This window comes from Sceloporus undulatus, chromosome 4, assembly GCF_019175285.1.
Source record: "Sceloporus undulatus isolate JIND9_A2432 ecotype Alabama chromosome 4, SceUnd_v1.1, whole genome shotgun sequence".
Lineage (NCBI taxonomy): Eukaryota > Metazoa > Chordata > Lepidosauria > Squamata > Phrynosomatidae > Sceloporus > Sceloporus undulatus.
The window spans coordinates 4,462,375-4,586,700 of NC_056525.1; the positions used below are offsets into that span (position 1 = coordinate 4,462,375).

Genomic DNA, 124,326 nt, shown 5'->3' on the forward strand with positions numbered 1-124,326 from the left:
TCCAAGGAAGGAGACTCCAGTACACTCTGAGGAAGGAATTTTGTTCCACTGTTGAACAGCCCTTAATGTCAGGAAGTTCCTCTCTATGTTGAGCTGGAAATCTCTTTTCCTGCAGCTTGCATTCATTGCTCCCGGTCCTGTGCTCTGGAGCAGAAGAAACAACTTGCCCCTCCCTCCGGAATATGACATCCTTCAACTACTTAAATACTTATTGGCCTTTTTCACTGTTGAGGACTGTTCACTTGTGGTCTGACTTGGACTCCCAGATCCTTTCACACGTAGTTTCATTCAGCCAGGTGTCCCCCACCTATATCTTTGCTTGCCCATAGGGAATCAGTGGAGAGAGTCCCATAGGGAATCAGGGAGGAATCCTTGCCCAGAGGGAATCATGGAGGAATCCGTGCCCAGAGGGAATCAGGAGATCCTGCTCCCCAGAGGGAATCATGAGGACAGTCCCATAGGGAATCAGGGAGGAATCCTTGCCCAGAGGGAATCAGTGGAGGACAGTCCCATAGGGAAGCAGTGAGGAATCCTTGCCCAGAGGGAATCAGTGGAGGACAGCTCCCATAGGGAATCATGGAGGAATCCTGTGCCCAGAGGGAAGCATGGAGGAATCCTTGCCCAGAGGGAATCATTGAGGATCCTTTCCCAGAGGGAATCAGTGGGAGAGTCCCAGGGAATCATTGAGGAATCCTTGCCCAGAGGGAATCAGTGGAGGACAGTCCCATAGGGAATCAATTGAGGAATCCTTGCCCATAGGGAATCAGTGGAGGACAGTCGCATAGGGAATCATTGAGGAATCCTTGCCAAGGGGAATCAGTGGAGACAGTCCCCATAGGGAATCATGGAGGAATCCTTGCCCAGAGGGAATCATGGAGGAATCCTTGCCCAGAGGGGAATCATTGAGGAATCCTTGCCCAGAGGGAATCAGTGGAGGACAGTCCCATAGGGAATCATTGAGGAATCCTTGCCCCAGGGGAATCAGTGGAGGACAGTTCCCATAGGGAATCATTGAGGAATCCTTGCCCATAGGGAATCATGGGAGGAATCCTTGCCCAGAGGGAATCAGTGGAGGACAGTCCCATAGGGAATCATGGAGGAATCCTTGCCCAGAGGGAATCAGTGGAGGACAGTCCCATAGGGAATCATTGAGGAATCCTTGCCCATAGGGAATCATGGGAGGAACCTTGCCCAGGGGAATCAGTGGAGGACAGTCCCATAGGGAATCATTGAGGAATCCTTGCCAGAGGGAATCATTGAGGAATCCTTGCCAGAGGGAATCAGTGGAGGACAGTCCCCATAGGGATCATGGAGGAATCCTTGCCCAGAGGAATCAGTGGAGGACAGTCCATAGGGAATCATCGAGGAATCCTTGCCCAGAGGGAATCATTGAGGAATCCTTGCCCAAAGGAATCATGGAGGAACCTTGCCCAGAGGGAATCATTGAGGAATCCTTGCCCAGAGGGAATCATTGAGGAATCCTTGCCCAGAGGGAATCAGTGGAGGACAGTCCCATAGGGAATCATGGAGGAAATCCTGCCCAGGGGGAATCAGTGGAGGACAGTCCCATAGGGAATCATCGAGGAATCCTTGCCCAGAGGGAATCATTGAGGATCCTTGCCCAGAGGGAATCATGGAGGAACCTTGACCAGAGGGAATCATGAGGAATCCTTGCCCAGAGGGAATCAGTGGAGGGATCCTTGCCCAGTGGGAATCATGGAGGAATCCTTGCCGAAAGGGAATCATGGAGGAATCCTTGCCCAGAGGGAATCAGTGGAGGACAGTCCCATAGGGAATCATCGAGGAATCCTTGCCCAGAAATCATTGAGGAATCCTTGCCCAGAGGGAATCATCGAGGAATCCTTGCCCAGAGGGAATCATGGAGGAATCCTTGCCCAAAGGGAATCATGGAGGAATTCTTGCCCAGAGGGAATCATTGAGGAATCCTTGCCCAGAGGAATCATTGAGGAATCCTTGCCCAGAGGGAATCAGTGGAGGACAGTCATAGGGAATCATGGGAGGAATCCTTGCCCAGAGGGATCAGTGGAGGACAGTCCCATAGGGAATCATCGAGGAATCCTTGCCCAGAGGGAATCATTGAGGAATCCTTGCCCAGAGGGAATCATGGAGGAATCCTTGCCCAGAGGGAATCATTGAGGAATCCTTGCCCAGAGGGAATCAGTGGAGGAATCCTTGCCCGTGGGAATCATGGGAAGAATCCTTGCCGAAAGGGAATCATGGAGGAATCCTTGCCCAGAGGGAATCAGTGGAGGACAGTCCCATAGGGAATCATCGAGGAAGCCTTGCCCCGAGGGAATCATTGAGGAATCCTTTGCCCAGAGGGAATCATTGAGGAATCCTTGCCCAAAGGGAATCATGGAGGAACTGCCCAGAGGAATCATTGAGAATCCTTGCCGAAAGGGAACATGGAGGAATCCTTGCCCAGAGGGAATCAGTGGAGGACAGTCCCATAGGGAATCATCGAGGAATCCTTGCCCAGAATCATTGAGGAATCCTTGCCCAGAGGGAATCATGGGAGGAATCCTTGCCCAGAGGGAATCATGAGGAATCCTTGCCCAGAGGAATCAGTGGAGGATTCCTTGCCCAGAGGGATATGGAGGAATCCTTGCCGAAAGGGAATCATGGAGGATCCTTGCCCAGAGGGAATCAGTGGAGGACAGTCCCATAGGGAATCATCGAGGAATCCTTGCCCAGAGGGAATCATTGAGGAATCCTTGCCCAGAGGGAATCATTGAGGAATCCTGCCCAAAGGGAATCATGGAGGAATCCTTGCCCAGAGGGAATCATTGAGGAATCCTTGCCCAGAGGGAATCATGGAGGAATCCGCCGAAAGGGAATCAGGGAGGATCCTTGCCCAGAGGGAATCAGTGGAGACAGTCCCATAGGGAATCATCGAGGAATCCTTGCCCAGAGGGAATCATGAGGAATCCTTGCCCAGAGGGAATCATTGAGGAATCCTTGCCCAGAGGGAATCAGTGGAGGAATCCTTGCCCAGTGGGAATCATGGAGGATCCTTGCCGAAAGGGAATCATGGAGGATCCTGCCCAGAGGGAATCAGTGGAGGACAGTCCCATAGGGAATCATCGAGGATCCTTGCCCAGAGGGAATCATTGAGGAATCCTTGCCCAGAGGGAAATCATTGAGGAATCTTGCCCAAAGGAATCATGGAGGAATCCTTGCCAGAGGGAATCATGGAGGATCCTTGCCGAAAGGGAATCATGGAGGAATCCTTGCCCAGAGGGAATCAGTGGAGGACAGTCCCATAGGGAATCATCGAGGAATCCTTGCCCAGAGGAATCATTGAGGAATCCTTGCCCAGAGGGAATCATGGAGGAATCCTGCCCAGAGGGAATCATTGAGGAATCCTTGCCCAGAGGGAATCAGTGGAGGATTCCTTGCCCAGAGGGAATCATGGAGGAATCCTGCGAAAGGGAATCATGGAGGAATCCTTGCCCAGAGGGAATCAGTGGAGGACAGTCCCATAGGGAATCATCGAGGAATCCTTGCCCAGAGGGAATCATTGAGGAATCTTGCCCAGAGGGAATCATTGAGGAATCCTGCCCAAGGGAACATGGAGGAATCCTTGCCCAGAGGGAATCATTGAGAATCCTTGCCCAGAGGGAATCAGGGAGGAATCCTTGCCGAAAGGGAATCATGGAGGAATCCTTGCCCAGAGGGAATCAGTGGAGGACAGTCCCCATAGGGATCATCGAGGAATCCTTGCCCAGAGGGAATCATTGAGGAATCCTGCCCAGAGGGAATCATTGAGGATCCTGCCCAGAGGGAATCATCGAGGAATCCTTGCCCAGAGGGAATCAGTGAGGAATCCTTGCCCAAAGGGAATCATGAGGAATCCTTGCCCAGAGGGAATCATGAGGAATCCTTGCCCAGAGGGAATCGTGGAGGATTGTCCCATAGGGAATCATGGAGGAATCCTTGCCCAGAGGGAATCATTGAGGAATCCTTGCCCAGAGGGAATCATTGAGGAATCCTTGCCCAAAGGGAATCATGGAGGACCTTGCCCAGAGGAATCATTGAGGAATCCTTGCCCAAGGGAATCATTGAGGAATCCTTGCCAGAGGGAATCATTGAGGAATCCTTGCCCAGAGGGAACAGTGGAGGATTCTTGCCCAGAGGGAATCATGGAGGAATCCTTGCCGAAAGGGAATCATGGAGGAATCCTTGCCCAAGGGAATCATGTGGAGGACAGAGCCCAGTAGGGAATCATCGAGGAATCCTGCCCAGAGGGAATCATTGAGGAATCCGGCCCATATGAATCAATTGAGAAATACTTGCCCAGAGCCCATAGGGAATCATGGAGGAATCCTTGCCCAGAGGGAATCAGTAGAGAAGACTTGCTGATAGAGACTATAGAGGCTGGGTTGCTAAAACATTCAACACCGAAAAAGGAATCCATAAATGCTTCTCTATGGGCAAGTATGGTTTCTGTATGGGCCAGTATTCCACAATGGATCGATCCCGAGGGCCAGGCTCCTGGAGAGGGGGAGGAGCCCGGGCCCGTGACGTCACGGGGGATTCCCTTCCTCCTCCTCCTCCTCCTCTTCCCTTCTCCGCGCCTTCGCTTTCGCTTTCCTTCCTCCGGAGCCGGAGAGGCTCTGCAGCAGCAGAAGGGGCCAGCCCCATCCCTCCCTCCCTCCCTGCGGAGTCCGGGGAGGAGAGACGGGGCTTCCACTTCCCTGCTTTGCTTCCATCTGGCCGCCTTGGAAGAGTTTCCGACCCGAGAGGCAGCAGGCAGAGAAAGCCAGGCTGCCCTGCTGAGCCCTCCCTGACTCCCGAGGAAACCTGCCCAGAAGGGAGGGATCCAGGTGAGGTTGGATCGGGGCCCAGATCCGGAGGGAGGGAGGCAGGCAGAGGGGCCTTCCGGGGGAAGGCAGCCCGCAGGGAAGCGGAGCAGCCCTTCCACCTCCTCGCCCCCGACTCACAGGGGACTCGCCTGCCTGCCTTTCTTTCTTTCTTTCTTTCTTTCTTTCTTTCTTTCTTTCTTTCTTTCCTGCTCTCTCTCTCTATTTTCCTCCCTTTCTCCCCCTCTCTCTTTCCTTTCTTCCTTCTCTTCCTTACTTCCTTTCCCTCTATCTCCTTCCTTCCTTCTCTTTCCCTGTCTCGTTTATTTTCCTTCTTTCCCCCCTCTCTCTGTCTTATTTTCCTTCCTTCCTTCCTCCCTTCTCCTCTCTCTTTCCTTCCTTCTTCTCTATCTCTTTCTTTCCTTCTTTTCTACTTTCTGTCTCTTATTTTCCTTCCCTCCTTCTCTCTCTCTCTTTCCTTCCTCTCTTCCTCTCTCTCGCTTTTCCTTCCTTCCTTCCAGTTCTCTTATCTTCCTTTCCTTCTTCTCCCTTCCATCCATCCTTCCTTCCTTCTCTCTCTTATTTTTTCCTTCCTTCTTCCTCTCTTTCCTTCATTCCTACTCTCTCTCTTATTTTCCTCCCTCCCTCCTTCCCTCCCTCCTTCCCTATAAACTACAATTCCCAGGATTCCCAGGGCAATTAAAGCGGTCTCAAACTGGACGATTTCCGCCGTGTGTTTGGAGCTCACTGAAAGAGAGAAGTTGGTAGCATGTAGAGATGGGCGCCTGCTTCCTGAGGTCTTTCTGCCACTCTCTCTTCTCTTGGCATTGCAGGCCCTTGAGATGCTGACCTGCTCCTTTTGGCCTCAGGGAGCATCCTTCTTCTTCTTCCTGCTGCCTTGGTCTCCCAAGAAGGACCTTGCTTGGAGCTGAGCTTGCCACACTTTGTGCATTTGTGTCCCTATTCGCACACACAGCCTGCTTGCAAAGGCCTTTTCCTTGGAGGCACTTCCGCTTCATGCATTTGAGGAAGAAGACTCAAATCTAGGAAAGCTTAAGCTAATCACTTCTCTCTTTCTCTCAGGCTGCATCCACATTGGAGAAATAATCCAGTTTGGCACCGCTTTAACTTTTTCTGGCTCAAGACTGTGGAATTCTGGGCTCTGCTCCGCTCTGGGCCCCACAACATACTCCAACTCCCAGAATTCCATAGCCTTGAGCCAGGGCAATTAAACTGGTGCCAAACCGGGTTATTTCTCCAGTGTGGATGCAGCCTTAGCCTCAAAGGTGCTACAAGATCCTTTTGCATGATAATCCGGACTAACACGGCCACATCTGCACTGCAGAAATAATGCGGTTTGACACTGCTTTTTACTGCCATGGCTCAATTGGAATTCTGGGATTAGGAGTTTTGTCAGATATTTAGCATTCTCTGGGCCACGACACACTCCAAATCCCAGGATTCCATAATATGGAGGGGTGGAAGTTGAAAGCTGTGTCCAACTGCATCATTTCTGCGATGTCTTTGAATAGTGGCTTTGCAGTTAGAGCTAACCATTGGCTTTAGACTTGAGTCCTTAGAGTTAGTTTCCTTCCTGGGCTCAGTAAGCAAAGATCTACTGCTTGCAACAGAGTCTAAGATCAGGTTTCAGTTGTTCTTTACCCTACAAGCCGAGTGGTTTGAGAGTTGGACTGCGACTCTAGAGATCATGAAACCCAGTGGGTGACTTTGGGCAAGTCACAGTCTCTCAGCCACAAAGGAAGGCAATGGCAAACCTCCTCTGCACAAATCTTGCCAAGAAAACCCCAGGATAGGTTTGCTTTGGTGTTACCACAACCTTTGTGGTTCAGAAACGACCTGAAGCCACACATCAACAACCCCGAAAAGAGCTCCTAGCAATGGCCACATTGTGTAAATATATGCACACAGAGATACACTAAAAGAGCGGCAAGCAATGGCTTCATTGTGTAAATATATGCACATGGAGATACACTATGGCACTAATCAACCCCTGTGCAGAATAACAACCTTGTGCAACATGTGTCAATGACTGGATACCCTTCTGCAAAGGGCAGTGCACAACCACAATGCACAGTGTGCTATCACAGCATGAAGTGTGGTACAGCAGAACTGCTGTATGTGCAATGCCACTTCTGCTGCTGTCAGCAGAACAGAAGCAGAGTCTCCCTTATCCAAAATGCATCGGACCAGAAATGTTTGGGATTTCAGATTCTGGGGGATTTTGGAATACCTATCTTTGCATATATGTGCATAATGAGATTGCTTGGAGATGGGACCCAAGTCAAAACACAACATTCATGTAGGATTCATAGGACTTTTTCACATGGAGGAATGTGCCACTGTCCCGAAAGAAGAAGAAAGGGGAGGGGGGCAATCTGAAAATGCAAAAAATTATGTTGTAGCTTATCACATGCACAGACGAACACTGTCCATCCAAAAGAGAAAGCAGTGCGAATTTGAATGAACTCATCCAAGTAGACCACAAGTTGAATGTGAGTCAACAGTGCAATGCGGCAGCTAAAAAGGCCAATGCAATTTTAGGCTGCATCAATAAAAGTATAGTGTCTAGATCAAGAGAAGTAATAGTGCCACTGTATTCTGCTCTAGTCAGGCCCCACCTGGAATATTGTGTCCAGTTCTGGGCACCACAATTCAGAAAGGACATTGAGAAACTGGAGCGTGTCCAAAGGAAGGCAACTAAAATGGTGAAGGGTCTGGAAACCATGAAGCCCTATGAATAACAACTTAGGGAGCTGGGTATGTTTAGCCTGGAGAAGAGAGGGCTAAGAGGTGATATGATAGCACTGTTTAAATATTTGAAGGGGTGTCATATCAAGGAGGGAGCAAGTTTGTTTTCTGCTGCTCCAGAGAACAGGATCCGGAACAATGGATGCAAGCTCCAGGAAAAGAGATTTCACCTCAACATTAGGAGGAACCTCCTGACATTAAGGACTGTTCAACAGTGGAACACACTCCTTCCTCGGAAACTGGAATCTCCTTCTTTGGAGGTCTTTAAGCAGAGGCTGGATGGCCATCTGTCGGGGATGCTTTGATTTGGATTTCCTGCATGGCAGAATGGGGTTGGACTGGATGGCCCTTGCAGTCTCTTCCAACTCTACGATTCTGTGATTCTATGATCACATAAGTACGTACCCATTGGCTTCTTGATTAGCGTGTTTGCACATGTGCAGGGAGCACAGGATCCCATGGCCGACAGTAATCCCATGGCCGAAATGGAGATGTATTTCATACTAACACAAATGCAAATTGACTGTGAATTTGCAGTGGAAAAGGATTTATAAATTTGATATTTTTCTGAATTCATCTATTCCTGGGATGTCTCACGATTGCGTTTGGATTGCCTTCCGTTTGCATTTGACGTCGTTTGAAAATCTTTTGCGAAATTATGTGAAATACCTTGGATGGCCCTGGATTAACCTTTGGTTAACCTTGCAATTTCCCCCGTGTGATAAAGTCCATAGACACATAGCCTGAAAGCGGTTTTGTACACAATTATTTTTGACAATTTTGTGCATGAAACAAAGCTTGTGCACATTGGGACCATGAGAAGCAAAGGCATCACTGTCTCAGCCACCCATGGAAAAAGTCTCAGTTTCTGGAGTATTTCAGAGACACAACCTGTATAGCCATTGCACTGTCATGAAAAATTTGCCCCACGTGTGTAGGGCAGCCTACACCTGTGTATGTTACTAAGAGGATGCTGGCCATTATTGGCTACTTACCTGCACTCAAGGAGAACCTACTTACTCTTTCCCCCCACTTTCTTTAAACAATTTCTTGTCTGCTATTTTGACTCCCCTGTCCTGGAAAGTCACCTTATTCTTTTTCTCCTTGTCTTTCTCTTTCTGTCTCTCTTTATTCCTTCATTTCCCCCTCTTCCTTCCCCCTTTCCTTTTTAAAATTATCACTCATCAAAGGTGCAGGTGGTAAATATGGGCCTCAGAAAAGGTGACTGGGGAGATCCCCACCAAGTACAAGTTGTGGCTTGTATATAATCCTGTTTCTCTTGGCTGCCTCTGGTTTCATCGTACGCAAAAAGCGAGACTGGAGCCAGGACGGTTAAAGTAGAAAAATGGGCCAAATAACCTTTGGCCCAGGCTGCCCCTGCATTGCAGAATTAATGCAGTTTGACACTGCTTTAACTGTCCTGGCTCCATCCTATGGAATCCTGGATTTGTAGTTTTCGTGGCTCCAGGGAAGGATAAATATCTCACAAAACTACAAACCCCAGAATTGCATTGCATGGAGTCAAGGCAGTTGAAGTGGTGTCAAACTGGATTAATTCTGCAGTGTAGATGGAGACTCCAATCCAGCAGGGCTCTTAACATGGAAGAGGGTCTTCTTGGTGGTTGATCCCAAAAATTCCCTTCCTTGACAGGCTAGCATTGCCTTGTCCCCTAGATAGGCTTGTTTGTTTTTTCGGGCTTTGGAAAATTATCATCATCATTATTATTATTATTATTATTATTATTATTATTATTATTTTGAATCTTGCTTTTCACCCAACATTGGGACTCAAGGCAGCTTAAAATTTAAAAGAACAACCCAGATGAAAACCTTTCAAAACTTGATTGCTCATGGAGTAAAGGCCTTTAATAATATGATGGAGTATCAATACCATTTGAACTTTCCTCCCTTTGAAACAGGGATGCTTGTAAACTTTTTCTGTATAATCCTGTTGATGGTTTGATTCAATTTAAATTTTCTATGATGTGTGTCTGTTTTGACTTTTGTAAACTGCCAAGAAAGGGTGGAAATCATCATCATCATCATCATCATCATCTAGTACCCCTTATCAAAAATGCCTGGGACCAGAAGTGTTTTGTATTTTGGATTTCTTTGGGATTTTGGAATACCTGTATTTGCACAGACATAATACACAATATGCAACACAAGTAGCATTGTATGTACTGTATTTCCAAGGCTGGAGAGATATCTTAGGGGGCGTTCCCACTTGGCAGATAAAACGGATTATATTGGCGCGATTCTGATTCGGATTATGTTCCGGGAATAATTCAAATTTTTTCCATCGTTTCCATTACCAAAAGGGATACAGGACACTGGAGAGAGACGTGAATTCAAACGTAGTTCTCGGTGCACATCCCTACCTCCCGACATTTCACAGATCTGTGCGTCTCCCTCCAGTCTTGCGTCTTATTCATTCACTACTTGTGTTGTGTGCGAGATGCAAGGCTGGAGAGAGACTGAGGATCTGAGAAATGAACCACTTCTTCAAAGGCTAAAGTGGGTGGCTGGTGGCAAAAAGTTTTGGTTTATGGAGGTTTTCGGATTTCTGGTTTGTGGATGTGCAACTTTTGATGGCTTGAATGTTGGACTATGACTCTGGAGACTAGGGTTTGGATGCTGGCTCGACCATGTAAAACTGTTAGGTGACATTGGGCGAGGCACACTGTCAGCCTCAGGATAGCAATGGCAAACCCCCTCTGAAGAAACTAGCCAAGAAAACCCCATAATAGGTGCACTTTAGGGTCACCATAAGTCAGAAACAACTTGAAGGCACTCAGCAACAACAATAAACACAAAAAGAAAAAATATTTTCCAAGTTTTGGTTGATTTCAGAAAAATAAAACTTTATTTATGGGTTATTATTGGGCAAGTCACATTCTCTCGGCCTCAGAGGATGGCAATGGCAAAACCCCTCTGAAGAAACTTGCCAAGAAAACCCCATGATAGGTGCGGTGCACCTTAGGGTTGCCGTAAGCTTTCCCTTGGTGTGTGCATGTGTGCATACACACAATCCATTTCAATATGCAACTCCCACAGAGCTCAGCTGCCAGTGCAAACAAGGAAATATGACTTCTCTTGGTGTTTTCTATCCAAAGTTCACACTTATAAAACCTGTATTTCTTACCTGGGTGAGTTAGGTATTGCAGGTGTGTTGTGGTTTTTGTTTTAACGAACATCTCTCCCCAAGAATACAGTACATACCATGCAATTCGTACACAGTATACTTTTTGACAGAGAAACATTTATACAAGATGTGCGTATTTTTAGTTATGTTTTTCATTCCAGCATTTTCTGAAGATGCCAACCACAAATGCTTACGAAACGTCAGGAATAAACTCCCCTAGAATATGGCCACCAAAACCCACCAAAACCCTGTGGATGCCGGCCGTGAAAGCCTTCGACTTCACTTACGTTTTCCATACTGTTTCATACAGTTTCAGACTGTTTTAGCAAGCTGATTTTAATAGTTTTTACATTTTTTATTGCACCGTTTTTTCCCTTTTGAGAGAAAAGTGGCACATAAATGAATAAATAAATAAAATAACAAGTCCTGTGCAAATGTGGAAAAAAATTAATAATGTGAAAGAATGTAAATTGAAGCAAAACAAAGGCTAACAGAATGTGCGAGGTAATTGAAAAACAACAGGAACAGACAGTCAAGAAAGCGGATAGGAAGAAAATCCATTCATTGGAGATGTGGGGCTGGAGAAGAGGGCTGAGGATCCCATGGATGGCCAAAAGGACAAACAAATGGGTCCTAGAGCGATCAAGCCGGAAACCTCCCTGGAAGTAGCCAAGATGACCAAACTGAGGCTGTCATAATTCGAACACATCATGAGAAGGAAGGACTCATTGGTAAAGACAATAATGCTGGGAAAGGTGGAGGGAAGGAGGAAGAGAGAAAGGCCGCAGGCCAGACAGATGGACTCCATTCAGCAGATCACTATGGGTTTTATGGGTTTGCAGGACCTAAGCAGAGCATTGGAGGACAGAGAGTCTTGGCGATGTCTCATCTGTAGGGTCGCCATGGGTTGAGATCGAGATCGACTCAAAGGCAGTTAACAACAGCAACAAGCTGTGTGTTGCTTTATGTCATTATGTGAAAAGTTCATGACTTGCTTTGGAGGGGATTTTCTGGTATTTGTTAAAAAGTTACCCTGGGGGAACTCTTTTGTAACTGAGGAACAGCTTTTGCAACACTCTTGATTTTGGTTCCTGGTCTCCAGCCTTCCTGTTTGTGTGGAGCAGGGCATGGGGCTTTGAGTCCAAGCCACTGGGACCTACCATCCGTCTTAGTGGACTTGGGGTGGGTTGTGGGTTGGAAGAGAAAATATAGAATGGCCTGAGAGGCTCTGTCCTTGTGTGTTTATTTTAAATATATATTTTAGTAATTAATTTTTTAACATACACTTTCCTTACTTTGCATATTTTACAAAATTATCAGCATGACTAAAACACACATCCAATTCCAATATAATATCAAACAAGCTCTTAACTTCTGAGAGCACCCTACACTAATTCTTTCTTCTTTCCTATATTTTAACTGTGTTACTTAGAGGCTGTACATACAGCCCTGAAGGAGCAGCCTCCAGCTGCCCCTTTCCTAGCCGGATTGGGGCTGTGGCAACCTCACATCATGGCCCTGATCCGGCCTTTCCAGGATGCGAAAAGAAGCCGCTAAGATGGGCTCCTTTTTGTACCCTGGAAAGGGCGCAATAGCTGCAGCAATGCAGTGTTCCTTTGGTGCTGCACTGTATGGATACAGTACAGGAGGAGTGCAGTGACACTGCATGCGGTGTGAAGCGGCACACAGTAGCACAGCACCCTGGGGGCAGAGTCGGGGTGTGCATCATGCGGACTCTGCCCCCATGCCAGCCCAAAGTGCCGGTCTGTATGGGGCCTTAGGGGCTCTACAGACACGCGGATCAACACCGTCCCTTTCAGCCCCAGAAGCAGGTCGTGGCAATCAGACGCTGCAGCCTGCGTATGAAGCATACCATAGAAGGGGCACCATAACCGCTGCGGCATGGCATTATGATGCCCCTTGTGTGCAACACTGTAAACGGGTGTGCCAAGATGGTGCCCCGTAGGAGGAGGAAGGGCTTGGAGCATGTGAACACTCACCTCTTCTTCATCCCTTGTACGCAGTCAGGTGCCTCTTAGTTAACCTTTGCATCCTTTTCTCTCCTTTTATATCTCTCATTTACCCTTCTGTTTTCCTCACATTTACCATATTAATTTTGACTCTTTATTTCTTTTCCTTTCTTCTTTTACTTATCTAGTGAAGATTATCTTAGCTTCCAAGATCAGATGAGATCTGGTGCCTTTAGGTAATTTAGATGGAAAAGATGGCAGGCTGCAACCAAGGATGGATGATGTGCGTGGGACACATGTGGCCCAGGGTAATTTTTGTGGTCCCTAGGATTTCTCCCATCTTATATTATTTATTTATTTAGACATCTCAAAAAGTGGACAGAAAAAAATAGGGTTAAAATGTGTCTTACCTGGCAGGCAAAAAAAAGTGATTTTCTGCTCCTAGAAAGCTTTTGGAGAAGCAGCTTTTCAATAAAACAGTAGGAACCCCTTCCTCTCCAGCCCAGAAATGGACTTCCAGGTTTCTTTGTTCGTATGCAATTTTAGAACATGTTTAGCAGTATGTGTGCCCCTCATGACTCTTTAAAATTTCCCATTCTCATTGGAGAGAATAATGAGAATGGCCATTGCTTCCCAAGTTTTGTCATTCTGAGTGTTTTGGACTTCAACTCCCAGAAGCCTCAGCAAGCTTGGCCAACAGTCGGGAATTCTGGGGTCTGAAGTCCAAAACATTTGGAGGACCAAAGTTTGGGAACCACTGATTGCTAGACAGATCAGTTGGGTTTAAGGAAATCAAAATCTAAAGCCTAGACAGATTGAATGTAAGAATGTTTCTTCTGTTCCTTATGTATAAAGCTGGGAAAGGTGTTTTTCTTTTTGTTTGTGGGTTTTTGTTTTTGGGGGGATTTTTTTGGGCTGCAACTCCGAGGATCTCACAACTGGGGGATTCTGGGAACTGCAGTCCAGAAATAACTTTTCTAAGTTCAGATGCCATGCGCAGATGCTCCAGAAATGGGCCCAGCCAGTTGTTAAGAAATGCAGTGGTATTGTCCAAAAGGAGATGTGAAACAATATTTTTTTGTCTTTTCTGTTTCAAGCAGACTTTGAATTCTTTGGTTCTGGATGCAGCTGGAACAGCAGCGTTTATGGAGGAAGCAACCAGAAAAGGTGGGATTGCATGCGGAATGAGATGTGTGTGTCTGTAGTAAGGAGTGCATGTAGAGGAATTGGAAAAGGGGCTTGGTAACCATGTTTTCCATTCTTTCTTGCTGGGTGGGGGGCACGATTCACGAGATGCAGAAACCCCACAGAGACAAATGGGCATAAAAGAGATACCACCTAAACATTAGGAAGAGCTTCCTGACGGTCAGAGCCATTCGACAGTGGAAGATGCTGCCTTGGAAGGTGGAGGAACCTCCTTCTTTGGAGGCTTTTAAGCAGAGCTTGGATGACCATCTGTCAGAGGGAGTGCTTTGTTGGTGTATTCCTGCATGGCTGAATGGGGTTGGACTGGATGGCCTTTGGGGTCTCTTGCAACTCTAGGTTTCTATGGAGTTTATCACACGGGGGAAATCTTGTGCAGAAACAGGGGTTTAAATCAGAAAACACCTGCAAAAGCGGGTTGATTTTCACATGACATCATTCTTAAAGTGGTGTTAAGGCAAACGGAAAGTAGACGGAAAGTACAAAAAAGCCAATCCTTTTTTACTTTCAGGAAATCCCAAGAGTAAAAAGTAGTGGCTTTTGTCCATTTTCTGTTTGGGTTAACACCACTTTAACAATGATGTGTATGAAAAATAAACCCGCTTTTGCACGTTTTTTCCAGCTTTTAAATCCTGTTTTTGTACTGGATTTCCCCTGTGTGATAAACTCCTATGATACTATGATGCTATTAGGGGGCATAATGCCATTAAGTATAACACTTGTCATGATGATGGCAGTGTTGTTAAGCTTGATAACGTCCAAATATTAACGAACATCGCATAGAGGATGACATTCAAGTGAAAAATGCGGGAACTGATGTAACAGGTACAAACATGTTGCTGCTAAACAGCAGTATTGCTGATATCCAACATCCAGCATAGAACAATACACTTCAGAGGTTACTGTGGATCGTATCAACACTATACAAGATAAACTAACCAATATACAATTTAATCATTCTCCACAATGATTCACAAGCTAAACCTTCAAGGTAATAAAATACTTAATCTAAAAGGCGAGTTGTCCAAATTCATATACATGAAAGCACCTTGCAATTCAACATGGATCAAAACTGTAAATGCATAAACACTCAATGAAAAATTTCGTTTTTGAGGGGGGTGTAATAATTTTTAGTAATATATAAGAGCAAACAAAACAAAGCAAACAACATAAATGTACAGTGACAATACTATCTCAATCTACCCATTCCCTTCCCCTACATAAAGTACATTAAAAGAATTGACTTCTCATCCCCAAATCAAAGACAATATAACAACAGACAAACTTCCCTTTATAGCTGCACTGTACTTATATCTTCTGGCTTAGAATCTTGGAGAAAAGAAAGAAAAACTAGTCTTCTCATTTGCTAAAACAGATCTATACTTAGTTTATTAAGATTTGTTGTTGTTGTTGTTGTTGTTGTTGTTGTTGTTTGCCTTCAAGTTGTTTCTGATTTATGGCATCCCTAAGGTGACCCATTCCATCTGATGATTAATGGCATATGTCAAACTTCTGCTTTTAATTTTAATATTTGTTTTACTTCCCATCACAAAAAACGTTAGCAAGGATAACTTGAATTTTGATACTACTAATTTTACTATGCCCCCCCCCCAATTCTTTTATTTGTTCACTTTAATACAGTAAATGAAAAATTACATAGAAAATGAATCAAATGAAGGTAAGTGCAATGGCAGCCAGTCCAGATCTATTTCAACCAACAAGTCTTCTTACTTTTTAATTAATTGATTTTTTATTTACCTAATTTCTATGCCACCTCTCTCCCAGAAAGGGACCCAAGTGGCTCACAAGAGAGAAACATTTTTTAAAACTTTACTATATGCTTCTTGACGGAACAAAGAGAGTACAGAAGATCCTGGGTGCTATCATTTCTGTTTTGCCACATTAGGCATCTCCACTTGAATTTGCAAAATTCCCTTTGTGTTCTTTGATGCCTATAGCTTGCTGTCATGTATTTCTTACAGATGGGATGGCATACTCCAGTCCAGTGATGGTGAACCTTTTACAGACCGAGTGCCCAAACTGCAACCCAGACCCCACTTATTTATTGCAAAGTGCCATATCCCTCTGGCTTTCTAGTAGGAAACTCTGACAAACTCTGTGCTAGGGCTACAGCATGTTGCCCACAGAGAGGGCTCAGAGTGCCACATCTGGCACACGTGCCATAGGTTCGCCATCATTGTCTATCAGTAACACACTTGTACCTATTACTTCAGTTCTAGCATTGTCTTTTCAGGGGTTTTGTGGTTCTGTTGTCTCAGATTCAAGTGAAAAATACCAAGTTGAACAAAAAGAGGAATATGGACGCAATCACTCTTGTACAAACAGTGCTCTCACCTTGAGATTCCTCCCTCTGCCTTCAGGACTGGAGAAGAGGGACCAGACCCGGCCACTTTAATCCCAATCTTATGCCATTTAGAGTTTAGGAGGTCAAAAAGGAAGAGGGCTGCATCTACTTTGCAGAATTAATGCCGTTTGGCACTGCTTTAACTGCTATGGCTTGATGCTATGGAATCCTGGGATTTGTAGTTTCTCTGCCTGAGAGTGCTGGTGCCATAATAGTAATAGAAGTAGCAATTATAACAATAACAACAGCAACAATAATAATTTTATTTATTTCTTGTCTCTCCTCAATGCTCGGCAGGGTGCAACATGTTAAAACACAAGCCACAAAAAAGAAAACATAAAACCAACAGGCAAAATACAATAGTATGAAACCATTAAACTACACTCATATAAGTACAGTCGGCCCTCTTTACCCATGGATTTTTTGTTTACGGATTCAAGCATTCATGCCTTGAAAATATTCCAAAACAGTATAAATTCCAAATAGCAAACCCTTATTTTCTATTTTATATAAGGGACAGTTTTACTATGCCATTGTATTTAACGGGACTTGAGCATCCACAGATTTTGTTATCCATGGGGGATCCTCGAACCAAACCCCAGTGAATAACAAGGGCCCACTGGTGTTGAACTCCATTAATTCTGCCGTGCAGATACAGCTGGCATTGTTGGGCTGCGTCTGAACAATGGCCACCTGTCTTCTTTCTCCTTCCCAGCTGAACAACAGGCCCTGAAGTTGTCAGAAGCCATCCGAGGAGGAGACGAGCAGGCAGCCCAAGAGTGTGCCGCCTGGCTGGCTGAGCGATGCCTCCCAGTCACGGTGCAGGTGAAACCCGAAACCCGTGCCAAGCATGACATCAGGTGATTGCGCAGCAGCTGGCAAATTGCCAAGAGCTGAGTTGGCACAGCCCAATGTGGGGCTGATTTTGTGGGGATCTCAGTTCAGCTTGTGATTTGTTTAGAGGAGAGCCGGGTCATAGCAGTGGATCTGGCTGGGGCATTCTGGGGGTGGTAGTGCCCCCAAAAGTAATTTACCCAAGCTTTGGGTATGAACAGGGGCAATTTCCAGCAGACAGACATTCTGTGTGATGTCTTTTTAAAACGGGTGGACAACTGTGGCGGGCCAGCTAGGATCACCCCCCCTCCCCCCCAAAATGCAGAAACATCTTTTGTAATGTTGACCGGAGTGGATATCATGTCACTCCCTGCTACTATTTCGGAGGAGGATATGGAAAAGAATGCACAGGTTGATTCTCCCTTATTCGGAATTCCAAAATCCGAAATGCTCCAAAAATCCAAAACTTTTCTCATGGGTGGCTGAGATAGAAGACACCTCCGCTTTCTGATGGTTCAGTGTGCACAAATTTTGTTTCATGCACCAATTTATTCAAGATACTGTGTATAAAATGACCTTCAGTCTCTGTGTATAAGGTGTATACGAAACATAAATGAACTCTGTGTTTAGACCTGGCCCCTATCTCCAAGATCTCTCATTAGAAAGGGCCGGGGTGTTGCATTGTTTTAAAGCATTTGAAACATTTTTATCTTTCTAACTGTATTTTATTCTTCTAGCATGCAATTTGTTTTAATATTGTAATAATTTAATTCTATTTTAATGTTGGTATGTTTTTAAATGTACTGTTTTTTTAATATTGTAAGCCACTGGAGTCTCAGTTTTGGGGAAAGGGCAAGATATAAATAAATATCATTAACGATTATGATGATGGTGGTGATGATGTATATGTAAATATTTTTAAAAACCACATCCAAAACACTACTAGTCTTAGGCGTTTTGGATAAGGGACAATGAACACCTTCTTTTGGAGATAAGGGTTTTGTGCACTTGTGCATGTTGGAAAGGTTTTGGGTGTGATTTTAGGGCAGTTTGCATCTGAAAGTTCTGCCGATAATATATATTTTCAAAACTGGGGTTGAGGGGTTTGGGAGAACAAGTGGGAACTTTAGGGGCCAGATGCAGCCTGCAACCTGCTCCTTCCTTATCCTTTTTAAAAATGCCTTAATTCCTGTCTTCTCACAGGCTGTGGGTAGGTGTGGAAGATGCCCACATGCGCACCGTCCCTATATACCTGAAGGTTCAGCCCTGCATGACCTTGGCATCCCTCAAAGACATGGTAGGGACTTTTTCTGTGGGTTTTTGTGGAATGAAACGTGCTGTGCAATGTGAGCTGGATGGCTTTGCTATGTTCCTAGGCTGGGAAGGCACAACCACTTGGGCGAGGAATGTTTTCCACATGCAATGGCATGCAAGTTTCATCTGGGATGTGCTTTGCTGTTGCTCTCAATAGCCATTTGGGCCAAGAAGGTGGAGTTCTACCAGGCATTGTGCAATTGGGAAGACACTGGTTGTGCAAGGAGGCTTTGGATACTTCTTTGAGCAACTGTAGAGAAACGACTTAAAACTTGTGTAATCCCTAGTTATGCAAACCTTTTCCACCGAGAGGATTCTGTTCCTTGATTACAACAAAGAAGTGAGCCATGCCTGCAAATGCTTCCCAGCCTGTTGCAAGAATGTCAGCGTATTACACACCAAGAGTGCTGAGTAATTTTCAAGTGAATGGGGGCTAAACTGCATATGACTTTAAATAGGTACCAGGAAGTTCAAGAGTCCTTTCTTTTTTTTGTACCCAGATGCATGCCTTTGATCTGGACTGGGACCACTGGGCATAGGAAGGGATGTTAAAACAGAGCTCTCTGACAGACCAGTTTGAATACCTCACCAAACTACAAATACTACAGGATTCTGTAGAATAGAGCAATGGCAGTTAAAACAGTATCAAACTGCTTAAATTCTGCAGTGTGGTACACCTTCTATAAAAATAGGTTTGGCCCCTTGAGGAAGTTCACTGCTCCACTAACATGAAAGCCATTCACTGCCTCTGTTCCTTGGTTTCTGAGACCACCCCATGTTCCACCTCTTGGGATTTACTGAGACTCACCCTTTTTCACGGTTCAGATGTTCCTCCACTACGGTTTCCCCCCCAGCATACAGAAGTGGGTGGTTGGACAGAGGCTGCCTCGAGACCACGAGACTCTTCACTATCATGGCATCCAGCGAGACGGGGATGCTGTTTACCTCTACCTCCTTTCAGCCAAGGCAGCCAAGCTGAGCAAAGATACCTTGGAAAGGGACCATCAACGTAGGCAGCTGGAAGGTGAGTCTATGGGACAATTTGGTTGGGGACAGCTGGGCAAGAGAGGCGGTGGAGGGATGGCATGGTGGAAAATGTCAAGAAACCTGCCCTTGAAACTGTGGGTGACACCATAAAATCTTCTCCAGTGCTGCCCAGTGTAGCACTGAGAGGTGGTTGGTATAGAATTGGTGGGGTAGAAAACGTCATCAAGAAGCTCTCAATTAAAACTGCAGGGTGGAACCATAAAATCTTCTCCAATGCTACTCTGTGTGGCACTAGCTGAAATGTGACAGTGGAGGGTCAGATAGCTGGTTCATCCTTGCAGACGTGATCCTCCATGTTCACATTTCTTCCCCTCCAAATACTTCTAACATTTGTGCATCATGAAGACACTTTGAGCTTTGAAAGCTTGCATCTTTTTGTGGGCTTTTTGGATTTTACTAAAAATATTAACTTTGAGGCCCACATGTAGCCTACAGGGCACACTTTGGCCATCCTTGTTCTACACCCAAACTTGGCAGGATGGGCCCTGTTATCCATCCTTTTATATTTATATTTATTTTTGCCTTTCCATTAGAGTTGGGCATTAAGGATGGCATCCTGGTGCCCCGAGGGGTGGCAGAAGCAGCAGCCCTGACTCCAGAGGAGCCCTTGGGCCTTCCAGATCCCAGCGCAGAGAGGAGTGACACCGCTTCACTTCTTCCGGTGATGCCCCTAAAGGTAAGGGAAAGCGAGGTGATGGGGCATGAGAAGAACATGCCACTCCCAAGGGCTGTTCTCTTCTCCGAGGGGTGTGCGTCCCATCACACTCCTTCCTCTCCTGTGCGGACGGTATCCTAGGTTGGTTGGGAGTGCCCTACCTGCACCTACATCAATAAGCCCACATGGCCTGGATGCGAGATGTGCTGCACGGAACGGCCCAAGGGGTACGTTATGCCAGAAGACTACCAGCCGGATGAAGAGGAGATGGAGCGGATGCAGAAGGAGGAGGAAGCCACGTGGCAGTATGAACAGGTGAGAGTCACTTTAGCCTACTGCATGTTGCTGGACTGCAAGTCCCATCAGCCTTAGCCAACACAGCCAGTGGTGAGGAATGCTGGGAACTGTGGTTTGGCGAGATCTAGAGGGCTGCAGTTTGCTCTAGTGAGCGTTTTCATCTAAATCAAGGTGTGCTTATCCACATTGCTCTAGTTACCCCCCCCCCCTTTTTTTTTTTAAAGAAGTGGGAATGACTTCTGGGAGTCATGTCTAGCTTTGCCAGGAAGGAGAGCATTGAACAGTTGGTGAGAGTGGGGAGGACTGATGATGGAAAATGTCTGGGGTTGTCCACTCTGTTATCATACGTTGTTTTGGTGAAGAGATAATTGCAACTAGTATTGTTCATAAATTTATTTATTTATTTATTATATTTATTTGTATCCCACTTTTTTCCTGGGACTGAGACTCAGAGCAGCTTCATAGCATTAAAAATTATAAACATAAAAAATTAAAAATTAAATAAATAAATAAATAAATAAATAAAAGTAAATTGAAAAGGAATTAAATTATTACAATATTAAAACAGATAGTTATTAAAATAATAAAATATATTTTAAAAAGATAAAACTATAAACAAAAGGGGGGGAAAACTGAAACAAATTTTAAAAATGGTCTACCATCCCAGCCTCTCCTTATAGCAATTCCTTAAATGCCTGTGTGAACAGGTAGGTCTTCACCTGCCAGCGGAAGGCCATCAAGGAGGGAGCCATTCTGATCCATTCCCTGGGCTGGGAGTTCCAGAGTCTAGGGGCAGCCACCAAGAAGGCCCTCTCTCACGTCCCCACCAACTGTATTTGTGATGGTGTTGGGACGGAGACAAGGGCTTCTCCAGAGGATCTCAGAGTCCAGGACGGTTCATACCAGGAGAAACGGTCTGCCAAATAGTGTGGACCTAAGCCATGTAGGGCTTTGTAGGTAATAACCAGGACCTTGAATTGTGCCCGGAAACAAACTGGCAGCCAATGAAGCTGTTTCAACAGGGGCATTGTATGGTCTGTGTAATCTGCCCCTGTTAACAGTCTGGCAGCAGCTCTTTGAACCAGTTGAATTTTCCAAACACTTATCAAAGGCAGTCCCATGTAGAGCCCATTATAGTAGTCCAAATGGGATGTAACCAAGGCATGTACTGTGGCCATATCTGGCTTCTCAAGGAATGGGCGCAGCTGGCGCACAAGTTTTAAATGTGTGAAAGCACCCCTGGTCACAGCAGAGACCTGGGCCTCCAGGTTCAAAGTTCTAGGAGTACCCCGAAACTGTGAACCTGCGTCTTCAGTATGAGTGTGACCCCATCTAAAACAAGCTGGGTCCCTATTCCCTGATCTGACCAGGAGCACCTCTGCCTTGTCTGGATTAAGTTTCAATTTTTGTTTGCCCTCATCCAGTCCATTACTGAAGACAGACACTGGTTTAGGACCAGGGCAGCCACTTTAGATTGAGGTGGGAAGGAGTAGTAGAGTTGAGTGCCATCTGCATATTGATGACACCACACCTCAAAACTCTGGACAACCTCTCCCAATGGTTTCATGTATATGTTATACAGCATAGGGGACAACACAGAACCCTGAGGCCAAAAGTCAGGGGGTTGAACAGGAGTCCCCCAGCACCACCTTCTAGGTTCGCCCCTCTAGGAAGGAACGGAACCACTGTAGAACAGTACCTCCAAGCCCCATCCCAAAGAGGCGGCCCAGAAGGATACCATGATCGATGGTATCGAAAGCTGCTGAGAGGTCCAGGAGAACCAACAGAGACACACTCCCCCTGTCTAAGTGGTGCAAATCTAGATGCGGAGAAGTGAGTCTAAGCTGGGTAAACAAGGGAAGAAGAGGGATGCACTGATAAACAGTTGGGGGCTGTTTCCAGGTGTCAAATCATGACGGAGTGTTGGAAGTTATACAGATGTCTTCCCTGAGTGGTGATGGATGTGACTTCTGACAACTGAAGTCTGCAGTGCTGAACAGTGTCATAGCACTGCATATCAACCTGTTCTAGGCTGAGCCGTATGCCATCCCTTGACTTAACAGAACAACCGCTGAATACTGGGGGAGCTGTGTTTTGTTGCTTTTGCTCTTTCATTCATTCATTCATTCATTCATTCATTCATTCATTCATTCTTTCCTCAGGCCAGAGAGCAGCAAAAGCAGAAGAACTACCAGGAACTCCTGCAACTGGATGGGCAGAGCTTGGTGCCAGCTGATGAGGCCGTGGAGTGCCCGATCTGCTTCATGGCCGTAGAGCCTGGCGAGGGGGTGACCTTGCGGGAATGCCTGCATTCCTTCTGCAAGTAAGCTCTGGAGCAGGGCCTTGTCCATAGGTGCCCCATGGCCCACTGGAGAGATTTGTTTCAGTAGCAGTAGAACATTTATGGCATTAGTTCTTGGAACTTGGCAAGTTAAAATCAAATGATGGCATTTATCTAAAAATGATGAATCCAATTAAGAAAATTAGATAGTAATATGTATATTACTTACATGTGAAAACAACCATGGTGTAGTGTTTGATAGTTGGACTGCAACTCTGGAGGCCAGAATTAAACTCAGCCATGAAACCCACTGAGTGACTTTGGGCAAGTCACACACTCTCAGCCTCAAAGTAAGGCAATGGCAAACCTCATCTGAACAAATCTTGCCAAGAAAAACCCAGGATAGGTTCACCTTAGGGTTGCCATAAATCAGAAACAACTTGAAGGCACACAACAACTTACATGTATGTATATATGTGTAACATGTGCATATAACTTATAAAGTGGAAAGTAATGGTAATGTGGAATGAGTACTTATAACACTTATTTAAAACTATTTCTCTTTTGTTGATTTGTTCCTATTATACTCAATGTAGATCAGGAGATGGAGGGGGAGTAGTTTTCAAGTGGAAGAGCTACATTTCCTGGGGAATGATAGAAAATGGATTCCAACACATCTAACTTTCCAGAGTCTGTATGCAGTAGTGGCATCTGGTGGCTCCAGGTTCAACGAAGGGGAGCATAATAAACCTGAAGAAACACTCTGGGTTGTAGTCCAAACTGTATCAGTGCCAACCCTGGTTTGAGGGATGGGGCCTTCACCTTGGAGACCTCCAAATTCAGGAGAAAACCTAAATTCACCATCTGTGGTGATGGGAGCTGTAGATGCTGCTAGGTAGAGGAAGGCTGCTATAGATTCTGCCCTATTTTTCCTGGGAGTAACCACCAAGAAGGCCCTGTCCTCCATTACCATTGACACACTTCCTGCATTTCCATCACTGTTTCTCCTTTACCCTGCAGGGATTGTCTGAGAGGAACTATCTTGAATAGCCAGGAGCCAGAAGTCCATTGCCCTTACATTGATGAAAATTACTCCTGCCCATCAGAGTTGCTGGAGCGTGAGATCAAAGCGGTAAGCATCCAGGCAGGCATGGGATGCGGGAGGGATGGCTCATTTTTCAGAGTCCTAGAGTTGAAAGAGACCCCACAGGTCATCCAGTCCAACCCTATACTGCCATGCAGAAAGACACAATCCAAGCATTCCCTGTGACAGATGGCCATCCAGCTTCTCTTTAAAAACCTCCAAAGAAGGAGACTCCACCACTCTCCAAGGCTGTGTATTCCACCATGAAACAGCTCTTACCATCCAAAAATTCTTTCTAATGTTGAGGTGGACTCTCTTTTCCCATAGTTAGCATCCATTGCTCCATGTCCTAGCAGCGGAAAACAAGCTTGCTCCAGCCTCAATATGACAGCCCTTCAACTATTTAAACATGGCTATCTTATCATCTCTTAACCTTTTCTTCTCCAGGCTAAACATATCCAGCTCTCTAAGCTGCTCCTCATAGGACCAGACCTTTCACTATTTTGTATGTAAAGAGATCTTGTAGCATCTTTGAGACTAACTGAAAGAAAGAAATTGGCAGCATGAACTTTTGTAGAAGCCCTTGCAGTCAATTCCTAAAATCCTGCCAGAATAGGCTTTTCACTTGCTGCAGAAAGAGGAGGAGGAGGTCACCATCCTAACCTGCCCAACGCAGCAATCCCAAAACTTTGGAGAAGCCGCAGAGATTACGCTGTCCTGTGTTCTTACAAGATGTGCCTATGAAGGTGGTGAGCCACAGAGAAGGGCCTTCCCCATGGATCATAATGCCCAGATAGGTTTATATAGAAAGATACAGTATTTCAGATAGCCAAGAACCAAGCTGTTAAGGGCTTTATGGATCATCATCAGCACCGAGAATGAATAACTGATTCAATGTCATTAAGCAAACTTTGCTTAGCAGGGATTTGAGGTCAGCCCCACTTTTCAGTCCCCTATCTCTAAGTCATTACACCACCCTTTCTTTCTCAAAATTGCCCCACTTACCAAACATTTGTAAGAGCCTGGAAGCTTACTCATGGTTGCCATCTTGTTAGTTAGTCGCAGCTGCTGTTGACTTATTCAATCAATAGTTGAATTATAAGGTAAATTCTGTTGATTCATTGAGTCTAGTCAAGAATAACAAGAAGATTTAGACCTATAAATGTCTGGTGGGCATCACAAAATCCCAGGGTAGTGGGTTTCACAGGTAAAAGAGTTTCCACAGGTTACTTCTATAGGCAGATTCCTTGACTTAGAAGCATTACTACACTGTCAAGGCAATCCAGTCCTCCATCAGGAATTTCCTCTGAGGTGCTCCTATTTTGATCCTGTAGCTGCTGAGTGAAGCCGAGTATCAGCGCTTCTTGGACCTGGGCATCTCCATTGCTGAAAACCGCAGTCGTTCCAGCTATCACTGCAAAACCACAGATTGCCGGGGCTGGTGTTTCTATGAGGATGACGTCAATGAGTTTTCTTGCCCAGTGTGTCAGAAGGTGAACTGTCTCCTTTGCCAGGTGAGGTGCCATCCTTCCAACAAGAGAAAGGTGGCAAGGTGCATGCATGCGTGCACAAATGATTCTGGAAATAGTGGAAAGAAGGCCGGTGGGAAGGCTGGCTGGCTGAACGTTGTGTTCAGACTCGGATGTAGTTTACAGTGCTTCATAAATAAAGGTTAATAATAATAATAATAATAATAATAATAATAATAATAATAATAATGTAGTTCCCCAAGAATTTGCTTGGTACGAAACACTGACATAAGTGAGTGCTATAATATATTTATTTTATTATTTATTGAAAGCATTTTTCTTTCGTCTCCCAGCCCACTAGGGCTCCCAAGGCAATGAAGAAATAAAACCAATTAAAACAGTACAAAGAACATATTAAAATACATTAAAATGCTCTTTAAAAACTCCAAGCTAATGCAAAAGAGTAACTGACAAGGTAACTTATACAAACTAACCCTTTCTATACATTTGGATAGCTGTTAATGTTTGGCCGTGATGCTAACAAGGACTATAGAACCCATCTGCCTGGTAGCAGTCTCAATTCACTACACTTAGGGATTTTGGGAGATGTAATCCAAAAGGACAATGTTTCCAAGCTCTAACAGCAGGAAATCTTAACTATAAACAGATGTAGCTGAACTTCTGAAGCACTTCTAGAGCTTGGTCAGTGGGCAGGATAGAGATAGTAGAAAAAGTAGTTCCAGATTAAGGCACATAAATGCAAGGCAGAACTTATTAGACAGTTTCCATAACTGTAGTGTGACACTTCTGAAAACAGTAAGATAGCCGAAGTTGGAGAAGGTTGAGGAGACTTACCCTTCTTTGTCGAGGGAGTTAAATATACAGTATTGGTGCTTAAGGCATGGGGCCTTTCCTGTAGCAAAACGTAGGTAATTAACAGCCCATGTAATGTAGTGGTTTGAGTGTTGGACTGTGACTCTGGAGACCAGGGTTCGATTCCCAGCTTGGCTACGAAACCCACTGGGAGACCTTGGGCAAGTCACATGCTCTCAGCCTCAGTGGAAGGGAATGGCAAACCTCCTCTGAACAAATCTTGCCAAGAAAGGTTCACCTTAGGGTTCCTGTAAGTCAGAATCGAGTTGAAGGCACAGAAATCTGTCATCTGAAGTGGATGAATGGGTCAGCTCTGTTAAGAGACTGTATAAATGCCCTGTGTGTGAGGTCCCAAAACAAGTGTTTAATAATAACCTGGGTGAGGGAGGAGCAGAGCCAGGAACCCAATAGTGTCTTCTCTGCAGGCGATCCACGAAAACATGAATTGCAAGGAGTATCAAGACGACCTCCAGCTCCGAGCTCAAAATGATCAGGCTGCGCAGCAGACCACGCAGATGTTGCTGGTGAGAAAAGGCCTGTGTGATGGAAGAGAGGGCATGCCCATAACATTCACAATGTCAACAAACTGGGAAGGGCAGCTTATATCTTAAAGGATTCAAAAACGTAATAGATTGGAGAGCTGGGCCGAAGCTAACAAAAGGATATTCAGCAGGAATAAATGTAGGGTTCTATGATTGGGTAGGAAAAAAAATTCAGAGGCATAAATATATGATGGCCAATACCTGGCTTGGCAACATTGCATGTGAAAAAGATCAAGCCATCTTTGTAGACCATAAAGGCAGCAAGAGAGGCTAATGCAATTCTAAAGCATATTAATTCTCCAATCCTGGTCTAGGTTCTTCTCTCTTAATTCAACCTATTTGGTGGTGAGGAATGCATAGGATAAGCTTGTGGGCTACCCTGAGCTACTTAAAAGGGGCAAGAAGGTGTCAGGATGCAGTTATAAAGACTTAAAATGGGTACTAGTGCATGTGAACGAAAGCATGACAGATTTGAAGCTGTAGTCCAAAACAGATATTGGGAAGAAAACTGGACAGTGGGATGTGTTCTTGTGTGTGTTTTCTTTGCAGTTTTCTCTGTTTTGTTAGCTGGATGGACAGGACTTCTGGGGAAATGTGTATAGAATGGCAAATACAGGTTGAGTCTCCTTTATCCAAAATGCTTGGGACCAGAGTGTTTTGGGTTTCGGATTTTGGAATATCTGCATGTACATAATGAGGTATCTTGGCAATGCCAGCCAGGTCTAAACACAAAATTCATTTATATTTCATATACAATATTTTTCATACTAATAGCCTGAAGATAATTTGATACACAATATATTTTTAATAACTTTGTGCATGAAAAAAAGTTTGTGTACATTGAACCATCAGAAAGCAGAGGTGTCACCATCTCAGCCACCCATCTGGACAATTTTAGAGTATTTTGGATTTCAGAATTCCAGAAAAGGGAGACATAACCTGCCATTTCAGGAGTATTTTCTCAGTTCTGAGTAACTGAAAACAGTCTGCTATTGAGAACTGGTTGTCAGTCAATCATCTGGCTAGCCCAGTTCGCTGGCAAACAGATATTTATCCCCAAGAGTGCTTGGGTGCAGGTTATGGGAATATTCAGGCATGCAAAACCTCTGCTACAGCTCCAGATGTCATTAAATTCCTTATTTATCTGCTAAGCTTCTCTACACATGTTTGGAAGAGACCCAGTTGATACCACCTCACTGCTCTCCCTTCCCTTTCAGAAAATGGTGCAGAACGGGGAGGCCATGTACTGCCCTATGTGCAAGATCATTGTCCAGAAGAAAGATGGCTGTGACTGGATCCGGTGCACTGTCTGCCACACAGAGATCTGCTGGGTGACCAAAGGCCCACGATGGGGCCCAGCGGTATGTACTGATGGAGCACACCACAGACATGGACCTTCCCTGAACTGGAAGTTATAGGGTCCTTTTAGGACCCTTTTGTTGTTTTTTTCTTATGGCAAGCCTATCATGGCGTTTTCTTGGCAAAATTTGTTCAGAGAAGGTTTGCTATTGCCTTCTCCTGAGACTAAGAGAATGACTGGCCCAAGGCCACCCAATGGGATTTGTGGCCGAGCAGGGATTTGAACCCTGCTCTCCAGAGGCATAGTCCAATGCTCAAACCACTATGCCACACCGGCTCTCTAAATACGTTGTTCTTGGCGTGTGCCTTCAAGTCATTTCCAACATAGTTACCCTAAGGCAACCCTATCATGGGATTTTCTTGGCAAAATTTGTTTGGAGAAGGTTTGTCATTGCCTTCCCCTGAGGCTCAGAGGATGTGACTTAGAAGAGTTGGAAGAGACCACAAGAGCCATCCAGCCCAACCCTCCTTCTGCCATGCAGGAACTCTCAATCAAAACATAGCTGACAGATGGCCATCCAGCCTTGGTCAAGGCCACCCAGTGGGTTTCATGGCTGAGCTAGGAATCAAATCCTGGTCCCCAGAGTCACAGTCCATGGCTCAAACCACTACCCTACACTGGCTCTAGGGACATCATCATCATCATCATCTTTATTATCATCATCTCATTTTTAATCCAAAATTGGGGCTAAAAGCAGCTTGCAGTTTAAAAGAACAACACAATCAAAAGCATACAAAAGTGAGCATTAACATTCTATTACAATATTAAAACACATAACCCATGGAGTTCTATTAAGAATACCAACTGCCTAATCATCTGGGTTAAGTGCAGATGCTTAAGTGCATAACTCAATTAAAGCTTTATGGCTTTGGAAGCTCCGCTGCTCCTTTACACTTACATGACCAGGAATGGATGAAGTACTGACCAGTGGTGCTTGTGCCACTGCAAGGATGTCTTTGCAGCCTTCAAAGTTTCCACAATTCCTGAACTATCTGCTTTCTTCCTTCCCTTTGCAAGAGTAAACTGTCTCTCCTGGAACCTCCAGGAGCATAACAGTAGCTTTTGCAGGATCCAGAGGGCTCTGCGTTGTCTTAATAAAATCATCGAAAAGTGGGCTTCTCACTACTTCCATTTTTTATTGCTTTGGGAGTTTTGGCATATTTGGCTGTCATTGCAATCCCTGGAGGCTCCCGGGACAGAAAATTGGCTCTTGTGCTTTCTTCAGTTGCCTGTCCATATAACAGTTCTACAGCATAACTTCCTGCTCTTGACACTATCTATCTTCCTTTGTTTCAGTGTTTATTTCCATTTTGTTCTGTGTTTCTGATGTTGACCTTTTCTATAACAGGAAGGCTGCACAGCTTTCCGCAGTACCCTCCCCTGATCTTCCTCTGACTCCTACTTAAATAGCCTTGTGACGTTTCCTGTGAGATAATTTCACATGATTTAACTCTTTGCTGCTTTGTCTTCCTTGTTCCCAGGGCTCTGGTGATACTAGCGGAGGTTGCCGCTGCAAGGTGAATGGCGTTCCCTGCCACCCTCACTGCCAGAACTGCCACTGATGAAGCACGCTCAGTGTTGGCATTTGGAAAGAATGGGTTTTCTTGCTCACAGATGGGGATCCATGCCCAGGAGGGGAGCTGGTTATTTACCAAAGCTAAATTTTGGGTAACTGGACTCATCCAAAGTCATGCTGAATTAAACATTCAGAATTCGTGCTTTTGGTTCCAAGCACTCAACATCCTACAGACTGATCCTCTATATAAAAAGGCTCATTACTTCATTTTCTAAATACATGAGGTCTGGAGAGGGTGATGTCTCTCCTTGAAGCATGTTATTTTTGCAGAGCTTCAGGTGGCTGTTGCGGACAGTAGCTTCACCTAGTCTTTGCAGAAATGTTTTGGACTCCTCTTGCTCTACAAACAGCACAAGCTTCCCTTTTTCTCTGCTCCTTCTTCACAAGTAGCATTACATTCTGCATCCTTTGAGGCTATCAGCTGAGGACTGAACATACTCCGGCCACCCCATGGGTGTTTAATGAAGCTTTTGGATCCCTTTAACACGAGAGCAGCATTACCCTACAGTGCACTAGAACCAGGGTTTGGAGTTCTGGTTTCACTACAAGAAAATGCCATCTGGATTTGCCCTAATAAAGAGGCTTTTAAGAACTCAACAGCACCATTTCTCTCCAGACTGTTATTTGCAAGGTACCTTATCTTGCATCACTGAAAACTAGGCTGGTGTGGGATAGAGCTTTGGTTTGAACAGTCTTGTTTTCACCATCTTCTGTCAGCCAAAATTATTTCATTATTCATGTGGGTTTATGTGGTTGGAATCCTTTCAGCATCTAGACATTTGTAAGTTCCCTGGTTGTGCATTGTACAGAGCAGCACGTCAGTGCTGAACGTTGCACATGCAGATGCCCGTGAACATGTTTTACTGTATACAGTGGATCCTTGTTATACGCTGGGGTTTGGTTCCAAGATCCCCCGTGTATAACAAAATCCGTGTATGCTCAAGTCCCATTAAGTATAATGGCATAGCAAAATGGTGTCCCTAATAAAAAATGGAACATCAAGGTAAATTTATACTTTTTTGGAACATTTTCAAACCGTGTATGCTTAAATCCGTGTATAAAAAATCCGTGTATAAGAAGGGCCGACTGTATACTCATGTCTAAGTCTAGAAATTTTAGTCAGAAAATTGACTCCCAAACCCTGGATCGACTTATGCCTGGGCCAATGTGCGTACTGTAGTTTAACATTTATTTTTTAAAAAGCCATCCCTGGTGAAAGGCAAGAGCATAATCTGTCCTGGAAGCATCTGCTGGAATTTTTTTTAATGTTTTTTGACATTGTTTTCCTTTGCTTTATCCTTCACATCCTTTGTTACATGCCTCTAAGTTTTACTCTCAACTTATCCATGGGTCATATCAAAATCCTTAATTTTGGCCCCAAAACTTGCCCTCGACTTATACATGAGGTCGACTTATAGTCAAATATATACGGTAAATATTTCCATTCACTAACAAGGTGGTATCATGCATTTACTTTTGTGGGGATAACATTTTACTCTATTTCTTCGATGTAGGGTCTTGGCCATGGAGTCATACAGTGTCCCCAGAACATGAAATTAAAGTAGGTAAGAAATCTGCCGAATTGTTCCTCAACACAAGTCTTGGGCTCAGGATTCAAACAGTTGGAACATCTCTGAATGGTTCTTTCTTTTTTTGGTCTGGTGAAAAGGTGCTACCTTGGTTCCTCCATAAGTCAAGACACCCTAAACATGGTGTCAAAACATCCCCACTGCAGTCTTAAGTGCTGTACTTTCAAATAGGCTTGCTACTCTAACTGTGGAAATTAGCTGACCTTTAGATGCAACTTAACACCTCTGGCTTAGCTGAAACTTGCTCCCAGTCCCATCAGTTCCCTTCTACAACAGCTGACTCATTTTGGAAAAAAAGTATTCTTTGTTACAACAGGGTAACAGTCTGCCCTGGACCTTTCCTTATTTTCATTGGGGATTTCCCCTTGACTTTGAAGAAGACTTTGTGCATTTTATGTCAATTATATGGTATTCTTAGGACATTTTATGTCCATTAAAGGCAACAGACACCAAGGCAGTCTGCTCCAAGAAGGCTTCCTGGAGACATCTGGTGCCAACCTAGAATGGATCTTTGGTCTGATCTAACAGATCCCTCTGGGTGTTCTTAAAAAAACAACAAGAACTAGCACTCACATTAGTCTCTGTGCAGACAATTTCTGAACAGCTGCTAATGTGGCAGTGAAAGTAGAATCATAGGATCATAGAATCATAGTTGGGAGACCGCAAGGGCCATCCAGTCCAACCCCATTCTGCCATGCAGGAAATCCAAATCAAAGCATCCCTGACAGATGGCCATCCAGCCTCTGCTTAAAGACCTCCAAGGAAGGAGACTCCACTACACTCCGAGGGAGCAATGTGTTCCACTGTCGAACAGCCCTTACTGTCAGGAAGTTCCTCCTAATGTTGAGCTGGAATCTCTTTTCCTGTAGTTTGCATCCATTGTTCTGGGTCCTGTTCTCTGGAGCAGCAGAAAACAAGCTTGTTCCCTCCTCAATATGACATCCCTTCAGATATTTAAACAGGGCTATCATATCACCTCTTATCCTTCTTTTCTCCAGGCTAAACATCCCCAGCTCCCTAAGTCGCTCTTCATAGGGCATGGTTTCCAGACCCTTCACCATGTTTGTCGCCCTCCTTTGGACACGCTCCAGTTTCTCAATGTCCTTTCTGAATTGTGGCGCCCAGAACTGGACACAATATTCCAGGTGGGGCCTGACTAGAGCAGAATACAGTGGCACTATTACTTCTCTTGATCTAGACACTATATTTTTATTGATGCAGCCTAAAATTGCATTGGCCTTTTTAGCTGCCGCATCGCACTGTTGACTCATGTTCAACTTATGGTCTACTTGGACTCCTAGATCACTTTAATAAATAATAAATAAATAAAATTTTTATTTATATGCCGCCCTTCCTTCGATCAGGGCGGCTCACAACATGTACTTTCATTCAGCAATGTGTCTCCCATCCTATATCTGTGCATTTCATTTTTCTGCCCTAAGAGCCCTAAGAGCAGTACCTTACATTTCTCTGTGTTAAATTTCATTTCGTTAGCTTTGGCCCAGCATTTCAGTCTATTCAGGTCATTTTGAATGTTGATCCTGTCCTCTGGAGTATTAGCTACTCCTCCTAATTTGGTGTCATCTGCAAATTTGATAAGTATGCTCTCAATTCTGTCATCCAGGTCATTGATAAAGATGTTGAATGACACTGGGCCCAGGACAGAGCCCTGTGGGACCCCACTGGTCACTTCTCTCCAGGATGAAAAGGTGCCATTGTTGAGCAGCCTTTGGGTTCGGCTGGTCAACCAGTTACAACCAGTAAGCTTATGAGGGTAAACCATGATGAGCTGAAGATTTACCCCATCATATTAGAAGATTTACTGGGTTTACCATGTAGAAGATTACCATGCCCCTGGCCTGAAAATGAGTCAAAATATACAGAAGGCACAGTCAGAAGAGAGAAACCACTACACACCTAGCATACATAAAAGAGCTGTTTCTCCCCAAAAACACAGCACTGCAAACCATATGTTTTAGTAAGTGGATAAAGCATTTATTTTTACACAATTGCCAGTACAAATTTGGAATTTACACATATATGTATAACCTTTACACGCTGCTAAACCATCGAAGAACACTCTTCTGCATCAGAGGGTGGGCAGTTGGTTTCCTCAAGGATGGAAAAAGAAATCAGTTTTTTTTGCTGCAGAACCCCTGATCTACTACCTACCCCGAGTAACAGTTGTAACTGTTCTGTTTGCCAGAACCCTAGATTTTCTCCTGCCTTGACAGACTTCAAGGCTCCCTTTTGAAATACAGAATGCTCTTTGTCGTCATATTTATTGGGAGTTGGTAACAGTTAGGGCTGATTTGTGACTAAGTCCATCCAAAAAGCCACATATAGTGGCCCATTCTGGACTTGGCGCCTGTGTGGGATTGCACAAACAGGAACAATTTAAGCATCTGGTGGGACACCTTATAGGACTGGCAATTTGCATCTGTCTTGGCAGAAGTACGTACAAGTGCAACAAGGCAGTCTATACATGCCCAGTGTTAGAGGGTGGGTCACAGTAGCTATTCAACTGACTACTAAGGGATGACTTCAGGGGCTCATGAGGCTGGACACCCCACATTCTTCGTTCATGATGAAAGCTGGCAGGCACCGCCTTTGTGGATTTTACAGTCACCCTGAGCATAATACACCATGTTACAGCTGGCCACAAAGGCTGGCAGTTCATCAGCCTGTAAAGGGGAACTGCAAGGGAGCAGGTGTGTGGCTTACAGTTCATCTCTGATCTGCACCGATCATAGAGATCTGCCATGCTAACTGGGCTCCCTCCAGCCCCTTTGGCTTCAGCTTATTATGGTCTTTCAATTAACTTTGTTCTCACAGGCAGAGTTTCACCAAATGCACAGCCAAACTGTACTTAACTAATAAGGATGAATTTGAAGAATCAGCAAAACCAAGAAACAGAAAAGGTCTTCCTGAACTCTGGAGTCCACCCTAGAGAAAGAAGGAAAAAAAAAAAAAAAAAACGCGGGGGGGGGGGTGGGGAGATTCTTCTCCAGAAAATGCTGCTACCTTTTATTTTGCTTTCCTTTCTACACAGAACACTCAAACCCCCAAGTGGAGGAAAATCAGTTGTGGGACTCTGCTGATTGTATAAGATAGCTTGAAGGACTTCACCCTAATAAGATGTTAAACATGAAAAGAGCTTCCTCTTCCCACAGCTGCACAAATTTCATTTCCTTCTACCTAGTCAAGCAGTACTTTTTAGATGTGCTAATTTTCTGCTAATGTTGGGTCATCATGGGACAGATGGAGGAAGCAACTCAGTCCGTTTTACTAAGTCAGGGAAACTACCACAAAGGAGGTGAGGTGCCCAGAGTTAACCTTTCTCTGCTGTCTGTTGCCCAAGGCAATGGTACAGCAAGGTTCTGTCCCAGGCTGCAGCCATCATAGTCTATTCTTCCAGGACCACCCCAAGGCTTCATAAAGTGAGCTGCTACAAATGTGAAGGGGCTATGTTATACTACAAGAAAATCCCCAATAGGGGCAGGCATTTCTCCCTCTTGGTTATCCTCTTTTTTCATAAAGTGCTTAGTGAAAAATTTCCTATCTTTCTCCCTTTCCGTGCTGTCCACCCACAGAAGAGCTCTAGCCATCTTTGCATCTGGCATTCCCCTATACCCCTGTCCTTCAAGAGGTGCCCTAAAGAACATCTCAGGAAACATAGGAGATCTTACTTTGTGTCCTACTTTCTTTTGCTGCTGCTCAAGGTAAACACTGTTATTTGAAGACTATCATGCACCCCTAATGTTTCTGATGCCACACGTATCCATAGTTGTTGGTGCTGATGGGCCAACAGTCACCCCTAGCAGCAGGAAAATGTTACAGGGCACAGCCTCTGATATAACAAGCTATGAGGAAAGGCAGATTTCCTCTACAGCACAGTCAAGCTGTACTGCTCCATTTGAGAAGAAAGGCTCCAAAAATGTAGCCCTTCCCTGAGTTGGAAGGACAGTGTAAGATCTTCCCAGGGGCAGTCTTGGACTGTTGAGAATAGAGACCCCCTAAGTAACAGGGGGAAGGCTTCTTTGTTCCTTAGTAGTCATCCTTCTTGCACATGCAAATTCCAGTTGAAAGGTAAATTCAGCAAGACAATGGGTTGAATGAAAGCATGCGCTGGTTAGTTCTACAGCTTTATACTGTGCAAGATTTTTATGAGCTCCAGATTACTATGACTTCCTCTGGAGTAGGCAATGAGAACAATGTGGGTTTCAGTCACTGCTGTTAAGAAGAGTTCATTACACCACAATGTCCCACATTCCAATGGTCCACTCATTCACACTCTTTCATAGTTGCTGCACCCAACATTGCTACCAACTTGACAAAGTGAGCAACCCACATTCATGACTCAGCAAAGAGTCTCTCTCTTTCTCTCTCTGAAGTAGCTCCTGGTCAGTTGAAGAGGCTGTTTTAGGTTAGCAATGGCCAGGAACAATGGCAAGCAAAGAAACAACAGTCAGTGGTGTAGACTAAGTAAGGACACTTGTGAGAGGATTTCTTAACAGAGGAAAGAGGTAGTGGCATATGGAGGGGGGCACAGAGAGTTAACGTATGGATTTAGTGAGCAGTTCCTGGGAGAATCCTTCATTACAGCAGTATAATGTCTCTTTTCTGTAAGCATGTCAGAACTTCTTAAAGGGTGCTTTTCTACATCAAATAATTTGGTCCTGTAGGTTAAACACGACAAGAGGAATGTCCTTCTCATGCCCGTTTTGACCCCATTGGCTGTTACTGATTTTGTGAGATGTTGGCAACAGAAAGGACACTGAAGTACATTTTGAGGTGTAAAAGGTCATGCGCTTGGTCCAAGGTTTCCTACTCAGTCCCAGTCCACAGAAATAGTTGCTTGGAGTGTAGCTGGGTGGCAGCTGTTCCCTTTCTAAGACATATTCATTAGTTCACCAGCTTGGAGAAAACATGAATCAATTTGCAGGCTTCAAATGCTAGAGTCTAGTGAGCTCCTCAAGTGTTGACTTTCCAGAAACAGCCTGCCTGGTTACACATTTTGAGGACACAGGCTATTGAATGTTTTGGTGGTGGTGGTGGGAGTACACCTCTGAAAACATCCCAGATGTCTTCCATCACTCTGTTTCAGTTAATATTGCAGAAGCATCACTTTCCCTGAAAATATCCAGTGTTTCTTTCCTCTCTGATTTCAGCAAACAGCCAGAGTAGTGAAAAACATTATGAAGTGGCCACTGCTCCATCACTCCACAGGTTACAGGCCCATCAAATGGGCAGGAAGCACAGCAAATTCAAGGTTCTCTGGCCTTGCCATGGCCCAAGGCAATCACATCCCTCTTTCCCAAGGGGAGAGACTCTGGATAGTCAAGGAGGACACCAAGATGAAAGCTGATGCCCTTTGGCCAGAAAGCAGCATCATGCAGGGGCCAAGTCTGAGCTGCTTGAAGTTTCTAAGGCAAGTTGTGTGAGGGAGTGGGGAGGACAATGAACATTTGAAAACCCTATTTGCCTTCTGCAAACACAGCTGTATCCTTGCCTGCCATATCAAGCAGGACATAGTGGAGGGGGAATCTTTCTCCTCAGCTGTCATGGAAATATTTGGAGTTCAAATTTGGGTGCCCATTCCAGTGCGCTCTTCACCACAGCTAAAGCTGCTGCACCCAGGGCCACTGTCAGCCCCATCACTGCCAGCTTGACAAAGCGGTTGGTCCTTGGTTTTGTCGCCAAGAGTGATTTGGCCCGCTCCTCAGCACGGAGGCGGTCTCTGAAGCGTTGCCGGAGAACCGTGTCAGGCCGCTGTTGGGCTGAAGCCAGCTCAAAGTCCTTGAAGGTGGAAGCTGCCGTTCTGAATGGGAACAAAAGACAAGGTAGAATGCATCATTACAAACATCTAGATACAGTGATGCTTTCCTGCTGGGGAGAAAGCAACCTCAAGGTGGAAGGAGTCTGCATTGTAACTGTAATTTTGTTAATTTTTGGAATCCGCCTTGATGTGAAAGGGAGAGGTGGGCTAAATAATAATAATAATAATTATTATTATTATTATAAAGTACTTTTGTCTGGATTTATAGCCCTGGATATAAGGGCTGTTTTGAGGATGGACTCCCAAGGAGACTTCCCCCCCGATGTACACTGTAAGATGATTGTTTGTGCACACACATACACAGACCTTTTGTTTTGGTTTCTAGGACTCGGTAACCTGAAATTTTACCTCACAGGCACTTTCCACAAGATCAGTTTTCCCATATGAATGAAGAAGAGACACCTCAAAAGGATAGCCCATGTCAGACAAGGTTACAGAGCAAATCACAGAGGTGCAGGCAGCCCTGAACACATCTGACTTGTTCCACTCTCAGACATACCTAGAAAACTGACTAAAATGGCAACCGCTAACTCTCAGTTTTGAAGGGGGTGCTCACTCTAGCATGTTTCTAAAACTCTTGTACTCTTATCTGCTGCAGGTCTCCCCAGAAAGACATCAACAATTGGATCTCTGATCTCATCTCTGTATCCTTCAAGGACAAAAAGCAAGGACAAAGATTTGGCACCAGCTAGCCATGTTTTCTTCTGCAATGATGGTGTGAGAATGAAACACATCCCATCTACACACAGGAAGTGGCAAGGTATTTGGAGGGCACTGCTTGTCTGTGGAAGAGGCCTCTCTACCCACCTCTCAGCTTGTTGCTGTGCAGCCTCCCGAGCAAGTTCTGATGGCGGAAACTGCACAAAGAGATCTCCAGCTCGACTGATCAGGGTCTCGTATGGAAGGTCCTGTGGGATCTGTGACAGGAGGTGGTGGACTGAAGCCATGTCACACTCACAGGCCAGAACCTCCTCCGATCGATGGAGCACAATCTGCAGGGGAAGGAAGAAAGCAAGTCATGATTTAGTCCTGGTAACGGAAGGCACTGCTATCTCTGGGACCACCTTCTCCCCTACAATCCTCCCCGCGCACTCTGCTCCTCTGGGAGAGGCCTACTTCAGCCACAAAAATTGAGGCTTTCGACTACCTCCCAGAGAGCATTTTCCATCGTCGCCCCCAGACTGTGGAACAGCCTCCGGATGAGATCCGTCTACTTACATCCTTAGACAGCTTTAAAAACGCTGTTAAGACGGATCTCTTCCGGCAGGCCTTCCCAGAATAGAGAACCCGTCCTTAGAAAAATGTCTGGCAAAGATACTGCTTCTCCCACTGGTTGCTTGTTGGTATGATGTTGTTGACCTTCTGGTCAGTTTTTAACTTGTTTGTTTGTTTGTTTGTTGTTGTTTTTTGTTAAATATTGCATTGAATTTAATACTTTTTTAAGGAGGGGAGGGTACCAGGGATTTTATATGTTTTGTATTTTTAACTTTGTTAGCTGCCCCGATTGTTCTCAGAGGGGTGGGATACAAATAATTTTTTTTATTATTATTATTATTACTAATACAACAATCCCAAAGGCCTACACTAAAACAGACTACACATGGATTCTCTTTTGTACTCTCAGGGCATGTCCCATTTTACATTTTTTGGGAGGCTTGGCAATGGTATGGTATCTTGGGTGCCATGTCCAGCCACATTCCAAATTTGTGTTTACACATGGGATTAGTTTTTAAGCAGAGGCTGGATGGCCATCTGTTGGGAGTGCTTTGACTGTGTCTTCCTGCATGGCAAGGGGTCTCTTCCAACTCAAGGATTCTGTGGTTCTATGGTTCCTTTGGTAACTTAACAATTTTATCTCAGCAACCTGATATGGCTTTATCGCCACTGCATGTGTGAAATGTCAAGAGAGACAAGCACAAATACACATGGGTACACAAAGAAGTCATCTTTCACCTTTATGGAGATCTCCTCGACAAATCACTAAATCACTACAACAAAAAGTAACCTTCCCTGCCTGCTGTATACACCCCAATGTAACTGTTTTTAACCGCCATCTGGTATAATTCATTTTTCAGTGCAGATGACCAGAAGGGATGGCCCTTGTGGTCTCTTCCAACTCTACGATTCTATGTACACTTACCACAGCTGCAAAGTAGATTGGCATCAGGGGGTGGCATGCTAGAAAGAAGTCATACAACCGCACCACATGTCTGAAGTCAGAGAGAACATGTCCAAACCAGGTGATCAGCCAGCTCAGAGCAAAGATCGTCCCCACTTCTGCCCTGTGCAAAAGAGAAGGCATGCAAGGTAAAACACCGCATCCAGAGAACTTCTGCTTATCTTCTTCCTTCCCAACTACACAATGCAACAGTGAGACGAGTAAGGCTGTTCCTTCTGTGAAAGAGCACAACCACAACTGATGATGAATGTCCCACATATGGGCACTGCTAGCTCCCAGCCTGTCATTTAAATTCTTTGAGAGAAATCAATGAGGAATCCATGGGCCAGAGTGATTTATATACCACTATTCCAAAGATCTATGATCTTTGGAATAGTGGTATATAAATAAAACAAATTATTATTATTATCCTGTCTGGGCAGAACACTCCATACCCATCACTAAGAGATCCTACCCCATACTCCCTGTTCCAGCATGTCTCCACTATGATGGAAAACTCTTTCAAACATCAGGCCTTTAACAGCAGACAGGCAACTGTACTCTCATAGTCAAGTAGCTTGTCACTGGCCACTGTTTTCTTCCTTCTTCAAAATGTGAGGTCAGTAATCTTGCCATGGAAATTACAGCAACAGAACCAAGATAGCAGTGCCATGTTTTGACAGAAAGATTTTAAATATCAAGTGAGGAAATACCCCCAGTGACTTAAAGGCAGGGGATTCCAAAAACCTTGCAAATAGCCCATGAGGAGCAGGCAAGCCAATTAACATTTCCACTCTCGGCTCAATCAAAAGATTCTGTGCTGGAGGCAGCCCACACTAGATATTTCAGACATGACTAGGCCTGGGTGGCTTTTACTGCTTCCCTGAGGACAGGGGCAGAAACAGCAACCTTGTGGCACAAGAAGAGGTTTGCTAGATCAGACTAGAGTCCCAGCTAGTCCAGTATTTCCAGAGTTGTGACACAGTTACACAAGCAGGACATGGTTACAACTACTTGCACCTTCCTACTTGTATTCTCCAGCAAATGGTACACAGAGGCAACTCCCTTTGATACTGGAGACAGCATATAACCAGAATGACTAGTAGCTGCTGACAGCCTCATCCTCGATTAATCTGCCCAATCCCTTTAACCTGGTGCCGGCTGGTGGTCATCACTACATCTTGCAGCAGTGAATTACATAATCCAATAATGAGGTGTGTAAAGTAGTACTTCCTTACATCTGTCCTAATCCTGGCACCATTCAATGGATTTGATTTATATCTCTGTTCTTCCCCAAAACTGGTACTCTGAGGATCATCCAGCTTCACTGATAACTAGATTCTAGTATTAGAAGAAAAGGAGAAATGCTTTCACAACATGCATAGTTTTATATACCTTTATCATGTCCTCCCTTGCCACTTTTCTTTTAAAGACCCCCCCCAAAAAAAACATTATAACCTTTTGTTACATGGTGTGTGTACGCTCCAGCACCTTGATCATACTGGCTGCCCTGTTCTGCACATTGTCCTACTCTACAATATCTGTCTGTCTGTCTGTCTGGTGATCAGAACTGTACATAATTTTCAAGCTCTGGTTACATGACAGATTTGTTTAAAAACATTGTGACATTAGCAGTTCTGTTTTCTTACAGATCCCCCATTTTGGAATCAGCCTTTTCCACAGCAGCTACACACAGCATTGAGATTGCATTGAGCTATCCATCCTAACTCCAGGACACGTTTCCCAGTCAATCACTCTGAGTCCAGACTCCATTCATCATGGTTTACAACTGGGACCAAATGAAAAGGCTACTAAAGGCTTCTACACCATGTTAAACGTGTCTGGGATCTTGGACAATATATTTACACTACAGTGGTGGAGTCATAACACAGAAACATACAGAAACATAAAAAGCTGCATTATATCAAACAGGTAGATCAGCACAGCCAACTCAGACAGGAGCTTGAGATTCTAGGAAGAATTCCTTCCTACTCTGAATTCTCTAGTATTATCTGAAGGTATTTCATCAAGTATTAGCCAGGCTCAGCCTTGCTTAGATAAGATCATGGTCTCAGGGTGATATAACTAGATTTAGACTTAATATTTGGAATAACCACCTGATTCAAAGAGTAGTTTAGGATAAAGCAGCCATCTAAAGGGGGTTGTGACATCTTCCTTGGAAACACCCAAGACTAAATATAGAGGAGCTATGAAATATGATGTTCCATCTCAAGATCTGGGAGGTCTAGAAGCTCCAAAAATTTCATAACTTTATTCATGTTCCACTTTTTAAAATGATGCTTTGGGAAGAAAACCAAAAGAGCGACTGGAAAGCGATATCAGGAGAACTGCAACTTCCAGGGACTCCGACTTCCCTGGACTATTTGCCCATCAGATGGGTTGCAGAAAGCACATCAGCTCCACCTACCTCTGCATGAAGTCGTGCAAATCTGGATTCACCTGGTCTATAATGGGCATCAGGTAGTTCAGGATGTGCTTGGTGTTGTCCATTGTTGGGTCCATAAAATCCCTACCAAGAAAAACAGGTAGGGTCAACCAAATAATCATGTAACACTGATGGCATTACATGTTCCTATTTATCACAGATGATGAGCAATGCTAAGTGGACCAGAACCCAGGAACCACTAAAGCTGCACTTGACCAGGGAAGTGGGAACAGCCTCACTCAAAGAAATGGGATGTTTTTCAATTCCAGCAACCACAAGCTTTCTTAAAATATTCACAGAGTGATTTCTGAATTCACAATCATGAATAGGATAAAGAGTGTTACAACAGAAAGAGTATTACAACAGCAGCTGTAGGGACCCAAACTGACCAACTAATTTTGTATTTTAGAAAAGGCAAGCTTACAAAGACCTGAGCAGAAAAATGTGCAATTCCCACTGTAGGTTTCACCCTGGAGCTGATCTGCACAAACCCTGAATGCACAGATTTACTCCTGAACACACAACAAGCTTGCAGTTCCTGAAGAAAGTGTGCTTAACAGAAAGCTCTATGTCTAAGCCAAACAAATTAGCTGCTGCACCATGGAATAAAAACATGCTAAAATTCCAGAAACCAGCAACTAGAAGTGTAGTGCTTCTGTACCACTGCCTTCAGGAAAACTGTCCAGCAGGGACTGGCCACAGAAGAATCTGAAGATGCCCATCTATCCCCTAGCATGCACTGCAGGTTTCACATACACTCTTAAGCTCTATAACATCATCTCATATTAAGGAAGTGTGGAAATTATTACTATCCAAGAGCCAACCCGTAGCTTGTCGTTTCTTGAAGAAAGAGCTTGCAAAGGCCCACTCCCTCCTCCAACCACATTTCTGTTACCAACAGGCCAACAACTGACTACAAAGTGGGGAAAAGGAAGAAATGCATAAGACACTCAGAAGCTTCTTTGGGTCACTCCTGCTGCCGCCCCACTGTATAAATCCTCCATTTGAGGAGTTCGTATGTACTTTCCATCTTGAACTTGCATTTATTGCCATCTTCATCTGACCAGACCATCCATCCCCATTCTATGATCTCACTTCTTCTGTCTGGAATATCTTAATCCATATATTCTGTTTCTTGCCAGCTCAGCTCTTTCTGCACCTTTGCACTACATCCACATATATTCTGAATCTTCAGAGTAGCACAGGCATGGAGATGTTGTTGTTTTTTGTCCTGAGAATCACATCCCTTTGGAGCCAACCTTCTAACATCTGCACCCAAGTGGTGGCATTCCTTGTAAAGTGTGGGCAGACGCCAAAGGAAATGTGGATCAAGTCAACACTGAAAAGGGTAGAGCTAGCCCACCCACTTTCTTGTATATACCACAGATGTATTCATACACACACAACTAATTTTACACACCAAGATGACCCCACTCTTGTGGCAATGGTGCTTAAAACAAAGGCTCCAGCTGCCTTAATTATCATTTTTTCCCAAATCTATGAGCTGCAATTTAAATGCATTCAGATTAGAGTAAATTATCAGTGTTTTATCAAATTACAACACTGAAACTTTTGCAACATTTAACAGAAGTGAGGAAAGACACAGTGAAGACTTATGAACAGGTCTTTTGCTCTAACTGCAGCTAGCATTGTGGATGGCATATTCCCAAAAGGAAGTGACAAGGACAGTGGAAGTCTTCACAGCACATGAACTTTTCTTCACTCCAGAAGTGCAGGACAGGCAAGGGAGGGAGGAATGGCATCTTTATAATAAACGAAGCCTGGCATGCATGAAGAGAATGTGCCCCAGGGAGAAGTGGGGGTGGGAAGGCTGCAGTTTCACCTCCAAAGTGTCCTTTTGCTTGCAGGGCAGGGAAAAGAAACAGCAGATGCTATAGGAGAGGGAAGAATCTGGAGTTTAACCTTTGCTGGGAGGCTGCACAGCAAAACAAAATGGAGCAGAAAGAAACATCAGTTCTAAAATCAACCTGAGAAACCCCATTGAAGATTTCCAAAGATCTAAAGAGAGACACCTCCCCTCCCTGTCACACATATTCAGGGCTTGTAAGAAGCAAATAGAAGGTGCACTTGAAAGAAGGAACTTGCGTGGGTGTCTATTTATTTCTTTAAGGGTCCGAACAGACAGGCTAAAATAAAGCTGCTTCAGGTCACTTTGTAAGCAAGCTGTTTAAGTGATGCATGCGTCTTGAGAGACTGGAAGGCATGCCAAAGCCATGCTCCCATCCTAAGGACTGGAGCGCAGCTTCTGGCCTCTTAAGATGTGTGTGTCATTTAAACAGCATACCTCCAAAGTGACCCAAAGCAGCTTTATTTGGCTTGTCTGTTTGTGCCCTTAAATTTCCTTCTTTCTTACAATAAGCTGGTGTGTAGCTGGATGGCCACCACTGGAAGCCAAGGAAATTAGCCCCTGCATAACAACATGGTGGCTTCCTTTGAGATTCTTTCAACATCAAGGACTCAAGTCATAGTTCTTAATATCATAGAAAGGTGTACCTGAGGTGATGGGTTGAAAGCTTTTCCACCAGAGCTGTTGCCAGTCTCTCTCCAACAACAAGCAGGAAGGTGACCACGATATCATGGTAGCCTTGGTAGTAGTGCAGCTGTGGGTTGCGCTGCAAGACCTGCAGGATGCTGTCGATCAGCTCCTCTTGCAGCCCCTCTCTCTGCTCATCTGGCATCCCTGCAAAGAGAGCACCAAGAGAGGCTCAGTGAGGCTGCAGACAGGCTGGGAACTGCAGCCTAACAGTCTCCTGCACCCTCTTCCACATTATTCCTTATATTAGTCAATAATAACTCAATTATCATAATAATCAAAAGAGGGGACAAGGAACAATCTTTCCGTGTTCCCTTTTGGATCTCTACTACATTTGACCTTTCATCGTTGACTACAATTCTTGCTTTCTGTTTATTGCCTGAAATCTAGAAGAGCTTCTGTTAGTCAAAGCAAGAAATAACAGAATGAGATGGGCCCACAGTCCAACTCAGTACAAAGTAGCTTCATGTGTTCATGTATTTACAGCTGACTTGAGTTGAAGTCAGAAGTATGAAAGACATTTACTGGGCATTGATCTGGGGAAAACTGCAATCTACATTTCTGTGACTAGGTTCCAAGTATTCTGGCTACAGTTTCCTTGGGATGATAGTCAGTAAACATGGACTTTTTCTTGCACAATGCAAAACAGCACCAATGCCAGCAATAAGGGAAGGTGCACCATCCTTTGAATGGAAAGCCTATCTCTGTACTTGACCTGCTAGCAAACTGACTCAGCAGACTATGGGCAAGATAAGATGTGCTTCTTCTTTCCCTTGTGGCTGAGCAACAGCATAGTATGATGCAAGCAACAGCCAGGGGGAAACCACAACATGACTGCAGCAACGCTCCATTGGTCGTGAACAAAAACAAAGCTGATAAAGCTGACAGGGACCTCCCTAAACAGCCACTTATTTGGGGCCACTGGGTTGTTAGTGTGGCCATATGAGCACAAGCAGCATACATAAGATATAAATGTAAACCAGTCAGTCATAATGGCTTTTTACATCTGGCTGTAGCTCTGTTAGAGGGATCATGATATCTACCAGAAAGAGTTCAGCTCCCACCCAGCCGAGTTACAGTTACCAAGAGTTCTTTGGAGGAAGCTGCCAAGTAAACAACTTCAACTTAACCCAATTTTTAGGGCATTCCAAATGTTTCACAATTACAAACAGAAATAGGAGACAGAAATGATTGGGTCTCATACTTCAAGAAAAGTAAGCTATTAAATACATACACACATACATACATACCTGGAGGGAAGCGACGGAGGGATCGCCTCACATCCAACAACACTTGCTGGTAGTCTTTGTTGTTCTCCCGGAGATCCTCTCCTAGCAAGGAAATAAGGGTGTTAAAACTTTAGTGTAGTCACAAAGAGGGATCTGACACCAAGAAACTATGGAAAGTGGATATGTAGTAAAGACTTTCATTTCGCTTGTTAAGGAGACACCAGAACTAGGACAGGGGCAAGAAAACACAGTTTCTCACCAACTAGACAATGTCAGTGTATCTTAAGTAAAAAACACTCTGCCCAATCTCATCTGATTTCAAAAGCTAAGCTGGGCTAGGGCTAGGCCTGGGTGAAAGGGAGAAAACCAGCAAACACTAGGAGGATTGGAAAGAATGCTGTCTGGAAACCTGAGGAGTCACTGCTGCCAGTACAAGTTGACCATGCTTGGCTAGAAGGTCTGCTGGAGTATAAACCATTTTACTACAGTCCATATCATTAGACCACATCAAATTAGAATCACAGATTATTCTTGAATTAGAAATTTAAAGTGTTTATTAATCTGTTGCTATTTCCCACCTTGAGCCAGAAGGAGTAAGGAGTAAGAAATAAATGCTATTATCACATCATGGCGGGTTACAGACCGCCCATTTGGGATGGGCTGTACCCGCCCCTTTCCCTGGTGTATCGGGGCCTCAGTGGTTAGAACGGCAGCCGCTGAGGCAAAACGCCGCTTCCCCGCAGCCTGAAAAGGGGTGTCCCTGGGGCTTCAAGCCCCAAGGACACCCCGCGGTGGCAGGGAGGAGGAGAAAGGGGCCGCTTGGCCCCTTTCTCCTTTGGTCCACTGGGCGCAGCTGTGTGAAGGCTGAGCCCAGCGGACCAAACCAGGAAGGAGCTCTGAAACGGAGCTCCTTCCTGCTCCTCGCTAAGGGCGCACTAGGCGCCCTGGCGCAGAGCGAGGACGTCACTTCTGCGCCGCCCCGTATAGAGGCGGCGCGGTCGTGACGTCCTCATGGCGGCGGCTGTGTGGAACGGCCGCCGCCATTTTGTGCGTGCAGAGCGTGCACTAGGGTTAGGGGGTGCGGAAGCACCGCCCCTTTCTAACCCTAGTGCACGCTCCGCACGCACAAAACGGCCCGTTTGTAACGGGCCCATATCATTTTCTCTCAGACACAAGTGAAATGAATGGGTTAGCGGAAAAAATCTATGATACACTTAGAGCATGTTACAGTAACATGTTCTAAAATCTGCACAGATTTCTCTAAAAGACATACAGTATTTACCCAACCCACAAAGGTTGGACACTAAAAACATTTACGTAACTAAATTTATTAATTGCCAGGAAGAGTTTGCAGAATCTACTGAGCTTCTCTGGTAATGTTACAGCCTTTCTGTCTGATAACTGTCCCACTGTGCTCTCTGCTCATCTGATAAACTAAGGGCAAGATTTGGCTCCAGCTCTGCAATCATGGGAAAACTTGAATTGGTATTTACATGTGATTATCATATGATTGCAGTCTTTTCTCCTTCAAGGAAAACTGACTCCCTAGAACTACACTGAATCAATGACCAAGCAGCAAGGAATGGAAAAGGCTCAATGCCGCTTTTGCCTTGAGACACACAAGGCAAGTAATATTATTAAAAACACAATTCAAAATTGGCCACTTGAGATATCCAGAGTAAATTAAATTGAACACACAAGTCACAATACCCAAGCATGATTTCCTGTTGATCTTCTGGGTGTCAAATATGATATTTGTTTTTTGCTGGAGTAAAACCAAATCAATACGAAAGGGACAGTCTTGTTTGTGGCAATGGGGATGACAGCAGAGAGAGGAAGATGCTGACAATGACTTAGGTTGGGTGAAGGGGTCAGCCCATTGTGTCTGACAGATGTGCACCTATCACAGGATGACTGAGTGCAATTTTGCTTGCAGGAACATTATGACCCTGAGATCAGCACAAAATCAAATTGTGCTATCCTATTAAGAGAGCAAAAGCAGTAAGGAGAGGGAAAATCTAAGGAAGAGAGTGGGTAAGGTGCTAAGAGACAAAAAAGAATGCAGGAGATCATCCCTAACATTCCTAGGCGCGTTATAGGCGGGCCTAAGAGGCGCCGTCCTTGCACCGCGATTACGCGCGAGGGGCGGCGCTTCCGGACGCGCCTTGCCCCTCGCGCGTAACCGATACGTCAAGATAGCAGCGCCCTATACAGATGGGCGCCGCCATCTTGACGTAGCACTCTGCGTCCGCACGTCCCAACCCAGAAGAGATGTTGCGAGTGCGCGCTTTGGCACTTGCGACGTCTCTTCCGGGTTGCCGGAAGGAGCGCGATTTTCACGCTCCTTTTTTGCAGCGCGGAGGAGTCGCGCGGTTTGGCTGCTGCGGCTCCTCCACACTGCAACTGGCAGCGCCCTGAGACCGCCCCTTTTGGGCGGTCTGTAACGGGCCCTAGTTACCCGAATTCGGAGGCAAGAGACCAGGAAATGTTGAGAACAAATCTTCCTGCTATGTGCCAAGGAAAAAAGAGTTTCGAAATTAAAGTGAAAATGGAAGTTCATGGAAATTTCAATGGATATTGATGCCTGTATCTGTGTGAAATGGAAACTACCCAAGAACTCAAGAGTGTCAGCAAGCTTAGATATCTCATCTATTATTTCAGTAAGACTCATGGATACAAGAAGCTTGGGCTCCTGCCAAAAAAAAGATTCTTGAACAAGACACATTTTGCCATGTGGCACCTCTACTGAGAAAGCTGCTCAGCACCAGCTATGCTTTCCAATGTATTTACAATGAAAATGTAAAGCTTGAAGCTACAAAGACAGAGGACTCTGGAGAGCGTCTGTGTATGTTTTAAAAGTGAAACCATTCCTGGAAAGGATCTGCTTTTAACAGCATTAAATATGTAACAAGGAACAACTCTGCCCACTTACTGAAAGCAGGATTAATGAGAGGAAGATCTCCATTAAAAACAAGATAAATACAAAAAGGGAAGTACAGACAATTTGTATTTATTTGTTTCCTCTCTATGAAACAGGCCCCACATCTCACCCACATGGCTCAAAGGTTCCCATGGCCTTTCCTCAAAGTGGAAGAACCCAGTGGCCTCACCTGGAAGAGGTGGCAGGTCCTCCGTGTTCACATTCAGCAGCTTTGGCCAGACTCTCTGGCGAATCTCATCCACCAGGAGACCCCCTTCACTGATCGCCATGCGCCTGAGGGCAGCCACATCCACAGGATCACTGCTCAAGGCCTGGAAGATCTCAGCTTCTTTCCTTTTCTTCTTTGAATCACAGTCTGTGAAGAGAAATAAAACCCAGGTACAATATAGCCTTAAGATAGCTTCTCAATGAACTATATTTCTGTCCACTGGCTGCAACTTTTTCTGTCTTTCCTGGAAATTCACCACAGACCAGTTTCCAATATCCACAAATCAATACTTTTGAGTAGTACTGACTTAAGCTTAAGCTGGGACAAGGGAGAAACCCAGTGGCTTGCATCTGAGAGGGCTGGTGTAATGACTGGGCCCTCCAGTCATATCACCACAGCTGGCTAACCAGCCCACATTGCTTTCCAGAGTACAGTAATCACTTTGTTCCAGAAGAAACCAATACTGGACCATAAACGAAAGTATATAATGCTAAACATCATGCTACTTACTAACACTGTTGGGAGTGTATAATTTCGTGAACATATCTATTTTTAGAATAACCTTCTTTATTTAAAACCACTTTGCTACAAAAGAACAGCCACTAATGTCTTCCTTTCAGTTTAGCGCTATCCACAGGATGGCCATTAAATCTATATTTAAAGTCACCTCTCAGCTGTTTTCTGGGAAGTCAACAGATCTGTCAGTCAGGTCAGGAGCCCACTGTTTCCTAACAGCTGCTATTACAAGGCAGCTGAAAATTCCCTTCTGGCAACACCAGTCTTAATAAGGTCACATCAAGAAATATTACATCATAGATTGCTTTTTGCATCTTCATAAATGCACAGCCTCACTCAAAACTGATTACGGACCATGTCAGCCTCCCTCAACCAGGTGCCACCCAGATGTGCTGGACTACAAGTGCCCTCACCCCAGCCAGCAGTCATGCTGGTGCAAGAAGATGGGAATTGTATTCCAATTAAGGGTGACCCAGGCAATGCCTGCATCAGCAATGCCTGTCATTTCAACTTTTTCTTAAAGATTAGCCTTTTTGTTCTTTCAGAACCATGTCAAGACCCAGCATTTATTAAAGCAAATCATTTAAGGGCATTTGACCACCATGTAGAGTAGTGAATGAACACCAAAAAGCTAACTACACAGCATACAATACAACAAACACTCAAGGGCCTAAGTCTTTTGCAGTTACATTGTGACTGCTGCTACAAAACGGACCAAAGCCAAGAAAAAGCTGGTGATTATCAGCTGTTTTATGTCTTCTTGTACTAAAACTAAGAAGAGTCTCCATCTCTGGAACAAGGAGGAAATGAATTGGGGCAACCAACCCCTCCCATGACAAATGTTTGTATCTAGCTGTTTCTTACATAAGATCCTGACTGGGACCCTAGGATTTAGAATTCGGATTTGGGAAATTCTGTTTTGATGAATCTACACGGCAAGGTTGAATTATTCAAGTTACCAACAGTCAGGGAGAGGAAGGCTGAAAGCCTCACACAACTCCCCCCCCCCAATTATCTGAAGCCCTGCAGTTTGATAGAGCACATTGAAAAGGGTCATGTGTTCCTCAGCATTTCCAAGTGCATATGTTAAGGCTGCTTTGGAGTGGAATTTCACAGGCAATCACAGACTGCAGCCGAGGAGCCTGGAAAGCAAGCGTTAATTCTACTTGACACAAACGCATCCCAAAATAAGTAGGTCGAGCAAAGAGGAGGAATGCTAGATCCAAATTCTAAAAATAAGGACTCTGCAGTGGTGCTGGCTCTTCTACTGAGGTTGGTCACTCTGACAACTGTAATTTGCAATTGTAATTTGGAGGTTGCCTATAGCAAGAAGTCTCTCTCCGGCCAAGTCTCACATCCCCAGCTCTCCCTCCTCCCAGCTGCATTCCCCCAGAAGGGAAAACCCAGCTCTCTGCCAGGGCAGGGTAGTTCCCCAGCCCTGTCCCTACACATCTTCATAGATGTGAAGAGCAAGCATTTCCCTTCCTGTTATGTACCAACAAATGGGATCTCAGCAGGCACAGGGAGCCAAGAGGAAAAACACAGATTCTTAACAAAGCAGCAAAGGGATGGGGGAGAGCCCCATGAAAATCTGCTAGAAATATTCTTTTGAAAGAGGAGAAATGTGGCCTTTTTATGGAGCACAGCAGTCCACTGTGGAAACAACTTGGACTTTCTTCAACTTCTCTGTTATTTGCTCTAGATAAGGGCATGCATCTGTGTGTGTGTCTTAAAGTTGCTCGTCAATTTATGGCAACCCTATAAATTTAATAGGGTTGAGGCACAGAAAACTCAGTGGCGGTTTTGCCAGTTCCCTCCTCTGAAATATATCCTACAGCACCTGGTATTTGTTGGCAGTCTCCCAAGTACTTACTAGGGCTCACCCTGCTTAGCTTCCAATATCAGACAGGATCTGGTGCCTTCTGAGGTATTTAGTATGAAACTAATAATTTCCAGTCACTGTGGCTTCTTCAGGGAAAAGTTTCAACAACTCCAGTGCTGCCAACAAATCAACAATGATATTGTATGGATATTGGGACAGAGGCTGGCATTGATCAAAATGGTTAGAAGGATGCCAGCATTATCTTAGTAGCCCTTCCAGCAATCTTGTGAAATCAGCAACCATCTCATCTGAGTATTGTATATTTGGTGGAGAGGGAGCAATGCTGACATAGTGTGGCTTATTTGAATCCTGGCTTCCAGCTGAGTCCAGATCTGAAATAGTGGGGGATTTCCTGGCCTAAAGAATCATCCCACCAGCAGAGGCATGCTCATGCCACCAAATGCAAACAGACTGTATCTCCAGATGCCACCAAATGCAATCTGTCTGACAGTATCTCCAGAACTGGCTAGACTGTTTTGGACAGCAACTCACAATCAGAAAGTATAACCAGAGCAAACAAAAATAAAACAATGAATCCCAATGTGGGAGAATGGCAGGACATAAATCCTTGAAGCAAACAAACAGACAAACACACATGGGAAAATGAAGATGTTATAACAATACTCCCAGCAGAGCCCACTGATTTTTAGCTCTTTCTTGTTAATCTGGAGAAGTACTTCTTAACTTATAATTTCACAGTGGTTTCCAGATAGGGTTGCCATAAGTCAGGACCTCCAAACTGGGACATATGTAGGACAAATTTTTCAAATGGAGGACACTTTTTTTTTTTAGAAAATGGAGTACACGCAAAAAATTTTGCTGATTTTTAAAAAAATGTTAATATAAATGCATGTTTCTGAGGCTTCAATAGACAATTGCCCCCCCTTGCCCACCGCTTGACCCCCTTGCCTGCCACTTGCCCCCCCTTGCCCGCCGCTTGCCCCCTCTTGCCCGCCTCCTCCTGATCATGGTGCTGGTGGCAGCTGCAGTGGCGGCCGCATGCGGCCCCGCATGAATGCCCCAGAGGCCCCCCGCGAGCGCAAGAGAGGCCACAGGCCGCGAGCGAGGGGCGCCGCACGGCGTCAGAGGCCCCGCGCAAATGCGTTAGAGGCCCCGCATGAGGGCCTCAGGAGCGGCTGCACGGCCGCAGCCGGCCCATAGCCTCCCTCAGCGGTGCCTGGGGCCGGGACAAAGGCCAAACTGGGGAGGGACCGACCCAAACCCGGGAAAGTCCCGCCCCCTGGCAGGATATGGCAACCCTATTTCCAGAGGTTATCAGAAATCTCTGATTTCTGGCAGGTTATTGGAAATCTTTCTGGAAGCCAAGATGACTGTCATACTTTAACCACATCATGAGAAGGAGTGACTCATTGCAAAAAAACAATAATGCTAGGTAAGGTGGAGGGAAGCAGAAAGAGAGGGAGGCCGCATGCTAGATGGATGGACTCTATAAAAAAGGTCATGGATATGCATTTGCAGGACTTGAGCAGAGCAGTGAACAACAGAGAGTCTTGGAGATGTCTCATCCACAGGGTCAAAACTGACTTGAGGGTGGATAACAAGAAGAAAGGGCAGGTTATCTATTGAAGGTACTACTCTTACCTGCCTGTACTGCCTTTTCTTGTTGCTGTTAGCCACCCTCAAATGTAAACATTTTTATCTGGCATATCCTTTCATGGATAACAGCCCAGTTCATCAGCAGCCCAGCAGGAATAAAAATATTTATGTCAAATAAAGCTTCCTAGTCTTTAAGATGCCAGAAGATGCTTTAATTATGAATGATTCATCTCCTTCTTTCCCTCTTTCCTCCTTACAGCTAACATGGTCAGTGTCAATGCAGTGGGATGGAACTGAAGGCTTATGTCACTTGTGCTCTGCCACCAAATTATGAGGGCAGTCAATATGAACTCTTTCACTTTTGAGCATGCCTCAATAAATCAGTATGTGATGGATAATATGATACTGTACTTCTCCCCTTTGAGCTGCCTCTTGATGACAAAATCAAAAGAAAAACCAATCACATATGTGGATAACTGTAGACTTCTTATCCAAAAACACTTACAGGATTAAGCTGTAGACAGAGAATTTCTCAGCCACTGCCATTGAGTTTAATGGCATGGATAGAGATGTACGATTTCTGGAAATTCTGAAGTCCCCATTTTTTAACAAAAAATAAACATCTTCAGAAAATTTGGGGAAAAATGTGACATAAGCACCTTTTACAGATTGAAAGTCATTTTGTTACTTTAAGAAAAAATAAAAATTATAATGTATAATGTATAATTTGGTTTGGCACCACATTATAATGTTGGTATTTTAAAAGTACAGTTTATTCTAACAATCATTCCAAATGAAATTTATGTTTTTAATTATTTTTTTAAATGGAGCTAGCAAGTCCTGTAATGTAAGGAACGCCTGAGTTGTAAGACATCTCTTTGGCTTTGCCACTTTATTAAGAGCAGGCCAAAAAACAGAAGAAACCATCAATATTAGCAAAACAAAGAAAATTATTTTGTTTTCTCTAGTCCTCCAAAGCTTTAAATAGAGGGGAAAGAAACCACTTGCTTCTCACAAATAATGGGAACAGGAAACCAGAATCAGATATTACAATGATCAGATACTGTATAATCTCTTACACAAAAGACTTTCTCTAACATGGGTTTTAAAAATAATTTTGGAAATGTAAATATATGGACAACTTCACTTAAACATTTTAGTCTAAAAGAAAGAAAATATTCTGTAATCTATTTTTTGAAAAAATTCTTGTTATTCTGGGGGAAGAGGCTTAAGAAACGGGGGGAGAAAACAGGCTCCCTTCCCAATTTTTGTATTTTTTACCCCAGGCCTTTTCATCGCTCAGCATGGACAGAGGTCTGCATAGGCAAGAACACCTTCTCTGGATGTGGAAGGCTCCCAAGCCAGAGCTCTCCTACTGTGCTAGTTCACTGTTATATTGAAGGGAAATGTTGTAAATATGTCTCTCTCAGCAGGTTGCTGCAGCTGCCTTTAATGTAGCCCTGGTGGTGCAGTGGTTAAATGCCTGTACTGCAGCCATTCACTCAAAACCACAAGGTTGCGAGTTCAAGACCAGCAAAAGGGCCCAAGCTCGATTCCGAGGTCGCTAAAATGAGTACCCAGACTGTTGGGGGCAAATTAGCTTACTTGCTGTTCACCGCTATGATCTTTGGAATAGCGGTATATAAATAAAAACAAATTATTAGTATCAGTTCTGGATCTCCCCCCTCTATAAGTGTCTTTACATTTTCTTTATTTGGATTTAACCTACATTAACACACTGGGATGTGGTGGCTTAGTGGTTAAGACGGCAATTCTGACGATCGGAAAATCGGAAGGTTAGCAGTTCGAGGCCCGGATGCTGCATGACGGGGTGAGCTCCTGTCAATAGTCCCAGCTTCTGCCAACCTATCAGTTTGAAAGCATGCAAATGCAAGTAGATAAATAGGTACCACTTTGGTGGGAAGGTAACAGCATTCGGTGCAGTCATGCTGGCCACAAGACCAACCAGAGCAGTCCTCAGACAACGCTGGCTCTTCGGCTTAGAAACGGAGATGAGAACCACTCTCTACAATCGGTTACAACTAGACATTCATGTCAAGGGACTACCTTTACCTTTAACACCGTGTACCATCTCTTCAAAGGGCTTAAATACCCTCAAGGCAACAGGACCCATTTGCTCTTGGAAGCCAAGCAGGATCAGCCCTGGTTTGTACTTGGATGGGAGACTGCCAGTGAATAGCAGGTGCTGTAGATTCTATTTCAGAGAAAGGAACTGGCAAAACCACCGCTCAGGATTCCTTGCAACAGCAAGCATCATGTAATTCATGGAGTTGCCCCAAGCCGACAGGTGACTTGATGGTACACACACACACACAGAGATACACATCATCATGTTGAGTGTTTTGTTACACGGTGACAAGGTTTTAGAAAGGAATAAGGAATACCTGCCTTTTAGCTTGATTCTGTTCATGTTTACTTAAGACATAAACTCTACAACTTTCTACTAAGTAATAACAGGATACACCCAAACACAGAACAGTACTTTAGTCCCCCTGAGTCCCTATACTGCGAGAAAGGGAAGATTTAAGTAAATAACAATAGTAAGTTGTTTACATAAAAAGGGGAGGAAAGTACGCATGCTCCAGACGTGGGGCTGGCTTCACACAGCCATTTCATTACTCTTCCGGGTACCAGAGTACAAAACTGTATTCACTGCCCTTTAAATTGTTTTAAAATGACCACTACTTAGTTTTTTTAAATGTTGACCTATCTACTGCTTTAAATATATTTTGTTTAAATTTGTATCATAAGCTGGCTTGGGTTCCATGGGATATAAATTGAATAAAAACAATTTTATATTGTTTAAAAAGGATTGATGTTTTAAAAACTTTGTTTATTTAACTGGATTTAAAACCTTATCATAGCCAGCCTCCCATATCCACGGATTCAATCATCCACGGTTTGAAAATATTCCAAAAGGATATATAGTGGGCCCTCCACATTCGCTGGGGTTAGAGGGCACTGGGCCCCCGTGAAAGTGGAAAAACACAAATAAAAACCACTGTTTATTTATTTACCTGAGAGAAGACCTCTCTAGGAATCTCTCAGTCTTCCAGGGCAATTCTATAGTCAGGATCTGCCAGACACTGACCATGAAATTGTGCTGGAGGACCTACAAATGCCTAGAGAAGTGTTCTCTCCAGGAATCCCTGAGTCCTCCAGCATGACTCTATGGTCAACTTCCAGAAGAGTTGGGCAGGAGAACCTAGAAATTCATACAGAGAACATATTAATAAATCCCATGAATAATCAAAGCCACAACTGTATATTCTAAAAAGCAAAGCTTAATTGTGCTGCTTTATATAAGGGATACCATTTCACTACACCTTTGTATGTAATGGGACTGCAGCATCCAGGGATTCTGGTATCTAAGGGAGGCCCTGGAACTGAACCCCAGCAGATATCAAGGGCCCACTATATTAGGTTTTAATTCATGCCATGCTCCTTGATTCATGTTGTGAGTTACCTTGGGTCCCATTTGGGAGAAAGTCAGGATACAAATAAAATAAAAAATCAGAGAAGCCAAAGCAGAAAGGGAAACCATTTCCTTCTTCCCACCATCCCCTCCTGCGTGGTCTCTGCCTGCTGCCCTTGGAAAGCATCACACTCGCTAGCAAACCAGCTCTGTTATGACTTTTCTAAAAGGTAGAGCCAGTCTGGCATAGTGGCTTGAGTGTTGGACTAGGACACTGGGAGTTAAACAGTTTGAATCCCCACCCAGCCATGGAAACTTACTGGGGCTGCATCTGCACTGTGGAAATAATGCAGTTTGACATCGGTTTAACTGCCATGGCTCAGTGCTATGGAATTCTGGGATTCCTACTTTTGTGAGAGATTTAGCTTTCTCTGTTAGAGAGTTCTGGTGCCACAGCTAACTACAAATCCCAAGACTCCATAGCAAGGAGCTATGAGGGCTATTAAGAAGGTGTCAAACTCCATTAATTCTGCCTGGATGACCTTGGCCAGTCACTCTCTCTCAGCCTCCTCAGAAGACAAGGTCAAGCCCCTCTAATCAAATTCTGCCAAGAAAACCCCATGATAAGATTGCCCCAAGTTTGAAATGACTTGAAGAAAGGCACACAACGACAACAACAACAACAAAAGCCATGTTAGTCAGTTGCAGCAAGAACACCCGCTCATGTAGTACTGCAGGGGTGAGAGTCACAGGGCTCTCTGCCAGATGTATTTTGGGACTCCAACTCCCAGCATCACTGGCCATGCTGTGTAGGCGCCAGCTGGAAGCTGCAGTCCAACAACCTTGGAGAACCTTGCAGTTCTTACCCTTTCCTTTCAAGGCCTTTTATTTGTTATAAGCTTTAGTTATAAGCAAAGATGAAATAGGGAGGGAGCCCATGGCAGGACTCAGGCCACAAACAAAACTTTAAAAACATACAACGCCATTCTTATTAAATTTCTGTGTACACCAAAAAACTGAGTAAACCACACAAAGACACACAAAAGTACAATAAAAGAAAGCAAGCTTTCGTAAAATGTATTTAAAAATCTGGCAGCCTTTCACAAACTATGTAAAGAAGAGAAGAGGGGACATTGTAACTACAGATTTTGATAAATAGAAAGAAAATATTTTCTGTTTTATAAGGAAAGATAGACAAAATAGACTCAGTTTAGAACAGAGGAATACTGTTGTTGTTGTTGTTGTTGTTAAACACCCTCCAGTCGACCCTGGCTCATGACAATGCTGTGGCTGAGAGGCCTCCAAGCCCAGCTGCCCTCCCTGCTCTGCTCAGGTCCAGAGGTTTCAGGCTGCGATTGAGTCCATCCATCTGACTTGTGGTCTTCCTCTCTTTCTGCTCCCCTCCGTCTTCCCCAGCATCACTGCCTTTCCTAATGAGTCCTGCCTTCTCATGATGTGGCCAAAGTACGACAGCCTCTCATCTCTGGCACTCTTCTCCAGCACAACGTCTCACATGAATTAACGTTCTTCCTACCTGCTTTCTTTACTGTCCAGCAATCGCATCCATACCTGGCGGTGGGGAATACAATGGCTTGGAAGAGCCTCGCTTTAGTGCTTAGTTGTTCATCTTTACTCTTTAGGATCTTTTCTATTTCTTTCATGGCTGCCCTTCCCATTCCTATCTCCTTCCTGATCAATCTTTGATCCAAGGACAGGAACTCTTTTACTATCTGTATTTCCTCATTGCTAGGTTGGCTGTGTGTTCCTCCGCGTCATTACTTTTGTTTCCTTTATGGTCAACAGTAGGACTGCCTTTGCACTTTCTCCTTGATCTTCCTCATTAATTGTTCCAAGTCTCTGAGGCTTTCAGCTAGTATTATGGTGTCTGTGTTGTTGTTGTTGTTGTTGTTCTTGTGTGCCTTCAAGCCGTTTCCATTCTGTGACAACTCTGTGGCAAACCCTATCATGGGAGTTTCTTGGCAAGATTCATTCCGATACTAAGTATGATATTAAACCTGACAGAATACTTTTAACACCCTCCCAAAGAAAAGCCAAATGAAACTCATAATAGTTATAATATTATAATTTTATAAATGATTATATTTATCACAATATGTGTCTATAATATTTATATCTATATAATATCACCAACAGTTCCCAAACTAATATTTAAAATATTGATTAAAATAAATAAATAAATAAAAATAATAAAGATTTATTATATTATAATAAGTAATTATAAATCATTATAACAAATTATTATAACACATAATTATAAATAAATATAATAAAATAATTAAATTAAATAATGAATTATATTATATATTAAATTATAGTATAAATTGTATCATATATTTCACTTATATTAAACATTATTATAATAATAAATACTATCACTTTGGGAACTGCTGATGCAATGCATTATTGCCATTCTATTCTACCAGCGGATCCCAGCGTTGGTTCTGCGGGTATTTCGGACTCGAAACTCCCAGAATTCCCAGCCAGCTTGGCCAACCGCAAGGCATTCTGGGAGATGAAGTCCAAAACACCTGGGGACCAAAGTCTGGGCATAATAAACTTTCTAGCCTTAAACTCTCTCCCAGCTCCCTCCTCAAGGGCTCTCCCAGGCATGAGCCCAAGAGCGCTCTCCTGTTGAACTCTGCCTGCCTCCATTGGCTTCTGAACTTCTGGGCAAAGAGGGGCGGGCCAGAGAGAAATGTCACTCATTCCTTGCCACGTCACTCCTCGCCCGCCCCTCCCGGCACGACCTCTCTGATTGGCTTGTGGGGGTCGGGGGCGGACATCACCCTTAGCCACGCCTCTCCCTCCTCAGGCCCAAGTCGCCCCAGCGAAGGCCCCTCTCATCTCCCCTCAGAGCGCACCACAAGTGGACGCTCCGCCCGCGAGGGCCCAACCTGAATAGTTACCTCGCTTCCCGTTGCCATCCGGGGGTGGCGGCGCCTCGCAGGGCCATGGTCGCCGGGCGCCGCCGGGACCATCCCGGCCGGGCCGCCCTCTTCCGTCTCTTTGACTTCGGGCCTTAGCTATCGCTTCCCTCAGCTTTCTCCCCCCTTGGCTCCGCCCCTTTCCCCTGGCTTCCCTGGCGCGTCATCAACCGCCTCGGGAGGGGTAAACACCCCTCACGCGCCGCCGCCGCCACAACCGGCATGCGCCTACTCGCCCCGCCAAGTTTCTTATCAAAAGCCTTGCTCTACGGCTTCACCATAGAGATTTAGCAGGAGAAAAATCAAGAGTGACCCACGAGGTGTAACTTCCGGGTACAGTGAGGGAAGGGGGAAAAAGATAGAGTTAGAAATTTTAGAGTGATACTCCCTCTTCAACACACATTTCTTTACATTTATAAAATCAAAGCATCATCAGTTATTTTAAATAATTATTTTAAAACAAAAATTATTTATTATTAACCTTTATTTATAAGCGCTGTAAGTTTACACAGCGCTGTACATCAATTTTTTAGTTCAGACGGTTCCCTGCCCTCAGGCTTACAATCTAAAAGACACACACAAAAGGAGAAGAGGGTGGTGGGGAATAGGCATCGGTCCAGCAGATCTTTCCACCTCCGAGGCCTTGACCAAGGCAGATGGACTGGAGGAAGGGCTTGGCTTCTTGATGGATGGTTAGAAGGAGGCTTCCTGGGTCAGAGAGGGGCTCACCCTTGGGAATGCTTCTCTAAACAATAGTCTTTAATTCAGTTTTGAAACTGGGCGAGAGTGATGAGGTGTGCATGTGGGGAAGAAGGTTCGGATAAGGGGCAGCAACGAGAAGGACGAATTCGGGGGGGCCAGTGGTAGTCCTACTGTGACAGGAGACCCTGACTACCAGACGAGGGTGCGAGTTAAGGAGAAAGAGGTCAGATAGTAAGGAGGGGCCAACCCATGGAGGGCTTTGAAGTCAGTAACAAAGCTGTACCGGCATGCGAAAGGGGAGGGAGCCAATTGAAGGGAGGAGAAAACGAGGGAAACATGGTCAAAGCGGCGAGCGGATGTGACCAATACGGCAGCGAATTCTGGACAGATATTAAAGGATGGAGTGTGAAAGGGAAGCCCTGTTAGAAGGAGGTTACACATAATCTAGTCGCGAAACCACTAGGGCATGGACTGAGTCTTGGCAGTAGAGATTGAGAGAATGGACGATCTTGGGCATGTGTGGAGAAAGCATCTACAGGTCTTTGCGGTGCCTGGATCTGGAATAAATGACGGGAAGAGTCAAAAATGAAGCCAAGACTGCGGGCTTGATGAACCGGTTGAATAGAAGTGTCGTCGACAGAACAGAAAAGGAATAGAAGGGTGGGTTTGTGGAAAGAGAGAGAAGCCGTCCTTAGACATGTTGAGCTTCAAGCGCGAAGCCGCATCCACTGAGAGATGGCAGTCAGAAAGAAGAAAGCTGCTGTTCAGCCCTGAAAGTCGGGGTGGAGAGATACAACTGAGTGTCGTCGCATACAAATGATAGAGAAACCCAAAGAACTGATGAGTTTACCTAGCGGACAGTGTGTATAGAGAGCACAGAAGGGGACCAAGACAGAGCCCTGGAACTCCAACAGATAGCGGAACAGAGGATGAAGTCTGACCACCCGTGACCACTGCAAAAGATCTATGACAGTAGATTTAAACCAGCAGAGAGCGAGTCGGCGAACCCAAGTCGAAAGTAAATCGACCAGGAGACAAGATCCAACAGTGTCAAAGGCTGCAGACAAAATCCGGAAGAGAGAATAGAGTAGAGGCCGTTTGCCTTGGCCCGCAAGAGATCATTTGAGATCTTGGTGCGGGGCTGTCTCTGTAGAGTGCCGGGCGGAAGCCAGATGGAAGGGGTCTAGGATGGTTGGCTTCAAGAAACTTAATACAGCGAGAATAACGACCCGTTCTAGGACCTTAGAAAGAAAGGAGAAGAAATTGGACATGCTTGACAAAGAAGAGGGGTCGAGAGGGGTTTCTTCAGAATTGGGGGGAAACGAGAGCCATGTTTGAAGTCGAAGGAAGGAACCAAAGAGAGAGAGAGATTAAAGATATGGGAGCGAGGGCGAAGAGAAGGGCTATAGAGATAGGCGACGGGAGGAATAGGATCAAGAGAACAGCTAGTTGGTTTGGAGAATTTAGCATAGGAGAGTTCATCCAGAGAAACAGGGGAAAACACAGAGAGTTTATTAGTAGAAGGTACCAGGCGGTTAGTGGTAGGGGCAAGTCGAGGAACTATTCAGATCGAATAGTAGTGACTTTGTGGAAGTATGTTGGCGAAGTCCGTGGGGGAAAAAGATGAAGACGGGGAGAGGAGGTTTGAGTAGTGTATTGAAGCCAGAGAACAACCGCTGCGGGCGCCTCTCATTAGCACAGATCAGTGATTTAAATAGTTCTGTTTTGCCATAGACAGAGCGCTTGAAAAAGTTAAAAGGATGAATTTAATGAATGAATCGGCCGGTTCCTAGACTTTCCAAAGACGTTCAGCCGCTCGAGAGCAGGACGGAGGTACCTGATAGTGGGAGTGAGCCGGCTGAGGCCTAGTCATGGGGGAAGACACACGTACCGATACAGGAGCAAAGCTGTCAAGAGTTGGAAGAAAGAGTGGAATAATAAAGACATTGCTGAATCAGCAGAGTCCCCAAGATCAAGAGAAGAGAGAGAGAATTCAAATCTGACTGAGATGGTCAGAGTTACAGACTGAGGTCGCGGAAATGGCGCTGGACAGTACGCACGAGGGGTGGGAATAAGTAAGAGTAAAGAATTAAAGTGGTCGACAATGGAAAATCAGATGCCGGTAGTCGGAAATGACCACACTTAGCAGAGATAGGTCGAGACAGTGACCAGAGGAATGGGTTGAGGAGTCAGAATGAGGTGAAGGCCAAAAAGCAAACAGGATCTAAGGCGAGCTGAAGAGATTGTTGGGATTGTCAAGGTGATATTAAAGCACCTAGATTAGAGACGGGACTGTATCAGATAGAAAAAAGTCAGCCAAGATTCAAAGTCAGTATGGGATTGGGTAGCAAACCACGAGGGCGATAGATGCAGCAACCCGGAGCTTAAAGGAAAAAAGGTCGAATACAGTGAGACTCGCATGAAGAGAAACAATAGCTGGGGGGGAAAGAGAAACTTGAAACTGGCAGGAATGGACAATAGTATACCGACCCCTCCTCCTCGACCCTCAGCGCTGTGTGAGTGAATGGAGACCGCCAAAAAGAAAGGGCAGCGGGAGGTGGCATCTCATGGGCCGGGAGCCAGGTTTCAGTAAGAGCGAGAAGGTTAAATCTAGCGAGGAAAGATCATGGACAGCAGTCGCTTTCGGGCAACAGACGCGACAGTTCCAGAGTGAACGAGGAATGGAAGCTGGGATAGGAAGGGTCGATAGGGATCAGTTAGAGAGATGCGTGGAGCCATGGGAGGAAAGGATTTAGTAAGCGTATCAAAAGAAGAAAATATAATAATGCACAAAAGTAGCAATATATAGCCAACTTACTTGGTAATATGCCTAAGATCACAAGGCACAAGGGATTTAATAGAGAAGGAGGGTGGGATTGGAGCTTTGCTCAAGGTCCCAGCTGCTGAGAGTGATGGAAGGAGAGATGGCTGATGGATGCAGGGAAGGAAAGCTCTTCATCTTTGAAGCAGGCCGATAGATCCGACTCATCTTCAGAGGATGTAGCATGGAGGGGTCCTTTCCCTGAGGGAGCTGTGGAGAAAGTCACCCTCAGATGGTGAGGAGGAGGCCTAGTAGGAGTGGTGGATGAAGTCTCCTCAGATCTGAGGGAGGGACGGTCAGGGCCGTTGAGGTTTTGTTCTGGCTCTCGCTGAGGAGGTTCACTGCAGTGGGGAGGACGGTCTAGAGCAGTGAATGTTAATGGCTCCTCGTCCTGAGGAAGGTTCATGAGCAGGGAGGACGGTCTAGAGCAGTTGACTGTTAATGGCTCTCTCGCCTGAGGAAGTTCCACTGCAGTGCGGGGGACGGTCTAGAGGCAGTTGAAGTGTTAATGGCTCCTCGCCGAGGAAGGTTCCACGCAGCGGCGAGGACGGTCTCGAAGCAGTTGATGTTTGGCTCTCTCGTCTAGGAGTTCCACGAGAGGGAGACGGTCTAGAGAGGTGACTGTAATGGCTCTCTCGTCAGGGAGGTTCCACTGCAGGGAGGGGGACGTTCTAGAGGCAGTTGAATGTTAATGGCTCTCTCGTCCTGAGGAAAAGTTCCACTGCGGCAGGGGGACGGGTTCTAGAGGCAGTTGAAGGTGTTAATGGCTCTTCGTCCTGAGGAAGGTTCCACTGCAGGAGGGAGGACGGTCTAGAGAGCAGGACTGTTAATGGCCTCTCTCGTCCTGAGAAGGTTCCACTGCAGAGGGAGGACGGTCTTAGAGGCAGTTGAATGTTAATGGCTCTCTCGTCCTGAGGAAGGTTCCACTGCAGGGGGGAGGACGGTTTGAGGCCGTGACTGTTAATGCCTCTCTCGTCCTGAGGAAAGTTCCACTGGAGCAGGGAGGAACGGTCTAGCGGCAGCTGCATGTTAATGGCTCTCTCGTCCTGAGGAGGTTCCACTGCAGGCAGGGAGGACGTTTAGAGGCAGTTGAAGTAATGGCTTCTCGTCCTGAGGAAGGTTCACTGCAGGCAGGGGGACGGTCTAGAGCAGTTGAATGTTAATGGCTCTCTCGTCCTGAGGCAAGGTTCCACTGCAGGGGGAGGACGGTCTAGAGCAGTGAAGGCGTTGTTATGGCTCTCTCGTCCTGAGGAAGGTTCCCACTGCAGGAGGGAGGACGGTCTAGAGGCAGTTGAATGTTAATGGCTCTCTCGTCCTGAGGAAGTTCCACTGCAGGAGGGAGGACGTCTCTAGAGGCAGTTGAATGTTAATGGCTCTCTCTTCCTGAGGAAGGTTCCACTGCAGGCAGGGAGGACGGTCTAGAGGCAGTTGAATGTTAATGGCTCTCTCGTCCTGAGGAAGTTTTCCACTGCAGGGAGGTGGAGGGACGTCTAGAGGCAGTTGAAGTTGTTATGGCTCTCTCGTCCGAGGAAGGTTCCACTGAGCGGGAGGACGGTCTAGAGGCAGTTGAATGTTAATGGCTCTCTCGTCCTGAGGAAGGTTCCCTGCAGGCGGGAGTACGGTTCTAGAGGCAGTTGAATGTTAATGGCTCTCTCGTCCTGGGGAAGGTTCCACTGCAGGGAGGGAGGACGGTTCTAGAGGCGTTAGTGTTAATGGCTCTCTCTCCTGAGGAAGTTCCACTGCAGGCAGGGAGGACGGTCTAGAGCAGTTGATGTTAATGGCTCTCTCGTCCTGAGGAAGGTTCCACTGCAGGCAGTAGGAGGGACTTTAGAAGCCGTTGAAGTGTTAATGGCTCTCTCGTCCTGAGGAAGGTTCCACTGCAGGAGGGGGGACGGTCGAGGGCAGTTGAATGTTAATGGCTCTCTCGTCCGAGGAAGGTTCCACTGCAGGCAGGGAGGACGGTCTCAGAGGCAGTTTGAATGTTAATGGCTCTCTCGTCCTGAGGGGAAGGTTCCACTGCAGGGAGGGAGGAAGGTCTAGAACAGTTGAATGTTAATGGCTCTCTCGTCTGAGGAAGGTTTCCACTGCAGGAGGGAGGACGGTCTCTAGAGGCAGTTGAATGTTAATGGCTCTCTCGTCCTGCGGAAGGTTCCACTGCAGGGAGGGAGGACGTCTAGAGGCCGTTGACTGTTAATGGCTCTCTCGTCCTGAGGAGGAAGTTCCACTGCAGGCCGGGAGGCGGTCTCGAGGCAGTTGATGTTATAGCTCTCTCTTCCTGAGGAAGGTTCCACTGCAGGCAGGAGAGGACGTTCTAGAGGCAGTTTGAATGTGATGGCTCTCTCGTCCTGGGAAGGTTCCACTGCAGCAGGGAGGACGGTCTAGAGGCAGTTGAATGTTAATGGGCTCTCTCGTCCTGAGGAAGGTTCCACTGCAGGCAGGCGAGGCCGGTCTAGAGGCAGTTTGAAGTAATGGCTCTCTCGTCCTGGAGGAAAGGTTGCCACTGCAGGCAGGGAGGGAGGACGGCAGGTTCTAGAGGCAGTTGTGATGTATGGCTCTCTCGTCCTGAGGAGGTTCCACTGCAGGGAGGCGAGGACGGTCTAGAGGCAGTTTGAATGTTATGGCTCTCTCGTCCTGAGGCAAGGTTTCCACTGCAGGCCGGAGACGGTCTAGCGGCAGTTGATGTTAATGGCTCTCTCGTCCTGAGGAAGGTTCCACTGCCGGGCAGGGAGGACGGTCTAGAGGCAGTTGAAGGTGTTTGTTATGGCTCTCTCGTCCTGAGGAAGGTTCCCACTGCAGGCAGGGAGGACGGTCTAGAGGCAGTTGAATGTTAATGGCTCTCTCGTCCTGAGGAGGTTCCACTGCAGGGCAGGTGAGACTGTCTAAGAGGCAGTCTGAATGTTAATGGCTCTCTCGTCCTGAGGGAAGGTTCCACTGCAGGGAGGGAGGACGGTCTAGAGGCAGTTGAATGTTAATGGCTCTCTCGTCCTGAGGAAGGTTCCACTGCCGGCCAGGGAGGACGGTCTAGAGGCAGTGATGTTAATGGCTCTCTCGTCCTGAGGAAGGTTCCACTGCAGGCAGGGAGGACGGTCTAGAGGCAGTTGAATGTTAATGGCTCTCTCGTCCTGAGGAAGGTTCCCACTGCAGGCAGGGAGGACGGTCTAGAGGCAGTTGGATGTAATGGCTCTCTCGTCTGAGGGTAGGTTCCACTGCGCAGGGAGAGACGGTCTAGAGGCAGTTGATGTTAACGGCTCTTCTCGTCCTGAGGAAGGTTCCACTGCAGGGAGGAGGACGGTCCGAGGCAGTTGAATGTTAATGGCTCTCTCGTCCTGAGGAAGGTTTCCACTGCAGGCAGGGAGGACGGTCTAGAAGCAGTTGAATGTTATGGCTCTCTCGTCCTGAGAGAAGGTTCCACTGCAGGAGGGAGGCCGGTCTAGAGAGCAGTGAATGTTAATGGTCTCTCGTTCCTGAGGAAGGTTCCACTGCAGGCAGGGAGGACGGTCTAGAGGCCGTTGAATGTTAATGGCTCTCTCGTCCTTGAGAAGTTCCACTGCAGGGAGGGGGACGGTCTAGCAGGCAGTTGAAGTTAATTGCTCTCTCGTCCTGAGGAAAGGTTCCACTGCAGGCAGGGACGGACGGTCTAGAGGCAGTTGAATGTTAATGGCTCTCTCGTCCTGGGAAGGTTCCAAGCAGGCAGGGAGGACGGTCTAGAGGCGTTGATGTTAATGGCTCTCTCGTCCTGGGAAGGTTCCACTCAGGCGAGGGAGGACGGTTAAGGCAGTTGATGTTAATGGCTCTCTCGTCCTGAGGAAGGTTCCCTGCAGGCAGGAGCGGACGTCTAGAGGCAGTTGAATGTAATGGCTCTCTCGTCCTGAGGAGGTTCCACTGCAGGGAGGGAGGACGGTCTAAGGCAGTTGAATGTTAATGGCTCTCTCGTCCTGGAGGTTCCACTGCAGGCAGGGAGGACGGTTCTAGAGGCAGTTGAATGTTAATGGCTCTCTCCCTGAGGAAGGTCCACTGCAGGCGGGAGGCGGTCTAGGGCGTTGAATGTTAGGCTCTCTCGTCCTGAGGAAGGTTCCACTGCGGGAGGGGAGGACGGTCTAGAGGCAGTTAATGTTAATGGCTCTCTCGTCCTGAGGAAGTGCATCTATACATTTTTAAAAACAAGCAGCTTCGTTTAAGTTTTTAAGTTGTAGCTCAGCCTTGTGATCCTGGATTTGTAGTTTTAAAGTCTCTGGAAGTGTCCCAAACGTGCCCTTTAGGATTTTGGACTTCAGCTCCCAGAACCCGACTATGCCAACATGCTGAGGCTTCGGAGGCTAAGTCCAAAAGCTCTTATTAAAGGGCACAGTTTGGGGACCACTGGTCTATGGCTTCCTTTTGGTTTTAGCAATTTTGGTATTAGCACCATCAAGCCGAAGGCCAGACAAGTGTCTATTATCCTCTGCTTGTTCAACTGTATGCCGAAAGCATCGTATAAGACCTGGCCCAGAGAAAGGGGAGTGAGATCGTAGGAAGGAATATCACAACGTCTAAGATACACAGATGACTCCAGGCGACAGTAGAAAACCTCGTAGACATGGAACAATTACTAAGGAAGGTCAAGGAGGAAAGTACAAAGGCAGGCTAACACTGAACAAACGGAAACAAAAGTATGACCACAGATTTAACCAAGTCCTAGCAATGAGGGAAAATCGAATGGTTAAAGATTTCTTGTTCTTGGATCACATCATGAACGGAGACTGCAGTAAGAAATAAGAAGAAATAAAAACGGATGGGGCAGCAATGAAAGAACTAGAAGAGATCAAAAAAGTGTTGTTAACTGCCCTCAGGTCTTGCTGATGAATGGAGAGAGACCCTAAGATGGACACACTCCAAGACTCTCTGTCCTCCACTGCTCTGCTTAGGTCTGTAAACCCATAAAACCCACCGTGATCTGCTGAATGGAGTCCATCTGCTGGCCTATGCCTTCCTCTCTTCCTCCTTCCCTCCCTTTCCGCCTCATTGCCTTTTCAATGAGTCCTTCCTTCTCATGATGTGTCCAAAGTACGACAGCCCTCAGTTTGGTCATCTTGGCTTCTTCCAGGAGGTTTCTGGCTTGATCCCTCTAGGACCCATTGGCCTGTCCTTTTGGCTGCTGTCCCGGGATCCTCAGCACTGGGATGTTGATTCTAACTTCCATTCGCAGTTGTACATCTTTGCATTTTAGGATCTTTTCTATTTTTCATACTGCCTCTCCATTTAGCTTCTTCTGATCTCTTGACTGCAGTTTTTTAAATGGGTCATCTGTTTTAATACTGTCATACTTTAATCCTGTTTATGTATTTTTAATTTTACTTTTTTAAAACTATGTAAAATGCTTTGATTTCAAGCAGTTACAATTTTTTAACAAAAAGTAAAAATTAAATATCACAACAACAACAACAACCACCACCAGTTCAGGATTCCAAGACAATAACGTGGCGCTAGTGCTGTTATCACTGCAACGGCAGACCGTCACTTCTGCCACCCGTCGCCAGGTGGCGCTGCAGCGCGTGTGTCGCCGTTTCTCGCCCGGCGCGGTTTGAGTGTCGGGCCTCAAAAGGAGCGGAAGTGACGCAAGGCTCGGCCGGAAGCGGGAAGAAAGTGAGGTCGGAGTCGGCGGCGAGGCCGGAGCGGAGCGCTTTGGCGGTGCACCCCGAAGCAAGATGGCGGACCGGGAGGAGGCGCTGAGGGAGTTCGTGGCCGTGACCGGGGCCGAGGAGGAGCGGGCGCGGTTCTTCCTGGAGTCGGCGGGAGGGGACCTCCAGGTAGAAGGGAAGGGCAGGGCTTGGAGGAAGAACCCGGTTTGGCACCGCTTTGATTCTCTCTCTGGCCGAAGGCTATGGAATTCTGGGAGCCACTAGCCTTCCATTTATGCAGCCTAGAATGGCGTTGGCCTTTTTAGCTGCTGCATCACAGTCTTGGCTCATGCAGTGGGTCCCTAAGCAAGTAACTCTGCCCAGAATGACCCAGGCATTAGCCGTCTCCCCTCTCAGCCGCCTCTTCTCCAGGCTAAACCTCCCCAGATCTCTCAGTTGCTCCTCACAGGGCTTTCCTGTTTTCCGATGCTGACCAGAACCCTCCTTCGGCCCTGTCTAGAGTAGCCCCATTGAACGAAGAGGGTTTGGAGTCATCGATCATGCGGAAAGGAGGGCCCCAAGGGCCACCCAGCCCAGCCCTTTCCTGCCATAAGCAAAGCAGCCCTGATAGAAGGAGACTCCAATCTCCGAGAGATTCAGAATGTACTCTTCCACAAACAGACACTCAGACGCTCTGTTTAAATGAACAGTCGTTCCCGGAGATGAGGAAAATATCATTGTTGTTGTTGTTGTTGTCATCGTTGTTTACGTCTTGCTACCCCATTTTCCTTCTGCTTTCCTAAGGCTTCTTCTCTTTGGCCCTCTTTCTTGCCAGGCTCCCCTCAGCCGATTCCCCTTGCCTTCTGAGCCCTCTCTCCTTCCCCTCATGTTTTTGGGCTGCCCCTTGCCTTCTTCATGCTCCCCTCCATCCAGATCCTTCTCTTTCCTCCACCTGAAATCATGCTTCGTAATAATTCTGTTGTTCTTGTGTCCCTTCAAACAGTTTCCAGCTTATGGTGACCCAGCCTAAGGGAACCCTATCATGGGGTTTCCTTGGTTTCTTCAGACGAAGTTTGGCATCCTCTGAGGCTGAGAGAGTATGGCTTGCTCAAGGTCACCCCATCAGTTTTATGGCTCAGCAGGGATTCGAACCCAGGTCTTCAGAGTCTTAGTCCAACACTCAAACCACAACGACACGCTGGTTTCCACATACGCTAAAATGGGAATGAAACACACACAAAGCTAAAATGGAGTTCAGCACAACGCAGACTAAAACAACTGCATCGGTCTAACAAAGAATGACTCCCTGTTGCATTTTCTACAATTGTGGCTGCATCCGCATGGCAGAAATAATCCAGGTTGACATTGCTTTAGTTGCCACTGCTATAAGCTGTGCAATTCTGGGAATTGTAGTTTTGTGAGGCATTAAGCCTTCTCTCTCAGAGAGTTCTGGTACCACAACAAACTACACATCTCATTATTCCATAGGATGGAGCTATGGCAGTTAAAGTGGTGTCAAACTGCATTAATTCTCCAGTGTAGCAGCAGCACCAGTCTTTTCTGTGACTAGTTGTGCCAGAAGACTGTCTCTCCTTTGGTCTTATCTGTTGGAAGCAGATTCCATTTTCCCTGAACGGCCCTTCTTGGGAAAGGGCAGGAATGAACTGATTTCTATATTTGCCCTATATAGTCGCCTCTTGAGTTAGTTGAAGAATGTCTTTGCCATGAACAAGCTGTTGGCCTTACAAAATTCAATCAGTTGCTGTCCAGCCTCATTTCTTGATCCGAGGCCCAATTCCCCCCAAGCCTTGATTCTGCTCTGTTTCCAATCTTTGCCGTCTAATCTCCTGTGATTAAAAAGACGTCTTGCTTCCTCCTGGACTCCAGCACAGAATCTTTCAGTTTCTTCTTCTTTTGCCTCTGTAGTTGGAACGTAGTTTTGTATTATGGTTATATTGACAGGTTTTTCCTCAGGACGTACTGACATTAGTCAATCAGATTTTGTATTATATCCTTTGACTATTGTGGGATGGGGGAAGGGAGCAGCCTTGTAGCCTCTTTTGTGTCAGGCTTTGTTGTCTGTCTTCCTTTGATTGGGATCTTGGTCAGGAGTTGCAAGGAAATTTCCACTCCTCCTTCAAAATTTCCTTTGTCTCCCATAGTTCTGGTGGCTAAGCCAGTATATGCCAAATAGTGGTTCAAGATCAAGGTAAAACAACTCCAGTGGAGACCCTAAGAGAGAGAAGGTGTTAGTGTCAGAGCTCTTTAGTTAAGATGGGTCTGTTGGAGCCGCCTCCTCCATATTTTAGGCATTTTCCTTGCTAAATGATCGGGTTCTTAGAAGTTCACTGCAGTCAGAGATGGGGCAGTGACCCGTTTGGCACAGATTGCAACTACTTGCAGTTTGACAACCTGTGTTTCAGGAAGAACGAGTTCCCAGTGTGGTCCTTCAGCTTCCAGGGAGATTGGAACTGTCCCAGTTATGTGGGTGTCACAGGTTGAGGTAGTCTCTAAACCTGCTCCTTGTACACCATTGGTATGCTGCATCAATAGAAGTATAGTATCTAGATCGTGGGAAGTAATAGTGCCACTCTATTCTGCTTTGGTCAGACCTCACCTGGAATGCTGTGTCCAGTTTTGGGCACCACAACTCAAAAAGGATGTTGAGAAATTGGACTGTGTCCAGAGGAGGATGACCAAAATGGTGAAAGACCTGGAAACCATCAAGTCCTATGAGGAGAGACTTAGGGAGCTGGATGTGTTTAGCCTGGAGAAGAGATGGTCAAGAGGTGATGTGATAGCCCTGTTTAAGTATTTGAAGGGGTATCACATTTTGAGGATAGAACAAACTTGTTTTCTGCTGCTCCAAAGAACAGAACCCAGAACAATGGATGCAAGCTACGGGAAAAGAGATTCCACCTCAACATTAGAAGGAACTTTCTGACAGTAAGGGCTGTGCGACAGGGGAAGACACTCCCATGGAGTCTGGTGGAGTCTCCTCCTTTGGGCGTTTTTAAGGAGAGGCTGGATGGCTTTCTGTCAGGGGTGCTTTGGTTGTGTAGTCCTGCATGGCAGCGGGTTGGGCTGCATGGTCCTTGGGGTCTCTTCCAACTCTGATTCTATGGTGTCTTTTGAAAAGTTTCATAGGCATGTTGCAAATCAGCATTGTGCAACTTGGCACTACTGAGAAGCAGGAAGTTTTGGGAATTGTAGTCCTACACAGCTGCAGAGTCCCAGAATAGTGATACCCCATCTATCACAAGACACTTTGAGCTGTGGGACTGACAAGATTTTTGCTCAGAAGCAGTAATTTCCAGGCTCAGGTAAACAGGTATCTGAAATCTTTTGGTCTGGAACGTAAAGGCAATTCCATCTGCCTTCTGAAAAAGAACTTACTGTAGTTTTCTTTCCAACAGATCAGAGCTTTTTCACACATTACAGTAGGAACACAAATGGTCCTCCACATAATAATAATAAGTTTTATTTATAGACCACTATTCCGCAATGATCATAGTAGTGTACAGTAAAAATTGCAATACAAAATTAGCCCCTACCCACCCCCTCCCTCCCTCCAGACTGGATGATGACAGTTGGCCGTGGAGGGAGGGCTCTGTCTCTTCATGAGCTGAAGACATTGAAGAATTAATTCTAAGTGCAACATAACAGACTTAACCTGTACATATTTAAAAACGCACCCTAGATTATGATCTAGGGTGCATTTGAAAATATGTGCAGGTTGAGTCTCCCTTATCTAAAATGCTTGGGACCAGAAGTGTTTTGGACCTGGGATTTTTCTGGATATTGGAATACCTGTATTTACATAAAGGTACATAATGAGATATCTTGGAGATGGAATCCAAGTCTAAACACAAAATTCATTTATGTTTCATATACACCTTATAAACATAACCTGAATAACATTTAATATGCAGTATTTTTTTAATAATGTGCATGAAACAAAGTTTGTGTATGTTAAACCATCAGAAAGTAAAGGAATCACTGCCTCAGCCTTTCATGACAATTTTTTTTGTTTTGGAGTATTACAGATTTTGTATCTTGGAACACCATAAAGACATACCTGTGGTTTTGCAGACCATACCACCCTAAACAGGACAAATCATGTATGGTTTCAGAAGCTAGGCACAGTTCGGCCTGCCTTGCTGCAGAGCTACCCTGCTGGAAATAGGTCCAAGCCAGGCTCTTGATCCTCTATGTTGGTTTGTTTATTTATTTATTATATAAATAAATATTTGGTTTGGTAGTCTATCAGTCTGGCTTCTTTTGAGTTTTAGGTTTCTATGGGGCCTTACTTATCCACTTGTTTTTATCTGTCCCGTCCTAATAAGTCCCATTACCAAGTTCCATTAACTTGTCATTCCTGTCTTTGGCTTAGCAGAAACCAAATTTCTTGGATAACTTCCACTCCGTTATCCCTCATCTTTGGCTAATTCTGACTTTGCTTTCTTGTCTCATGCATTAACACCCTCAATAATTTTCAAGCCTTTCTCTCCTTCAAGGAAGCCTTTAAAAATCCAATAGGAATAATAATAGGATTTATTTATATACCACCCAATCATTGGGGATCCAGGCGGCTTACAACAGAGATACAAGGCAATAACAATAAACATGAATTAAAAAACAAATGCAACATTGCAATGCATTAAACAATAACAATAAAATAGGATAGTGATTAACAATAGCAATAAATAAAAATACATAGTAATCATAGCAACAATAAAATTAGAAAGCAAAATACAATCCACATATTTTGATCTATTATTTTTACATTTAGATTACCTAGTTTATAGACTTCCTATTACTTTATAATATTTTTTTAAAAATTATTTTATTGTTGTTAAGCATCCTGGACTCAATCTCTACTCATGGCAGTCCCATGGATGAAACATCTCCAAGACTCCCTAATTTCCATTGCTCTGTTTAGGTCCTGTAAATTCATACCCATGACCTCCTTAATACAGTTCATCCATCTAGCATGTGGCCTTCCTCTCCTACTTTCCTAGCATTATTGTTTTTTCCAGTGAGTCATGCCTTCTCATGATGTGACCAAAGGATGAAAGGATGTAGCCCTTCCTGAATCATAGAATCATAGAGTTGGAAGAGACCACAGGGGCCATCCAGTCCAACCCCCCGCCATGCAGGAAATCACAATCAAAGCATCCCCGACAGATGGCCATCCAGCCTCTGCTTGAAGACCTCCAAGGAAGGAGACTCCACTACACTCCGAGGGAGTTTGTTCCACTGTCGAACAGCCCTTACTGTCAAGAAGTTCCTTTGCCAACTAGAAACCATTCTGTTTTTCTGACCTGTTCTGTTTGTTTGTGTGTGTGTGTGTGTTTTAAATCATTCATCCTGCAGTAGCAAAGCTTTCTTTCCCTTTCTTTCAGTTTCGCATGTACGTTGAGTTTGTGGGCAGGGACTTGTTTAGTTTCATCAGCTGGTGTAGTTCCAAAAACACTTTTATAATGATCAGATAATACTATTGCCTGGGAGAGTTCAGCAGATGGGCTATCCCACTGCACAGTTGAAATAAGAATTACCATGTACTGTATCGGGGTGGGGAACTATTTGGCCCTCCAGATATTTTGCACTAGAACAGGACTTAGGAGAGATGGAGGCCAGAACATCTGGCAGGCTGAAAGTTGCCCCTTCATGCCATGTACAATGTGTATAAGGATGATTGCATCCTGGGTTTGTTGAATCTAATAAAGACATCTTGAAACTAGAAAGTACTATAAAATTGCATCAGATGTTTACCAAGAATTTAGTGATGCTGGGTTGGTACAATCAAGACTTCCCTGGCTGATTCCTCCTCCTTTTTTCACTTCATAACCCCCCCCCTTCGTGGTGCCAAATTTCAGCAAAGCTTTAGTGAAATGCCCAGGTTTAGCAGGATTTTCCCAAGGGGCTTTCCTGGATTGTTTACCCATTGGTATGGGTGGGTGGTGCAGACGGTGGTATGGGATAATTTAACATTGTGCTCCAACCTCCTTGGATAGCACTAAGTGGTGGTACCATGTGTCAAAAGCTGCTGTGAATCCCTCTTTTCAGATTGCCCTGGCCAGTTTCTACGAAGATGGAGGTGACGAAGACATCATCACACTCCCCCAGCCTGCTCCAAGCTCTGTTACCAGAGGTACCACACCCAGGTGAGAACAAACTAGCCTGCCTTTGGGCACACCTATATACTGTCAGTATATAGCTGCCAGTTTCCACAAGGAGATGAGAATTGCAACTTTGGAAAGCTCTGGGAATATGCTGCTAGGGATCTCTAGCATACACCGAACTACAGTTCCCCTGATTATGGGCTTGTGGTGGAGTGTTGGTAAACTGGAACAGTGAGGTTAGGTGTGCCTTTTAAGTAATTCTTACACTTTGAGAATGTGCATTCATTTAGGCTGATTGCAAAGTCCTGGAAGCATTTTAAAAATAGCAGGGCTATATGTGCAGCTGAAGGCTTTCGTGGCCAGCATCCATAGTTTTTTGTGGGTTTTTTGGGCTATGTGGTCATGTTCTAGAAGAGTTTATTCCTGACGTTTCGCCAGCATCTGTGAGTGGCATGGAAGAGAGTTGGGTATATACTGTATGACCTTGGGTACGGAGGAGTGATCTCCATGTTAATCTGTATTGTTCTGTGGTTGACGGCCAGGCCTCAGGGTGGGAGGATATGCAAAGAGGATCAGTGTCTGCTTAATTGGTGATCATTGTCTGCTGGGAAAGCCCCTGACCCTGGGTGGTTTGCATTTGCTGAGTCCTGATTTTGCTGTTTTTCAGACTGGTACCCAAACTTTGTTCACTTTAAGGGTTTCTTCTTTCCTGTTGAAGTTGTCCAGGTGTTTGTGGATTTCTATGGCTTCCCTGTGTACTCTCACCTGATAGTTGTTGGAATGGTCTAGAATTTCAGTGTTTTCAAACAGCTTTTTATGCCCAGGATGGTTTATAACTGCTACTGCTGGTTTTTCAGGCTGACTCAGTCTGTAGTGTCTCTCGTGTTCCTTGATTCATGTTTGAACACTGCGTTTGGTGGTCCCTATGTAGACTTGTTCGCAGCTGCATGGTATGTGGAAAACTCTTGCGGCTGTCAGAGGGTTTACCATATATCATGCAGGAGTTTACTGCATACCATGCAGCTGCGGACAATTCAGATTCAGCCCCCCCCCCCCCCCCCCCCCCCCCCCTGTCACGGGGTGAACTTAGGTTCTGAGTCTGGGCAAAATTCCTCTCTGAGATCTTGAAGAGCTGATGCCAGCAGACAGAATTGGCTCAGAGGAGCTAGAGTCTTGGATGACTCAGCATGACCCTGTTGTGGACTGTAGAAGGTTTTGTAAATGTCATACCATTTAACTTTATTGGCTGTTGTCTCAGGTTTGCATTTTCACTCATTTGTTTGTTGAGAGCAATAGGGAGAAACAGACACATGTGAAAAAGCCATTAACCAATTTTATTTTTTAAAGTTACCTACATAGAGAGAATAATGAAAGAGCAACATATTTGCAGCAACATGGCAAGTGCTTTTCATTCAGCTTCAAAGGCACACCAGGACCCTTAGCAGTGCTTCAACACACTTAGTGGAAAATGGAAGGAACCTAGTCATAGAAATATAGATTAGGAAGAGGCTTCAAAGGCCCTGTAGTCCAATCTCCTGCCATGCAGGTAAAGCCCTCGTGAGAGATGGCCATCCAGTCTTTGCTTAAAGACTTCTAAAGAGGGAGAGTCCACCTCCCCATATGTGGGGTGAGCAAAGTGCTGGCTCCTGATTTCTCTTTCTGAAGCCATGTTCTGGAATTCTGCTTCAAGAAGCAGGCTGGCTTTATTCTCATTGGTTTCCAATCTTAAAGAGATGGTGAAGGCTGCATTCTTGATGTCTCCCGGAATGTATTCTTTTCTTGCTCCCGTGTGCTGCCTCAGGGATACATGGGATCAGAGTGAAAGCTGCCTTCCTGATACTGGTCTGCAGGGACCTGGCCTTTATTGATAGGAATCTCTTGGATGTGTCAGAGCACACAGAGATGTGCTACCCCTCCTTTGCGGATCTTTACAAAATGGTAGCTCTCCCTCCCCCAAAGTGACCATTCTTTCATAATCACAGACATTTTAGTGGTTAGTTGTAATGTGCATAGGTCACCTTCTGAGCATGTATGTGATATGTATGTGATCCTTCTGTTGCCTGGTAGATGTTCAACTTTTAATTACCCTTTTGACTCTGTTTGACTTGCTGCTTAGTACTGTTGCTTCACTGGTGTCCTTGCAAAGAGAAAAGAAGGTTGGGATTTTCCATGGATCACATTTCAGTGAGAATTACCACTTATTCATCCTTTCCCTGTCTGTCTCCTTCTCTGCCCAGATTTCAGCTTTTTGTACAACTTTGCAAGATGCAGTTGCACCGTATCCCAGATTGCTGCATCCTTGCACCATTCTGAATGTTGTGCTGTTGTCATTATAGAATTCTGCATTCTTCTGGTCCTGTCTTCTTTCTGCTTTTTTTCATATTGTTTGCATTACCTAGCAGGATTTACACCTCAGTGTAAAACACAAGGAGGACTGGTTACTTGAAGGAATGCATGAGGATGAAAGATCACATTAGCAGAAGTTGAACTCATTTGGCTTTTCCTTTATTCTCTCCAGTGATCACAGGGTGACATCATTCCGAGATCTTGTCCATGCTCAGGAAGAGGAGGAGGAGGAAGAAGAAGGACAAAGGTTTGTTGCTGGTTGAATGCCGAGATCTCCATCTTACTTACCAGGAGAGGATGAGAGGAGTGGGAAAGTCTGGCTTTGTCCCTGGAAATACATTGATGCTGAGGCTGCTATAGAAATGTCTGTGTTGGGCAGGGTTAATCACTGTTGAGGCAGCTGTTGGAGTCCCTGCTCTAGGAGGGCATGACCTTCCTTTCCTTTGTCTGAAGCCCATTCATTCCAGCCCTTGCATAGTAAGTGGCTGCTCTCTTCTTAGCCATAAGATGGAATTATTGGTTTTTTAATGTGCTAATATCCAGCTAGGCATTCTGCATCAAGAAAAGCTGAGTTCTCTGACCCATGGGATTTACATATATTTGTGTAGCGTTGTATTTGATTAAATTTTAATATACTCTTTCACTTGTGCCACTTACTCTATTTTTACTAGTCAAGGGGGGAGTCAAATGTGGCCTCATATCACCTGGTAGAAATTAGAGGTCTCCACTCCATAGGTGAGAGGGAGGAACCCCCTTGCGGCCCAAGATACTGACTTCAATGATGGGCATCCTTAGAATTCAGGTTCTTGTGAGGGAAGGATCCAAAGCAGCTTCTCAAAAGTGACTACCCTGTGGCTGTATTATCATGTGTCTTCAAGTCATTTCTGACTTATGGCAACACTATCATAGGATTTTCCTGAGCAGATTTACTCAGAGGAGGTTTGCCATTGCCTTTCTCTAAAGCTGATAGAGTGTGACTTGCTCAAGGTCTCCCAGTGAGCTTCCATGGCGGAGAGAGGATTTGAATTCTGATCTCTTGGAGTCCTAATCAAGCACTTGAACCATTACCCTGTGCTAATTCTCACTCCTGTGGTACCCCTCATAAAGTCCAGGATGTTTAGCTTCTTCCTTTTCTTTCCAAATATTCAATCTACCTGGTTGTGGAGAAGGATAAAGGGGCACCTTTCAGCTCTAGGATGAGGAAAGGGAAAAGTGAAGTGTTGTGTAACACAAGGGTATCTTGTCTCATTGCTCCCCATGCTTCTAGGAGTGTACATGGTTTGAATCACAATCTTCATTCAAACCAGCCCTGGGATCCCAGCTTCTGTGTTAGGCTGCTACTGTAGATGAATATTTAAGTGTTTTTCCTGAGTGTGTCAGATGCTAAGATACAAAAAATGGTCTGGACGCAACCAAAAGAGCATCAAACACATTCTATCCCAGAGTATCCATTTGGTCTGGTCCTTTGATATTGTAGCAGAGTAGCAGAATAAGAAAACAGAAGGATAATAGGATTAGTCTGTTGTGGAGACTTAGGCGGGATACAGACTGCCCAAAAGGGTGGTCTCCCTTCCTGCACCCCATGCAATGTTAATGCATTCTGGTACTAATTCATAAGAACTGGAGAAATTGAGGTGATACCTGTATTGTCTGATGCTTGGCGTCTTTGTTTTTTCCTCTGGCTGTCACCAGTTTGGCCTTTCTAGGTGGCTGGCTTTGCTATCTGAACTTAACTATGGGAGTATTTCTTGACAAGGGAGTTCTTGTTAACGCTGAGGGGTCACAGTGTCTGGTTGGATATAATAGTAGCCCCCCCCCCCTTTTGAGGCAAGTGTGTCTGACGATCAGTCCAAATCTTGCAGGAGTGTGCACACTGCAGATAAGCTGCTGCTTGTTTGTCAGCTGAGCCAGGCCGCAGAGCAGAGTTGGCTGTGGAGAGGCATGTTGACGCAAAGGCCTAATGGCAAGTTTATCTGAATCTTCTTGTTAGGTGGATTTCTAGCATCTTTGCTGCCAACTGGTCATCTGTGGAGTGAAAATAGAGCAAATGTGCATAGGTTTTTTACAGATCTTTCCAAATCTGTTTCTTGGCTTGGATGTTGGATGCTAAGGTGGGGGAGCAGGAGAATTTTCCAAGGTGAGATCAGCACTTGCTGTGGCTACAAGACAGATCACAAATAAGTAAATGTGGTGGGTGTTGACTTTTTCTTTAAATGCCCTCATTGGTGTTCCTGGGAACTCGGGTTGTCTGCCTGCAGAGTTGTGATATATTTGTCCAACCCAGATACACATGCATACACAAATGTTCCAACTGGTGTCTTAATACTCTCCCATGAAAACACACGATGATGGTGAGGGTCTGTTGACTTTTCAGGTTTTATGCTGGGGGTTCAGAGCGAAGTGGGCAGCAGATTGTTGGCCCGCCAAGGAAGAAGAGTCCTAATGAACTAGTGGAAGATCTGTTCCGAGGGGCCAAAGAGCATGGAGCCGTGGCCGTTGAGAAAACAGCTAAGAGCCCTGGAGAGGGGAGCAGGCCGAAGGTGAGCTGTGAACAGGCTCTTGTTTATTTGACTTATATTCTACCTTTCTCCAGAAATGGTCTCTGAAGACTGCTCAGATACTTAAGAATGAAAATGTGAAGAGGGGATAATCTGCAGTCAGGTGGCAGCAGAGAGATATATTAAGCTGGGATGGGAAGGTTAATCCATCCTAAGTGTTGCTTCCACCACTCCCCACGCTACATCCACCGCCCTGCTGTTATCTCCCATCAGAGAGAAGAGGGTATTTAAAGGGGTGTAAGTTTTAACACATTGCCATGTTGCTGAACTTCAAAGTAGACTTCCTTAGAGCTTAACAGTGCTTTGCATGCTTGAAATCAGTTGCGCAGAGGCTTAGTCCTCGTTGGATAAACCACTATGAGGAAAAGTTACAGTGTTATGGGGTTGTTTAGCTTGCAGGGAAAGAGCAAGTAAGGGAGACATAATAGATGTATAAAAATATGTTTCGTGTAAAAGAAGTTGAAGACAAGATGCTTTGTCCCTGGCTTTTGCTACAAGAACCAAAAGGGTGATCTATTGGAACTAGTTGATGGAAGATTCAGGACAGATAAGAGGAAGGACTTCCTCACACAGAGCTGGGGAACAGGATGTAGAGATAGCTCCAGACTTGGACAATTAAAAAAAAATAATAGAGAAAATCATGGAGGTTAAGGTTGTCAGTGGCTACTAGTCAGAATGGCTTTATCGCTTCCCATATCAGAGGCAGCATTTCTCTTTATGTCAGTCATTGTGGAGCATAAGACCCAGGGTGCTGCTGTACCTGTGCCTGTTAAGGGGCTCCCATAGGCAACTAATGGGCCACTGTGAAGAAAATGCTGGTCTAGAGAGGCCTTTGGTCTGGTTCAGCTTCTAGTCTCTTCTTTTTTTCTCATGTACATAGAAATGAGCTGCAGTTTGCACATTTGTTGGGAAATGTCCCATTTGCAAAGGATAACATTACGTTCCACCTATTTTATTTTGTCCTGTTTGCTTGGCCGTGCCCACATGTCCTTAGCCCTGCCCAGGGCTAGGAAACACCACTGTGAACCTTCCAAATTGGAATTTGACACCTCCCCAGGCCAAAAAAGTTGCCCTGCTTCTGATGTAAAGTAAGTTCAAGGAGGACAAAAGAAAAAGAAAAAAAAGAAAAAAAGAGAGAGAGATTGACAGAGTGGACTTTAAGAAGTACTTCCAGAGGATAAGATAGCTGAAGACATGGAAACAGGGATTGGAGGAAAAGATAAGGAGTTGGAATCAGTAGTAAGAGGTTCAGCACACTGCAGTAGGGTGGAAAAGATAAGAGGAGGAAACATTTTTAAAAAATGTTTTGCTGCAAACTGGTCATCTGTGGTGTGAAAATAGAGCAAATGTGCATGACTAGGAACTTGCAAACTCTCAAGAACCAGAGAAGGGTTATTATCAGTGGCTGTTCAGGCGAAGCTATGGTGCGATGAATTCACTGAAGGTGAGATAATCTTAAAGCCAAATTAATACTGGCCAAAATTTATCTGTCAGGCTAGCTGCTTATGCATTTCATTTCATTTGTATTCTGCCTTTTTCCCAGAAAGGGACCCAAGGCAGCTCACAGGTAAGTTTTTTAAAAACTTTACAATAAACATTTAAAACAGTTAAAATGATCTAAAAACAGTACTGTATAAAATTACATAAAAATATACAGATGTTAAAAATCATAACTAAAACACACCCCATATAAACACCACCCTGATATGATTATATATTGAATATGTGTACTATTTGCTTCTGTCCCTTTTTGGATTTTTTTGGGGGAGGGAGAAAAGCTAATCTTTGGGCATCAGGTGTGTCAGTCCATTTGGCATCTTCCAACAACAACATCAGCAATATTATTATTATTTCTTGCTCTTTTCCCACAACTGTGACTCAGAGTGGCTCACAACATTAAAGGACAACACAAGGTTATTTTTCCTTAAAGGTTCTTTTATCTCTTTCAGCCCTTTGCAGGTGGAGGATACCGCTTGGGAGCAGCCCCTGAGGAGGAATCTGCTTATGTTGCAGGAGAGGCAAGACAGAATGCAGCCCAGGATGTGAGTATTTCTAGGATGGAGCTAAAAGACACAGATGTTGTGGTGTCTTCCAAGGTTTTCATTCTGTAGTCTGGGATCTAATCCCAGATTTTTCTCTCTGGCAACACCAAAACAAAGATCAAAGAATGGTTGCTTGCCCAAATAGTCCAAATGTCCATGGGAACTGTGGCCCAGTTATGTAATGAGAGAAACAAGAGGCAGTGATTTTCCATTTTCCTTTCTCATGAGATGCTCAGAAAAAAATATGTGGAGATCTCTGCTTCTTTTGTCCAGAAGGCATTGGGATATTGAAGGAAGCAAAAACTGGGAAGCACCCAATAAAATGTGCAGAAGAAACCAGAGATGTTTCAGAGTGCACAATTTATGGGACGTTTTATTGGTAAACACCAAAAATTTATGGAGCTGAAACTCTCACATTTGCTGTGTTTCAGCTCCAGAAATTTCTGAAGTTACATGGCAGATGGACCCTGAAGCAGGCTTTAAGAACATACACAAGCCAGGACACGTTGAGGTTTTTTTAGTAATAAAATAGCCATTAGTTGAGGACTTTGTGCCTCCAATTTCTTCTGCACATTGGAATACTGGACACCTCACAGTGGATGCATTTGTTTTCTAAGGCCTGAATCCTCCTAGTAATACCTTTTAGAGTAGGCAATTGAATGGGTTGTTAGATGGTGAATCAGCACTTACATAAATCCCATTGATTCATGAGAGTACTCTAGTTGCAAGTTGTTGTTATTGTTAGGTGCTTTCAAGTCAATTATTATAGCAACCCTATTGTATCTCTTCTGGGGAGGTTTTCCTCTCAAGCTGAGAGAAAGTGACTAGCTCACAGTTACCTAATTGGTTTCTATGGCTGGATGAGAATTTGATCCCTGGCCTCTCAAGAGTGCAAGTCTTAACTCTCCAACCACTGCATTAAACTAGCTCTGGTTTATTCAGAGAATTTCACCATTGCCTTCCTCATACAAAGAGTGTGTGTGACTTGCCTGAGGTCACCCAGTAGGTTTCTGTGGCCGAATGGGGCTTTGAAGCCTGGTCTCCCAGAGTCCTAGTTCAGTGCTCCAAATTGGTCCGTTTGCCATACTGGAACTGAAACAGCTCCAAACCAAAACATCCATTTATTCATGCACAATTCACTTTGTGAGAAATAACCAAGTCCACTTTGATTTTACCCTCAGCAAAGGCTTGAGATGCTTCTTCTGAAAATCTAATAAATAATATACAGTTCTCAAGTCGTTTATTTGGCTGATGCTTTGTATCTGGGAGAAGATGAAATGGAAAATGAAGGAAGGGAAATGAAGGAATCAAGAAGCACCTTGCAGACTGCTTTATTTTAGCATGGGTTGATACTCACAAAAGCTCATGCTAAGATAACTTTGTTAGTCTCAAAGGTGTTTGTTTCCTTCATTTTTCACCTGCCCCTTTTTTGTTTTATGCTAAAACAGACTAGCATGGCTGTCTCTTTGAAACCTATTACTGTGGGACAAGAGAGTTGGTGTTTCTGCAGCCTGACTCCCAGTATAGCTCCCTGGTTTGAACTTGCCTGAGTGTGTTGCTAATGTCTTTTTGTCAGAGACACCCTACAGCTATTGGAAACAGTTTTGCTTTTTGCAGGTACATGTGGTCCTGAAACTGTGGAAGAGTGGGTTCAGCCTGGACAGCGGCGAGCTGAGGAGCTATCAAGACCCATCCAATTCCCAGTTCCTTGAATCCATCCGCAGGGGGTAATAATGGGGTGCAGGAATGCGCCCAGTATCAAATGTTTCAGGCTGGGGCTGTTCATGCTCTGAGACTCTGCATGTCCTTCATGGAGACAGAACAGGCCCCTCTCCATTATATCATCCAGAAAGGAGGGCCTGGCTAGTTAGGTGACTTGCATTATCTTTAAATTAGTTCCTTCTTTTCCTTTTGCCAGGGAGGTTCCTGCAGAACTTCGTCGGTTGGCACGTGGCGGGCAGGTGAACCTGGATCTGGAGGACCATCGTGATGAGGACTTTGTGAAGCCCCGAGGGACTTTCAGGGCTTTTACCGGAGAAGGGCAGAAGTTGGGCAGGTGAGTAGCCACCTTGCTCAAGACTCTTCTCTCTGTGTGTGCACATACCTACCGTAAACTGTGCCTGCCACGTCGTTTCTGAGAGAAGAATTAATTGGAAGAATCCAGGTGATACCAGTCAAGGTCTACATTTCCCTTGTAAGTGGTCATGGGGAGAGTACTACATGGGGCTGCCTTTTAAGAGTTTTTGGACATCAGCTGGTCCAAAAATTTGCAGACAGACAGTCACTGAGGCTGGTGTTAGGAAACATATAGCTCTCTTGTTGGAACAATTCCCCTGGCTGCTGGTCTGTTTACAGACACAGCTCACAGTGCTAGTTGTGAACTATACAACTCAGTATGGCTTCAGTTCATGCTACCTGACAGACGATTATCTCCACATCTGAGATTACTTGTGTTTTGAGATCTTCTGGAGAGGCCTTTCTCTCTGTCCCATCACCCTCACCGGCACTTTTGGTGGAAACATGGGAGAGGGCTGGAAGCAAAATGTTTCTTCCTTTACTAAGGGGTGGGCAAAGTGAATCTATGGGGTCACATAATGCCCTTCCCAGCTTTTTGTGGTTCCCCAACCACTCTGAACTCACCAGTCCACCCTATTTACAGTGTGGCCAAAAAAGAAAGGGTGAATTGCTTCTCCTGGAAACTTCTAGGAGCAAACAGAGACAGGAAGTAAACAAATTGAATTCATATATAATGAATACATACATAGGCCTAAATATCCTAAAGCACCAGATCCTGTCTGATCTTGGAAGCTAAGCAGGGTCATCTCCAGTTAGTACTTGACTAGGAGACTGCGAACAAACACCAGGTGGTATAGGCCAGTGATGGTGAACCTATGGCACACGTGCCAGAGGTGGCACTCAGAGCCCTCTCTGTGGGCACATGTGCTGTCCCCCCAGCACAGAGTTTGCCAGAGTTTGTTACTAGAAAGCCAGAGGGACATGGCACTTTGCAATAAATAAGTTGGTTTTGGGTTGGACTTTGGGCACTCGGCCTCTAAAAGGTTCACCATCACTGGTATAGGCTATATTTCAGAGAAAGGAACTGGCAAAACTATCTCGGAGGATCCATTGCCTAAGAAAACCCTATGAAATTCATGGGGTTTCCATAAGTCAACAGGTAACTTGAAGGCACATACACACAAACAAAAAATGTTAAAGAAATCTGTAAAATAGTCTTTCTCCAGTTAAAGATTCATCTCGACAGACCTTCACATCAAATTGTTTAATACACCTTCAGTCTGTTCTAATTATATTTTCCTGTCCGAGGTTGTGTTAAAACTGATCAAGTTGATTTTATTGTAGGTCACCCTGAAATCATTAGATATAGGGTGAGAGATTAACATTTTAATAAATTAATAATTGCGGGATGTGCTGCTGCAAGAGGCACAAGTGGCCACTGACTTTGTATGGGGAATAGAGAAATCAAGATTGTGTTGGTAAGTGGAGCCTCTGTGTACAGAGGCAGTGTACCTCTGAATTCCAGGCACTGGAAGGTGGCAGTAATGGAAGGCCATACACTCATGTCCTTCTCATAGGCTTCCTGGGGATATCTGATTATTCAGTGTTGGAAACTGGATACTGGACTTTGGTCTGATCCAATAGGGATGCCCTTAGAAATCCTCCCCTACTTCAGTTCTGTTTTTTGCCTTTCATGGTCAAATTTCCAATCATATAAAAACTGAAATCAAGCAGAAATGTTACTTTCTGTATCTTGGCTGTATCTTGGGAGAAAACCAGTTTGAAAAAAACACCAAACCCTGATTATTTTGGTTTAAACTGGGTTTTTGTTTGCTTATTTTGTTCTTTGTATTATTACACCAATAGCTAAATCTGAAAATAAGTAGCAAAATGCAGTTCAGGTTTTATGGCCACTAGCCTAAATAATAATTGTTCTTTTAAAAGTGTTATTTTACACGCAAGTTGTTTTGGTTGAACTTGGGTTAATTGAAGGATTTGTTTCTGAATGGCATTTCTTGCACTATAAAATAAAGTGATTAAAATAGCTACTGACACTTTATGGTCTAACAATGAACAACTGCCAATAAACTGTTCAAGTTAAAATGTTTATATTCGAACAGTCATTGTTGTTCCAGTAAGAGAGTTGGGAAATAGTAATAATAACCATAATTTAAAAAAGAAAAGAATAATAAATTAAAATAAACAAGAGTGTTTTTTTAAAAAATCATTTGGTTTAAAACAACCCGGTTTAAACCAGCCAGACCTGCTTAATGTGATTAGAAATGCAAACGATATTAACTTTTCTAGACAGAGGCAATCGGAGCGCAGCCATTACAGACTCACCATCAGCTGTGAAAGCCAGTGCCAAAAATACATCAGGTCAATCAGAGAGTGATATGATCACATTTCAGATCCTCATTGCTCTGTCATTCTGGCAGACATGGCACCTTCCCAGCTCCCTTTGGAGTAGTCTGGTGGATGCTTCTGGTCCTGACAGTTGTCTGCATGAAATTACACATTGCCATCCGCAAGTTTACATTCAGAATCAGGTGCCTCATGTATGATTTCTTATACTTATTCCAGGCTCTGGTCCACCTGTTCTCAAGGCAGTATATTGGAAATACTTGACCAGCAAAGGCCTATATGATCCAAATTTAACACAGGACTTAACCGCTCTGAAATTAAGGGGGATGACCCCCAGGTGAAGCAAATGGGAGCCCTTCTCTCACTTTTCCACTTTAGGAGTTAGTGAATATTCTGTTGGCATAGTAGTTCAATCTGCTAGGGCATGAAGAATTACAGGTGTTCCAATGCTTGAGACTATGGGCTGTCCTGAGTTGCTCTCTTTGTGTATTTTGAGAAATAGATAGAATGTGCTTGGTTGAGGCTCTTGTGGTGTGTCAATTCAGATTTGGTTCTGTGCCTCCATGGGAAATTCCCTGAGTAGGCTGTGTAATTCCTTTCAGTATTCATCTATGGCAGCGGTTCTTAACCTGCGGGTCGCCTAAGACCATCGGAAAACACATATTTCCGATGGTCTTAGTAACCGAGATGAAAATAATTTTTTGGTTTGGGGTCACCACAACATGAGGAACTGTATTAAAGGGTTGCGGCATTAGGAAGGTTGAGAACCACCGATCTATGGGATCGTTAGGCAGGATGTTGTAAAATGCAGTGTTGGACAGTTGCCTCTCAGTCTCCTATATGTAATCGGATTTGTCCATGTCCTTTGTCAGTCTCTTTAATAACAATAGTAGAATTCTTCCTGGGCCTGTGTGTAGCATCTTGTTCTTTGCAGCTGAGATTGTGTGGTAAATTATGTCTCCGATTTATTATTTCTGTCCGGGCACATTGGTGGAAGCATTCTATGTAGAAGTCAAGTTCTGTGCGCTGACCATCCAGAGGAGTCCAAGTGGAATTCTTCTTTTTCTGACTCTGAGAGGTATTTGGTTGTTTATTGGTATAGTGTATATTGTTGTGCTGTGGAGACAGGGGTGATCCTTGTGAGTTGTTGTCCTGATAGGTTTTACTGTCCTTGAAGTATTCTTTAAGGCGTAGGCTGTGAAAGAAGATCTCTAGGTCACCACAGAAGCATGTTGCATGTGGGTTTGTTGGGGCAGAAAGATAAGCCCCATGACAAAACTAAACAAGACAAAAATAAAACATGTTGTCTTTTCTTTCTTTTTTTTCCCAGCACTGCCCCCCAAGTGATGGGCACAAGCTCTCCAGCGCAGCAGGCTGAAAATGAAGCCAAAGCTAGTTCCTCGATCAACATTGATGAGTCTGAGCCCACCACCAACATTCAGATCCGGCTTGCTGATGGTGGGCGCCTTGTCCAGAAATTCAACCACAGCCACAGGTAAGTAGAGTGGATGGAGGGTTTGGCACTAGTGCACATGAACTTCTGGATACGTTTGCCTAGAGGAAGCAAGGGTGTTTCTTTCCTGTCAGCCTGGAAATGGGGCCCAGCCAAACATTTTGCCTTGTTTTTTCTCCTGGGCAGGATCCGTGATGTTCGGCTTTTCATAGCAGACGCCAGGCCGGCCATGGCTGCCACCAGCTTTGTCCTCATGACCACCTTCCCGAACAAAGAGCTTTCAGACGAGGACCAGACCCTGAAGGAAGCAAACCTACTCAATGCTGTCATTGTCCAACGGTTAATATAACAGGACCCTGGCCACTGGCTGCCGCCCACGCCGTATAGCCCTGCGTGTGGCACACCGGGCACCGTGGCATCAGTCAGATTGTAGCACTGGGTTCCAAGCTGTTGGGTTGGACTCTTTAGTTGCGTTTCCCACGTTTTGTTTTTGGTTTCTTTTTTTTTTTTTTTTTTTTTTGTTTTTATATAGACTTTTTTTAAAAAAGGCAAATTAAACCAAACATAAACTTTTGAAAAAAGGAGCATCTGCTGCCAGTTGTGGCTCCCTCGCACCCCCACCAGATAACTTCTGTCACAGATGACCATGGTGCTGCCCTAAGGGAGAGGGGAGGGTAAAAGATGTGCAACCTGCTTCCTCCTCCAAGGGTAGCCACAAAATTCTTCCCTCTTTGATGTTTTAAATAAAACAAACCCCTGAACTGGGACCTCTCTTCTCTGTTGCCAACCAAATCCTATAGATTACTATGGTGTGTCAAGGGTGGAATTAGGGGACAATTACACCAGGCTGGCCCACTCCTCTTCCTCCTCAAATATCGTAGTGTCTCCGACTCCACCATCCACACCTCTGTGTCCTTGCAGACACTGCAAAGAGAAAGCAGTCCTTTGACTGTTTTATCTTTGCATGTCCTGAGAAGTGGCTGCTTATTCATCCTAGGAAGCTGCAGAATAAGGTGTTTATCTGGTGCAAATGAGATGCCCCTTAGGAAGCTTCATAAAAAGTGAATGGAAAGCCTAGGAATGTTAGAGAAACAGACTGGGATTTTGACTCATCTTGGAAAAAAGGAGAGGCTTTGGCTTGCAGGGTGTGACTCCACACTTTCTGGAAATCTGTATAACTGGAATCTGTCATCATGGTAAATCCAGGTGCCTAGATTTCTTTCTTGTTTAGGAAAGAAATCTTTTGCTTCCCACCATTGTTTTGTAGCATCGTTTAATCTGAAATCGGTCTTTGTCATTGGAGCAGAATGCCCTTCTGCTTGTTCAGAAAGCATTATCCATGCAAATGTTTCTTTTGTGAAGCATATGCAGCAACAGCTGGCTGTCCATTTAAACCCATCCTCAGCTCTGCTCTTCTACAGCTTTCACTGGGTGAAGATCAGACACTCAGCTCCCCACTGATGGGGAGAGAGTAAAAAAGCAAGTCTCTCACTAGGAGCAGAAGCACATTATACAATGAGAGGAGTGGATACTTCGATAGAGATGCTGAATCCAAGACACGCTGTCTGTCAGCCATTATCCCAACTGAGTATTCAGAAATGGGCTTTTTTTGTGGGTAACCAAATGCACACCACATGTTGACAGTGAACTCTGTAAATTATTGTTACAAATGTGAGCATTAAAAATCCAAACCAAACCTAGGACAGTGTTGTTTTCCCCTTTCTGATACAAGGTAAAATATTGTCCAGTTCAAGCTGTCATCAGAGGATGTATTGCCATAGAAGCAGAGTTGGAAGAGATCCCAAGGGCCATCCAGTCCAAACCCATTCTGCCATGTGGGAATATACAATAAAAGCACTCTTGACAGGGCCATCCAGCCTCTCTTTAAAAAGCTCCCAAGGAGACTCCACCACCCTCCAAGTCAGCATATTACACTGGCCAACAGCTCTTACTATCAGGGAGTTCTAATGTTTAGGTAGAATCTCTTTTCCTATAGTTTGAATCCATTGCTCCATGTCCTGCTCTCTGGAGCAACAGAAAACAAGCTTGCTCCACCTTCAATATGGCATCCTTTTAAATATTTAAACATGGCTATCGTGTCACCTCTTAACTGTCTCTTCTTCAGGCTAAATGTATCCTAAGCCACTTGTTACATAGGTCATGGCTTCAATTAAGTTCTTAATGTTTAGGAGGAATCTCTTGCAATTAGAATCCATTGGTTCATGGTCTGATTTCTGGAGCAGTAGAAAATAAGCTTGCTGCATCTTCTACATGACATCCCTTCAAATAATTAATGCCTATTCAGATAACTGTGACTGTCCTACATGCCTGCATACTAGGTGGCCAGCCTTCAAACTCTGCCCAAGACCTATCCTAAGTAAGTAGCTAACTCACAAAATTATTTTAAAAAGAAGCATTAAGTGTCTGCTTAAAGAATCCAGTTTTCGTTTTTTTAAAAAAAGATTCAGGCTGGAAAGGACTGGTAGCTGCCTCGGTTATCTTTGATAGGCAGGATACAACCGAAATATCTATCTATTTATTTATTTATTATAGCTGTACGCCAAGTAACTCCTCAATAATCACAATTCTTTCCTTGATTTCCATTACAACAAGTAATGGCAAACATTTACTGCGATCTGTCTGTCTGATTTGTACATTTCCTATAGAGTGCGTGTTTGTGAGAAGGCATAGGCACAGTTTAAGGAGATAATAATAATAATAATAATAATAATAATAATAATAATAATAATTTATTTATATACCACTATTCCAACAGAGATAAACCTCTTCCAGCACTTTACTACTTCAAACCACCATTGAGAGGCCCCCATGGGAGGGAATGGTTGCTTTTCCACATTAGAAAGAATTCCCTGCAAGTAGACAACAAAAGAGGGAGGAGGAAGAAACATCAACAATTTAAGATATGTGGATAACACCATACTACTAGCAGAAAACATAATAGACCTGGAACAACTACTAAGGAAGGTCAAAGAAGAAAGTGCAAAGGCAGGTCTACTGCTGAACATAAAGAAAACAAAAAATAATAACCATGGAGGCTATATACAAATTCAACCTAGATAATGAGGCAATCAAATAGTTAAAGATTTCCCATACCTTGGATCAAGCATTGATCAGGAAGGAGACTAGGAATGGGAACGATAGCCATGAAAGAACTAGACAGGATTCTAAAGCGTAAAGGTACATAACTGAGTATCAAAATTAGAATTGTCCAAGACATCATATTTCCCCCATCACCGTGAATGGATGTGAGAGCTGGACAGAAAAGAAAGCAGAAAGAAAGAAAATCAAGTCATTTGAGATGTAGTGCTGGAGAAGAGTGCTGAGGATGTTGTGGATGGCCCAAGAGACAAAGAAGTGAGTCACAGATCAAGCCTGAAATCTTCCTGGAAGCCAGGATGATTAAATTGAAGCTGTTGTATTTTGGCCACTTCATGAGAAGGCAAATGATGCTAGGAAAGGTGGAAAGGAGGAGAAAGAGAGGAAGATGCCATGCCAAATAGATAGACTCAATCAGAAAGGTCAGGGGGCTGAATTTACAGGACCAGAGCAGAGCAAGGGAGGTCTTGAAGGTGTCTCATCCACAGGATTGCCGTGAATTGGAGTCGACCTTAGAGCAGTTGACACCAGCATGTCCGCAAGAAAGAGGACTCCGGCCTTGTTTACTAGTTTTCTATGTGAAAGGAGCTTTTTCTGTATCTGTGGGCTTTCCCAGTCCAGTGTTCTGTACCTACAGATTTATTTATCAGGGATTGCAATCATGTGTTAAATCAACTGAGCAGAGATGGGAACTGTGAGGCCATCCAGATGTTGGAAAGCAGCTTCCACTTCTCTTCTCCATTGGCTCTGCTGGGACTTGCAATCCAACATTTGAATGGCCAGACAATCCTCGTTCCTTTCTTAGAGGGTAAACATTCATGGAGCAGGCGGGGGAAATGCAGTGCTCCAAAGGCATGGAGAGCTTCTGACTCCATTAAAGGAAAAGTGGCATTTTTTCTTTTGTCAGAGCTTGCCATTCTTCCTCTCTTCCTGGGGATGGAGCTGCTGTACTGGGACGATTTCAGCATAGGTAGACTGCCAGGTTCTTCCAGAACTACAGGTATTTTGGTTTTGCTGATGTCCTCCTTTCTTGACTCACAATTTTATTGAGTCCTCCTCCCTGGCTATTCTCTTCCCCTTTTATTTCAAGAGTTTAATGATGTGGGATTGTGGAGATCTGCTCCAAGAGGAATGCTGGGAGATGTGGGATGTGCTGATTTATAAATACAAAGCGAAGTCTCCCCCTGCAAGGCAACCCACACAATTGATGAGGAAGAGAATCCCCATAAGGCTAGCTCCCTTTGGGTCAATTAAGATGCAGCTATTCTGTGAGTAGCTTCCCATTCCATGGATGCCTTGTCTTTCTGTGTAGATGAATAAATAAGTAAATAGACCAGGCAGACAACTTTCCGGTGTGAATGGTTTGCTTGTCAACTATAGAAACAGAGGCCGGCATTGGCTTCTGGAAATATGGACACCACCGTAGTTAGAGCAAGGGTGCATAAAAGTAGGCCTCCGACAGCTGTTGTGGGACTGCAGTTCCTATCAGTGGTGAGGGATGATGGGAGCTACAGTCCAAATCGAGGGCCATTTGTCCTTCAACCTGATTTGGATGACTTTGCACAACCTGAGGAAGGCAACTTCCCTATATTGGGAGAAAGGTGAGATATAAGAAAATAAAATAATTGATGACTGGCGATATCAGAGGTTTCTCATTTGTAAGGTCATCCTAAATCAAAGGTCCAAAACACCCTGCAGAAATAATCCAGTTTGAGACTGCTGTAAATGCCCTGGCTAGGGAATCCTGGGAATTGTAGTTTGTTGTGGCACCAGAGCTCTCTGACAGAGAAAGCTAAACATCTCTCAAAACTACAGTTGCCAGGACTACTTAGCATTGAGCCAGGGCAGGGAATGCAATCTCAAGCCGGATCATTTCTGCAGTGTGTTTTGGCACAAACCACTATCACCACCATGACCAGTCTGGTGTAGAGCAGCCCTCACAAGTCTGGGCCCTGCAGACTACATCTCCCACAATCCCACAAGCGGTGCAGCAAGGCCTGAGAACTGATGTGGGGACTAATGCAGAGCATGCTTTGAACTTAAATGAATTTTTCATTCTTATGTGAATTAAGCTGTACGAACGGAGCTTCCCACACAGTTATGTTTGGGCCACAGGCATACATTCCTCTAAACTGGTGCAAGAGTATTGGGGGCCCTTCCCCCTCTTCTCCTCCGCTCTTCCACTGAGTTTGTGATCTGAAAGGGAAAACAGAAGTCTCTATCAGTTCTTTACCAAAAAAAAAAAAATTCCTGATCTTGAAAAGGTCAAACCTGAAGGAATGAGTCATTTTGGCTTCCTCTGGAGGCTTCATTGCCTTCCAGTGTTGTTCCTACCTTTTCTTGTTTTTCTGTTTTTCTTTCTTTCTTTCCTTCTTTTTGGATAATATGCATATTTTATTTTAATCCGGAGCACAGGGAGTGCCATCTGGGGAATGTCGGACCAAGAGACACGGACTAATTGAAAATCTCTTAAGCTGGAAAATTTTTTTTCTGCCAAAGCAACTGGAAGTTGGAAGGAATTTCAGCATTAACTTAATTCTAGAAATAGGTTATTAAAAAATTACATTTTTGATTGATTGAATGAGAGAGAGAGGGGTTGGTAAAAGCCAACGCATCCTGAGATGGGTACTTCTGAGCAGGGCCAGCTCTAGGTATTTTGCCACCCTAGGCGAGAAATGTTTTGGCACCCCTGTCGCCCCTCATAATTATTTTCACCCCTTGATCTCCGCTGTTCCATTTGTTAAAGCTAAACATGACATAAAACTTAGGCCCTTTACAGACGGGCCTAAAAGTACGCGCTCTGCGTGTACTAGGGTTAGAAAAGAGCATCCTTTCCGGACGCTCCCAACCTTAGGACTCGTGGAGTGCGCACAAAATGGCGGTGGCCGTTCCACATGGCCGCCGCCATTACGACCGCGCCACCTCCAAATGTCTGTGCCGCGCAAGGGCGCCTAGAGTGCCCTTTCCACGGCGTAAGAAGGAGCTCTGAAATGGAGCTCCTTCTGGGGTTTGCGTCGCTAGGTGCAGCCTTTACATGGCTGCACCCAGCGACGCAAAGGAGAAAGCCTTGAGAAAGCCAGAGGAGAAAGCCTTGAAGCCCCAAGGACACCCCTTTCCAGGCCACGGGGAAGCGGCCTTTTGCTGCTTCCCCGCGGCCTGGAAAGCAGCGGATCGGGGCCTTGGAGGCTGCCGGTCTGGCAGCTGAGGCCCCAATACAGCGGGGAAAGGGGCGGGTGCAGGCCACCCCAAACAGGCGGTCTGTAACCCACCTTAGGTTCCAATCTCTCCTCAGTATTGATAATTAGTCAAAAAGCCAATTAGTTTTTTACAGGTTAAAGACTTTTTTTATTGCTGTAATATTTGGAATGGAGACTAATGCATACATATTCCTTTTGCAAGCTGAAAGCATCATTCATTCTAATGATGTGGAAAAATCTGGATCTCATCCCATGAATTTGTGGGGTAGTAGTGGTCCATCTATGACCCCTAAAAACCAAAAATCTTCCCCCAAAGGGCAGAAAAGGGTGTCACAAGAGAGAGAAGAAAACCAGTAGAGTCACCAGGTGAAAGGACCAGGGCTGCAGTTTGATACCACTTTAGCGGTCTTTGGCTCCCAGGGTGACCAGCTGTCCTAACCACAAAGGAGGACAAGGCACCGCAAAATGTAGGATTTTCAAGTAAAATGGAGGACATGACCAAGTAAAAGCTGCAACCCCTCATATAACTATAAATTCATGCTTCTTAGCAATGCTCAAAAGGGAGGACATATTTAGAATTCCTTCTGGACAGAAGTCTGAAGTGTAAGATATACTGTACCCCAGAAAAAGAGGACATCTGGTCAACTTGTGGGTTCCATGCTATGGAGCCCTGGCTCCACTGCTCTCTGACTGAGAAGGCAAAATCTCCTTCAAAAATCCAAATCCCAGGATTCCATAGCATGGAGCCAGGGCAGTTAAAGTGGTATCAAATTGCATTATTTCTGCAGTGTAGATGCAGCCTATGAAACAAGGATGGGAATGGCTCCAGGGCGAAAGAAAAGACACATAGTAGGCACACCATTTACAACGCTTTAGAAATAAACTATAATAATAACAAGAAGCGTGGGCAAGCCACACTCTCTCAGCCCCAGAGGAAGGCCATGGCAAGCCTTTCCTGAACAAGTCTCTCTCTTGGCAAGAGAGAGAAGAAGGAAGGAAGGAAGAGAAGAAGGAGGGAGGGCGGAAGGAAGGAAGAGGGAAGAAAGGGAGGGGGAGGGAAGGAAGGAAGGAAGGGGGAAGGTAGGAAAGAAGGAAGGAAGGCAAGAAGGAAGGGGGAGGGAGGGAGGGACAGGAGGAAAGAAAGAGGGAAGGAAGGAAGGAAAAGGAGAGAAGGAAGGAAAGAAAGGTGAAGGAAAGAAGATAGAGGGAAGGAAGGAAGGAGGGAGGGAGGGAGAAGGGAGGCACTCTGCACTCCACAACAAACTCCAACTCCCAGAATTCCATAGCCTTGAGCCAGAAAGAGTTAAAGCAGTGCCAAACCAGGTTAATTCTCCAGTGTGGATGCAGCCCAGGAGTAGCAGAGCGCAGCAAACGTCTCCCCTGCTTTCAGCCTCAGCAAGCAGCTCTCTCTCCTGCTACTCAGAGGCTGGCAGTGCTGCTGGCTGCTCTGTTGCCTGATTCTGTGATCCTCTGGCTCCAGCCACTCTCTCGCTCTCTCTCTTTCTCTCTCTCTCTCTGGCGCCCCCTAGAGGTTGGTGCCCTAGGCAGCTGCCTAGTTCGCCTCTATGGAAGAGCCAGCCCTGCTTCCGAGGTGAAAAGGTTTAAAATCCACAAGTAGTGGAAGCATTTTTGGAAGAGGGGATCTTTGCATTCAGGTGGCCTTCCTCTTTTCTAACCAGTGCCACGGACTGATGCCAGTCTGCAAGCCACCAGATGCTGGTTTTTGGAGAATTTCTAGGCAAGAAAGAAACAGTTGTAGGCACAAATATGATACCAGTCTCTGGCCCATTGGCAAAATATGGTACCAGTCTATTAGAGGACTAGGAATGGGAAGGGATGAAAGAACTAGACAAGATCCTCAAGTGCAAAGATATACATTGGCAAACTGAGCAGTTTCTCTTCAGATGCCCCTGGATTGTGGAATGACCTGCCGAAGCTAAATGGGTTGTCCACATTTGAAACAGCATTCTGGTAGGTTTACCCAGATGATTTTTAAACAGTGAATTTTAAATGATGAGTTTTACATGTGGATTGTTTTAAGTTCATCAGAAAAATACGACTGACTACAGAATAAACTATACTTAGTGTATATATATGTGTGTGTGTGTGTGTATGCAATATAGTGGTAATAGGGAATGTTTTTGTCTTCAGCATCTGGCATTCCCTGCCAGTCTCCCATCCAAGTGCTAACCAGGCCTGATCCTGCTAAGCATGTTTGATTATTCCCAGAGGAGACCCACAAAGGGAAAGCTACATTTGGGAAGTCATTTATGTACCTAATTCCACAGTAATCCCACCTGAAGTCATTTGCTACAGTTAATAAATTTCTCTATAATACAGTCAGTACAATAGAAATGTTGTTTGTCATTTTAAACTGATGTGTATTTTAATTGATAGGTTTAGCAGATGTTGTTTATCTGTTTATTGTTGTTGTTCCCTGCCTCGATTCATGGGGAGAGGTGGATAAGATGATATTAATAGCAATAACAATCATAATCATAATAATTCCTGATCTTGAAAAGGTCAAATCTGAAGGAATGAGTCATTTTCTCTCCCTCTGGAGGCTTCATTGCCTTCCAGTGTTGTTCTTACCTTACCTTACCTTTCCTTCCTTCCTTCCTTCCTTTTTGGATAATGATGCAAGTTTTATGTCAATCCTGAACCCAGGGAGTGCCATCTGGGGAATGTCAGGTCAAGAGACACAGACTAATTTAAAGTCCGTTAAGTTGGAAACTGGTGATCTAGACCAATGCCACTATCGTTACTACAATTGTAATAATACTTAGTATTAACAATTAAGTTAGGAATTTCCAAGCCATTGTGTTCCCTCTTACCATGAATGGATGCAAGAGCTGGAGAGTGAGGAAAGTGGATAGGAAGAAAACCCATTCCTTGGCGCTGAGGCTCCCATGGACAGCCAGAAAGACAAGCAAATGGGTCCTTGAGCAGATCAGGCCTGAAATCTGCCTGCGAGCCAAGATGGTGAAACTCAGGCTGTCCTACTTCGGACATATCATGAGAATCAGGAGAAGGAAAGACTCCTGAGGAAATGCTGGGGAAGGTGGAGGAAGGCCCCTTTTGCAGGGCCTGAGCAGAGAAGTGGGGGACAGGGGGGTTTTGCATGAAGAGATGTGCACCTGTGAATTGATTCCAAACCAAGAGGCCGTTCCCACGACACTTTAAGACAGCAAATCTCTCTGTGGCATTTAAATCTGATTTGAAGCACCCAAGTGGCATCGTTCTGGATCAAAATGTGGCCTGAAGGAGGGTAATGGACTGGGGATTCTGGGCCTGGTAGTCCAGAAACAGCCACAGCTTTGCCCCAGACTTCAAAAACTAGTCTGAAGGGGAGAATGAAGGCTGGGGCTTCTGGCTTTGGTAGTCCAAAGACAGCTCATTCAGCTCCACAGAAGGCAGGAAGGCTGGGGAATGTGGGTCTGGCAGTCCAGATTCGGGTTCGAAGAAGCCTGGCTGAAAGGAGCGCTGGGGAGGATTGTGGGAGCTGCAGCCCCTCGACCTCCTCCCATGTCCTTAGTCCTGCTTTTTGCCCTGGCTTTACTCGTAACAAGTTGCCATTCCCAGCGAAGAATCTCCCACTGCTACTAATCGTTCTGGCCGAAAGGACCAGCAGCAACCTTCCCCCGAAGAGCTTGGAGAGGCAGTGCCACCCGCAGAGCAGCCAGGGAAGGGGCTGGCAGCCAAAGAGAGGAGCCCCCCAAACCCCCTTCGCAAAGCAAGTGACAAGTCGGACATTGGAAATCGGAGTTTCTTGACATGCCTTGAGCTTCCCAGCCCTGAAAGCCTCTTGAAAGGGGAGCCTGGGGGCCACTTGGGGCGCCCCCCCGGGATGCCCCTGGCCCCTGATGCTGCCGGGCGGCCGGGAGGAGGAGGAGGAGGAGGAGGAGGCGCCTGCTGCCGCTGCCCCGGAGCCCCAGCCCTCCTTCTGTCCGGCCGGGATGGGCTGCTGCTGCTGCTGCTGCTGCTTCTTGGGGCAGCCATGGCCGAGGCAGGGCGTCCGGCGGAGACCGGCCAGGAGGGGCTCCCTGGCGGCTATCCAGACCAGCCCCCCCCCGGGCCCAGGGGGGGGAGGGGCCGAGGCCCCGGGGGGCCCCCCCTCCGGAGCCCCCAGGTCAGCCCCCAGCAGGACCGGCAGGGAGGGAGCTCTTGGGGTCACTCTGGAGGAAGAGGCTCCTTCTGCTCCTGCTGCCCCTCTCCTCCTTCCTCCCCATCGTTTCCCTCAGCCCTGGGGCTTGCTTGGCAGGATTTCTCGGGAGGGCTGCTGGCTTGCTTGCTTGCTTTGAAGTCTTGCCTCCCTCGGAGGCTGAGAGAGTGTGACTTCCCCCGGTGGCTCAGGTTAGCCCCCAAGGAGCTGGGACTTTGAAAGCCTCTTGGCTGGGTTTCTTGGCTCCCTCTGAGGCTGAGAGAGTGTGACTGGCCCAAGTCGCTGTCCTTGTATGGAAAGGATTCGCTCTTGCCTTTCTAGGACTTAATCATGGTCTTTTAGGATGTATGTGCCTCTGGTCCAGTGTCCAGTGCCCCTCTGTATTGTGTCCTTGTTGTTGTTGTTGTTGTTGTTGTTGTTGTTTTTGTTGTTGTTGTGTGCCTTGAAGTCACGTCTGACTTATGACACCTCTAAGCTCTCATGGGGTTTTCTTGGCAAGATTTGTTCAGAGAGCAGTTGCTCTTGCCAGCCTCAGAGGCTGAGAGAGTGCAACTTTTGCCCAAGAGCCCTCCAAGTGGGTTTCCATGGTCAAGCCAGGATTCGAACCCTGGCCTTCAGAGTCGCAGTCCAAGAGTCAAAGCACTGTGCTGGCTTGCAAACAAAAAAGTTAGTATTATTGTCTCTCTGCGGCAGATGGACTGAGTTTATAGGAACTGTTAAGTTTTGGAAGTGAAAGAGAAATGTGTCAAAACTCATTCAAATTGGATAATGATTGCTTTAAATTCAGAAAAAGAAGAAAATAAACATAAAAATAAAGGATGGACCAAGAAGAGACCCGTCCTGCCTCCAGTTATCTCTGGGAAGTAAATATGGAAGGTCTGAAAAAGGGCTGGGGATTCTGGGGGTTGCAGTCCCAACACGTTTGCAAGGGTTCCACTTCAAGAAGGCCAAAAATGCACCAAGATTTCAGATTTCTTTCACGCAGAAATGCCAAATGGGCTGCACTTTGCACCCTTCAGGTAGGCCAGACTACATCTCCTCCTGGCTGGGGATTCTGGGAGTTGTAGTCCAACGCGTTTGCAAGGGTTCCACTTGAGGAAGGCCAATTTAAACAATAACCTTAGCCGCAAAGGTCACTGAATTTCCAGGTAGACTGCTCTGTGGAAAGCAGACCTATCAGTTACTGCCAAGATGAACATCCAAAAATCACCAAACAGCGATACTTTTATGGGGCCCACTGAATGCAAAAAAATACACCTTGCATGCTTTCAAAGCTTTCCTGGCCTTTTCGTCGGGGAAAGATGTCCGAAATTGTACAGGAAAAAAGGAAAATTAAGACGCTGTTAGCCCCGAGCTGCATTTTGTCAAGATGTGGCTGTTTTCATTTCAGACTAGCATCCTCTTAATTTTTTAATTTGTTTTCTCCATTAGGATTTTTAACACCCGATGAAGATGCCAGTGGAGCTTCGAAAGCTTGCAACATGTATTTTTTTGCATTTATTTGGCACAATAAAGGTATCAGTGTTTTGTGGATTTTGGATGTTATTTATTTTGCCATATAGCCAACATGGCTGCCCCTGGATATGCCAACGTGAAGTTAAACTGTGGAATTCCTTGCCACATGATGGAGTGGCAGCTGCCAGCTTGGGTGGATTTAAAGGGAGATTGGATATCTTTATGGAGGTTGGGCCTATCAGTGGCTACTAGTCAAGATGGCTATGGGTCACATCCAGTCTGAGATGCAATATACCTCTATCTGTCAGTTGCTGGGGAACATGAGATGGTGAGGCACTTGCACCCATGTTCCACTCCTGGGTTTTTCAACCATCTGGCCAATATGGGAACAGAAAACTGAACAAGGTTGGCATGGTTCTTTTTGTGTCCTTATGGCTATAGCTCCAAGTTACAAAAAGTTCCTTTTTTTGGGGGGGGGATGATAGCTTCCAGACTCCTTCAGCCAGGGATTCTGGGAACTGTAGTGCACAAAAGAGGAACTTTCCCAAGCTCTGAGCCATCACTGGCTGATTGATTCTGCAAAATTCCACAATTGCTGGGGATTCTGGGATCTATAGTCAAAACAATCCCAGCTGTTCCAAACAATGCTGAGTGGCAGAATAGAAGCTTGTCATGCAAATGCTTCAGTTTCTTTAACTTAGTTGAAAGGATGATGGGAAAGATGATCTCTGCCCTTTGGTGAAAAAACCGACAACATCCTGGGATATGTATTTGTAGCCAACATGGTTCAGTTGTTTGAGTGTAGGAAGAGGACTCCAGAAGACCAGGGTTCGAATCCCTGCTCAGCCATGGGTACCCCTTGAGTGACCTTAGGCAAGTCACACTCTCTCAGCCTCAGAACACATTCTGCAAGAAAGCTCCATGGTAGGTTCATCTTAGCGCCCACTGTAGTGAATGGACCAGGGAGAGACCATCTAAGACCTAATCTGCACTGCAGATATAATGCAATTTGGCACCACTTTGACTGCCATGGCTCAGTGCTATGACTTTCTGGGATTTGTAGATCTGTGAGCTATTAAAGAGTTCTGGGGCCACAGCAAAGTGCAAATCCTAGGATGCCACAGCATGGAGCCCTGGCTGTTGAGTCCTATCCAGAGGCTCAGCTCCTGCAGGCAATGCCAGGAGAGGGTTAACTCTGCTCCAAGCAGCTGGTGCCAGGTGTCTGTGCCACTCAGGGAGAAGAGAGGCAGCCAAAGCCATCCTCCTCTTCTATGCCATGCCCTATGCCCTGCTTGGACCGATGCCTTGGGAAGAAGGGCTACAGAGTCTGGCCCTGGAGAAGAGTTTGCCAAGTGGGTGAAGCCTAGTAAAGCTTTTGATCAATGTGCCATGTGTCTCCCTCGTCACCACCTTTTGTGGCTGGGATTCTGTGCTGTGTGCTTTGTTATCATGTGTCTTCGACTATGATTTATGGACTTATCTCAGATCTGTCCTCATGAAGCACAACAAACATGTGTATCTCACAATACAGAAAACATGCAGTTGCGTTGGCCATTTAACAATCCAAACAAAAATCCATCAGTGATATCTTTATTGGCCAACCAAAATGCACAGTATATTTGTTGCAAGTATATTTCCCCCCCTCCTGTTTGGTTTGTAACATCTTGCCTGATAAGAAGCCCATGGAGCTTCAAAAGCTTGCAACAAGTATATTGTGCATTTCAGTTGGCCAATAAAGGGATCACTGATGGATTTTTGTTTGTATTAGCAAAAATGTGTATTTGTTGTTATTGTTGCAATGTGCCTTCAAATCAACTCTGATGGTGGTCCTATCCTAGGGGTGTTTTTAGCAAGATTTACTCAGAGGTGGCTTGCCATTGCCTTCCCAATGCTCTTCTTCTTCTTCTTCTTCTTCTTCTTCTTCTTTCCTTACAAAAACCATTTTCATAAAATCCTAGAACCCTAGAGTTGGGGGAGACATTAAGGGCCATCCAGTCCAGCCCAATTCTGCCATATATTTTTAAAACTTTGTATTGTGCAATATTTTTATTTTTTGGTTTTGCTTTTTAGCTGCTACTGTTTCAACTCTCTTAAGCTTTCTTGAGTTCCAGACCTGGGGGGGGGGGGAGCTGGGGTGTAAATATATACATAAATAAATCCTTTTGGACTACAACTGCAACCAACTAAACTGTTTTGGATTGCAAGTCCCAGAACCATAATGTGGGCAAGAGCAGATTATCAAATTTGTATCGATTGCCTTTGTTTCTATTTCTTACATTTTTGTTTAGTTTTTTTATCCACCTGATTCCCAATGCAGCTATATTCCCCCATTTTTTGCTGGAAGTATTCTAGAAAAAAGTTCCCAGTCCTCAAGATATTTGTTGGTTTTCTCATATCCATCTCCAGCAAGTCCAGGAATGCAGAGCTTTTTGTGGATGCAGCATGCTCCCTTCCTCACCCGCCTGTCTCACCTTTGCAGGTCTATGCGGCCTTGCCCTTCTCCAGGAAACTCTGCTATGCCATCGGGGGTGCCCCCTACCAGCTCACGGGAAATGCCCTGGGGTTCTTCTTCCAGATCTTCTTGCTGGATGTTGTGCAGGTGAGTTGAGAGATGTGCCCAGGTTCTTTGCTTTGCATGACTGGATGCCCCCCACCCAGCCCTTTCTTTGATGCCAACCTGATTCTGTCTCTTCATTTGCTCTTGTCCAGCTGGAACCGATCCATGCATCGCTGATCCTTTTCCTTGGGAGAGCCTGGGACGCCATGGCGGATCCTGTGGTCGGAACCCTGGTCAGCCGGAGCCCCCGGAGGAAATGGGGCAAACTGATCCCCTGGTGAGTGAGATCCAAAGGGGATACTGGGAGCGGGATTCATGATGGTGGCATTTTGGAAGGTCAATGGGCTAATGGTCAAGGGGTCGGACTGGGAGTTGGGAGATGGAGAACCATGGCAGCATAGAAAGACCACCAACCCTGACAGGAGTTGTCCCAGTTGCAATTACAGTTGGCCCTCTGTTCCTATGGGGAATCCGTTTCAAACCCCCGCCCCCCCCAAAATGGAGGCTCACACTTATTCAAGCCACATAGCCTTGTGGAGCATGTCATTGCAATTAGTGGAGGTTGCCCCTCCACATTTATTCAAGAATGCGGATCTCTGATCTGCGCATTAGGAGGGGTGACAGTAATTATAACAAATTTCTCAGTATAATCAGCTCGCCACATTTGCAGCTTTGACTTTTGTGGATTTGATGATTTGCAGATTTGATTAATATGCTCTCTCTAAGAATCACTAGGTCCTCCAGAGGCATTCTGTTGGGCATTGACTGAGCTGGAGGATCTAGAGATTACTAGAGAAAGCACTTCCATAGGCATTTGTTGGTCCTCTTGCATGAATCTATGGTCAAATTCTGGCAGATGTTGACCACAGAGTTCTGTTGGAGGACATCAAGATTCCTAGAGAAGTGTTCTCTCAGCTTAAAGAAAGTAGTGTGTTTTTTATTTGTGGTTTTCCCACTTTCATGGGGATCTTGTGCCCCTAACCCCAGCAATGTGAAAGGCCTACTGAATAGTGGAACCTCCAAACACACAGGTAGTATAAATTCAACTTAAACAATGAGGAGATGGAAATAGTTCAAGATTTCCCATATCTTGGATCAAACATTGATCAGAACGGGGAGTACAGTCAAGAACTCAAAAGAAGATTAGGAATGGGAAGGGCAGCTATGAAAGAACTAGACAAAATCCTAAAGTGTAAAGACATACTATTGAACAATAAAGTTAGGAAGGCCCAAGCCATGTTATTCCCCTTCACCGGTTATGAATGTGAGAGCTGGACAGTGAAGAAAGGAGATAGGAAGGAAATCAATTCAGCTGAGATGTGGGACTGGAGAAGAGTGGACAGCCAAAAAGACAAACAAATGGTTCCTAGAACAGATCAAGCCGAAATATCCCTGGAAGCCAAGATGACTAAATTGAGACTGTCTTACTTCGGCTGCATCATGAGAAGGCAGGACTTATTAGAAAAGACAATGATGCTGGGGAAGGTATAAGGAAGTAGAAAGAGAAGAAGACCACATGCCAGATGGATAGACTCAATCAGAGAGACCATGGGCCCGTGCTTGAAGGAACCATCAAAAGACACTCATACAATACATGCATTAAAATATGCCAATGAAAAATCATGATTTAAAATTGACAGGATAGGCCAGCCGGAAGAGATACGTCTTTAAAGCTGTTTTAAAAGCAGCCAGTATTTTCAGCTGTCGAATCTCTTCTAGCAGGTCATTCCACAGTCTAGGGGCGGCTGAAGAAGAAGTCCTCTGGCTGACAGTTGCCAACCTAGTCCTCGCTGACCAGAGTAAATGTCAGGCAGAGGACTTGAGTGTATGGGGCAGATTATATGGAAGAAGGCGATCCTGTAGGTAACATGGACCCAAAGTATATAGAGCTTTAAAGGTATTAACCAACACTTTACTTTGCTGGACACTAATGTTCTGAATGTGATTGTCTAGTATACACTTCCTCAGTCTGGAACATCTCCCAGTATTGCCCTGCTAATAATGGCAGATATTGGCTCCCATGTCGGTGGGATGGTAAATGTACTTCCTAAATAGGTTCAACATACCTTGGATAGCTCTTTTAAAGCTATCCAGAACCTGGGAATGGATTGACTGCTCCATGGTCATGGGAGCCACCAGCTGCCCCTGGGCTCTGTTGACTGGGAATGAGGGGAGATGGTATCACAGAGTTGGAAGGGTCACCAAATCCAATCCCTTCTGCCTGCAGGAATACACAAAGCACCCTGACAGATGGCCATCCAGTCTCCATTTAAACACATCCAAAGAAGAAGCCTCCACCACTCACCATGACAATGTCTTCCAGTGTCAATCAGGAGGAAGTTCCTCCTAATATTGAAGTGGAATCTCTTTTCCTGCAGCTTAAATCCATTGCTTTGTCTCTTGTTCTCTGGAACAGCAGAAAACAAGCGTGGTCCATCCTCAATATGACATCCCTTCAAATATTTAAACATGGCTATCCTGTCCCTCTTAACCGCCTCTTCCCCAGGCTAAACATACCCAGCTCCTCATAGACCTTGATGGCTTCCAGACTTTAACCATTTTTTACCCTCCTGGACACGTTCCAGCTTGTCAATATCTTTATTGAATTGTGGTTTCCACAACTGTACGCAGTATACCATTTCCAATTGAGGTCTGACCAAAGCAGAAGAGAGTGGTACTATCACTTCTATCGATCTAGACACTACACTTCTGTTGATACAGCTGAGAATTGCATTGGCTTTTATAGCTGCTGCATCACACTATTGGCTCATGGTCAGCTTGTGAACTCCCAGATTCCCTTCGCTTGTACAGTTGTCAAGCCAGGTGTCCCCCATATCTGTGCCTTTAATTTTTTCTGCCGAAGTGCAGTAACTTACATTTCTCCCTGATGAAATTCATTGGTTGAGTCCCATAAAGCTATTCTCATAGGAAAATGTTCTCGTTTCAGGACTGTTTCTGCCATGCCTTTTGGGATTTTCTTCTACATCATGCTCTGGTTCGTCCCGTCCAATTCCCTCTCTGTGTCACTGAAGTTCTTTTGGCATTTGGTCATGTACTGCTTCTTCCAGACATCCATGAGTGTAAGGACTTATACAGTATGTGGTGGGACAGATGAATACTGATCAACCCGTTCCTTCATTTATTCATTCCTATGTTCCGAATTTTCTTTGTTAGCCTACATGTCCAAAAGTTCAAAGTGGGCTTCAGGGACAGCAGTGTAGATGTGATACAAAACATGGTGCATTTATGTACAGTTGTCCCTCCATATTTGCTAGGATTAGGAGAACAAGACCCCCGTGAATATGGAAAAACCGCAGATAACAAAAACACTGTTTTTACCTGAGAGGACACCTCTCTAGGAATCTCTAGGTCCTCCAGTGCAATTCTGTGGTCAATGTCCAACATACACTGACCATAGAATGGCACTGGAGCAGCTACAAATGGTCTTTCAGTGTAGCTTTTAGTTAAAGTTGACCACAAAGTTGCACTGGAGGACCTAGACAGTCCTAGAGAGAACATATTAATGAAATCCGTGAATAATCAAATCTGCAAATACCAAAGCCGCAAATATGGAGGGATGACTGTATTTCAGATAGGTCTGCCTACCTACAAGTGATAGTTTCAGGCCGAAGTGGAGAAAGTATGGCCTGTGGTGCCATTTCACAAACTGGGGTATTGCTTCTGGAGATTAATTGGCTCATCGTTTGTGGTATGACTGTCTCAAAGCTCAAATAGTGCAGCAAAAAGAGTGCTTTTTTGGTAAGCTGTTGATAGGAGAGTTTAAAGCAGTGTATCCCAAACTTTGGTCCTCAGATGTTTTGGACTTCCACTTGCAGAGGTCCTAGTAATTTGGTCAACAATGAGGAATTCTAGGAGCCGAAGTCCAAGACATCTGGAGGTCCAAAGTTTGGAAAACACTGTTTTAAAGTTTTGACTGACTCTTATTTACTTCAGGTCCAGAACAGCCCTAGAAGTGCTTTGGAATATTTCTTAAGGCAGGTGTTGGAGTTTCTGAAGGTCCTCAGTACCCTGAGGGCGCCAGATTATGTCTAATCTTGGAAACTAAGCAGGTTCAGATCTGGTTAGTTCTTGGATGGGAGATCACCAAATTCTGTAGGTACTGTAGGCTATATTTCAGGGGAAAGAACTGGCAAAGCCACCTCTGAGTATTCCTTGTCTAAGTAAACTCTCAGAAATTCACAGGGCTGCCATAAATTGACGGGCAACATCCACACAGAGAGTTTCTGGCTTTGGCAATGACAGTGGCATGTCATCGCCTTGAATCGCCTTTTGGGAAAAAGGTGGGTTATAAATGCCATAAATAAATAAAAATAGATAAATTGGCAAAGGGGCTGATGATACACATTTGGCTGCCAGTTTAAATCTCACTGATTGCTGGGATTAACACACTTAAATCAGTCAGAAGCTCAATTGCTGTGTCAGGTAGTAAGTGGGAAAGGGATTCCTTCCTGATCATACTTTCCTCCAGATGTTGTGGGCTATATGTTCCAATAGCCTTAGCCAAGATCGGAGGTTGCATCCCTCTAAGACCTCTTAAGCAGTCAGTTTGCACCACCGAGCCTCCAACTTTTGCCCACCCATGATATAACTAGACCATGCATGGAAACATGTTTGAGAGGCAGAACTAGTCTGAACCTTGTATCTGCCATGAATACATCAAGGTGCTCCTTGCAAGCTGCTAACTTTCTTGCTCCTTCCCCTTCCCCTCCTGCAGTATGGGGAGAAATACCAGTCTACTCCACAGGGTTGTTGTACCAATAAGACCATGTGTGAGAAGTACTTACAGTGTCCAAATGTGTTGTTGAACACTGAAAAGGTGCCAAGCAAGAACTTGGACATCTCTATAGGGATTTGAATGGATAGGAGGTGTATCTCAAGGTAAAGTCGATCTGATGGGACCTTTTCTCCCCTTTGCTTTCCTCTCCTTTAGTGCTATCACGTCCCTTATTCCTCCTTGACCATGTTCCTGGGAGGGAGCCAGGCAGACCGGGACTCAGCCACATCCTACCGTAAGTCTCTTTGCACAGCTGTGGAACTGTGACAAAGCACATTCCCTGCATGCAGTTTCCATGCTTGCCACCTTCAATTGGGGCCAAATGCCAATTTAGAAAGAGACTGGAGAGGCATGTTCCAGCTTAAAAAAAAAAAGAAATCAAAAGCATTTCCCCCACAGTTCAACTGTGTTCTTGTGTGCTCAAGGGGAAGCCCCAGTGCAACTGCTTTCAGGCATGCAAGCCTTGACAGTTAAAGTGGAATCATAGTTGTATAACTGCGTGGTGCAGAAGGGCCCAAGGAGGAGGCAGGATTTGAAGAATGCGCCAATGTGTGTTGTATGGAAATGTCGGCATCACCACTATCTGCCTGACATTTGAGCAACTAGTTTACCTGGCAGCAGGTAGGCATAATATGGTTGGCAGGGCATTTGCAGCTCTACAGTGATATCACTTTATTTCTCTCTCTCTCTCTGACACACACACACACACACACACACACACACACACGGCACCTGCTGGAAAATTTGGACATTAAAGCATTTCTCCTCCACATCAGAAACTTGACCAATGTAGGAGGCTCATTTGGAAGTGCTGCAGCCCTTTGGGAACAATTGAGTCTTTATCTCAGTTACTCACACTGCTTTGCAACATGGGGATAAAAAACTCACATTCTGAGCCCTCAAAAATGGGACTCTATGGGGGAGGCAGTGGCTGGAATGGAACATTTGGGGCCCTTTCACATTATACTAGGGTTATATTGCTATCATTCTACTTTAGCTGCCATTGCAGCATCCTGTGGAACCCTGGGATTCATAGTTCTCTTGTTAACTGACGTCAAGTTGATGTTGACTTATAGTGACCCCATGAATGAGAGACCTCCAGGTTCCCCTGCTCAGGTCTTGGTTGAATCTGTCCAACTGGAAAATGGTCTTCTTCTTTTCCTAAAGCCTTCTAACTTTCCAAGCATTATTGTTTTTTTCTGGCAAGTTTTGTCTTCTCATGATATGCCCAAAGTACAACAGTCTCAATTTAGTCATCTTGGCTTCAAGGGGAGGGTTCAGGTTTGATTTGCTCTAGGGCTCATTTATTGGTCTTTTCAGCAGTCCACTTTTTAGGTGCAGGCAGCCCTCCTTATCCACAGATTCTTTATCCACAGATTCAAGCATCCACTGCTTGAAAATATTCCAAAAAGTATAAATTCCAAATAGCAAACCTTAATTTTGTGAAGTCAAAGGCTTTCAAGGCTGGCATCCATAGTTTTTTGTGGGTTTTTCAGGCTATGTGGCCATGTTCTAGAATATTTTATTCTTGACATTTCGCCAGCATCTGATGCCAGCCACAGATGCTGGTCACATAGCCTGAAAACCCCCACAAACCCCCTTAATTTTGCCATTTTATAGAAGGCACACCATTTTACTACACCACTGTATTTAATGGGACTTGAGCATGCACAGATTTTGGTATCCATGTGGGGTCTTGGAACCAAACCCTGAGCGGATAACAAGGGCCCACTGTGTTTGTAGAACTCTTCTCCAGCACTACATTTCAAATGAGATGATTTTCTTTCTATCATTTTTCTTCACTGTCCAGCTTTCACGACCGTACTTAGAAATGGGAAATGTGATGGCATGGACAATACTAATTTTAGTATTCAGTGATAGATCTGGACCCTTCAGGATCTTGTCTAGTTCCTTCAAGTTGCCCTTCTGAGTCCTAGTCTTCTTCTGATTTAGAGAGGAGCATCTAGATTCTAGAAACAGTGTAGAGTTGTGGTTTGAGCATCAGACTATGACCCCGAAGACCAGGGTTTGATTCTCTGCTCAGCCATGGAAACCCATTTGGGGACTCACACCTTCAGCCCCAGAAAACCCCATGATAGGTTTGCCTTAGGATCTCTGTAAGTTGACTTCAAGGCACACAACAACAACAACAACCTAGAAATCCCAGCCAGAGTGCCCCAGTGCCCCAGCCAACCCCAGACCTCAGGACTTCGTAGCATGCAGCCATAACAATTAATCATTTCATTAAAGTGGAATAACAATGTTGTAATTAATGTGCAAAGAGATCTTATAGCACCTTTGAGACTGAGAGAAGGTGATAGCATGAGCATAAGTAGACTTGAACCTACTTCCTCAGATGAATGCTACCATGTTCCCAGCCCATGCTCCCAGTTTTTTTCTTTCAGCTATTAGTCTCAATGATGCTACAAGATCCCAGTGCTATAACTGTGTGGTGTGAAAAGATCCTTGGTTTCAAAAGCATAGATTTGGGCGAGATCTCATTGTGGGAAGTATGATGTTCAGCAGTCTCTCCTTCCACTAACGCTCCAGGAATAAATTCCTGTCCATATCTCTCCTGCATTTTTTTCCTCTGGTTTGCCAGGGATGAGTGTGGAGGTGCTGAGCACACTGCTGGGATCGAGCATCCAAGGCCAAATCGTGGGCAGCCACCATGCCGTTTTGAGGAAGAGCTGCAATGTGGGGAACAGCACCTTGGGAAACAACACAGCTCTGCTCTCTGAGACCTTGGAGAATACAGTAAGGGGGCATTCCCACTTGGCAGATAAAATGGATTATATTGGAGCGATTCAGATTCGGATTATGTTCCGGGAATAATTCAAATTTTTCCCATCGTTTCCATTACCAAAAGGGGCAAATTACCTCGATTCATTTAAACCTTGTTTTCGTTCCCATTTATTTTAAATCGCTTTATTTTAAGGCGGATTAACTTGCTCCCCGTTCCCATTTGTGTCCACAAGCTGTCAATCAAGTGCGTAGGCTTCAGACGTCACAAGTCTTGGGGTTTTTTTGGGGGGAGGGCAGCCAATGAAAATTGGCTGCATCCAAGGCTCTTCTGTTGTGTCTCCCCAGACTAGAAGGAGGCTTGGCAAATCGGATCAAGGAGGAGAAGGCAGCGAGCTTCATTAATGGGGAGAGAATCTTTGGGGAAGAGAGAAGATAAGGCTTGATCCCCCCCCCTCAGATCCCTGGACATCCAGGCTCTCCTTTCCCCAAAATCGCTTTGCCTCCCCCATTGCTCCCTGGGCTGTCGGGGGGCGATCAAGCAGGCAAGTACTGCAAAGCCCATCTGCTGCTCAGGCGCTCAGGCAGAGGCGAAAAAAGAAAAAAGAATAGTTTAAAATGGTGTTCAATGGCTCTCCTCCCACATTGGTCTGTGAATGAGGAGCAGAGGGGAGGTTGCAATCCACCGGGAGAAAGGCTATGCGAATGGAAGAAAATGGCACTGGTGATGCAGAAAGAGACCAAAGAGGGTGACACCCCCAGGCCAGCCCCTTGAGCGCTGCTCCTCCCATCTCCAGGTTCCCGAATCAGACACCCTTTCGTTCCCATTTGGATACAGCGAATCGTACCCCGCTTTCAAAAATAACTTGCGTTATATACTACTATTTTTTAAAACCGAATTATAGGCTGATAATCCGGTTTAAACATTTTAATTCAATTCTAATTTGAGATGCTGTGGGAACGAATGAGGGGTAATGGAGATTAAATTCGAGCTTCAGTGGGAACGATACACTCTAAATTCGGATCATGACCCACTTTATAGGTAAGTGGGAACGACCCCTAAGAGCCACATGCTTATCACTGGTCCATTGAGAGCAGGGCTTGGGCAATTTTTTTCCTGGGCTACTGCCACTCCCAGCATCTCCTAGGCAACATGGGTACAGGCAGAAATGGGGTGGGAGTGGGGCACAGTGATGGCATTCCTCTCCACTAAGAATTCTGCCCCCCAATGAATTTTCTTCAGCCCCCAAATTCCTTGCATTGCAGCAGCATAAATATAATAGCAAATTATATAAGAGTATAATGCAAGAGTTGTAGTGTTGGCTCACCCTCTGTAATACTGGAAAACTGGGAAGGAAAATTTCATTGGGGTGGATAATTCTTATTGGGGGCAAAGTTCCTATTCCTGCCTCCCACCCACCCCATAACTACGACCCTAACTATTGGCAAGATTACTGAAGAAAGCCAAGGAAGAAAAATTAAAGGCAGGTTGAAACACTGAACATTAAGAAAACTTAAATACTGTAGTAACCACAGATGGTTTAAAGAACTTTGAAATTGACAATAGAGAGCCAGTGTGGTGTACTGGTTTGCACAGTAGATTATGACTGCCCTATTCCCCATTCGAGCATAAAAACCCACTTGGTGGCCTTGGGCATGTCACACTCTCTCAGCCTCAGAAGATGGCAATGGCAACCCCCCTCTGAAGAAACATGCCAAGAAACCCCATGACAGTGTCCCCTTAAGTCAAAATGACTTGGAGGCATGCGACAACAACAACAACAAAGTAGACAATGAAGATACCAAAGATAATTCCTTGGCTCAGTTATTTATCAGAATGAAGACTGGAGTCAAGAAATCAGAAGAAGAAGACTAGGACTTGGAAAGGCTGTGAATGAACTTGATGAGATCCTGAAATATATATCATTGAATAGTAAAGTTAGGATGGTTCATGCCATTGCATTTCCCATTTCTGTTTATGGTTGCAAAAGCTGGACAGTGAAAAGAAACGATAGGAAGAAAATCAGCTCATTTGAAATGTGGTGTTAGAGAAGAAGATTTCTACTAATAGTGTGGATACAAAAAAGGCAAATAATTGGGTCCTGGAGCAAAGCGAGCCAAGATGACTTTACTGAGATTGTTGTGCTTTGGACATATAATGAGAAGACATGACTCATTAGAAAAGACAGTAAGTCAGAAAGTGGTAGGAAAAGAGCAAAGCTGCATTGCAGATTTAGGTAAAATTGACCATAGAGTTGACAGGGCCCCCAAGAGCCCTATAATCCAGCCCTTGCAAGTGCAGGAATCCACAGCTAAAACATCCCGGAATGAATGACCATGTAACCTTTGGGTACCCTAAGTGGATAGAGCTGTGTTGGGATCAGAGAGGACAGACCTTTCCCTTCTTCCCTCATGTTGCCAACTTGAGTAGTTTGCTAGCATGGTGAAGCAAGCTGAAAAGCCAAGAGGTTCTGAGTTCAAATCCCAAGAGTGAGACAGTGCCCAACTCATAATCTTCTGGTCCTTTCCAGTTCTGGGCCAAAGAGAATGGGGCATGAAGTTCTCTTCTCCTCATCCGTCTACAAATTAACCCTTTCTGCTTCATTTTGCACTCATTTTCCAGCGCAGGGCCTATCTGGTTGCCTCCTTTGTGCTCGGCTCCATTTATTGCTTCTCCTGCTTCGTCCTCTTCTTGGGAGTGAAAGAACGGGCAGGTAAACCTATTATCCCTTTGGCCATCTGGTATTCATACTTCTTTTTTATTTTTAGCCTTGGTTTCAAGATTTAGGCTTAGGATTTAGGCATAGGCTTAGAATCACAGAATCCTAGAGTTGGAAGGGATCCCAAGAGCCATCCATTCCAACCTCATTCTGCTATGCAGGAAGACACAATCAAAGCATCCCTGACAGATGGTCATCCAGCCTCTGTTTAAAGACCTCCAAAGAAGGAGACTCCACCACTGTCTTCCACTGTCAAACAGCTCTTACCATCACAAAGTTCTTCCTAATGTTGAGGTAGGATCTCTTTTCCTGTAGTTTGCATCCATTGTTCTGACACAGCAGAAAATAAGCTGGCTCCGTCCTCAATAGGATATCCCTTCAAATATTTAAACAGGGCTACCATATCACCCCTTAAGCTTCTCTCCTCCAGGCCAAACATACCCAGCTTCCTCATAAGGCATAGTTTCCAGACGTTACATCATTTTGGTGGCTCTCCTCTAGACACACTCCAGCTTCTCAGCATCCTTCTTGAAATGTGGTGCCCACAACTGGACACAATATACCAGATGAGGTCTGGCCACATGGGAGGCTGTCCACAAGCCACAGATGTGGCTCAGCTCCAGCAACATGGTGGCCAAGCCTCTGCCTATAGCATTTGCTGCTGTCCAGTGAAATATTGACTCTACTCCAGGATTTTAGTCTAAGCTTTAAAGAAGTTGTCTAAGGGCCCAAACAGACAGGCCAAAATAAAGCTGCTTCAAGTCACTTTGTGGGTATGCTATTTAAATGACATGCATCTTAAGAGGCCCAAAGCTGCACCAAAGCTGCACTCCAGTCCTTAGGACTGGAGCATGGCTTTGGTGCAGCTTCCAGCCTCTTAGCATGCATGCAGCATTTAAACAACATACCTCCACACTGACCTAAAGTAACTTTATTTTGGCCTTTCTGTTCGGGCCCTAAGGCACTGGACCTATTTTGGGGATAGAGCTCCACATCTTGGACAGCAGCTTAAAAGTTTGGACTAAAATCCACAGCAGACTTACTTCCCCACTGACATGGAAGCTACCAGCAGCCGCTAGAGAGAGGGACACCATCTGATATTGTCCCTCAGTCAGGCTGCAAAATGCACTGGGAGAAAAGTCCTCCTTGCAGAGGAAAATGGAGTGAAGAATGTAAACCCACCCCAATGCTCTGCGAAGGCCACATACAAGGTGTGAAGGTCAAGGTCCTTGCCTCCTGTTGCCTCACAGCAACAGATATCAAGGATTCTGGGAGCTGTAGTCTAAAAAAGGAACATTTTCTGTGAGCGTTTCAGTACAAAAAACCCCAAACCTTTCCAAGCTAATGGCTATGTGGAACCTTCAGATTCCGAGGCAGTCTACCTCTCAATACCAAGCACTGCCCATGCTGTCTGGATATTTTGAGAAATGTAGTCCTTCCCCCTGAAAAAGATGATAATTCCAAACTAATTGCTTTGGTGAATAGATGGAGCCTTCATGGTCACCTTTCAACACTAGTTGCTGGCCACGGTGGCCAGGGGATTCTGGGAGTTGTAATCACTCAGAAAAGATAACATTTTAAAAGCTAAATCTGCAGAAATAATGCAGTTTGACACTGCTTTAAATTCCATGGCTCCATGGATAGGTGGAACCTCCAGGTTCAGAGGCAGTCTACCTCTCAATTACCAGCCATGGTGGCCAAGGGATTCCAATTGTTGTCTGTCAAAAGGAGTAATATTTTCAAGCTCTGGCTAATTGCCACAAGTAACACTGCACTTGGCAGGCTTTAATTTTTGTTTTTGAGAAAGTGATTTAAAGATCTTGCAAAAACATTTAGAGATGCTGGGAATCCATTTCACCCATGCTGACTTTTCTTCCCTTCTTCTCCAGATCCATCCAGCTCTTTGGAGAAGACCAGGCACTCTTTTTGGGGGAATCTGCACATGCTCTTGGGCTACAAGCCCTACAACCGGCTCCTTTGTGGGTTCTTGCTTGCATCGCTTGCTTTTCAGGTAAATGCATCTCCTATCACAGAGCAAAAGGACAGAGTAGTGGAAGTGTGCCACTCTGGCTTCTCAGCCTGTGTTTGGTCCAGCTATTCACCTTCCTTGGAGTCCTCAGCATCTGCCATTGACCAGATTAAACTATAGATAATGGAAGAGGCCAGGAGTTGCTTCCGTGTCAGAGTGAGGGTGAATCTGTTCTGGGTTACAGTCCGTACTTTAGACGAGTTATTGAATGTGCTGACCCCTATACCCCAAATAGTTTCTTTAGGCAAGGAATACTCAAAGGTGGTTTTGCCAGTTCATTCGTCTGAAATATAGTCTACAGCACCTTGGTGGTCTCCCATCCAAGTACTAACCAGGGATGACCCTGCTTAGCTTACAAGATCCTCTGTTGGCAAAAGAGAGCAGAGAGGGGACTAGACTAGTTTCCCTTGGGAGGGAATTCCACAGCCTGGGAGCAGCCACCAAGAAGGCGCTCTGCCATATCCTCACCAGATGAGTCTGGGACAATGATGGGACTGAGAGAAAGCCATCTTCCAAGGACAGGTCTTAACCATCTGCCCATGGTTGCCTGTTTGTACCTTCGTGAAGGGGGCCATTTTTAATGGGTACATTTTACATATCACCATAAACCATGGTTTGTGTTAATCATGGTTTGTTCCTTAAGACATAAATCATATGACAGATGAACTGAGAAATCATGGCTTAACTTTCCCATTTCTGGTTCCTTTCTCTTCTTGTCCCTTTTGTCAGTTCCTATTTCAGGGTGGGGAAACAGCTGAGAAAACAGCCAAAAACAAGCCCCGGTTGTGGATTTGGGTATCACAACGAGCTATGGTTTAAACAAGGTTTACAAGAATAACTTGTCAGCAGTAAATGGAGAAACACCACACAGCTCAAAGGGGCAAAGAATGCTGCCATCTAAAATAATAATAATAATAATAATAAGTTATTTATATCCCACTATTCTGTTGCCAAACAATCAAAGAGGCTTACATCTAAAAATCAGTCCAATACACAATACATTGTGTATATAATTAATTCAAGGAGCATAGGTTCTGGCCTCTTTTAACTTTGCCTGATATTCATTCCAATGCTTTGAGGACTACTACAGCTAATCTGTCATGTAGGTCTTTTAGAACATTGTTTTTGCAAGCATGGGGTGCTCTGTGTGTAAACATCCCTGGCTATACCAGCATCCCCATATTCCCCTGAGATTATTAGGCTGGGGACTTTCCCGCCCCTTGCAAAATTTAGGCTGAGCCTCTTTTCTTTCTCCTCTCCAACAGCTCATCCAGGGAATCTTTGCCCTCTTCTGCACTTACGTATCAGGATTGGCTGGGAGATTCCAACACCTGGTGCTCATCATGTTGGTAAGTGTCCCCAAATCCAAAGCACTATGGGTATTTAATTGAAAGCACCATGGGTATTGGGAAGCCAAGAGCAGTGACTAATGTTGGAAGCAAGGAGACATCATCACTTGTAAAGGGAGAAAGGGGACTCGAGAGAGATGCCTGCCCTTTTGTTTCACTTCTCTTTCATTGAATCATTGAATTGGAGTCAACCCCAAGGACCATCCGGTTCAACCCCATGCCATGCAGGAGTACACCATCAAAGCACTCTCTATGACATATCGCCATCCAGCCTCTGCTTTAAAACCTCCAAAGAAGGAAACTTCACCACTCTCTGTGACAGCGCATTTCACTGTCAAAGAGCAGATATTTGAGACTGTTTTCACTGCCCTGGCTCAATGCTAGGGAATTCTAGGAACTGTAGTTTTGTGAGACATTTAGCCTTTTCAGTGTCAGAGAACTCTGGTGCCACAATAAACTACAATTCCCAGGATTCCCTAGCACTGAGCCAGGACAGTTAAAGCAATCTCAAACAGGATTATTTCTGCATTGTGTTTTGGATCTTGGTTACCATCACTGTATGCAATTGCATAACAGGGAAATTGTACAACATCTGTCCCTCTATCGCTTTGGCTTTTGACATAGTTTTTTTTATGGAACTGGAGAGAAAGAAGGCTTTGTTTGTTGGACTTGGCTTTTCATTAGTTTTGAAACAATGGCTTCTTCTCTTTCACTTCCATTTTCATGCTATTGCATGCAGAATGATTTCAGACTTGCACAGTTGCCAGTATCCAAAAGAGGAAAATGTGAAACAAACATCCTCTTCCCTATTTTAAAGCAATTCTATTCTTTTTCCAGTTCATGTTCCTTTGAGGGGAGGGGAAGAAATAAAAAGTCTAAAATCCACCTCTAGAGCATTATGGCTTAGGTCTTTTGGATAGTTGTACTTCTAACTTCCCAGGCTCTGCCTCTTGCCCAGAAGAACTCTATGGAAAAGCAAGCTTCTGGAAGCCTACAAGATGTTAGGGATGGATTTCATGTACATATTCAGTACTAGAGTATTAGAATCACAGAATCCTAGAGTTGGAAGAGACCCAAGGGCCATCCAGCCCAACCCCATTCTGCCATGCAGGAACTCTCAATCAAATTTCCACCCAGCTTCTGCATCCATTCATCTTCTGTATCCAAAGAAGGAGACTCCACCACCCTCTGAGATAGCAATGTATTCCACTGTCAAACAACTCTTACTGTTAGGAGGTTCTTCATAATGTTTAGGGAGAATCTCTTTTCTCAGAGTGTGAATCCATTGCTCCATGTCCTATTCTCTGGAGCAACAGAAAACAAGCTTGCTCCCTCCTCAATAGGACATCCCTTCAAATGATTACACATGGCTGCCATGCCACCCCTTCATCTTTTCTTCTCTAGGCTAAATATACTTATAGCAACTGTATCAATAGGCAAGCTTTCTTCAGCAGGGGTTTGCTGAGAGTGAGAGAGTGTGACTTGCCCAGGGGTCACCCAGTGGGTTTCCACAGCTGGGCAGGGATTCGAATTCTAGTCTCCTGGAGTCCTAGTCCAAAACTAAGAAAAGCCTAGCTCTTTGTTCTCCATTCACCAGCAAGTAAAGAACTAAATAGACCTTGGATATTAACTGGGTATGCAGAAGAGGTTTTTTGGTGACTCTTCTGCATTTTCACCTTTATTATTATGTCTCTTTAAAATTGGTAAAGTACTTAGAATTCTGTGTTAGAGAAAGCTGAGCTACATTTTGGAACAACATCAGAGGCCTCTTTAAGTAATACAAATCCACGGATTATGTAGCTGGAACCACAGCAGTTAAAGTAGTTTCAAAGTGCTGTAATTGGGTTCCCCCCCCCAAAAAAAATCTTCTTTATTGTAGTTTTACACGAATATATTGTAGATTGTACATGTCAAACAACAAACACACAGAGTAACTCACAATACTATAAGAAAATGTAAAGATGATAAAACCTTTATATACTTCATATCACTTCACTTGTAACATATATAGTCAGATGGATGGATCCCATGCAGAAACTTGATTTAAAGTGGGGAAAAACCCACAAAAGCAGGTTGTTTTTTACATGACATTTGTGTCAATGAGAAATAATTAATCTGAACGCAAAGTCGACAAAACCCATTCCTTTTTACTTTTGGGAATTTCCTTGGAAGATGGGTTTCCATGGCTGAGCTGGGAATCCAACCCTAGTCTCCAAAGTTGTCGCCCAGCATTCAAACCACTGTGCGACGCTGGCTCTAGAACCCTGGGATTTTTATTTTGGAGAGTTGTTGTTCTGTAGTGGTTTGAGTGTAGGACTATGACTGGAGACCAAGGTTCGAATCCCAACTTGGTCATGTAAACCCACTGGGTGACTCTGGGCAAATCACATGCTCCCGGCATGGCAAACTTCCTCTGAACAAATTTTGCCCAAAAAACCCGCATGGTAGGTTCGCCTGAGGGATGCCATAAGTCAGAAACAACTTGAAGGCACACAGCAAACAAACAAGAAGAGTACTGTACTTGGAATTCTCTGCTAGAGAGTTCTAGTTTAGAATTCCTGAACCACAGCGGAAAACTCTTTAGGTATCACACCAGGGATGTAGCGGGAGGGGGTTCTTGGGGTCCGGACCCCCCTTCCGTTAGATAAAATGAATGGTGCATGCTGCTGCGCCGCCGCACCCAAGCCTCATTATAATGGTGGCACTTAGTCTGGACCCCCCCCCCCTTCCCAAAATCCTGGCTACGTCCCTGATCACACTGAACTATGAATCCCAGGATTCTACAGATTGGAGCCAAGTCAATTATAGAGGAATCAAAGCACTACAATTGTGCAATGCAGAGACACTCGTAGAATGTGGCTGTTGCCATTTTCATTTATGACACAAGTGTGCACAGAGTTGTTTGATGGAGCAATGTAAGCACCGCGTCACAGCATTAACCTCTCTGCCCCCTGTGCTGAAGCTCCCTTTCATTTCAATCACTCCCTTTTAAAAATGATGGAGCATGATGGCTAAGAGGCTGAATGCTAAACTAGGCGCTGGAGCTGCATGTCATTGTGCCCCGTCCCAGATATCCTTTTGTTGTGATTGATTTTATTCTGCTGTTCCATTCATCTTAATTTCTTTTAGATTTTGTTCAGCTGCCATGCACAATCTTTTTAAGGCAGTTTATCTGCCCTGCAGATGGGATACCCCTTCTGACTTGGGGATGGTGGGACTTGTAGTCCAACATTGGAGGATGCTAGATTGCAGAAGGCTACTTTTTTAAAAAAATTGTTTTGTATCTTCTTTGCCTTCTGGCTGCATCTGAACTGCAGAAATAATGCAGTTTGACACCGCTTTAATGGCCGTGGCTCAGTGCTATGGAATTCTGGGATTTGTAGTTTCATGAGCTATTTAGCCTTCCCTGTCAAGAGAGTTCGGGTGCCACAACAAACTATAAATCCCAGGATTCTATAGTTTTGAGCCAGTTAAAGCAGTGTCAAATTGCATTATTTCGACAGTGTAGATGCAGCCTTCTGTTTCTTTCTTTGAGGAAAAAAATTAAATTGGAAAAACAGGCTAAAAATGTATCCAAGTTAATAATACAAGTGATTGTTGTTGTGATGAATAGCTCTTTGGATGCTGATTTTCTGCTTTATTCCTTCCAGGTGGTTACCTGCCTTTCCATACGCATTTGGCAGTGCTTTCTGGAAAAGTTTGGGAAGAAGACAGCGGTCTTTGTAGGCCTGTCGGTGAGCATCCCTCAAAAGGCACATTGTAGTTTTCCTCCTGCAAAGACAGGATGGGAAAATGGGTTTCCATGCGGGTGTTTTGGAGAGAGTAGTGGGCTGGACAATGCTAAGACCTCTTGGTACCTGAAGCAGAAACTCTGAATGGGATTTCTCCTGCCTAAACTCAGTGGTTGACTCTGCTTTGTATGCCAAATGTCCCCTGTTCCATTCCCAGCATTGTTTCTCTTCTGTCTTTTAATGGCTTTCTAAATGGTTTCAGTTCTACACAGGTTGCTGTTTATTGTTGCGTATCTGCAAGTCATTTCTGATTTATGGCAACCCGCCTAAGGCAAAGCTGTCATGGGTTTTTCTTGGCAGAGGTGGGTTTGCCCTTGCCTGCCTCTGAGGCTGAGAGAGTGTGACTTGCCCAAGGTCACCCAGTGGGTTTTCATGGCCAAGCAGGGATTTTAACCCTGGTCTCCAGAGTCATAATCCAGTACTCCAGGGGTAGGCAACCTGCAGCCCGTGGGCCGGATGCGGCCCGGCAAGGCCTTGGGACCGGCCCCCGCCTGGTCTTGCCGCCGATGCCTTTGGCCTCTCGCGTGAGGGCGTAGGGCCTTTGGCCTATCAGGAGGAGGCGGGCAAGGGGGGCAAGCGGCAGGCAAGGGGGGCAATTGTCTATAGAAGCCTCCAAAACATGCATTTATATTAACATTTTTTTAAAATCAGCAAATTTTTAGCGTGTCCTCCATTTTTATTTTAAAAGTGTCCTCCATTTGAAATTTTTGTCCTACATTTGTCCCGGTTTATTTATTTTTAATTTTTTTTTAAAATGTTTAAATTTATTTATTTTTTGGCTTCGGCCCCCCAGTTGTCTGAGGGACAGCAACCCGGCCCCCGGCTCAAAAAAGTTGCCTACCCCTGCAATACTCAAACTACTACACCGTCACAATTAACAAAGTTGATGCATACCTACATATTACTTCTTTAACTGAAAATTTGGTACTGGAGGGAGAAAGTACATGGAAAGAACAACAACAACAAAAACCACAACAAAAAAGAAGAGCAGTTCAACATGTTTCAGTAAAGTTTGTACCTGAAACTAAAAATGTACATATGTGAAATGAAACAACCAGAGCAGGTAAGCAAATACAGTTTGTTCCCAACTTTGGGGGGAAACTGTAGTAGTAGTAGTAGTAGTAGTAGTAATAATAATAATAATAATAATAATAATAATAATTATTATTATTATTATTATTATTCAGACCTTCTGGAGACCACTTTACACCTTCTTCCAAAATGCATCCAGAGTTGATCTCTCCCTCCTTCACCAGCCTCTACTTTTCTTACGTTTTCCTTTTGGAGGCCAAGCTTCCACACAAACACACAGAGCTTTCATAGAATTTGCTAGAGTCGAATCCCATTATTTTCCCAGTTCAAGCTTTGTTGCTTTGTTTACTGCAGCAGACACATATCCTCCAAAATTTCACAGATGAAAACCAGGACACAGGTGGCCCAGCCACATCAGAGTATGGTTAAGATCGGGAAAAGGTATTAGAGAGAAAACAGAAGAGGGAGAGGAAAAGAGGAAGACTGCATTACAAGTGGACAGACTCCATCTAGGAAGCCATGGCAGGCCTGAGTTTGCAAGACCTGAGTTGGGCTGCTGATAAGAGGCTGATTTGGAGGTCTCTCGCTCATGGGTTTTTCATAAGTCACAGCTGACTTGGTGGCAGTTAACAGCATCAAATTGCAAAGAAAGGGCAGGGCGTAAATGTATAAATCAGCAGCATCTCTGGGTATTGCCAGGAAACGGGGGTGGTTGGGGGCTCCCATTTTGGTGGGGCAGTGAACTTATGTCATGTTTTTTAGACCAAACTGGAATTCTGCAAAGATCTGAATCTCTTTTGTGGATGGATTCAGAGGACAGCTCCTTTAAAGTTTGGACTCAAAGATGGAATAGCATCATGGCCCACTGACATTTGAGCAGCCAGCTCTGAAAACCTTGCCCAGTGCATACCAGTATTTAGTTAGAGTTTGGAAAAATTCCTTTTTTGAACTAGAGCTCCAAGAATGACAGCAGCCCAAAGGTAAACTCTGCTGTTTGTTGGGTGTGTGTTGTAGAATCACAGAATCACAGCATTGGAAGAGACCCCAGACTATTCCAGTCCAATCCCATTCTGCCATGCAGGAAGACACAGTCAAAGTACACCTGGCAGTTGTCCGTCTAGTCTTTGTTTAAAGACTTCTAAAGAAGGAGATTCCCCCACTGTCAGTGGGAGCATCTTCCACTATTGAACAACTCTTATTGTCAGGAAGTTCTTCCTAATGTTGAGGTGGAATCTCTTTTCCTGCCGCTTCCATCCACTGTTCCATGTCCTGTTCTCTGGAGCAGCAGAAAACACGCTTGATCCATCTTCAACATGACACCCCTTTGATTATTTAAACAGGGCTATCATGTCACCTCTTAACCGTCTCTTCTTCAGGCTAAACAAACCCAGCTCCCTAAGTCTCTCTTCATAGGACTTTATGGTTTCCAGACCTTTCACCATTTTGGTCCTCCTCCTCCAGACACGCTCCAGTTTCTCAACATCCCTTTTGAACTGTTGTGCCAGAACTGGACATAGTATTCCAAGTGAGAACTGACCAAAGCAGAAGAGAGTGTCACTATGATCCCTGGATCCTTTGCTGCTGTGAAGTCATTGGTGAGAGAGGGCTTGGTTTTCCAGACAGAGCCTGATTCTTCCTTCCATCCCTTCCTCCTCAGCGGCTTAATAACGGGCTGAAGGTCATTCTTCCAGTAATATAATAAAGCAGAAATGTCAGCAACTGGTCTACAAAGCCCTGTTCACCACTGGGCATCCAGCCAAGGGAAAGAGGAACCAGAGCCACACGGATTCCCAAAGGTTATATAGTGCAGAGGCCAAAAAGAAAAAGACATTAAAAATATTAAAGTGCACAAACATGTTTCTTCACCCGTCCCAATACAGGTATAGAATCCAAAAGTTGGAAGAGACCCCAAAAGGCCATCCAGTCCAACCCCAATCTGCCATGCAAGAACACACAATCAAAGTCCTTTCAACAAATGGCAATCCAGCCCCTGTTTAAAAACCTCCAAAGAAAGAGACTCTGCCACTCTCTGAGTCCCCCAAAGTAATATTTTCAAGGTGTGGCAAAGACAGCAGGCAGCAGGGAGTGCTATTTTAGTTTCTTTACATTAATTGCTTTAAATTGATTTTATTGTATGCCACCCTGACATTCCATGATATCCGGTGGAATATAAGCAGCGTGGTGTAATAGTTTGAGGGCTGGAAACAGGGTGGAAATAGGGTTCTGGAGACCAAAGTTTGAATCTCCACTCAGCCATGGAAACCCATTGGATAACCTTGGGCAAGTCACTCTCTCTCAGCTTCAGAGGAAGGCAATGGCAAAACTCCTCTGAAGAAATCTTGACAAGAAAACCCAAATTGGAGTTGACATGAAGGCACATAATGGCTCAATCCTGATTTGGAGCTGAGGATTTGACTTGAAGGCACATAATAACAATATAAGTATTTTAATAGATATATTTTTAAAAAATCCAGAAAAGGAGGAAGAATAGAGAGAGGAAGGATTATAATATATGTACTAAGATCTTGAGACTATTGCTCAGAGTTTTGAATGTTAGGACACCAGGAGACCCAGGTTCAAATCCCTCAATCATGGAAACCCAGCAGGTGACTTGGGGCAAGTCACCCTCTCTCAGCCTCTTCTGAACAATAATTTTGGCCAGGAAAAACTTATGAAGGGGTTGCCATAACTTGTAATTGACCTGAAGGCAAATTACAACACAGCAGCAAGCTGTGAGTGCATGGATTTCATGTGCATGGATGTTCAAGGAGTTGGCAAATATGGGCCATGTGGGACCCCAAGAAAGTTTTTGAGGGCCCTCTGAACTATGAAATGCACTTTAAAAAAAAGAAAAGAAAAATCTCCTGGAGAAGGGAAGTAGGAGGCAGATTGGATTGAAGAGGGGACCCATACCAATCCCCGGTGAAAAAACCATCTCCATCAGTTTTTCCTGCCTCTCTTGTCTCCTGCAGCTGATCATCCCGGCCCTCATTGTTATCACGGTTGGGAGCCACAGTTTCCTGCTCTACAGCTTCATGGTCGCAATGGCAGGAAGCAGCCTGGCTGTTCTGTATTTGTTGCCATGGTGAGTGGAAGGGAAATCCTGAACAATAGCAGGTTCATTCAGGCTGGGTGGAGGGTGGGTGTCCACATGGAAATGTACTGCAAGGCTCTGTGCATGTGTGCATGCGTGTATTTCTCTTATGCTCAGCCCTGGTGCTCTGCACCTTCTCCAACATCAGAGGCCTTGGAGTGGGTGAAATACATGCTTCTTGTTGTGTGCCTTCAAGTGGTTCCTGACTTATGGCAACTCTATCAAGGGATTTTCTGGCAAGATTTGTTCAGAGGAGGTTTGCCATTGCCTTCCCTGGAGGTTGAGAGCATGTGTCTTGCCCAAGGAACCAGAGAAGGTTAGGTGATATGATGTCCTTGTTTAAATATTTGAAAGGATGTTATATTGAGGATGGAGCAAGCTTGTTTTCTGCTGCTCCAGAAAATGGGACACAGAGCAATGGATGCAAGCTACAGGAAAAGAGATTCCACCTCAACATTAGGAGGAACTTCCTGACAGTAAGGGCTGTTCGACAGTGGAACAAACTCCCTTGGAGTGTAGTCTCCTTCCTTAGAGGTCTTTAAACAGAGGCCAGATGGCCATCTGTCGGGGATGCTTTGATTGAGAGTTCCTGCATGGCAGAATGGGGTTGGACTGGATGGCCCTTGCAGTCTTTTCCAACTCTATGCTTCTCAGGACACCCAGTGGGTTTCCATGTCTGAGCTGAGAATCAATCCCTGGTCTCCAGAGTCCTGGTCCAACACTAAATACTTTAAAGCAGGGGTTCCCAGCCTGTGCTCCGAGGAGCCCTTATGGCGCTGTGTGTGCTTCTGAGGTGCTCCGCAGCTTCTCCAGAAAAAATGAAAGAAATAAAAATTGAATAAAATTATAGAATTATAATATATCCTTATATATACTCCTAAACACCATTCGCTTGTAAGAGGTAGGGTAGACCTCTTAGGGACTCTGCCATAGAAATTAGGGCTCCATGAGTCCAAATGGTTGGGAACCCCTGCTCTAAAGGCACCAGATCCCATCAGATCTTGGAAGCTAAACAGGGTCAGGCCCAGTTAGGACTTGGATGGGAGAACAGCAGTGAAGATCAGTGACTGTAGGCACTATTTCAGAGGAAGGAACTGGCAAAACCATCCTGGCGTAAGAAAACCCTATGAAATTCATAATAATAATAATAATAATAATAATAATAATAATAATAATAATAATAATAATTTTATTTGTATACCGCCCTTCCTGTGATCAGGGCGGTGCACAGCAAATCAAAAACAATACAATACATCAACACAGCAAATCAAAATAACAACAGTACAAATACAATAAAACTGTTAAAACCAATATTAAAACCCCGTCAACCAGCCATCACTGCTGTCAGAGGGGGG

General features: G+C 44.9%; 4 protein-coding genes across 7 annotated transcripts in view; 3 read left to right on the forward strand and 1 right to left on the reverse strand.

The window, feature by feature from the left end:
- Window positions 1–4,602: 4,602 nt before the first annotated feature.
- On the forward strand, window positions 4,603–30,204 carry RBCK1 (RANBP2-type and C3HC4-type zinc finger containing 1). Its single transcript, XM_042465814.1, has 13 exons — window positions 4,603–4,847; window positions 13,808–13,874; window positions 16,991–17,135; window positions 18,313–18,406; window positions 19,249–19,447; window positions 20,004–20,146; window positions 20,267–20,440; window positions 22,585–22,745; window positions 23,724–23,835; window positions 25,122–25,301; window positions 26,555–26,653; window positions 27,889–28,032; window positions 29,513–30,204. The coding sequence occupies exons 2-13, from the start codon at window positions 13,853–13,855 to the stop codon at window positions 29,591–29,593; spliced, it is 1,554 nt and encodes a 517-aa protein (XP_042321748.1). The 5' UTR covers window positions 4,603–4,847; window positions 13,808–13,852; the 3' UTR covers window positions 29,594–30,204.
- Window positions 30,205–33,169: 2,965 nt separating this feature from the next.
- Window positions 33,170–59,188, reverse strand: TBC1D20 (TBC1 domain family member 20). The gene is made up of 9 exons (XM_042462394.1): window positions 59,178–59,188; window positions 58,890–59,062; window positions 48,533–48,718; window positions 45,444–45,524; window positions 44,154–44,340; window positions 41,622–41,723; window positions 39,176–39,317; window positions 37,843–38,027; window positions 33,170–37,017 (listed from the first exon to the last, which is right to left on the reverse strand). Exons 1-9 carry the CDS (start codon window positions 59,186–59,188, stop codon window positions 36,759–36,761), a joined length of 1,326 nt encoding a protein of 441 aa, XP_042318328.1. The 3' UTR covers window positions 33,170–36,758.
- An 8,845-nt stretch (window positions 59,189–68,033) lies between these two features.
- NSFL1C (NSFL1 cofactor) lies at window positions 68,034–88,631 on the forward strand. The gene is made up of 9 exons (XM_042463799.1): window positions 68,034–68,216; window positions 74,097–74,194; window positions 76,671–76,745; window positions 78,873–79,038; window positions 81,006–81,098; window positions 82,716–82,825; window positions 83,017–83,154; window positions 86,809–86,973; window positions 87,118–88,631. Exons 1-9 carry the CDS (start codon window positions 68,115–68,117, stop codon window positions 87,278–87,280), a joined length of 1,110 nt encoding a protein of 369 aa, XP_042319733.1. The 5' UTR covers window positions 68,034–68,114; the 3' UTR covers window positions 87,281–88,631.
- Window positions 88,632–97,861: 9,230 nt separating this feature from the next.
- LOC121928064 (sodium-dependent lysophosphatidylcholine symporter 1-like) overlaps window positions 97,862–124,326 on the forward strand; it is a 66,125-nt gene continuing 39,660 nt past the window's right edge. For 2 of the 4 annotated variants that reach the window (XM_042462282.1, XM_042462279.1), the window contains exons 1-11: window positions 97,862–98,073; window positions 101,342–101,461; window positions 101,572–101,696; window positions 104,367–104,514; window positions 106,371–106,449; window positions 108,817–108,971; window positions 111,580–111,670; window positions 113,566–113,687; window positions 114,971–115,054; window positions 118,705–118,788; window positions 122,850–122,962. In XM_042462282.1, coding sequence (XP_042318216.1) covers window positions 97,888–98,073; window positions 101,342–101,461; window positions 101,572–101,696; window positions 104,367–104,514; window positions 106,371–106,449; window positions 108,817–108,971; window positions 111,580–111,670; window positions 113,566–113,687; window positions 114,971–115,054; window positions 118,705–118,788; window positions 122,850–122,962 — 1,307 coding nt within the window. In that variant the 5' untranslated portion in view covers window positions 97,862–97,887. The remainder of the gene's footprint in view (window positions 98,074–101,341; window positions 101,462–101,571; window positions 101,697–104,366; window positions 104,515–106,370; window positions 106,450–108,816; window positions 108,972–111,579; window positions 111,671–113,565; window positions 113,688–114,970; window positions 115,055–118,704; window positions 118,789–122,849; window positions 122,963–124,326) is intronic. The other 2 variants (XM_042462280.1, XM_042462283.1) reach the window with 2 other exon arrangements.

What these genes read in the sequence shown, in the direction of transcription:
- RBCK1 (XM_042465814.1), top strand. Translation starts at nt 13,853, where the DNA reads ATGGAGGAAGCAACCAGAAAAG. An exon ending in TGCCTGCATTCCTTCTGCAA is followed by an intron (nt 22,746 to 23,723) that starts GTAAGCTCTGGA and finishes TTTACCCTGCAG; the next exon opens with GGATTGTCTGAGAGGAACTA. An exon ending in AGACCACGCAGATGTTGCTG is followed by an intron (nt 26,654 to 27,888) that starts GTGAGAAAAGGC and finishes CTTCCCTTTCAG; the next exon opens with AAAATGGTGCAGAACGGGGA.
- TBC1D20 (XM_042462394.1), bottom strand. An exon ending in GGACCTGCCACCTCTTCCAG is followed by an intron (nt 45,525 to 48,532) that starts GTGAGGCCACTG and finishes TTTCCTTGCTAG; the next exon opens with GAGAGGATCTCCGGGAGAAC. An exon ending in CTTTCAACCCATCACCTCAG is followed by an intron (nt 41,724 to 44,153) that starts GTACACCTTTCT and finishes TTTTCTTGGTAG; the next exon opens with GGATTTTATGGACCCAACAA.
- NSFL1C (XM_042463799.1), top strand. Translation starts at nt 68,115, where the DNA reads ATGGCGGACCGGGAGGAGGCGCTGAGGGAGTTCGTGGCCGTGACCGGG. An exon ending in GACAGAATGCAGCCCAGGAT is followed by an intron (nt 81,099 to 82,715) that starts GTGAGTATTTCT and finishes TGCTTTTTGCAG; the next exon opens with GTACATGTGGTCCTGAAACT. An exon ending in CTTGAATCCATCCGCAGGGG is followed by an intron (nt 82,826 to 83,016) that starts GTAATAATGGGG and finishes TCCTTTTGCCAG; the next exon opens with GGAGGTTCCTGCAGAACTTC.